The sequence below is a fragment of the Diospyros lotus genome, chromosome 9, assembly GCF_014633365.1.
Source record: "Diospyros lotus cultivar Yz01 chromosome 9, ASM1463336v1, whole genome shotgun sequence".
In the NCBI taxonomy this organism is placed as follows: domain Eukaryota; kingdom Viridiplantae; phylum Streptophyta; class Magnoliopsida; order Ericales; family Ebenaceae; genus Diospyros; species Diospyros lotus.
In genome coordinates, this window is record NC_068346.1 from 5,340,124 (window position 1) to 5,484,302 (window position 144,179).

Below are 144,179 nucleotides of genomic sequence, written 5' to 3' on the forward strand. Positions count from 1 at the left end.
CTTCAATCTTCTCTTCCAATTTTATTGCCTTAGTTTTCTCCTTAAATTGGCTTGACAGACACTCACGCCTCCCCCATTGCTTCACCATTTCTTTAATCTTTGACTTTTCTACAAACATATCCCTTTCATCATTATTATACACATTCCAATGCTAATCTGAGCTTCCACGTTTATGGCTGGAGTTACATTAAAATTGGAGAGTAATTGCTTGGCCCAAAATTGAATTGAAATTGGTGAAGAGATAAGTCTATATTAATATATATATGTATTATGTCATTGATAAAATGTGATATTATTATATATATATATGTATATAGTGTACTTATCGATATTGGGAACAAATCACGCACACCAACTTGCTCCCATTTGCGATCTTTTCTTTTAGTTAATCATTTAATTATTTTATTTTATATATATATACATATTACTTTTTATAATATTTGATTTACCCTAATCACTTAATAATTTAAATCCTAAAAATTCTACAAACTTCTTATCACTTTCCCATTTAAAAATACAATAAATTTAATATTCTCATTTAAATTTCTTTAACTCACAAGTATTCATAAGTCACCAATCACTCTAAAATGTTGAAATTAATAATTATGGTTTATCTCTAAAATTTCGAATGTTACAGAAATTATTTGAACTCATGTGGTAGGTAACTCACGAAATTATGTGGTTTCAGAGATTCATCTCTATTCGTTTCTTGAAACCATCTCCACGCTAGCCTTTTCTGTCTGTTGCTGTTCCAGCAACTCCATCGTCTTTGTGTTGGAGTTGCTGGCAACGGTGTTGTCAACTTCATTTTTTTTTCTTTCATTGCTCATCTCAAGATAAAAATGAACTCCCCCAAAGCCCTTACCCTAATTCAATTCAATCTCTCGCTCTCTCTCTTTCTCTCTCTCATTATTCTTGCAAGAACGACAATATGAAGGTTGTTATTATTCTTACAGTTAGGTTATTATTTAAATGAGTTATGTTATTTGTACAGAATGATTTTGACAAGTGGGTTTATAAGTGAGGTAAATGACTATTTTGCCCTCAATATTTAAATGACCATTTTGCCTCTATTTATTTTGAATGGAATTGCACCTCAATTTCGTGCATTTTAATAGGGAAATGACACTTACTTTTATATCTTCTCCATCTTTTGTTCACCTTTTCACACTCTATTTCTGTGTTAAAGAGTTCCTCGAAACTTGAGATAAATAGAAAGGGATTCATTGACGACGAACACAACACATCTAACAAAATGAAGAGCAATTTTATATTTCAAAATGAGCATAGCACATATGTTTATTTTTATTAAATATTAAATCAATTTCATATTTCAAAAAATAAAAAAATGTGTCCAAAATCATGTTAAAGAATAAATGTAGAGATCAACAATAAGATAAGAGATAAATCATCAAGATAGGTTAATAAAGAGAGAAATTGTTGTCATCGCAATGGTAGAGAGAGGGCACTGGCAATGGTTTGAGGGATGAAGACAATAAGAGAAAAAAAAAAAGATATAGAGATGGAGAAAAGAGAGCTCGTGATGCTCATCGTTGCAATAGCAAAAATAAGGACTACAAGAATAGAAATCAATTGTATTCGTTCTTGTAGTGTCAAAGAATGACAAAAAAAAAAAATTATAGGAAGGTGGGGTAGGCAGATGGGTACGAATAAAATTAAGGAAAAAAAAATATTGTTGGTAGAATTTAAAGTGAGATAGAAATTAGAAAATTTAGTTTTTTGTGAGAATGATTTACGATATTTTTTAAGTCTAATATAATTTTAGAAAATAAAAAATTTTATTTTCTATTCTTCAATTTAGAAAAAAAAAACTATTTTACACAATTTTTAGAAATATCTTTTTTAAAACAACTCTAATTTTTCACAAATAAACAAACTCTAACGTCATAAAAAAATTACGATCAATACTAATTAAATTATTATTTTTTTCCTTTCTGAATGTTTCATGAAGGGAGGAGAGTTTCCATTTTCGTGGAGAAAGAGGGAAAAGCATTAAAAAGACAAAGGATAATATGGTAATTTTATTTAATTTTTTTTCAAGAATAAAGTGGTTGTTTTAACTTTAAAAAATTGATAAGTGATATTTGTAATTATTTACATTAGAAGTGATACTGTAATTTACTCAACGGAGATAATGCTAACCGTTATTTTAAAATTTTACATTAATTAATAAAATTATTTTAAAATTAATAATAATAAACTTTATCTACAAACAAAATGTATTTAAGATAATAATTAAGATTAAACAAAAATAAAAACTCCTCCCATCATATTAAACATGAAATGAAATTAATCTCTTGGTTGGATGGAATGAATCAAATATTAAAAATTCAACTCTTAAAATATTATTAAACCCTTAAGTGAATATGAGAAAATAAGGTTGCGTTCTCTTTACTATTTTCAAGTCATTTTTAGTTTTTAATTTTTTAAAATAATGAAAACGTGTTCTCTTTACTGTTTTTAAAAATATATTTTTGAAAACAAAAAAAAAATTATAAAGAAAACTCAAAGCATCAAAAAATTATTTTAAGTATTTTCATAAAAAACAAACTCTAAACTCAAATCACATTTATTTATTTATTTATTTATTCATATTTTATTATTGTAATGGAAAAATATTATAAAATTCATTAACTTTAAAATGTATATATATTTTTAATAATATATTAACATTAAATATTTATAATTTACTTAATAATCAAATTTATTAAATAAAATATCATTAAAATAATATTTTCAAAATTTTAAAGAGAATGCGTTTTTTAATTTTCTGTTTTAAAAAATAATTTTTCAAAATAACAAAGAGAATGCGTTTTTAATTTTCTAAAAACAAACTATCAAAATAAAAAATTGAAAAAGAATTAAAAACTCAAAATTGAAAATTAAAAAGCAAAAAAAACACAATCTAAGGTTGTCTGTTTGCTTTTTAATTTTCAGTTTTGAATTTATTTTTAGTTTTCTATTTTAGTAATTTATTTTTAAAAAATTAAAAATACAGTCTTTTTATCATTTTAAAAAATTATTTTTTAAAACAAAAAATTAGAAAAAAACATTCTTTTGAAATTTTGAAAATAATCTTATAATAATATTTTATTCAATAAATTATAAATATTTAATATTAATATATTATTAAGAAATATACATTTTAAAATTAATAAATTTTGTAATATTTGTTTTCATTATAACAATAAAATATAAATAAATAAATAAATATATATATTTAAAATTTAAAATTTATTTTAGATGAAAACACTCAAAATAATTTTTTATTTTTGAAGTTTTTTTATAATTTTTTTTATTCTTATAAATAATAAAGAGAACATATTTTTATTATTTTAAAAAATTAAAAATAACTTAAAAATAATAAAAAAATGCAACTTAATTAGTTATAAGTTTTGCGCTCATTCATTGCTAGGACTCCTTGGTTAGTTGCTATTCTATAATTATTATATTAATTAATATAATATACAATCTACTATATTAATATTAATAATACACAAATATCAATATAAATACTGAAATAAGTATCAATTTATATTTTTATAAAAAAATATTATTTGTACTCTCTTAATTATACTTTAAATTACATAATATAATTAAAATAATAAAAATACTTTTTAAAGTGATAAGATGGTATGATAAGATATAAAAATATTTCTATCATTTGAAGGAGGGACTGTACAACTCAAAATGTGGCCTTGATGTAGAAACGTCCTTTCGTAAATGTCACTGCCCAAGCCATTCAATTTCCTTGCCGACACTTTGTTTTATTCTAAGCCATTCGATTTCCTTTGTAATTATATAATACATATATATATATATATAGAGATAGAGATAGAGACAGAGAGATTGTGGTTTCATCCCACTCTGTAATTATATAATGAATAATGTTATTTTAACTGAATTAATTATCGTACAGAATGATTAAAAATATTAAAAAACAAAAATACCCTTATCTCAAAACTGCTGTTTCATCTCCAAATATACGTTAAAATAAAAGTCGAGCGGACTTTATCCATAATGAAGGATGAAATCCGCCCGAACTGAACGAGCGGGCTTCATCATGGGCGAAGCTCGCCCGCCCAGTAGCAACGGGCTGCTAGACGGATAAAACCCGCCCACATAGCAACGGACGGACTTCATTCAATTTAATTATATTTTATAATTATAATTATATTATTTTAGTCAATTGAAGTGCGAACTTCAATTTAATTATATTTTATATTATAATTTTAATTATTTTTTATATTAATTTTAATAACAGTGTATTGGACAAATTTCATCTCAAATGAAGTCCACTGAACCTTGGCCGAGCGAATTTTATTTCGTTCGATCATTTTGTGCATCAACCATTTAAGTACTGTAACACGACTCTTATATAATATATAAATCTTAGGCCATCTCCAAACAAATCCTTACAAAATTTGAGGAAGTTGCTGGAAATCATCTCAGCTTCCCCCCGTCTTCTCTCTTTCCAAATTTATATGGAACTTCAAAGTTCAAATGGCTACATAAGAGTTGACAAATGAAAATTTGCTCCCTCAATGACTACTACATATTTAAAATTTGAAAAAAATGCTACATATTTAAAATTCGAAAAAAATGCTAAATTTGAAAAAAATTGCCGACAACAATAGTAGCAACGACAACAAAAGGCAATAAGCGACGATGACAATGACCAACAACGGCAACAAGTAGAACAACAATAGCGTTCTGCAACCAAATTTAGAAAAAAAATAAAAATTATAAATAAAATAAAATTAATTAAAATTAAATTTTATAAAAATAAATAAATAAAAATAAGAAGTGAAATATAAAAAAAAAACATAGAAAGTGTGGGTTGGAGATAAACTTACTACAATGACAAATTACTGTCGGTTCATAAATTTAAAGAAAAACTAAAATTTCTTGATGATTCTGTGATTTCAAGCAAATATGTAACCTATATTCTAAAAACTAAAAAATTGACAGAATTTAGTAATCCTATTGTTTGTATGATAGAATAGAACAGATTTGTGTCACAGTGTGTGCGTGCGTGTAGGGAGAGAGAGAGAGAGAGATTTGAGGTTTTGGTAGCATGGTTAGTTACATAATAAACATGGAAAGGAAGAGAGAGCCAAACAGTAAGAGAGACAGAGCTATGGATTAGACACCATAGAAGAAAGCGGGGAGTGAAGCCTCCGTTCGTGAACACAGTACATAGAGACTCATTATTACTACTACAGCAGCAGCAGAGACAGCGCTATGGCTAGCTAGCTAGCTAGACGAGTTATTGAACGAGACGACCACGTACGTACGACAGCCATGGATTCCCATAACTCATCATCAACAGTGTTTGGTGCAGAAGCAGCGGCGGCGGAAGCCCCGGCAGTTACCGTCGGGGAAGCCCTCCGTCTGGCATACGGCGGCGCAGTTGCTCTTCCTCACGCACGTCCCCCTGAACCGGTGGCTCTGCGACTCGCATGTCCTCGCCTCCGCCACCATGTTCCCCGTCTCTGCCACAGTACCAACACTCAAATATAAAAACCCATATCTTTTACCAGATAATTAATTAAATGATCACAACATCTTCACTCTTGCTTCCAAAACATCCATATATATATATGGTTAAAGCAAGATCTAGATGAGAATAAAATAATAAGAAAATATAATTACTCTTAACAAAATGGAAATAACACTTTCATAACTTAAAAGACATAGAATACTCTCAAAACGCAAAATGTTACGTCAAAAAACCCAAGGAGATTCGCAAATTCTTAGGTATATATATGCTGTGGCACAATAAAGCTTATGCTTCCATATATGATCTTCAACATGTATGTATATATATATATATATGTATGAAAGAGATGGAAGCTGAAGAAGAAGAAGGCAGAGAGAATGAAGTAACCAGTGGCGGCGAGGAGCATCAGCACGAGGAAAACAGCTGAAACCAAACGCACAGAGCGCTCCATCTTCTTCTTCTTCTCTAGAGAGAGAGAAATAGAGAGAGAGAGAGAGGGTTTAATTAGAAGATAAGAATGAAAGGAGAGGGAGGTGGACTTTATAGAGGGGCTTGATGCGAGAGGATATACGTGCTTCGATGAGTTTTGAGCTGTGAATCGGTGCCACGTTGAAAGATGTAGAACTTATTAGAAACTAGAAAATAAAAGAGACTCGGCCCACCAAAAAGAAGACGAAAAAATAGACAGAAAGAGGCCCGCATGGACAGCCCAGTTGGGTGTGGGGCGCCCGATACAAGCGATTTCATCTTTTGGACCAAAAAATAGAAAGAAAGAGGTAATCAAATCAATGCTGCTGTGTCAGCTCACGAGACGACCCAGTCATATGACAACTCATAGGCACTCTTTCTGTCTTCTGGTTTGTACTTTTTCTTTATGAAATAATAATAAAGTTCGTGGGAAGGGATCTTTCGGTTTTCTAACCTTATTATGATATTAATAAATATGAAATGGGTCCAAAAATTAGCACAGCGGGCCATCTGATTCACAAAATGGAGAGTAAGCATTTGTTCACCCAACATATATAACCCCCGTGAGTGAACATGACCGGGGCTATGGGTTATGTTCACCCCACTCCTTACTCCACAAAGTAATGGGGTTATGAGTTATGTTTATCCCACTCTTTGATCTCAAAGAGTTTTAAATTCTAACTGTTATATAGTCAATTATGAATTTTGTATTCAAATTTTATTATTGAATTTCGTAATTTACCTCTCTTATAAAAAATTTAGAATTGAGCTACTGCTCACCTTTTTACCCCCAAAGTCATGGGCTACTCTTGTCATCATAGTTTTATTATTTTTAGACATATTATTATAAGTGTCATTTATTCATCATCATCCCCACCTGTCGTTAAGCTTTTTTTGCCTTAATTGAAGATCCACTCTCCTGTCCCTGCCGTCCGTTCGCTTTTTATCTTTTCAATGTTCTTTTTTATTTGTACAATTCTGCTCAAAGGCTCTACACAAAAATCAAAATTTAATAACGATTTTTTTTTACTATTTAACAACAGTTTTAACCTCCACAACATATATACCATCTCTTTCAGATGGCCAACGATTTTGCGACGGTTCATAATATTTATCGGTAGTTTCGTAATTTTCTTGTTAAATATCTACACATATTAATTATATATTAATTTAATTATTATTTTTTAAAATTATATTTTATATTTTTAATATAAATTAAAAATTAATTAATGATTAAATTAAAAATATATATTTAAAAAAAATAATGGAATAAATTAAAAAAATTAATTGAATTAAATTAAATAAATTCATTGATTAAAAAATAAAAAAAAGAGTTAAAATATTTTTTTAAATTTTTTTATAAATTATCAAAATTTTATATATTTTAATATGGCTATTAAATTATTTTCTAAAATTTTGTGATGGTCCTTTAAAATCGTCGCAAATGTTAATTTAATTTTTTTAATTATTAAATTATTTTTTAAATTTTGCCACAATTCTTTAAAATTGTCGCAAATGTTAATTTTATTTTATTTTTTAATTATTAAATTATTTTTTAAATTTAACGATAATTTTTTAAAAATGGCCGTAAAATTTAATTTTAAATTTTAAAATTATTAAATTTTATGACGATTTTTTAAAATTGCAACAAAAAAATCACTACAAAATATTAATTTTTTTGTAGCGAGGGTACTATGATAATGACTGAAATATAAAATAATATAACTAAACGACAACAAAATTGTATGAATCGAATATAACACATAAAATAAATAAAAGATGATATACTTATATTTATCATACAATAAAATTATGAATGATTTAATTTTACATTAATATGAATATGAAACTCAGGTCAAAATAGATTTTTGAGAGATTAAGTCTTCTTCTTATCATTTCTCATATAAACAGTCATTCAATGGGATAAATATACAAAATTAGATATAAAAAATCCTAATTAATATTATTTTTTAAAATAGTAGAGAAGATCTAATTATAAATAAAATATTCATTTAACAACTATTCTATTACGAAATAATTAAATAATGACATACACTCAACCTTAAATCACACTTAAATTCAAAATTAATGTGCACATCTCACTAACAATTAAATCGACCACTATTAACACTAAAAATGTCATACATGTCTCTTAAAAGATAATCAATCATATTATTAACATGATTTTAACAAAATAAAATAATTTCCATTTAATGGTAGCTCACAACAAATTGTTTCCAACACGAAATGTCATAACCCATGGTCACTCACAAATTTGATAAATAATTTTTATAAATTAATAAATTTTGTAATAATAATACTCAAAATTAATAATAATATTATGAATTATTATTATTTTCAAGTAGAATTATTACAAATTTTGTGTATAGCACGTTTGTTTATCAGAGTTATTCTTGAAAATTATTTGTAGGTATAGCATTTTTTGGATAGTGATTAAACAACAATAAATATGCTTTATTTTTAAATAAAGTACATTTATTGTATCTAGTTTTTAATATTCAAATAATTTTATTTATTAGTGATAAATATATTATGTTTTGAATTATTTAATCAACTTATGAAATTATATAAATGTTAAATATGAGATACAATAAAAATGTTTTTTTTAAACTAAATACATCAATTATTATTTATGACAATACACAATATTATTCGATTAAAGAAATCTTATCGGATAATTATAGTTTGGTAAATAAAGGTTGAATGGTAATAGATGGAAGAATATTCATATTTTTTGGGATCGTTCATTTCAAATTTTTAAATAAAGACTTTGAATGTGAATTGATATATTTTGATAGGTCATGGTCTAAAGGGTCCCCCAAAAATTATATTTTAGACACTCTCTCAAGGACTGCTTTGTCAATAAAGTTTTCTAAATCTCCCTTTTTGAGTTTCTTTTTTTTGAGTTTATTTTGAATTTGAACTCACTTTCTTAAAAACATCAATTAAGTTTTGCAAAAGATAAAAAAAAAAAAAAAAGCAGATAAATATTCAAACAATGGGCACAAAAGATTTTTCATAGGGTTGTTTTAGTTTAGGCACATAGGTTGTATAATGTACTTAATACAAATTTGGAACTTAGTTTCAAGTCTCAACCATGCTAGGTCTACTTTTTAGCTTTTTTTTTTGTAGCATTTTTGCCGAAAGCACCCCATTGACATAATAAAGGCATGAAGTCTTATCACATGGATATATATCTTTTTACCTGTCATTTCTTAGATAACAATCAAAATTTTAAAAAAAATTTTAAAAAACTTTAATCCACGACACTAAAAGGGTCTCTTTGATTGGCCCATTTTTTCATGAAAATGATCATTTTTCATTCAAATTCTAGTTTTTGATATGTTTGATTGGCCAAATTTTTCATAAAAAATATTTTTTAACTCCTTCATCCTCTTGCTGGGTGTATATGTATTTAATTTATTTTTTTGAATATTTTGTGTATGTATACTTGATTTAGTTTTTGAATATGCGTATATTTGATTATTTTTTATAATTGATTATTAATTTATGTATTTGGTTATTGATTATCTACATGTGTGTATGTGATTATTTCTATAGAAAATAATGGCAATCAAACACCAAAAGTTAAAAAAAATCAATTGCCTAGAAATTTATTTTCTCTAAAATTTAATTCTAGATAATTTAATTGCCTAGAAAATTTTTCTTTCCATACAAATTTCATGCTTGCAATCAAATGCACCATAATTGTCACAAGCTTTAATCAATCTCCTCAATTGAGTTAGTTTTGAGTTTTAATTTATAAATTTTAATAAAAAATTTATAATATTTTATTGAATAAATTGTTGTTAGTTGTTGCTCTCTAATATAAATTTAATTTTTTATTCAAATTTAAGACTTATTATAAATGAATAAAGTGTTTGAGAAATTAATAAATTTATAAATAATATTGTTGATGATGGAATATCTTATTTTATGCATGGCTCTGCGGTGGTAAAACATGTGGAGTTTTATAAGGAGTATCAAGAATCAAATCTTTATGGTGGCATTTGCCACATGTGGAGGTGTGAGCTGTGACCGCATCCGAGCTTATCTGATGGGCTAATCGGGGGGGAAGGCTGCCCATCCCTATGACTAGTTGGGTGAAGTTCGAAATCTAGATTATCAAAAAGACAAAAAATGTCTTTTATTGAAAGCTTTTGGACGACCTGACGTGGCTAAGAACATTTCAAACTTAGGCCAATTTCATTTGGCACCATGAATCTCGAGTCTAAGTCCAAGATCTAACTTGAGGATGTATAAAGCCCAAATAAAAGTTATGGCTTAAAGGATTAGATTCAGACCTAGACTTGGACTCAAATCTATATCACTTCTTATCAAAATTAACTTATGGGTTCAAATTCAATCGTTCACGTGATACGATCATAGTCATCCATCAAACCCTACATCTTATCATTCATGTGACACGATCATAACCCTCTACTAGCTCCATAGTGTGCTTACATAAAAAAAGCATGAATTTCAATAGTCAAGTATTCATTAATTGCATCATTATTGTGTTGCTCTATCTAGGGTTTCATGATTGACTTGATCGTCGGGAGGACACACCAAGTGGTTGAGTCTCACCCACCTCGCTAATCACTTGAGTATTTTGATTTTGATAATAACAAAAATACTTTCTAACACAAAAATAAACAACTCAAGCTTTAAGATTGAGTCCTAAAAATCACAAAGAATCTAGATGGCGACGTTCACGGATATAAGAAATTACAAACGTTTGAACTAGGCTTAAATAGTAAGCCATGCCTAAACCTTTGTATAGACATCTAAAACTTGTCTAGAATGTAGCCTAGTTTTAGGACTTAATATAAACATCCGAAAAATGTGTCACATGTCTTAAAGGTGTCTTATATGTGACCCAATCTCAAGCTCTCATATAGTTAGTCTAAAACCCAAGCTATAGGCATGTGAATTGTGAAGCATATTCAAAATATGTCTTAGCAACTCTCAACTACTTGACTTCAGCCCCAGTACTGAAAGACGTAACTTTAGGAGTTTTCCTGAGAAAATAGCAAAGCGTCAAAAGCAGGGAGAGAGGGAGCTCTTACTACGGATCTCCCTTTCCTTATGGCATGAGGTTTCAAACATTTTCTCTTGCATTCAAATCCGATTTATCCCTCCATTCATTTATTGATTGGAGTTTCGGATTTGTCGAGGTGGGTGGGCATAGTTGAACATAGCATTTGTCGGAAAAAGACGGGAGGAGCAATAGACCCCTTCCTTTCACCTACATAAAAAAAACTTCATGATGTTGAGGAAGAGCTTCGCAGGGTTGACAAAGGAATTGTCTTGCATGCATATAGTATCATAAAATGAAAGATTATGTATGTTCAATTTGAATCGATCTCAATGGATCCCTCATTACTGCCCAGAAGAGAAGAATATGTAGGAATGCCAGGTCGTGAATTGTTTTACCCAAAACAAATGCGCTACCAAGCTACGCTATATCTCTTTCAATGGATCTACAATGTCATTGTAGAGAATCCTTGGCCTGTTTTCAATATCGTTATTTCCTCCATCGATATAAAATTTCTCTTTTTTCTTTTTGGTCTTTATTGATTTATATACTCATCATCATTCCACTGCTCCTACCAACGATGTTATACGTCTAAATGTACATTTGAACCAAAAGATACAGATATTCAAATGATGTCTAATAACTATTCTTGTTACTAAAACTTATTTAATCTTCTAAACCAAAGTTATGCTAACATCTTAAAAGCTTATAGACTTTTAAACTAAATTTATTCAGACATCTTATAAATTAACAAACAATCTTAAGAAATTACTTTGAGTATCTTAAAAGGTTGCAAACGTCTAAAATAGTTCTTTTAGATATTTGAACACTATTGTAAGAAACACTCTTAATTTAAGATAACCTGTTCCACTGGTATTTTGACCCAAAACTCTCATCTGATTCCTATATGTTTAAAACACTCATTGTTTATTGAGATTTTATTCTTACTTTATTTTTTATTTTCAAATAAGTTAAAAAAACTCAAGATTTTTTCTATTTTAGTTAATTTTATAAGCTTTTATGTCATTTCTTAAAAGTCAGGATATTGGCTCCCATGTTAATCTCCATTAACCTGATTGCTCTTATTTTCTGAAGAAATTATCATTTTTGAGATTAGTTTTATAGGTTTTATCTTTTTTTTTAAATACATTTGATTGTCTTCTAATGAAAAGTAAAGGCACTGCTAAAGACATTTAAGCTTTTCTCTGTATTGTCTTTACCGGCTAGTTGGTAAAGCCATGCATAGAAAGCCTTCTCATATTTCAAATGAAGATGGACCAAGTAAGAGAACATAAATTAGCTATTTTGTTAAGCAAAGAGGTGTATTGAAACTTGAAGAGTTACAAGTGACTTCACTCACTATCCTTCTGTTGTGTGTATGCTTTGTAAGTTTGTATTGAGATTTTTCTATGAGATTTGTATTAGTTGTATCAAGAGGTTGTCTTATTTGCAAGGAGATTTATTGTAAATTTTTATAACTCTTGTACAAAGGTTAGGATTTTAATTAAGGTTATTAATTTCTAAACAAAAACTAGAGATTGTTTCTTTAAAAAAATATTATAGTAATATTTTGAAGAGAGGGAAGTAAATTTTTATAGTTGAATCTTCTATAAAATCTTAGGTAGCGTTTTTTTTATTGTTTTTAAGTCATTTTTAGTTTTCAATTTTTTAAAATAATAAAAACGCGTTCTCTTTGTTGTTTTTAAAAATGTGTTTTTGAAAACAAACAAAAAAAATTGTAAAGAAAACTCAGAACAACAAAAAGTTATTTTGAGTGTTTTCATTCAAAACAAATTCTAAACTCAAAATACATTTATTTATTTATTTATTGATATTTTATTATTATAATGAAAAAAATATTACAAAATTCATTAATTTTAAAATGTATATATATTTTTAATAATATATTAACATTAAATATTTCTAATTTACTGAATAATCAAATTTATTGAATAAAATATTATTTTCAAAATTTCAAAGAGAATGCGTTTTCTAATTTTCTATTTTGAGAAATAATTTTTCAAAAATGGCAAATAAAACGCATTTTCAATTTTCTAAAAACAGACTACTAAAATAGAAAATTGAAAATGAATTCAAAACTCAAAATTGAAAATTGAAAAGTAAAGAGAACAAAGCTTTATATTTTTGTGGTTGTGCTTATTTTTTGCATAAATTAAAGTCTATCACATATCTCAAACCCATAGTTATCAAAGATTTTTTTTAAAGAAAATTAAAATTTTTATAAGTCCAATTCAAATCCCCCTTAAAGCATTTTTTAGGCAACATTCTTTTTACAAGTAGAGTAAATTCAGGACAAGTTTGGGGTTGAGATAAACCAATGAAAACATAACCCAAAACAATATGATAATCGACTCCAAAATATCATATGTTATGGTACACTATATTTACTAGTACATAAAAACAATACAAGTAGATAGAACTATTAAGGTAAAAAGATCTAACCCATCTCTATTCAGTAATGCTTTCACTCCCATTTTGATACTTTTCTTTTTCTTTATCTTTGTATTCTCTTATCCTCAAAATTATTTTTAACATTAATTTGCCTTTTCTATCTTAAATATCAACAAATCTTTTTAAATAAAATCACCCTAAACAATCCTTCCTAAATGTTTTATTGGAAAATTTGAACCTTCTTCTCACCGGACCTAATTATACCTCATTTGCAATATGATATATCAAGTCATTTCTAAGTCATACAAATTTATTTGTGTTTGCTCATAACTTCAATGACTTAACTTTATAACTTTGTGTTGTTTTCAAATTTGTGTTTTGACTTTTTTGTTTAAAATTTTATATAGTTTTTGTCCATAAATTTACAATCATCACGAGAGACGCAAAAAAGATTATATGGACTCAAGAATAAGGCGAATCTCCATGAATGTTGTTTTTATTATTATTTTATATAAGTAAATACATATTTTATTTAATAATTAATACTAAAACTTTGACAAATGTATGAATTAGTTTATGTTTTGTAACATGATTATCATTTTTTTATTGTGAAACTAGTTTTGCGGCTCTATTAGTTGTTAATTCTTATTGGAGTCAGGATGAAGGCATAGAATTATCTCTTTACTTTGTCAAAAAAGTTGTGTGGCGACTTAATTTTAAAAATGTCTTATTAAATATTTTTATTATAAAAAATTAAAATTATTAAATATCTTAATAAAATAAGAAAAAATATGTCTACCCAGTAAACGCGTTTAGGAAAGGCCTTTAGTATTGGAGTCATTGCTCTAATTTTAATTAGGCGTGTGCAAATGATTGGTTCAATTATCAAATCGATCGAAATTCACTGATCGATTAAATCAAATTGAGGAATAAAATCTAACTGACCGATTAATCTGAAAAATTGAATTAATCAATAACTGAAAAAATCAAACACAAACCTTATAAATCAAATTGAAAAAAATGTCTAAAAAAAATAAAAAAATTGAAGTAATTGATAGAAAATATATAAAATCGAAGAAAATAACATCATTTTATAAATATTAAAATAATATTGTTTTCAAGTTCAATCGATTCTATTAGTTCAATTATTCTAATAAAAAAATTAAACTTTTTTTAAAAAAATAAGCTAACCAAATTAATGTAAGAAAAAAATTGAAGTTAATCTACAAATTCAATCAATTTACTTTAGTTCAGATAAATTGAACATTTAGTCTCCCCAATCTTTAAAGGTATTTGTCAGTTTAGGTTGATTGTCAATTTTTTGAGATATAAATAAAAGTAAAATTGAAAAAATATTTTTTATAAACTTTAAAAGGTCTAAAAAATTTCGAAAGCAAAAATCAAAGTTGAAAAACACAAATTCTAAACAGGTTGTCAAAATCCCCCTCTCCCTTCTCCGCTCAGCCCGACGCCGCCATCACTGGGCCCGCTGACGATTTTCCTCCTATTCGTTCTCCGCTCGGCCCGAGAGCTCCATCTCCGGGGCTGCCAACGATTTTCCTTCTCTCCTCTCGCTCAGCCCGACGCCACCATCTCCAGCACCGCTGACCATCTTCCTCATCTCCGTTCTTCGCTCAGCCCAACGCTACCATCTCCGGGACCGTGAGCCGGGCTGCCACTGCACCGCTTTGCCATCTCCATTCTCCTTGGATCTGAACCTGATATTTTACACTTAAAAAATAAAATAATGGTTTTGATAATGACTATATGAAAATCAATCTCTAAATCTTTATGAGTAAGTAAATATATATGAACGAAGTTTTTTTAATCAATCTATATGAATGAGAAAAGCAATCTTTAAATCTCCTTGAGCAAAGTTATGAAAATTTATATAGGAGAAGTGTTGAAGTGTGGTTGAGTGTATTTAGATTCAAAATAAATATGTTTTTAATAATCTCAACTTGCTTTCAAAAGAATCGAAATGAGGATTTGTCAAGTTTTCATTTTTTCAAAATGGATAGTCGACTATATGGTTCATTCTGTTGACTATGCCTGAAAATAGTCGACTATGCTGATTTGATTTGTCGACTATTTAAGGCTTCTGTAGACTATTTTTTCATCTGTTGACTATCAAGTAAGGATAGTCGACTATGGCTTTTCATCTGTCGACTATTTTTGTTCATAAAATTCAAAATTCTCTTCACATTTTTGCAATAGTCGACTGTGTATATGTATCTGTCGACTATGGGATTTTTGTGTTAGAAGATGGTCGATTATGCCTTTTTGTCTGTCGACTATGTCTTGTTTTATTTGTAAAAATAGTCAACTATGCATTTTCTTCTATCGACTATATCTTTTACAGAAAGCTTCCAACGGTTAGTTTTTCAACTCCAACGGTCACAAACGGCTACATTTCTCTTCAATCTTTTGGGAAGCCTATAAATACAAGTTATGGATGATCAAGAAAAGACTAATGGATGGAAAGGAAATTATTTGAGCTTACATCGTATACACATTTGTATTTATATTGACTGTGCTTTAATTTTCTCTCTTCAAGGCTTTGATCTTCACTTGTAATTATTCATTTCAAGCCTTGTATTATTTTTGAGAGACATTGTAACTAAGAGATTCATCTCTTAGATTCTCTCCAATTGTATACTTCTTGTTTTTCCTAACTTGTGTAGCTAGATGGCCTACTTGGTTTAAATATGAGGTTGTATTTCCTAGCTTGTGTAGCTAGAGAGCCTACTTGTGTAAGTAGGAGGTTTTAGTGAATTAGTTTAAAATCCTTAATGGGAGCTAAGGTAGTGGATTAGCCTTGGTTTAAGCTGAACCACTATAAATCATTTGTCTCATTTATTCTTCTTGCTTTACATTTGTCATTTTATATGTTCTATGTTTTAAATCACTAAAACCTCAATTGGGTCAAAAAGTTTTTAAGTTCTATCAAGATTTTTAAAATATCCAATTCACCCCCCTCTTGGTGTGTGCCATAACACCTCCCGTTCTAACAGAACCCTCCGTCATTTGCCCGGTATATCTATACCCTCAAACCTTTTTTTGTTCTTCTAATATCTGTTCTGTGTGATTTTGTTTTTCTCTTTGTTTAGGGTTGTTATCAACTATATAAATATAGTCATCTATACGTACTTCCTATGCTTTGTGAGTTATGACAATGATTTTTAAGCCAAAATACACTGAAAGTAATAGAATACTTCTCCTATATTCATGTCATTGCAGAATATTTGTCTATCTGAAGATTTATCTGCAGAAAGTAATAGATTTGCTTAGGACACCATCCTTTGTTTATGTTTTGTATTTTTTGCAGATTTTTTTGTTATCTATGTATACTTCCCGTGCTTTATTTTCATTGATCTATAAAAAACCTAAACACAATGCGCAATTTGCTAAATACATCTTGTGCAGAAGTAATGAAACTTTCTTTTATTGCAACCTTTTCCTTTAATTTCTCGACAATCAAATAACACTAAATCCATCTTCACCAATTGGATTTATCCTTCATGATATGCACACGCAAAATATATTAGCACAAACGAAATAATGACAAACAAACCCACATCTTATAATCCAAAAAGAAGTTCAGACTCCAGACACATGTTCACTTTTTGTAACTAGACACAAAAAATCTAGGTGGGGTTCAACTCCAACCAATTAAAATTAATGAAATTTCATAGGTGGTCTATTTTCGATTGTCTGATTCTTACAAGCATTTTTCTTTTCATTTTTCACGAAAGAGTTTTCCATGTTGGTTACTGTTTGTTTTCCCCTACAGTTGCAGAAAGTTGGAGGCTTGCAACCATGGAAGCTGCCAAAGAAGATGACCCTGTTTTTCTCGACCGTGCTTCTCGAGGAACAAGAGGCAGAAGGTATGAAGTATTAGAGACATTTGAGCAAGGGATTCATTTTAAATGCTTAATAGATGTACTTAAATTATGTTTTATGATAATATGGAGATCTAGTTCACTCTTGTAGAATGTAAAGCTGGGATTTGTATTTGATGCATCACAAGTATTTGACCAAGTTGCTTGATGAGGAGATTGAAGAGGATGAAGTTTTCTGGAATCAGGATGCTCTTAAGGACTAAGGAGGTTGTAGGCTAACTTTACTGATTTTGTCTTGTTTTACCTTACCACCATCATCATCAATTGCACCTTATCCTACCCAAGTTGGGTTTGGTGACTTGGTGACATGACATTTATAATGTCAATTGATTTCTAAAAACCACATTGACAATACAAACCCATACGAAAGAATAATTTGGCAAAATTTTATGCTGGATGCCTTTCTTAGAACAGCCCTCTAGTGAGGAATGATGAGATGAAGTTCTAACACTGTCTTCATATGAAAAAGTTTCACGAGGTGGCGGTAATGAATATAATAGGTATGATTATGTTCCTATCACATTGTTGATATTGTTCCTATACAACGTGAAAACATGACTATGCTTGACCAATATATTTGTTTTTTTTTTCCCCGTCAAGTGATGCGAGTAATATTCTTAGAAAGAAAAATTTGTTAGTCAGCAGGCCTATGATTGCCCATTTAAAACAGATGAACTCAGTGTCCCTTTTCTCTGGCTGGCAGAATTGCTCTTTGGAACTCCAGTTTTGATAATGCTCTTTTCCATGGCTGAAAGATAAACTTCCATTTGATGTTTGTTATATTCAACTGAAGCCCATCAAGTTCAGGTTCTCTTGTGAAAAAAAGAAAAGAAAAGGAAAAATGAGGGACATGTTGAACGCTTACTTTTCCAATTTGACAGAGCTATCAAGTTCTTTTTACTGTTCGATGCAATCTGTTACATGTTCTGTGCTTAAAACTAAATGTTTTCTTCACTCTTTTGCTTCACTACTTCCTGATCTGCAGGCTTCTTTATTTGTTTGCCACAATCCATCTCCTTTAGCAAGCTTGTGAATGGGATTGTAAATTAAGAATTTGAATGCTAACTTGCTAGTCACTTTCTGTTTCTTGAAAATTATAGATCCGTGAGATTATTATACCGTCCTAGGATGATTACACAAAGCTGGCATCTGCTCTAATCTGCTCTATAATGGCCTTTCGTTTACCATTAAGCCCAAGATATTAGTGGGTGAAATATAATCTTTTTCTCTTGTATGTTTGTTCAGGAAGAAAACGATGAAAATTATGAAGAAGAAGCAGAGGTTGCCGATGTTTTTGACAGTGACTTTGATTCTCGGATGTCAGTATTTTTATATTTGTTGCGATTTTGCATTTCCCACAGGCTTGCTGTATACAACTTTCTTTTTCTAACTTCTGTAATCCTTGACTACTTGAACTTCCCTACTGTCTGATGATGTTCTTATATTGGAATCAGGAACCTGAAGCAGATGAAGAAGTAGAAAACAAGCCAGATGTTAGGTTTGACTTCTCCAAGATGATGCAAGTTGAGTTTAATTCTAGCATAGTAGCTTTTGAGATCTCAAGTGATCTTGCAGGGAGCGGGCAAAGAAGAAACTAACATTTCCTGGAAAGGTGTGGGCAAAGAAGAAAAAGAAAAAAAAAGGTCCTCTCAAAACTAGGAAAGGTTCCCCAGCATGAAGAAACTGCTGAGCAGTCTAGTGTCCCTGAACAACATGATGAGCCTGAGGATGTGGATGCAGAATCAGAGAGAATTGTTAGGAAATCGACAAGAACTTCAGTCATTGTTAGGAAAGCTCTATGCAAGCAACAATGAAAGTTAGTTTTTAAATCCTATTCTTGATCTTGCTCTTGATGAAATGCGAATTTGGGTAGTAAACAATTGCTTTCCTTTTCCAGGGAATCTGTTTTAATTTTAGTATGGCGGGAAAACAATAATGTCATTTCACTATAGCTTTCTGAAGTAGTTTGTTATTGTCTAATCTATTTGATTGATCAGGTGTTTTTTAGCACTTCTAATTGATTTCTTGATAACTGTAACTTTTAGAAACCATCGTACTTATGTTTTTGGAAGCAATAATGTGCAATATACTTGTTTGGATAAGTTATGTGGAATGCATCAATGGCTGCTGCTTTGTTGTGAATGAGTTGTATTAAACTGGTTCAGTTCCTGCTCTCTCTCTCTGGTTATCTGTCGTTATAAATGTATGGATTGTTAGCTAGTCAGGATTCTTACGAAGTTTTACATCTTTGTGGTGCATGCTCTAAGCTGCCAACTGGTATTTGTTTGATAACATACCGTGCTTGAATTTTCTGAAGTATTGAAAAGTATAAAAATATAAGGGCCTGCCCAGTTTCAGAAAATATTTTCTTATTTTTCAACTTCACTTTTCTGTTCAATGGTTGAATCCCTAAAAGAAAACAGTAAACTCAATTTTCTAGTTTTCAACTTTATACTTTGAAAACATCAAAAAGGTGTTTTTCTAAATTTTCTAGAAATGAGTGCTATTACTTTTTGAATCATAAAATGTTAGAGCATATTTAGTTGTAAAATTGGAGTTGAAAATTAGGAAATGTTTTCCACAATTGATGACTGGGCAACAAGATTAGATTGGGGTAAATTGGAAGCCCAAGTGAAAAAGGAGGTATATCTGAAACCTTTTGGTCTTTTCATGTTTGTCTATGTTTGTATGCCTAAATAGTTGGACTTTTATGGTTTAGTTTCAGCATGATTCATTACTGGTTTGCATATCAGGAGAAAGAGGATAAGTTGGATGGAGATGCAGCTTTGAACAAATTTTTCTGGGACATATATCAAGATGCTGACGAGGACACGAGAAGAGCCATGAGAAAAATCTTTTGTAAGTGCAAAAATCACTTCATATTGGATTGGGATATTCATTATTTATGACTTGTGAAATCACGGAAATTGAAAGTTGAGAAAACATATCCTTGTGGAAACATAACCTTGCTGATGGATACAGTGTTTGACATGGATCTTAAAGAGGATGTGCAAGAAGAGTGTTCAAAATATGGCCTGGTGAAGCATATTTATGTTGACAAGTAAGTTGTGGATCTAGTGTTTCTTAAGCTTAGTTATCTAGGTTCTCTTGTTTGTACTATTTTAAGCATCTTATTTGTCATGTCAGTTCTACTTGGCCTGATTGTTGAGAAAATTTTAAGTACTGTTGCCAAAATTTTATATATGTTTAATGTTTCTTTCTTCTCTGTTTTCCTTTTTGTATTGCAATCTACTTTCCCATATAGATTAAATTCTGAATGACCACAAACTGAGATTTTGATATATGATTTGCAATGAATAGTTGAGCTGGTTATGTTCACAGGTTTATCATCTTATTCATATCATCTCTTTTGCTATTCCTCTGAAATCTTATGCATAATTGGTTTGTTCGGTTTGTAGAAATATTTTATTTATAGAGAATATGCTAAGAATATTCTTCTTTCCTTTTACTATTATTATTTTCTTTCATATTGTACTTTTCCTCTATAAATACAAAATAGGAATCCATATATTTGATATATAATATACAGAGAAAAACATTTTCTCAGTGTCCTTTGTTAATATGGTATTAGAGCCAGGTTCCTAGGTCTTAGGGCTTGTTCTATCGCCTAGCCTTTATCGCTGGCTAACTTGCCCTTATTTAACGAAGGGCCTCTCTGGGTTCCTCTGTCGGAACCGATCACCGCTGTGCCCACCAGAAGTTCAGCGAACAGGAGGACTTCCCCGCCACCAGAAGTTCAGCGAACAGGGCCGACAGTAGCTGTCGCCGCCTATCGTGGTTCACCCAACAGCCATTGCTCCAGTCGCGCCATCGTCGGCCGCCTTTTCCATCAGATCCGATTGTTTTGTGTCAATATCTAGCCATTGCCGGCCGCTTTTTCTCCAGATCTGCTAGCCATCATCGCTGTCGTCCATCATCGGCCGTCATTGCCTTCCATTGCTGCGCCGCCACCTCAGATTCGGTCTTCCGTCCACTGTCGCTGCCTCGCCCTAAGGTCGACGCCGCCCTTGGGTTCTGTTCGGCTAGCTGACGACGTCCGTGCCAGTTGTATTGTCCTAGCTGATCGGGTGCATCTCTTCTGTTGGCAAAAGATCTTTAGCCTACCATTGTTGGCTGTTCAGCCAACCCAGATCTGAACTCAGATCTGGTTTAACCCATTGGGCCGCTCCAGACCTATCACAGACTGCCAGCCCGTTCAAGATCTATTTTCTTGCCCAGATTTGACCTAAATTTGATCAGCCACAAACAAGACCCTTCAGAAAAGAGCAGCTTAATCAAATTATGAAACTGCTACAGTCCGATTCATTACCTGGTATATTTAATTGTTCTTTGGCTCATTCAGGTAGAACTCCTTTAGCCTTGTCAAGTTTCTTAAAATCTACTCCATGGATCATTGATTCAGGGGCATTTGATCACATGACCAGCTTGTCCAATCTATTCGATTCATATAATCCTTGTTCAGGTAGTGAAAAAGTAAGGATAGCAGATGATAGTTTTTCCTCTATTGCTGGCAAAGGCCTCATTAAAATCTCTGAAAATATTGATCTTCAATCAGTACTTCACGTTCTTAAACTTACTTGTAATCTTTTGTCTGTCAGCAAACTTTCCAAAGATTTTAATTGCCGCATTACATTATTTGATTCTTATTGCCTATTTTAGGACCAGAACTCGGGGAAGATAATTGGCAGTGCTAAAGAGATAAACGGACTTTACTACTTTAATGAGGATTTCTTTGGTAATAAAAAAGCTCACGGATTGAGTGGTAAGAGTTCAATTTCTGTTCCTGATCCAATAATGCAATGACATCTTAGGCTAGACCATCATAGCTTTCCTTATTTAAGACACTTATTTCCAAAAATTGTTTAAAAGAGTGGATTGCTCTATGTATCAATGTGAAAGCTGTCATTTGTCTAAAAATCATCGTGTTAAATTTGTTCCCAAACCTTACCGTCCTTCAAAACCATTTTATTTGATTCACAGCGATGTTTGGGGACCCTCATAAGTTACCACTTTATCTTGTAAAAGATGGTTTATAACTTTTATTGATGATTATACTAGACTATGTTGGGTTTACTTGCTTAATAAGAAATCCGACGTAACAAGTGTTTTCAAAGATTTCTTTTACATGATCGAAACCCAATTTCAAACAAAAATTAGTATTCTTTGATCTGATAATGGAACAGAATACTACAATGCATGTTTAGAGGTTTTTTTTGCAAGACAAAGGTATTTTACATCAATTAACATGTCGTGAAACTCCCCAGCAGAATGGCATAGCTGAACGAAAAAATAGGCATTTACTTGAGGTAACTAGGGCTATTATGTTTTCTATGAATGTCCCAAAATTTCTCTGGGGAGATGCTGTATTAACTGCTTGCTATCTAATCAATAAGGTGCCCACTCGAGTCTTAAAATTTGAAACACCTTTAAATTTCATGAAAAAGATTTTTCCTATGTGCCGGTTGTACTCTGAGCTACCTTTAAAAATTTTTGGATGCACTTGTTTTGTTCACATTCCACAAATTTTTCGATCCAATGGCTGAAAAATATGTTTTTGTTGGTTATGCTCCCCCCCAAAAAGGGTACAAATACTTTAATCCTTTGACAAAAAAAAAACTCACATAAGCATGGATGTGTCTTTCATAGAAAATCAACCCTATTTTACCAAAAATTATCTTCAGGGGGAGAATATTGTAAAAGAAGATAATTTTTTGCTAATTTCTAAACCTATAGAAGAAGATAATTTTTTGAAAATTCTTGAATCTCTTCCAAATATGTTAGATATGATTGACACTCCACTCCACTCTGATAAACGATCCAAGGAAATTAATGCTCAAAACAATAAAGAACATGATATGTCTAGTTCACAAGTGCCGAGCATCATAATGGAATCGGAATCAGGGGGAGAATTACTACAAACGGATCAAAACAATTTGAAACCTGAGCTTTAGTTTTATATCAAAAGAAAATCTCAGGGAAATGCTATTGATCCGAATATCCTTCTAGTAACTGAGCAGTTGACATCTTCGGATGATGGTCCTTCTTCCACTCAAGGTAATTTTAAACTTATTCCTTCAAATTCTTCCTCAGTTGATTTGTCTGATCTTGATATCTCTATTGCCACTAGAAAAGGAGTAAGATCTTGTACTAAATATCCTATCGCCAAATACCTGTCATACCAAAAATTGTCCAATAGCCACAAGGCATTTCTTTCAAATATTTCTAACTTGCATGTACTAAGGACAATTCAGGATGCCCTAGGTGATCCAAATTGGAAGTTAGCAGTAAATGAGGAGATGAATGCTCTTAAAAAAAATGGCACTTGGGAAATTGTGGAGCTATCGAAAGGCAAGACAACTGTAGGTTGCAAATGGGTCTTCACTGTAAAATGTAAGGTAGACGAGAGCATAGAGAGGTACAAGGCAAGACTTGTTGCCAAGGGGTTCACCTAGATATACGGCATCGACTATCAAGAGACATTTGCTCCAGTGGCAAAGATAAACTCTATTCAAATCCTCATCTCACTTGCAGTGAATTTCGATTGGACTCTTCACCAATTCGATGTAAAGAATGACTTTCTAAATGGCAACTTGGAAGAAGAAGTGTTTACGGTTTAATTTCAGTTCTCGGTTCAGTTACTACAGTTTAGATTATGATAGTTCGGTTTTGGTTAGTTCGGTTATTTGGGGTTAGTCAATCAATTCAGTTACTATGGTTTAGATTTTGGTTAGTTCGGTTATTTGAGGTTAGTTGGTCGGTTCGGTTACTACGGTTTAGGTTTCGATTAGTTCAGTTATTTGAGATTAGTCGGTTGGTTTGGTTTGGTTATGTCATGCAGTTTGGTTATTTTAGTTAGTGATTTTCAGTTGGTTTGGTAACCGGACTGACCTTTTGCACACCCCTAGGCAGGATATTGGAAATATTATGTTTGTTAGAAGGTAATTTTGTTCTTCTGTGCGTGAGTCAAATGGGGTTTTTTCATACTCGATATAAGCTGTCAAAATGTAAGATGAAGATGGTTAGGAATGCTTAGTTGTATAAAATATTTTTTGTTTTTAACATCGGAATGTTAAATATTTCAAGTCCCAAAGTTTGTTAACTAGTGAATTTTATATAGAAAGTACAAAAAATTGACAACAGAAGAAAACAATAAGATTTATCTTCACACCTAACAAGTAAACCCTCAAGAGAGTTGAAGAAAGGCTTTTACAGGCTTATTCACAGGCTTACATAGGATGTCTTCTCAAATTTGATCTCTTACATGGATTAATATGAGTCTTCCTTCCTTCGTCTAAATCTTTTCGAACTTTGTCTCTAAAGTGCATATATTGCAAATTGCAGACTCCAATGATTACGTTTTTGCCTTTCTTGTATTTACTTGCTTAAATTCAAATGCCATGAAATCTATATATGAATATAGATTTATCTTTGATGGTCTTAAAATCCTTGTAAAAATGTAACGAAATCTACCTTTATTTTCTTTTAAATTTGCCCAGAAGGTTTGCAGTTGGACAGGAGAGATTTGAAGAGAGATTTACAAAACCTGGTAAGATTTTTCCTAGAGAAGGAATGAGGCCCAATTAGCATCACAAATCGCCTTAAGGGAAAGAGTAGAGTCAGCAGGATAGAACAACCCTTTATGTGCAAAACCTTTAAGATAGTGAACCGCCTGGAGGGTTGCAATGAGGTGGGGTTGACGAGGAGATGACATAAACTGACTCCGATGTTGGAACAGCATAGCCAGTATATAAACTGGCTGGGAAAAGTCCTAGTATGTGAATGAGCAATTTTCAATCCCAAAAAATATTTTGTAAAACCCAGATCTTTGATAGTGAATTTACAATCAAGAGCAATTTTGACCTCAGTCATATATGTTGAATCTGTACCAGTAAGAAGAACATCGGCCACATAAATGAGTAATGTTGTGAAAACATTATTGCGGCTCTTTGTGAATAGACAATGATCATGTGATTGTGTGAACCCCATATTGACAAGAAAAGAAGTGAACTCAATATTCCATTGGTGAGAAGCCTGATGAAGACCATTTAGGGAGCGTTTGAGAAGTCAAACCTGTCTAGGAGCTGTCTCAGTATAACCCTTAGGGGTTTCATATAAACTTCCCCATTAATGTAACCAGGGTGGAATGCATTGTTCACATCTAATTGATAAGTCGCCCAAGATTTAATTCTGGCAATGGCAATGAACAATCTAACAGTAACAAGTTTGGCAACGGGTGAGAAATTCTCTTTGAAATCCAAAGCAGTTATTTGATTATCGCCCTTAGCCACTAGGCGGGCTTTATACCTGTTAAATTCTCCATTTGGTTTATGTTTAATCTTGCAAACCCATTTGGATCCTGTGGCTTGTTTCCCTTTTGGTGAAGTAGTGAGAATTCAGGTCCTATTTTGCTCAAGTGCTGCAAGCTCTTGATCAGTGGTTTTGATTCAATTGGGGTTTGTGAAAGCAATATGAAAAGAAGATGGCTCTGGGGTAGAGTAGATGTTATTAATGAAAGAAGAACAAGAAAAGAAAGATTAGAAGAAGAAAGAAGAAAAGTACTTGTATCCTGCGGAGTAATAGGATCAAGAAAACTGGTCTGGACGGAACTTACAAAATCATGGAGCCAAACAAGTTTATGGGTGATCCGAAAGCTTCGTCTAATAGGTTGAACATGTGAGGAAGAGGAAGCAGGTGTGGAGTCAAGTGATACAAGCAATTAGTTTGTTGAAACAAGAAAAGGAAGAGAACTATGAGATGAATTGGGCAACAACAGTGAGGGAAGGACTGGCAAGATGTAGTGTATTAGTAGTTGTAGAAAATGAAGATGAAAAATGAAAATCTTGCAGATCAAATGAAACTTGAGGTAAAGACAAAGATGGAGACACATTATGCGAGAAGTGTTTAAAAGGAAATTGTGTCTCATTGAATTTAACATCTTGACTGGTAAAAATCTTATGGGTATGTAGGTTATGGAACTTATATCCTTTGCGGGTATTAGAGTATCCAATGAACACCGAAGGAATGGCTCAAGGACTAAATTTGTCCTTGTGAGAAAGAGTGTTTGAGGCATAGCAGAGACAACTGTCTGACTTGAGTAAGGTTTAATCTGGTGCCTTTTGATGAAGAACATGATACGGGCTTTGCCAATCAAGGATAGAAGTAGGTAATCTGTTTAGAATATAGGTTGCGGCGAGAATGCTTTCTGACCAAAATTTAACAGGAAGATAAGATTGAATTTGAAGGGCTCTAACAAGGTTAAGAAGATGTTTGTGTTTCCTTTTCGCCACACCATTTTGTTGTGGTGTATAAGGACATGATTTTTGATTTACACCATTTGAAGCCCACAAAAAATGACACTTTTGAGTTCAAGAATTCAGTGCCATTATCAGCTCGAACTATCTTGATCTTAGCATTAAATTGAGTAGAAATCATGGATAGATATTGAGAAAGAACTACAGGGCATTAGGTTTTATGCTGCAACATAAATGTCCATGTGGCACTAGTGTTATCATCTACTATAGTTAAGAAGTAATTGGCATCTGTGATTGAAGTCACATGGTACGGTCCCCAAAGATTGATATGTAACAAATCAAAAGAAAGTTTCGAACCTGTGGTGCTGACAGGAAAAGGTAACGAGGCTATTTATGTAACATCCCGCATCGAGCGATAGGAAGAACCGGAACAACTTACCCTGATGGGCCTACACGAACTTCCCAGGGGGGTCACCCATCCTTGGATTGCCCCAGGTCAAGCACGCTTAACTTGGGAGTTCTTTGCCAACATTCAGCCCAAAAGGTATCCAGCTGGTGTTGTTTCCTTTCTTACACTATCCTCGATATATTCTAACTTATCTGGGCTCTCGGGGTATTACAATTTAGCTTGAGGACAAATAGAACACTTGTAGTTCGCATCAACCAAGTGTCTTAGCAAGGAATACATTGCATTTTCCTACAAGAAGTATGACCAAGCCAAGCATGCCACAAATTATAATCTGAATGAGTGTGAAACATGGAATGAAAATAAATATACTCTTTATTCAAACTTGGCAGTACAAAGAATATGTTGTTTACAGAAGGAACTTTACAGTTTTGAATTTCTGTCAAGAAAGATTGAATGGTGGTGGGAAGAAAACCAGTTTGGTCCAACTTTTAAAGTCGGCCTTCAAGCCTCCCAACCACTATCACCTCGGCAGTCCTCGGGTCCTGTACGAGGCAACCACAAGGAAATAAAACAATGACAATATTAAAGTCATGAATAAGTTTATTGACTGACAAGAAATTGAATTGAAATGATGAAATATAAAGTGTATCATGAAGAATAAAATCAGAAGCAAATTTAATGGAACTAATTTGAGTGATGGTAGTGATAGTTCCATTTGGTAGAAAAATAGAAATGTTGTGTGGTAGATTGTGAAAGGTAACAAACAAGTTTGGATCAAAACACATATGATCAGTAGCTCCACTAACAATAATCCTAGATTTATCTCCCCTATGGAACCATATAGACAAAATCTCATAGATTTAATATTACTAGCAAAGTTATAAAGTGTTGGAGGAGTGAGATTGACTATTATTCTTCACAATTTTTAGAGTTGCATTAGCCAGATTACCCAATTCTTATTGATCAATTGCAATATTTCCCAAAGGTGTCTTAGAACTATTCTCAATCACATTATTCACCCGAGCTACTGGATTACGAGGGAAATCTTTGTATCTATTCTTGATGTTCTTAAACCAATCCAGATATCCAATCAGTTTGAAACATTGATCCTTAGTATGCCCTTCTTGTTTACCATAAACACAATAACCTCTTGGTCTCTTGAATCTTTTTTGTTCATTCTTTATATTAGTTGGCTTAAAAAAGCAGAGCCTTCTGACAAATTAGTTAAGGAGGAAAAAACCATCCCTTGAGATTCAACTTGCAAAACCATAGAATAGGATTTATTAACCGACGAAAGTGGATCAAGAAGTAAGATTTGATTTCTAACCTGATTTTAGCAATCGGTCAATCCCATCAAAATTTGCATCAATTTGTTTCTGTTTGTGATTTGTCATTGATTTTGCCATGCCACAATTATAGGTTGAAATGGGATATGCTGAAGCAAGCTCATCCCATAAGCATTTTAATTGATAATAGTAAGTTGAAATTGAAGCATTTTCTTGTGAAAAGGAGGCAATTTGCCTCTAAATTTGGTAAACCAATGGACCATTGCTTTCACCAAATCTTCAACAATTTTTGTCTGTAATTCTCTTACAATAGTGGTATAGAGGAAAGCCTCTACCAACTCCTTTGATATAGCATTCAAAATTCACAAAGTAACCATATAGTTACATTGTTTCCAATTTTCAAATAATTCTAACTCCTAGTTAGGTGGCTCTACCCGTCTATCAATAAATCCTAGTTTGTTTTTAGCTCCTAGGGCAATCTGCATAGCCCGACTCCATAATATATAATTTGCTTAAGTTAAAGGTGTAGAAACAATTATCATATCTCGATGATTTGAACCTTGAAGATGAAGAGGATCTCCATTAGAGAGATTAGGAAGATTTCGAGTGTTACTGCTTTCATGCAAATCAAGTATCATATATGGATGATTTTGACTGGATTGTTGCAACACATTTCCAACTTCCACAAAATTCTCCAATTAACAAGAAAACAACAAATGTATAAAGATAGGCGGGCGTGGCTTGACAACAAGGAGAGGAAGAGTGAATATTAAGACGAAGAGTGGCTTGACAAATTTACTACTTTCATGCAAATCAACTCGTTTGTTGAACCACTTCCGCGCTGTTATTCTCTATCTTTTGCTGTTTAAGCAGCTCCATCCTCTCCGTGTTGGAGTCGTTAGCAGCAGTGTTGTAGATTTCATTTGTTTTTTTTTTCCTATTACCCCTTTAGAGATGAAACTCCCCTAAAGCCTGTACCCTAATTCAACTTAAGACGAAGAGGGATTGAGTTGAATTACGGTAAGGGCCTTGGCAAAGCTCAGCTTCGTCTCGAGGGGGGCAATGGAAGAAAAGTTTGATGAAATCGACAATGTTGCCGCCATCAACTCCAACACAGAGTGGATGGAGTCGCTTGAACAGCAAAAGATGGAGAATGACAGTGCGGAGGTTGTTCAAGAAACGAATGGAGATGGGTTTTTAGAGCCGCATGGCTTCGCGAGTTACCTAACACTTGAGTTTGGATAATTTCTTTTTATATACCTTTATTTGTGTTTGATTGTTTTTATAATTTTTTCATTATTTTCCACTCTATGCAGCAATTGTCTTTTAGCGATACGCGAATAAATTTGTGAAGATTGCTTGTGCGTTTGTAACGCTTGTGATGGTTTTGGAAGGTCTTTCGCTCGAGTATCACTTTGTCGCCTGGGTCGTCTATTTCTTCCTAGTTGCGCGTTTCATCTCGAATTGAATACGGATAAGCAAGCATTATTTTAGAACTCGAATGAAGTTATTTTAAAGTAGTGCACACCACTCTACTATCGTTTTTGCCAGAATATGAAATTAATAGTGATAGTTTGAGCAACAACTTCTTTATCAAGTATGTCTTATAATTTCATCTTCTGGAGGCATGTTATTCTAGTTCTAAGAACTCAAATCGATAGTCCAAATAAATCTTCAAAAAGGATTGTAGAGTGGTGTCTACTACTCGAAAAGAACTTGCTCCGAACTTTGAAAGAATGCTTGCTTACTTGTAGTCAATCCAAGATGAAATATGCAATCACGAGAAAATAGACGACCCATGTGATTCAGGCGACAAAGTGATACTCAGGCGAAAGACCTTTCAAAACCATTGCAAGCGTCGCAGACGAGTAAGTGATCTTCACAAATTTGTTCACGTATCATCTGAAGGCGATTGCTTCATAGTGTGGAAAAAAATGAAAAATTTATATAAACAATGAAACACAAATAAAGGTATATAATAAGAAATTATCCGAACTCACTTGTTAGGTAACTCACGAAGCCATGCGACTCTAAAGACCCATCTCCATTCATTTCTTGAACCACCTCCACGCTGTCCTTCTCTATCTTTTGTTGTTCAAGCGACTCCATTCTCTCCATGTTGGAGTCGCTGGCAGCATCGTTGTCGACTTCATTTGTTTTTTTTTTTTTTTTTTTCTATTACCCCTCTTGAGATGAAGCTCCCCCAAAGCCCTTACCTTAATTCAACTTAAGACGAAGAGGGATTGAGTTGAATTAAGGTAAGGGCCTTGGTAGAGCTTAGTTTCGTCTCTAAAGGGGCAATGGAGGAAAAAAATAGATGAAGTCGACAATGCCATCACTGCTGACTCCAACATGGAGAGGATGGAGTTACTAGAACAGTAACAGATAGAGGATGCTAACGCGGAGGTGGTTCAAGAAATGAATGGAGATGGGTTTCTAGAGTCGCATGGTTTCACGAGTTACCTGACACATGAGTTCGGATAATTTCTTTTTATATACCTTTATTTGTGTTTGATTGTTTTTGTAATTTTTTCATTATTTTTCACTCTGTGCAGCAATTGTCTTCCGGCGTTACGTGAACAAATTTGTGAAGATCGCTTGCACGTCTGCGATGGTTTTGGAAGGCCTTTCGATCGAATATCACTTTGTCGCCTAGAGCGTATGGATCGTATATTTTCTCGTGGTTGCATATTTCATCTTGGATTGACTACAGATAAGCAAACATTCTTTCAGAGTTCAGAGGAATTTTTTTCGAGGAGTAGACACCACTCTACTATCCTCTTTGAAGATTTATTTGGACTATTGATTAGAGTTTTTAGAATTAAAATAACATGCCTTCAGAAGATGAAATTAGAAGACATGCTTGATAAAGAAGTCATTGCTCAAACTATCACTTCTAATTTCATATTCTGGCAAAGAGTGGTGTTCACTATTTTGAAAGAACTTCATTCGAACTCTGAAAGAATTTTTGCTCACTAGTATTCAATTTGAGATGAAACACGCAACCAGGAGGAAATAGACGACCCATGCGACAAAGTGATACTCGGGCGAAAAACCTTCCAAAACCATCGCAAGCGTTGCAGACGCGTAAGCAATCTTCACAAATTTGTTCGTGTATCGTTGGATAGCGATTTCTTCATAGAGTGGAAAAAAATGAAAAATTTATACAAACAATGAAACACAAATGAAGGTATATTGTAAGAAATTGTCTGAACTCACTTGTTAGGTCACTCGCGAAGCCATGTGGCTTTAGAGACCCATCTCCGTTTTTTTCTTAAACCATCTCTGCACTGACCTCCTCTGTCTATTAATGTTCTGGCGACTCCATCCTCTCCGTGTTGGAGTTGCCTACGGCGATGTTAACATCATCTATTTTTTCTTCCAGTGCTCAACTTGAGACGAAGTTGAGCTCCCCTAATGCCCTTACCCTAATTGAACTCAATCTTTCTCTCTTTTTGATTCTCGCAAGAACTACAACATGAAGGTTATTATTCTTGTAGTTAAGTTGTTATTTAAATGAGTTATGCTATTTGTACGGAATAACTTTGACAGGTGGGTTTACGGGTGAGGTAAATGATCATTTTGCCCCCAGTATTTAAATGCGCATTTTGCCCCTGTTTATTCTGAATGGAATTGCCCCTCCATTTCGTGAGTTTGAATTGGGAAAGGACACTGACTTTTGTATATCCTCCATCTTTTTCTTCAACTTTTCAGACTTTGCTTCTGTGTTAAAGAGTTCCTCGTAGCTTGAGATAAATAGAAAGGGATTCATTGACCACGAACACATCACATCTAACATAATGATATGACAAAATGAAGAGCAAACAAAATCATAGAGACCAAACTTAAGGCAACTAAATTATAGCTTTTACATTAAAATCCCTACACGGATGAAATAAATCATAACTTTTACGTTAATAGTGCTGGAGAGCCACATAAGGTGAGTAATACTTATGGCTGAACTCCAATCCACATTTAATAGCCTGAGTTTCAGACTTAATCTCAAGCCATGAATACTACTAAAGCTCAAAGCAAGCCAAGATCATTTTTCAAACTTACCATAGAATTAAAAAACATCAACCAGACCGCATAATATTAATCCAGACCTTTAGAGATGATGAAGTGGCGAAAGTGGAAATCTCAAGTTCGTGTTTAATGATAATCTGTGCAACTGCATCATTTCAGCAAAGAGAAAAAGCTGCTTGCCTGAAAATGAGAACATTTTTGCAACTATTAATACAGTATCCTGAAAAAATAAAGAGTCAAACTTTCCAAGTAAAATCTTGAAGATCTAAAATAGTGGCTTCACTTAACATTCTACCTATTCTCGGGGAACGATGGGCTGATCCGACGGGAGGTAGATCCAATGGGAGGTAAATTGGCTAGAACGATGGGCTGATCCGATGGGAGTTAGATCCCTGGTGGAGATTGGTGGTCGGTTGGTTTTGGTAGAGCCAAGGAGGAGGGGTTTGGCCAATTTCTCACAAGTCTCGTCTTTTGTCTCCTTCTTTCCATTTTGCTTCAATTTATCGTGAGAAATTGCTCCAATTTAGCTTTAAAATATCTCCAACTTATCGCGATATTCCCCACTTGTAAACGACCATATGTACAATTAGCATATCTCTATTTAAATAAGCCTTGTGAAGATTTTGGCTTAATAGATAAAATACCTGTTGGGACAAATAAATATCCATAGTTAGCACACCCAAATAGCGTCTCTCTATTTAAATAAGCCTTGTGAAGATTTTGGCTTAATAGATAAAATATCTGTTGGGACAAAGAAATACCAATAGCTAGCACACCCAAATAGCATATCTCTATTTAAATAAGCCTTGTGAAGATTTTGGCTTAATAGATAAAATACTTGTTGGGACAAATAAATACACATAGCTAGCACACCTGGGCCCTTTGTGGGCCGAAGACCAGGCCAGTGGCCAGCTTTCAATTAATTTTGAGCCATTATCTCAACGTTGGGCTTTAATTTTGAGCCATTATATCTAGTAGCCCAATTAATGGATTTTACTCCAAAGGACTGTAGAACCGGTAGAATTGGACCATAGCACACAAGAGAATAGAGTAGAAAAGCTGGAAGAAATAAAAATCTTTAAATTCATTTCACAGTTTTTAATTTTTTTTTTATTTTAGCTTCCTGTTTTTGTCTGTAATTTTTTGTGTTCAGTTAAGATCAAAAAGTTAAAACATGTTTGAAGAGGAGTTGAGAAATTGAAAAATTTTCTGGATGATAGAGAATATGCTAGAGAATTTTGCTAATTATTTTTTATATTACGCAATGAGTTTGGTAAAGAAAAAAATAAAATGTGAAAACATCTATTTTTTAAAGAACATTTTTATTTTCATTTCTTAGAACTTATCAGCTGCTTGTTTTTATTTTTAAAAATTTTGAAAATAAGAAAAAAAAGCTTTGTATATTTTATATTTTATTTTATTTTTATTTAATGTCCAGATATTTTTAGATAATATTATTTCTTCCAGTTTTCTAAAGTTGTAAACTACAAGAGTGGATATTAATGGTTCCCCTAAACTTATATTTTGCTTTTATTACGGTATTTTCACTAATATTTCAGTTTCCTGGCCATTAAACACATACTTTTATTTAAATTAAAAAACACCCCCATTTCTCCTTGTCAAATACTTTTTATTAGTATCCACCAAAACGTCTGCTTCTCCATTTTTCTTTCTTCCAGGCGTTGCACTGTTTGTTTCCCTAGCACCATGCTATCACCTGTATATTTGCCCAGAACAAAGAGAATATATAAAAATGCGTATAACATTAACAAAGAGAATATCATGCCTGGGCATGGAATATGTACAGAAATTATAATGAAAACCCTAGCAGAGCAAACTTTCGCATTTTCTCTTGCTTGTGATAATAGACCATTGGTGTCTCCTATGGCTCTCATTAGTTGGCTGTGTTTTGTTTGTTAACTATCGGCATTTCAGTATCAATTGCTATTGAATGTTGCTGAGTACGTAGAGATGTCTAAAATTATGGATGAGCAGTATTTGATTGCAATAACTTCCAGGAGAAAATAATATGTTTACAACATTGTAAACTTCACTGGAGCTAAAAGCACCGGAGAAGCCAAAAAATGAAAGCTTGATGCCAGCCACTGAAGAGGAACCTCGGAATCCCTGTTCAACTTCTTTAAGAAGGTGGTTGACTGGGAGATGATGGAGGAGACAAGTGCTCAAGAAAACTGTACCACTGATCAGCCCCATGTTGTCAAGCAGCTCTCGGGTTCCTAATCCAGGTAAATTTAGCTATCCATAGATATTAATTAATTTAATGTTCTTAATGTTTCACTGTGATATTGAAACTTAGTTTCATGCTCTAGATACTGTTTGGGAGCTCACCTTGCAATTACCAAGCATTGATGCATGCATGCCAGTCTTGTTTATTTTCGCAGCTCCTCTTTGCTTTTGAACTAGTATTAATTAATTTGACAACCAGTTGAATAAAAATCAATTTTAGCTCTGCTTTCTATTTTGGTTTGCCACAAAAAACGTGTACATGACTACTGATCATTTGAGATATATTTTGTTAAGAGAGTTGGGAAACTAATATATTCTACTTATTGTATTGTTCTCCACTGTAATATAGTGAGATATATACAATTTAGCTATCTCTAATTTGGGGTACAATTTCTTTCTCCATCCTTCTCTTACATATTTAATTCACAGTAGTGCTGAACGACACATCAGAATTTTTGTTTGTACTCAATTGTACGTAGAGCTCTTTGGCGAACCATGTTTTATTTCCCCAACCCATTCAGCTTGCAGTCATACTGTTGAAGGGTATTATTCTTGGCAAGACTGATCTTTCATGGTGCACTGCCAGTAAGTTTTCATTCTATCATTTGTTGTTTGGTTAATGGTTTAGTTAATCTGTGAACATTCTTGTTGTATGGAGAGAAACAATTTCACCCAAAACAAAACAAAAAAAAAGAAAAGAAAAAGAAGAAAAGAAAACTTCTGTCTCTTCTTTTTTTACCCCCTTCCTTGTATTCGTACAAATAAATATATATCGCTACTTATAGAGCTAATTAGAAAATTGTAGTGGGTTTAGATAGATAACATTATTATTTTGAGTAATAATTAATGGTTTAGAGACCTTGAACTATTAAGGGCATCCCCATTGCACAAGACTTTCCGCTTTGTGACGGTCTGGGAAGGGTCATCTTTTTGTACGGCCTTACCCTTGCTTTACAAAGAGGCTGTTCTCATAATTTGAATTTGTAACCTTCCAATCAAGAGAACAACCTTATGATTGCTACCAGGGCTCACCATCTCAAAAACCTTGAACCACTGTTATTAAATTAAAAGGTGTCAACAATGTGATTCACCATTTTAACTATTATTAATAGTGTTGGAAACAACTCCAGATGAAGCTCCTTCTTCAAGCCCGTGCCATCAAAGTATTGCTTCATCTGCCACAAACTCCTTTGGTGTCTCTCACACTCCAAAACTCCTTTGGCTTGGGCACATCTGTCCTTGGAATATGCTTTATCTCACTTGTGCCAACAGCTCGCACCTTCGACACCATCCACGGTTTGCTTTCTTCAAAAGCAGCCTTTGGCTTAGGCCTCTACCGCTCTAATGACCTCCACAACCATGCCCTCCAGGGTCTTCACGTCGCATGCCCTCTCATGCTTGGCACCTTGGGTAGATTGAAGCTCTCCCTTAAATTGGTTGTTAAAAACGTGTGTGACTCAGCATTCTTTATTGGGTCTTTTATAAATAAAATGGGCCATGGGCCGTTGGTGTCTGCAGCCCAACAGCCCAAGCCCAAAATCTTATTTTTTATCATTTCTGTTAATTCCAATTTTGTCCCTTGGCCCGCATATATATTCTGAAGATTTAGGAACATTTTTGGCAAGAGAAGACTGAAATTGCGAGAGGAGCATCAGGAAAACCCTAACTCATTTTTCCCTTTCTTCTTATGTGATTCACTGTAAATTTGGGAGTTAGATCCGTGAGGATTGAGAGATTGGGTGATGCTCTGGGATCCAAGAGCTTGTATTCCTTGGTAAGTTCTTGTAATCGTTATATCTCTGGTTGCACGGCATAGTGGATTGACTATGGGCTCAGACCCCTGCCGTGAGTACGATTCAATTCGAATCTGAACACATAAGTTTCTGTGTTCTTGTGTGTATGGGCGTGTTCTTTTAATTTCTGTTGGCTTTCGCATTTCCTTTCTGTTTGGTGTTGTTTCGTTGGATTTGGCTTGTGCTCTTGTCCGCTATTATTTTCTGTTCATTGTATTTCTTGTTCTTGTTGGTTTTGTTTCGATCTTGCAAGCATTTGTTAAGGCGTACGAACAGCGATCAACAGGTCGAGCTTTCTCCAACTTGTGGGGCTCTAGCGTCCCACAATTTGCTTGACCTACTCTATGAGATATGCCATGCCTCCCTGTGGCATCTTAAAGCAAGGACATCTTCTTCTTAAGAGATTTCACCCCATTTTGCTCTTGGCCTACTACTGCCTCCAGTCTTATTGCCTCCAAGGTTGGGGTCCCCCCTTCTTACGCGGTCCTTATGGGGTGCATCTTCCATGCTAGTTCACACCCTTTGTGAGCCATGCTTTGACACCACTCCTAACAGAAATTTAGCTAAATTTAGCTATCCATAGATATTTTTTGTTTCTTTTTTGCTGCACAGGTATATCTGGTACCAGTAGCCTGACATATCATATCATTCTGTACAGTCTCTAAATGCTCAATCAATTCAAGAGCATTTCTTATGCAAAAGTTGGATCGCAGTGGTGATGCCCCAAGGTATGCATGTCATATCTGCATCTGTTCTTTGGTTTTCTGGTTGCTTCAGTATTTTCTCAGTTGTGGTATCTTTCAATTTAGTGTTGCACATCTTAATTGTGCATATGGGCTGCAGCCATGAATTCAACAGATTGACTTCTTTAGTTTGGTTATCTTGTACATAGAGCCGGTGCTGGTTTATGAAATCAAATGCTTGTACCCTGATTATATTTGTGGCTTAAGGATTTTAATTTTGAAATCAGCTCTTTCATATATATTCTTTTGTTAACTTTCTACCAATTGGGTGCTTCTGCCTTTTGTAGTTACTCAAAGGCCTACAGAAGATGGAGTCGATAACGTCAACATCGAAGCAGTTGCGGGCAACTCCAACATGGAGAAGATAAGAGTCGCTGGAATGGCAAGAGACAGAGGAGGCCGGCACGAATGTGGTTTAAGAAACGAACGGAGATGGATTTCTAGTGCGGCATAGCTTTGCGAGTTACTTAATACGTGAGTTCGGATAATTTCTTTTTATATATCTTTATTTGTGTTTCATTGTTTTTATAAATTTTTTATTATTTTCCACTATATAGTGATCGCCTTCCGCCATATACGAACAAATTTGTGAAGATTGCTTATGCGTTTGCAAATGCTTGCGATGGTTTTAGAAGGTCTTTCACTTGAGTATCACTATTTTGAATTTTTTAGAGTATTATCCGCCCATAAATTTTTCATCTGCGATTCTCCTACTGTTTAGGAAATTTTGTATATTCAATATATATATGAAAACATAAATATTTTGTGTAAAGATAAAGCCAAGCACTAAAAAAATTTACAATCTTTTGTTTATACTTTAGTTTATCTTAATAACTAATGGATTAACTAAATGATAAACAAAAGAAAATAGGAAAGAAATAATATTAATTCCTATTTCTATGCCTATAATAATATTTTCCAAAAATACATATTTGCCTATATTATTTTTTGATTATTTATAATAATAAAAGTATCTCATGATGACTATTTAAGAGTTATCATTCACATTTTATAAATCAAATAAAATTGTAAAGTAATCAATTATATTATTAAATCCTTTGATAATGCTATTAGATTAACATAATTATATTTGATATTGTATTTGATTATTTTACTAGATAAGTATCATAATATCTGATAAAATATTTATCTTTAATTATATTATAATATATTAGATAATTATTACGGACTAATCTAATGAGATATTAATTATTATGTGCATCACAAAATCAATTATAATATATTAGATTTTTTACCCCCTTTTGATTTATGGTTATGAGGCATAGGTATAACCATAAATCATAAAATGTTCATATGCTTATATTTAAGATATGCTAAAATTAAAAATTTGAGTCTGTAACTCCAGAGCTAAGGAAGAGTGTTGAATGACATGTATCAAGAGCTGCTGACATGGAATTAAAGTTGTTAAAGTTCTGTTAGGCTTGATTTAGTCTTCAGTTATTTTTTAGAAGGTCTTTGTTATGTAACGTGCAGCAAATTTGGCTGCACTTTTTATGCTTTTTCTATTTTAAATAAATTGTATAAATAAGTGCTTTGATTATCAATAATAAATAATTTTAGAAGTCCATAAAATACCAAGAAAACTCTCTGGTTGAACCATGTCATGCCATGAGCGCATTTTTTGACCTGTGATGGGATCAATTACAAGAATCAATGGAACAGAGTCCAACTTGTAATAGGTACCAACCTTCCTGCCTTCTTGTGTGTCATCATATACCTACAACAAGCACAACCACCAGACAAAAATATGAACTAAATTGGAGACATAAAGATGAAAATTTTCTCTGGGCATTTCAAGAAAAGTTTTTTGGAAGTTAAGAAAAGTCTTGTAAAAAAAGATTGTGTCTAGTAATAACTTTCTAAAAGCCCAAATGAAATGCATTGAAACAAGAAACAAAGATCAGCAATCCACAAAATCACATCACTATTAAGGTTGGGGCTTTCCACTGCCACACAATTTTTTTTTTTAAAGGCTTTTCCATCGGTGTTGGGGCCCACATAATTTATTCGAGTAAACAGCTGCTCTGGGTGGTGGGAAAAACTGGCTGGTTGAACCAGTCAAACTGGCATTCAAACTGGTTATCATTTGTTTTTCAAATTTATTCATTTGATGTCTAAGTTATAATTAGTTATTGCAAAGCCCACTTCAACCTCGATTTGACTGTGACCCTTTTCTATTCTCATTCTAGTCTGAATTTTATAACATTGGTAATATAATTGTGTAGCTATCCACAGATAAAATCCAAGAATAAAATCACCAGATAATTAAATGTCTTCAAATAGTTTGTGATAATGCGAATCACTAGACCAGATTCATATTAAGATTTGACAAAACCATGATCCAGTGCTACATTAAACCTAATTAGACAACCATCAGCACGCTAAAATTTAACAGAAAAGAAACAATATCCTTTGAACAAACCTAGTGATGTAGGATAGAGAAGTAAATATTCACAAAAATATTATTCTAGGCAGAAAAATATGAATTAACATTATTTATTTTATTTCCTTTAGTTAGTAGGTTCCTTTAGAATTCTAATTAAATTGGGTATTATGTCTAATCCTAGTTAGAGTAGGATTATATCTATTAGTTTTGCCTATATATAGTTTTTGAATTTAGATTGTGAACTTTAGTTTGTTTTTGTGTTCTTGTTCTTGGTTCTATATCAATTGGTATCAGAACTATCTTTCTCTCCACCGATCTCCATCATTCAGATTACCTACTTAAAAAATTACAAAATCACAAGTTACTACTTATAAAAAATCAAACAAAAATAAATTACATATAAAGAAATGAGATGTTACTACTTATAAAAATAAACAAAAGGGAGAAGTACTTGAGCAAGAAATAGTTCTTAGAACTAGTATGACATGCCTAGCAGAAAATGAAATTAGAACTGACAGTTTGAGCAACAACTTCGTTTGCCTAGCTGTCACGATTAACCTACACAACCAGCATAAGAGGTATCAAAATTGAGTGCAATTTTGTTCACCCTTGTTTAACTGGGTGAACTAACCCCCCGTTAGTTTGGAAACTAAAAAAGTTATTTCGGGAGATCTCTCTGTTATGAAAGCCATCTCGTTTCTCTCTCTCCCCTTGCTTGGCTCTCGTCGTAGCATTCTTCATTTCACGCGCGTTTGGCGAGGATGCAACAATGGTTGGCACGCGAGAAGTAGGGAGGCAAGGTGGCGACAAGAGATTTGTTGGAGAAGAAGAATAAAGGGGAGAGATAAGAGAGATGAGATGAGAGAAGAGGCTGGTTAGTTTTTGGACAAGGGTTATGTTCACCCCCGTTAGAGGGGGTGAACAAAGTCGCACTCCAGCATTGTATATGTAATGCTATTTGGCCACTCTTAGTGCCACTCTACGAAATCTCGCTATATTTTGGTGAGATATCACTAGATTTAAAAATAAAATTTTGCAATATCTTTAATGGAAAGAGCAGCCCAAAACCAACAAAATTCAAATTTCTTCTTCTCTTTCTCACTCTCCCATGCTTCCCTTCTGCTCATCTTTCTTCCCCCCTCTCTCTCATCTATGCGACCAAGCTTCCTCCATTGCAGCAGCTTTCATGTCTTCATTGCAGCAACTCCAACCCTCTCTCTTTCTCACTTCTGTTCGTTGCACGTCTCCATTAGCCCTCGATCTACAAAAAGGTAAGTCTTTTAAACCTATCCACAATGATTTTCAACATGAATCTGTGATATATACGTATATACACTATATTTGGGTTTAACCGAAACTTTAAGCTTAGATCTACGGAGATTGGGCCGTTGGATCTTGCTAGTTTTTGGGTGTGTTGGTCGATAGGCCCTTGGGTGTCGGGTGATTGACTCTAATCGCCAAAAACCACCAGCTATGGTAGCTGGTGGTGACTGGTAGTGCTTATATATGCGTTATTTGGGTTTGACCAAAACTTTAAACTTAGATCTACGGAGATTCGGTCGTTAGATCTTACTGGTTTTTGGGTATGTTGGTCGATGGGCCCTTGGTTGTTAGGTGGTTGCCTCTGATCGCTGGAAACCATTGACCACGGTGGCCGATGGCGGTTGGCAATGCTTTTTTAAGTTGTGACAGAAAATTTAAAATCAAATATACTAAAATTCAATCGTTAAATCTGGCCTTTTTTTTTTTTTTGTATTTTAGCTCTATTGATTTGGCATTTCTAATGGTAGGCTCTAATCATGGGAATTTTCAGCTAGTAGTGGTCACTGGCTACCGCTAGTGACAACGATTGTGACTAGTTAGGTTGTTTTTCGCGTCCGTACATACATACATACATATATTTATATATTTCCTTTTCTTCTACATTAATTTTTATTGTTTGCTTATGCTATTTTTTTTATAGGGGTGATGATAATAATTTGGTTGTTGGAGTGAAAATTAAAAAACTTGACCTTTTTTTATTATTTTTTATGTGCATCCAGATAAGAAGGAATTTGGGTCTCATTCCCGAAGGAGAGGGAGAATTAGGCCTATTAGACAAAGGTTTTGCAAATTAGTGTTTAAATATTATTTTATAATTATTTTAATTTATATTGTGAATGTTTATATTTAATTATGAGTTTGTACTGAAGTTGAATATTAGATTTGTGATCATTGAATATTATGAAGGTTAAAATGAAATGATTGATTAAAATTTGAATGTTAATAAATTGAATTGGTTTGTTGTTTCGTTAACTTTTTAAGTGAAATTATTAAGTTTATCTAAGAATCGAATGGTAAATAGTTATTGTTAATTTTATTTGAATTTATATATTTATTAATGTGTATATATATTTTTAATTTATATTAAATAAAATAAAAAATTATTAACTAAATTTAAACTATGTCTATCTTTTTTTATAATAAATTGAAGATTTTAGAATGAAAAGTTTTAATTTTAATTTGTCAGTTATATTTAGATACATATACAATACAATAAAAAAACAAATTATGTTTTACAATTTAAAATAAATTATATTCTTTAATTTCTATTTCAACTATTTAAATCAAATTTACTTAGTATATGAATTTAAATATAATTATATAATTTTAAATAAAAATATTTATTTTATCTATTGTTTGTTTCTTTCACATATAAGTAAATTTTAAATACAATTCGACAAACAAAAATAGCAATTCAGCATATAGAAAATATTCTAAATAAAATTAAAAATTTGATCAAACATTCGTCATAAAAAAATATTAAGAAAAATTCAATCAAACATTTAAAAAATACAAAATTATTCATATATTATACACTAATTTTCGACTCATTGCTAACAAGATTCAAGAGTCTTAAATATAGTTAAAAATTTGATCAAATAGTCATCACAAAAAAAATATTAAAAAAATCAATCAAACATTCAAAAAATACAAAATTATTCATATATTGCACACTAATTATTCGACTAATTGTTAACGAGATTCAAGAGTTTTAACTTTTGTCTTTCAAATTTTTTATGTTTATGATCAATTTTCAAATATTTGATCTTCAATCTTTAAACTATATTTTTTTTAATAACTCAATTTGACTATATCAATTCTTTTTGATAATATATATTTTAAATTTAAAATAATAAAATATAATTTTCACATAAATAATCTGTAATTCATTATTCATTGTCTCTTTACCCTCTTTGCTAATAATGTAAGTGATCTTTTTTAATTTATTAAAATTAATTAATAACAACTTAAAAATCATATTAATACTTATTAATTATGAAAAGATAATACAAATAAAATTATATTTGATTTATTTTTAATATATTAAAATAAATAAATAAAACTGAACAATCTAAAATTATCAAATCATACATTAAAATTTCTAATTTAAAGAAATTAAAACATAACATAAAAAATAAACACAAAGAAATATCCAACAAAACACAGCTCTCTTTTAATACCATCTTATAATCTATCTCTCTTAGCATCGTAAGCCTTATCACATAAGTCCAGTTCTCTCTCTCATTCGTGAACAAAACCCAAACTCCCTTCTCAATATCTAGATGTACACACAACACAATATAAAAATAAATCATGATTTTTTACAACTCAAAACAAATCGCGTTCTTTTATTTCCATTTTAACAACAAAATCATCTTCATCATTACCATAAAAAAAAAAAAACATAAGCAAATAATAAAAACTAGAGCAGAAAAAAAAAAGGAATATACAAATATATATTTACACACAAAAATAGTCCAAACCATCCCGTCACCACCAGCGGTTGCCGGCTGAAGAATCCCACGATCAGAGCCTACTATTAGAAATATCTAGTCAAGGGGTTAATATACACAGAAATAAGCCACATTTAACGGTTAGATTTTTGTAGATTTGATTTTTAATTTTCGGCCACAACTTAAAAATGCACTACCAGTCGCCACTAGCTATCGTGGCCGATGGTTTTCGACGATCAAAGACAACCACTCAACACTTAAGGGCCCATTGACTAACATATCCAAAAATCAGCAAGATTTAACGGCCGAATCTCTATAAATTTAAATTTAAAATTTTGGTCAAATTTAAATAGCGTGTATATATGCACTGTTAGTCTCCATTGACCACTGTGACTAATGGTTTCTGATAATCAGAGGCAACCACCTGACACCTAAGGGCCCATCGACCAATATATTCAAAAACTAGCAAGATCCAATAATCCAATTTCTCTAAATTTAAGCTCTAAGTTTTGGCCAAATCCAAATAATGTGTATATATATATGTATATATCATGTATTTGTGCTAAAAATTATTATGAACAGGTTTGAAACACTTGCCTACTTCTAGATGGGGTCAATGGAGACTGTGGCAGAAGGAAGAGACAAAAGAGAGAGGGTCGGAGCTGCTGGAAGAGACGCGGAAGCTGCTGCAATCTGTAATGGAAGAGACGAGGAAGCTCGATCGCACGGGCGAGGAAGGGGGGGGGGGGGGGAAGAAGGATTGTTATACTGGATAAATTAATTGTGTATTGGGTCTGAGGCATCACGTCTCCCATTGCCACTCCAGTCGCCGTCTTTCTGCAGCCCTAAAAGCTGCGATTCCCAGCTGCAGAAAGCCCCAAGCGTCTTCTGTCTTCGCCATTTTCAGACCCAAAGCCACCGCCATTGATAAAAAAAAGAAGCAATCAAGAAGAAGAAATCATGACAATGTCTACGGGTTTGTTCTGGATGATGATTGCGAGCCTCCTCGTGTTCTTTTCCAGAGGTAACATCAGAGGTTTTGATGTTCTTCGTTTCTCTGATTCCCTTGTTTTGTAATTTCGGGATTGATGGTTTTAGTTAATTTTTGATCTGATTGCCTCATAAATAAACTAGATCCTAATCATTAGATATGTTGTCAAGAATTTCATACTTGTATAAGGGTTTCTTGGTATTTTTGGCATGATAGTTGTAGGCAGTTGTACTGTAACAGGCTGTTCAAGGTTGTACCTTTGTATTGGCAGCAAACTATAGCCTGCGTTCATGTGCGCTTCACATGGCTCAGCATGCTGGAACATTCTACCAACCATGCTTAACGGAAATTCAAATCCTAGTGGCCTAATTATACCTTTATTTATATTAATCAGGTAGTTACCATAACAATGCTTTTGTTAAATTGAAAATGGCTATGAGTGAAGCTCCAGTTTTGGCTTTACCAGATTTTAATAAGCCGTTTATGCTGGAGACTGATGCATAATTTGGGAGTTGGGGCTGCACTTATGTAGAAAGGACGACCATTAGCCTTTATAAGCCAAGATTTAGCCCCTAAACACTTGGGGTGAAGCATTTATGACAAGAAATTATTGGCTATTTTAATAGTTGTAGATAAATGGAAGAATTATTTGGAGGGCAATTAGTTTATTATACAAAGTAACCATGAGAGCTTAAAATACTTATTACAGGAAAAACTACAGAAGAAGGGAATGACTAAGTTGTTGGGCCTTGATTATACTATTCAATATAGAAAATGAAAGAAAAACTTAGCTGTTGATGCTTTATCCCGACATTTTGAGGAAGGGACTACTACAACCATCACTTCCATTTTTTTTGATTTGTTGCAAGGTGACAACTAGCTATGAGTTAGCTGACTGGTCTACGGAATTGCTAGAGCAATTGACTATTGATTCTAGTAGACCAAGTTATACAATGGCTAATGGATTAATTAGGTTTCAGAACACTTACCATGAGATGAAGCAGTTATTTTATTGGCCACATTTGAAGAGAAATGTGATGGATTTTGTGATGGTTTGTGATGTTTGCCAATATTGCAAGCATGAAACAGTGGCAACTCCTAGTTTATTATTGCCCTTAGCAACGCTTTCGCAAGCTTGGACTGGTGTATCGATGGATTTTGTAGAGGGCAAAGATTGTATTTTGGTGGTGGTGGATCAATTCACAAAATTTCCCCATTTTCTAAGTCTCTCAAATCCTTTTATAGCTCAAGAATGTTAGGACCCTAGGATATATAAAAGCATATAGTGTTGGAATATATGTATGGTGGTGCAAGTAATTTAAATTTTTTTGCATATCAGAAATATGCAGTGAAATACATAAATACACACCATACACAGTTTCAGTATTTAAGCAACAAGATATTTTATCATATGAAATACAATAAATCACATACCTGTAACCCAATGTCAGGTGGGAATAGAAATTGTTTCTACCTTGAGATCGAATCCATCTCTAGTCATGGTGGGCCTAGTCTGGCCACACTTAGGAAGCTACACGATATCACGTCGCAGTCCTTGTCTCGTACTAGCCTGAGGATGTTGATTCACTAGCACTCATGTATCTCCCAGGTTAATCCAAAATTTTCCTGCGCGTAACAATTACGAGACTGTAATTTTTAACAAAAGCAAAAGCAGAGAGAATGACTGAGGAAGAAGCCAAGCATAATTCACCACCTTAGTAAAATTGCTCCTCGTCCAATTTTGCCTTTAGGTAAACACCCCACCCTCTCCAATTTTGTGCCATGTGTAATCCACATTTCTTAGCTGAGGTAGTAGTTGGAGTCAACTGGTTGAGCGAGGCAGTCGATTTTACTGTTGTTTCCAAAAGAAACTACAACTCGATCCACTAACAATTAGTGAATCCTGTCATTAACATTTAATGACATATCTAAAACCACCATTAACTATTAATGATAATGGAGACACAACGGGTGCATGGTGTTGATACTAGAAGCCACGCTATATGGAGTGTGGCTTTCTAAGTTCAGTACCGGCTAGCAATCATATAACGTTAAAACCCTTCTGACATCGGCCAAAATACCTTGACTCGTCACAAGAATCTCTCCATGTTCTAGTGATGATCTGAAAGATGCTGGGAAGTGCAAAGCAACAGTCCAGCACAATATAGAAAGCAATGAAGTCAAACTTCAAGTGAATTTATTATAGTTGACAATTACCATATAATACAATTCTTTTGTCATCTAACTGAAAGTTAAGCAAGATCATTACGGGGCAAGCAACGTAGTTCAAAAATTTTGAACCTTACCCCAATCCTGACAATTGGATTAACGCCGAAATCAAAACAATCACATACAAATTAAAATAAATCTAACATTTAGATTTTCGAGTCATTCGCGGATTCGAGCTGTCCAAACGTCTGGCCTCTAACTCATGATACGCCACACGTGTTTGTTGGCGAGGAGAGTGGAATGAGAGTGCTAGCTCCATCTCCTTTTCACAGCTTGTGTATGAACTAGTGTTTTAAAACGCGCTAGGCACTATTTGGGCGCCAAGGTGGGGCCTAGTGCCTAGGGCACCTAGGCGGGGCCTAGGAAAACTATTTTTTTTTTATATCTTTATGATGTAATTTGATGTTATTTTCAATTAAATCAAAGTTGAAAAGCATCAATAATGTGACATAAATCAATAATGCAACAATAATGGAATGACAAGTGAAATATGGAATTAAGCATGAGAAAACAAATTATTGTAGATTAGTTATAAGTTCAATAAGACAAAAGCAACAATAATGCAACATAAACCATACCTAAAGAATCTAAGTATCTAACTATGTAATTGGACTTCTTCCTCTCCACATTCTTCCAACACGCGATCTTCATCAGACTCAAAATCAAATTCATTGAGCTCTTACTCATCTTCTTCTAATTGAAAATCATCTTTATGAAGCTCTCTCATCCTAGAACTTCTTCGAGATTGAAGCATCCCATTTGCTCTAGATGCTTCACCAACCATTTTCCAAGTGAGCCTCGTACTAAGTTCAACTTCTTCATCATCTCCTCCTTCAACGATCCATCCTTGTGCATTACTAGCATCACTAGCAAGTAGCACATCAACATTCATTTCCTTCTTCATCTTTTGCTTGTTCATCAATTTCACATTAAATTGCTCTAGATGCTTCACCAACCATTTTCCAAGTGAGCCTCGTACCAGGTTCAACTTCTTCATCATCTCCTCCTTCAACGATCCATCCTTGTGCATTACTAGTCTCACTAGCAAGTAGCACATCAACATTCCTTTCCTTCTTCATTTTTTGCTTGTTCATCAATTTCACATTAAATTGGACAAAGACTAAATTGTTCAATCGATTCACATCCAGTCTATTTCTTTTCTTCGTATGTATCTACATAAATAAAATAAAAGTAATATTAATATAAATGATAGGGATAATGAAATTAAAATATTAAAAACGTTTTAAAATATACACTAACCCCTTCAAAAGTACTCCAATTTCTTTCACAACCAGATGAACTATTGGTTAACGAGAGGATCTTCTCCCCATTCGTTGCAAGTTTGGAGTTTGATTCCCTTAAGTCATCCACCATGTAACTACATACATAGGTCAAACAAGTATAAAGTAAATAAACTTATACATAATAGAAACTAAGAAAACGATTAAAGAAATTTTATACCTAGATTATAATTATCATCATTTTTTGCACACCTTTGAGTTGCCCACGATTTTCCAAAAGCTCCCTCTTTATGAATATATTTTGGCAACACAATATTTACAACATGACCTTGCAATTCACCATTAGCATCATAAAACATCTCCACACAGTTAAAAAATCCATTCATGACTTCATGATCAAGTTGTATATCTATATCCTTAAAAAAGTAGTAGGGATTCAAAAGGTAAGCCGTAAAATGTAGTGGACTATCTAGTCTATCTTTCACCATTGCTTCAATAATCTCCATAATAGGCTAATAGTTCTTCTGAAGAATATTTAGGGCTTCCTTAATAGCTTCATTTGCATGCTTAATCTCTCCATATAAAAAGCCCATAGAAGGCTTTTTATCTACATCAACAATTCGAATCACCTTCACCTAAGGTGCAAAAACCTTAAGGCATAAATTCACACCATTCCAAAAGGCAATGCTCATCATAGTAGCACATGCTATTTTTCCTTTAACAGTCTTTGACCATTTGCACTCCTTCCATTCAGAGCTAGTAAATATTATTCTCATTTGAGCTTTTTTCTCCATCAAACTTTACAGAGTAAGGAAAGAAGAAACGAATCTAGTGACTCCCAGTCTCACTATATCCCTCTTATTTGTAAATGACCTCATTAAGGAGAAGGTCTTATAGTGTGCATAAATGAAGATTGTCAAACTCTTGGCCTGATCAATGACTTTTTTAAGCCTCGGTAGTTTTCCTATACTTTCAAACATCAAATTGATGGTGTGAATAGCACATGATGTCCAAAAGATATTTGACCTCTTTAACTTCAATAATTTTGTTGCTTTCATAATGTTGGCAACATTGTCTGTTACTACTTGGATGACATTTTGAGTCCTAACTTGCTCAATGCACTTGTCCACATACTCATAAATGAGTTCACTTATATGTGTTTCATCTGAAGACTCTCTGGAAGACAAAAAAGTAGTACCTTCATTAGAATTAACACATAGGTTCATGATGCTACTCCTTTTTCTATCTGTTCAAGCATCTATCACAATGGAACACTCATTTCGTGTCCACTCTTCTTCATGCTTCTTCAGTAATTCTTTAGTTCTATCAACTTCTCCCTTTAACAACGGTTCCCTCAACTGGTATTGATTGGGAGGTTTAAAGCCCGGGCCAAATTGACCAACAATTTGGTCAATTTGAAGCTATCATGATATATAGCATTGAAAGGTATACTAGCTTCGTACATCCATCTAGCACAATACTCATGAATAGTCTGTGTTCTTTCTTTAAAAAGTGCTTCGTTGATATTTTGCTGCCTTTTCGTCATTCCCCCAGTCATGTTTGTTTCAGGTCTGATGGAGGTTGCAAACTTATCCATAGGGTCAAGTGTATGGGGCGCTTTTTTGCTACCTAACTCTTGCAATTCATCTTCATTATCCCCATATTAACAAAAGATCTCATCAAATCTTCCTCCTTCTTCTTACTCTTTACCTCGGCAATAGCATTCTTACATTTAGCTTTATCATCTAGAGAAGATTTTGGACATGCAGAAACATTTTCGGAAATGTGGCCTATGTGTTCTTTTACTCTGTAAACTCCGATAGACATAACTTTACCACACAATTTATATTTAACTTTATTCATATTCTTCGAATCAATTAACATTTCATATTCCCATCCGATATTATTTGACTTCTTTTTAAGAACCAAAGTTGCATCTGACGATGCTCCCGTACTCCAAGTCTCATCCGACATTTTTAATTTAATCGAAGAAACTTGCAATAGAAACCTATATATATAACCAATAACCTCACTTAATATTCAAAATAACAATAACATATCATGCCATAACTGCAAAATAATCAAATTAAAACAATAAAATAGCAAAATAACTTTTGTTTTCATGTATTTTCTGCAAAATAACCAATAACCTCAGATAATTTTTTGTTTTCAATCTTCTTTATCATGTAAAAACACATATATTATATATAATTAATAATAGAAACTAAATATATATCTAATATATAAATAGAAAAGAAAACAACAACATATCCAACCTTTGTCCCACTATGTAGGGTCGGCTACATAAATTCTAGACTTCCATGTATTTCTGTTTTTTGTCATATATTTATTTAGGCCCATACACTTCATATCAAACTTTAATGTCTCTCGCAAAGTCTTCTTAGATCTGCCTCTATCTCTTTTTTTGACTAATTATTCTATTTCATTAACTCTCCTCACATGGGCGTATCTTGGTCTCCTTCTCACATGACCAAACCATCTTAGTATATTCTCTCTCATCTTCTCATCGATTGGCACTACTCCTACCTTATTATGAATAACCTCATTTTTAATTTTATCTTTTCTTATATTTGATGGCGAGGACGCAACGGCGACGACGATGTTAAGGCAGCGAGGAGGATGCAACGACGTAGAGGTGGTTAGGATGAAGCTTGGCGGCGAGGATGGAGCTAGAGACAGCGATGATGGTGAGGTACAGGCGGGCCGGCGACGTTGAGGCGATAGCGTTGAGGCAGCGGCGGCCTTGTGGTGAGAGGAGTATGAGAGGGGGAGACAATTGAGACTGAGAGACTAGCGATTAAGAAATGGAAAACGAAAACCCTAAAAATGTGATATTTAAAGCAAAAAATTAGGCGGCCAAGGCAGCGCGGGCCGCCAGCAGATTAATTGAGTTGGTGCCTAGGAGGCCCGACTAGGGCATTTTCACGGTGGCCAGTGACCGCCTAACTCCTCGCCGGCTGCCTAAGCCGATTTTTCGAACACTGGTATGGACGGAAAGAATCTCCCGTTTCATATCGATGCGGAAAGAATGACAATTTTTTTTTTCCAACTCTTGAAAAACAACAAAACCATTCATTAATTTAGGCAACCTATAAAAGGGTATTTATAGAGTAGCAAGGCCTCGTAGGGTTTTTTAAACCCTAATGGATATGGGCTAGCCCATTCATTCTAGTCCAACTAGGAACTTAATTATTTGGCCCAAATCTATTAATAAGTTTAAATAAAATATTTAGTCCAAATCTAATTTAAGTCCAAATATAATATTTAATTTAATATATGGTCCAAATCCAATTTAACCCAAATATTAATTTAATTTAATTTAATATTTGGGCAAAATACTTTATTTAGCTCAAATATTAATTTAAACCTAAATATATTTTATTTTATATTTGTCACTCCAACAAATAGAAAATTATTAAATTAGAAATTTTTTTTCTAATTTAATCAATTGCTATTTTAAGAAACTCTTTTCTTTATGACGACCCTCGTCATATCGACGTCATTACGTCTATTTGTTTTTTTTTTTTCTGTCAGAACCTACAACAGCACAACTTCTTGCCGAAGTGTCCCACTTAACTATATTTCCGCTCTCCCAGTTTAAGCCAAGGATCGTACCTATTGCGTATGACTTATTAGGTTTCTAAATATGTTGACAATGTGTCGGTATGAACACATAAGACAATATTAGCCTTTAGCAAGGCATTATGCCTACCCAATTATTCAAAAGGATTCATAATCCGCAAACAACATTTCACGAGCATAGTTACCATGTAATTCGATCCTCTCGTCAATATATCTTCTATGATCTTAAGTCTGTCGATGTGTTGTTTGATTACGATCATATGAGTTTTCTTCGGTTATCCAGATATCCCCACTTAATAGAAAGTGAATCAATAACTTCTTATTGATCTCTTTCACCATGACCATGGATTTAAAGTGAATATCCACCGAAGGCACCTTAGATAGATCATCCTCTATCAAGAGATAGACGAATCTCATATTGGTTATGCACCCATATTCATAAGCCTCACGATATGCCCAATGATAGCCCACATGCAGCCTTTGTCTAAGCCTATTGAAACGATGTCAAAGAATACCGGTCTTCTTATGAGATGATCGTGACAACCTCAGGTCCAAGGATTAGTTACACCAATCTCGTATGAGAATTCCATCAACATATAACCAAAATGGATTCTCATAGCGAGTCATGTCTAGTGACACATTCTCTAACATTGGTCATCTATGTACTTGTACAGGCATCCCTATGCCTATGGGTGTGAGACTCCCATTACTATCACATAGTAAAAACATAGCACATACAAGTGTTACCGCAATTGTCAATGTCCATTCTTAGCATTGCTACGACTTGGGACATTTAATGATGTCTACAAATTGTGATGCATCATCTCACATTTTTATAGATTAATCACAGTATATATCGTATGGACTTCTATCTAGTTTCATCCGGTCATTACAATAATAACAAAAAACTAATAGAACAACTTCTTGTGAAATTGAATAACTCCTTATTCAATAATAAATATGATTATAATTGTTAGTGTACAACATTCCCAATTTGATTGGGTTTAAAGCACTTACACTAACACTAACGTCTCAACCGAGCAAGAGTCATGGTACAATAAACTCACAAACTCAGTAACTATGTGTCCGATCTTATCAGCATGACTAGATGACACCTCAGAAACCACTTTTTTGATTGATCATATTACCTTGGCCAAGGACTTTCCCATCACACTAACAGGAGACCATATAAGACGTTTGCTTCACCAATGATGATGAGGGTGATAGATCCTGTCTCTGGGAACCTGTCTCCATGCACTAGCAATACGGAACCACATAGATGAACGTTCTCATCTCGCAATTGGATGATTTAATGCATTAGCAAATTCCGCACACTAATACACAAGACAACCATGTCAGTTCAAGTTTAAGGACCAATACACAATTACAACTTGACGACATGATCATTATACACAAGCCATGTGATTAGTCATTAGTGTCACTTTCAATGCGTTGTTCTCCAATAACCACTCCCAAGTTTACTAGAGACATCCCCATGTCATATGGCATGTGCTCCCCACTCCTAACCATTAGTATCTCATACCAATTAAGGTAGTAAATATCGTGTCAGTCCATAATCCATTATTTAGAGTCCCCATCTGATTAATCAGAGATGATATTGGCAGTGAAATGCATTATCTATAGGAAACTATAATGATCAAGTTGTTTGGACAATAGATCCAAAGGAAAAATCCGATTCCTTTGAATAAGAAGTTCATGAAGAGAATATTCAAGATGATATTCTCGAAAGTTTGGTTCAAGAGGTGATTGATTCAGCCAATCAATTCCCAAAAATGAAAGTAGATAATAGAGAACTTGTGAAGATAGAGACAATAACATTTGGATTTTTTGAAGCTAGAGTTGATTTAGTCTGTTGCAATGAGCAATTGACATGCAATGATGTGAAGGAGCCAGTTGCAGTTGTCAAGACTGATGATGTGCCTAGCGAGAGGTTCCAGGAGGAAAATAAGAACTCTTTAGGTAGAGTGGTAGAGAAAGCAAAGTTTATTACATCATCGTTGGTGCTGAGTCCATTGTTTGAGGGACTGGCTAATGTCCTAGATTGGGACCTTGGAAGGAATGGTTATGGTAGAGGAGATCCTCAAAATATTGTTCTTATGCCTATGGCTCCTTTGCTTTTGGTCTAGGAGGAGGCTGCGATTCGTTCTGATTTATACAAGAATTCTCTCCTTGGGGAACAGATTCAAAGTTTTAAAGTAGAAATCGCTACTTTAAGCTGCAAAAGTTCATCCTATTCTAAGATATCTTCTAATGTTGTAAATGTGTGTGGATTTAATAAGGAAATATGGGGACAACATGTAATTGGAGGACAACTACAGAAAAAATATTGAAGCAGGCTTTACGGTTGGAAACAAAGTTTTGCATAAGTTGGACTCAAGGAAGGCTATGGTGTTTTGTGCTAGTAAAGCAAAATATTGTTTGGAGATGCAATAGAGAATGGCTTCAGCAAACAAATCTCTAACAAGATTTCAGCTAAGGGAAATAGCTAAAGAAGCCAAAAGTTTAGAAGGGGAGAACAAAGCTCCTGCTACTTTGTTGGTTCTTATTCCAACGGGCCAATTCAAATTTTTGTCTATTGTATTGAAGGATGGACTGATGACTGGGATTGCTCTCAAATTGCTTTTGTCTGAGTATCCAAGGCAAGTCCACATTTCTCCATTGCTACATCTAAGGTTATTGCAGATATTTTTGCACTAGAGAATGGCAGGGCCTGTCCGGAAGCCATTAACTGCTGCTAATTATGCGTGTTTAACATCCTTCTACTAGATGGTGGTGTACTGTTAAAGGAGGTCACAAACACATTTAGTCATTCCTCTAGACTCCAAATAACCAACATTTAAGGAGCGGTGATTGGGAAAATTTTGTGAACAACGGTTGGCAGGTTTCAACTGCTAACTATGATGACCAGAGAGTGGTTGCTTCTGGTTTTCTTCCAGCCGATGAGTACATAAGAGCTATTGACAATTTGTTAGTGTTAAGAAAAATAGGAAAAAAATGCTTCTCTTCAATCTTATTCATCTCTTACCCAAGCAACTCAATTTATACAAACTTTCTTACAAGATTAGGAAGTTGCTAAAAAACTAGCTAAGGAAAGATTTCTAAACCTAGATTAGGAAACTATACATATTTAAGATACAAAAAATCAATCAGAGATATACTAATCTAGATCTAGAAGATACAGTTCTAATTTTAGAAAATATATACAGCTAATCAATTAACCATCAATTAAATCAATCAATCAATCCCGATTGAGTCTTGTCTAAGATTGGGAACAAGATTAGAACCCTTAATTGCTGACACTCCCCCTCAAGATTGGTTATGGATATCATGCATACCAATCTTGCTTGTCATCCTTCTAAACACGGCTGCAAAGAGGCAAGCCCTTGGTTAGTACATCTGCTAACTGATTGTGTGATGAAATGTACGGTATGCATATCAAACCACTATCCAATTTTTCTTTTATGAAATGTCTGTCCACTTCAACATGCTTCATTCGGTTGTGTTGAACTGGGTTATGAGCGATACTAATTGTCGACTTGTTATCACAATAGAGCTTCATAGGTGCAATCCATTCAACCTTGAGATCATTTAGCAAAATTTTTAGCCACAATAATTCACACATACCTAGAGCTATGGATCGGAATTATGCTTTAGTACTTGACCTAACAACCACATTTTGTTTCTTGCTTCTCCATGTCACCAAATTACCTCCTAACATGGTACAATAGCCAGAAGTTGATCTTTTATCTATAATAGATCCCACATAGTCTACATCTTTGTATGCCTCTAGTGTCATGGCTTCTCCTTTCTTGAATAGAATGCCTTTCCCAGGTGCTCCCTTCAAATAATGAAGTATCCTGTACACAGCTTTAAGATGGCTTTCTTTCGGATTGTGCATAAATTGACTTACCACCCCAACAGCATAGGCTATATCAGGCTGAGTATGGGCCAGATATATTAACCTTCCAACTAACCTCTAATAAGCTCCTTTGTCAACCATATTGTCTTCTAAAGCTTTTCTCCTAGTTTATGATTCGGGTCAATAGGGGTTTCAACTGCCTTGCAGCCAAGCAATCTAGTTTCATTCAGGAGATCCACTATATATTTTTGCTAGGAAATGAATATGCCATCCTTTGAATGAGCCACCTCTATTCCCAAAAAATATTTTGATCTCCCCAAATCTTTAATCTCAAATTCCTTCACTAGACACTCCTTCAATTTTGTCATACCTTCCTCATTATTTCCAGTAACAATAATATCATCCACATACACAATAAGCACTGTTACTCCCCCTATAGCCGAGTGGTGTATAAAAAGTGTATGATCTCCTTGGCTTTGCCTATACCCCATGTTAAGCATGACACCTGTAAATCTACCAAACCAAACCCGTGGGGACTATTTCAACCCATATAGGGATTTTTTAAGTTTACATACAATGTTCTTGTCCCATAACCTGGTGGTAATTTCATATACACCTTATCTTCTAGATTCCCATGTAAAAATGAGTTTTTAACATCAAAATGATGCAATGGCCAATCTAGGTTAGCAGCTAAGGAAAGAAGAACCCTAACTGTATTCAACTTTGCCACATGTGCAAATGTGTCCAAATAATCCACCCCATACACTTGTGTGTATCCCTTGGCAACTAATCTTGCCTTGTACTGATCTATAGACCCATCAAATTTATATTTCACAGTATAGACTCATTTACAACCTACTGGATGCTTTCCTTTGGGTAATTCCACCAAATCCCAAGTCTGATTTTTTTCCAAGACTGCAATCTCAGCCTCTATGGCATCCTTCCAATTCTTTTTCCCTATAGCTTCAGAAAAATTGCATGGGATAGGAATAGTGTGTAGGTTGGTAAGAAAGGCTCTGTGGGCAGATGACATCTTAGAAAAGGAAAGAAATAGATACAAAGGATGTTTAGTTTAGGCTTTAGTTCCTTTTCTAAGTGCAATAGGCCAATTTAGATCATATGTATCGATTTTGGGTGTGGATTCAATATCTGTCATAGGGCTATTATCAAGAGTATCAGTTGAGGAGATACTTGGAGACGACTTTGAAATAGTGGCAAAATTATCAGTGTCTTTTCTGCCTGTGGAGATTTCAGAACTGGCAGGACTTGTAGGGGATGCTGGAGCTTGCACAGGGTTAGATTCAGGTTTCTTCCTCCTTGAATAGACCTATAATGTATGAAGAATAGATGATGGCACCTCTTCTGATGACACTCCTACTGAATCCTTTAGATTAGAAAATGGGTTCAAGGGGGTGACAGATCATGATCAGAAAGAGATAAAGGAGAAATCCCACTAGTTACGGTTAGATTTTGTTTTGGGGTACTAGAGGCTTTGAAGTTTGAAGTAAGATTTGTTCTCAGCAAAGGTCACATCTACAGATACAAAAAAATTCTTTGAAGGAGGGTGATAACACCTTTAACCTTTTTGTGTAGAGGAATATCCAGTCAACACACATTTTAATGCACGAGGATCTAGCTTCCCTCTATTAACCGTAGGAACATGAACATAGGCTGTGCACCCGAATATCTTGGGTTGCCAGCTACTAACCACATGAAAATTAGGAAAATGGTTAGTCAACAATCGAATTGGGCTATGAGATTCTAAGGTTTTTGATGGAAGTCCATTGATAAGGGAAGTGGTTGTTAGAGTTGCTTCCCCCCAATAATGTTTTGCTTCCCCCCAATAACAGCTAAAATGTGGTCATTTTTCCTTTCGGCCACTCCATTATGTTGAAGAGTGTAGGGACAAGAGGACTCATGGATTGCTGAAAGAAATCAGATAGGTTGAAAAAATCTCTAACATTGTCAGATCTAAACTGTTTTATTCCTACTCCAAACTAAGTTTTGATCATGGTATAAAATGTAGGAAACACACGACTTACTTCTGATTTTGATTTCAGTAAATACAACCAAACTACCCTAGTATAATCATCCACAAGTATAACAAACCATCTTGCCCCAAAAATATTGGGAGCATTTGATGGACCCCAAATGTCACTATGAATTAGATAAAATAGAGATTCAATCCTTTTATTGGATAGAGGAAAAGATACTCATTTATATTTTGCAAGTTCACACACAGCACAACTAAATTGTTTAAAGTCAAGACCTTTCGCTAAATCAGGAAACATTAATTTGAAGGTGAGAAAAGAGGGGTGACCAAGCTTATAGTGTTCTAACCACATCTTATCTTTATTAGATTGAGCTAGGCATGACATAAGAGGAAGAGACTATTTCTTATCCTATCCACCTGGTTTCTCAAGGAAGTAAAGTCCTTCTCTAGCCCTAGCAAGCCTAATCATCCTCTTCTTGCCCTGTTCCTGTATCTCATAGACATTAGAATGGAAAAATACACTATAATTAGTATCTTTAATGAGTTTTTGAATAGATTTGAGATTAGCAAACAACTTAGGGACATGAAGAACATTTTTTAGGGTTAAATGCTCATTGAGAAGAACATCTCATTGGCCAGAAATAGTGGTAAGAGAGCCATCTGTCATTGTGATTTTTCTTGAGCTAGAACATGGGTTATAGGAGATGAACAAGTGTGGATAGGAAGTCATATGGTCTGAAGCACCCGAGTCTAGGATCCAATAATTTTGGTGCAAATTTTTTGAAGTATGTAGGGAAAAAGATAAGGAAAAAGTACCTGTGAGGGCAAGAGAGCAAGTACCTTTTTCTGTCTTCTTATCCAGGGACCCCAACAAACTCCTCATCCTTTCAATTTCTGTCTTGCTGAGTTCAAAAATCTCCCATCCTTGCTCTAAATCGCTTGGTTCAGATTATTGACTGATGCTTGCCATATAGGTTTGTCCCTGCACTTAGCTTCTTGTTGGTCCTACTTTGGGTGGCTTTCTATGAAGCTTCCAACACTTCTCTATGGTGTGCCTAGGCTTTTTACAATAGGTACACCATAGGGAATCCCTATCTGTGGGTTTCTTCTCATCTCTAGGTCCTTTGCTTTGATAGTGAGCTCTTAAGGACACTAGGGTCGAGCTCTCATTCGAAATAGGTTCCAGCATTACACCCCTTCTCCCTTCTTCTACTCGTATTAGAGAGATTACCTCATTCAAGAAAGGGATGTCTTCCTTGCCAAGAATTTGCACTTTGACTGCATCAAATTCTATGTTGAGATCGGTTAAAAAATCATATGTTCTCTCATTTTCAACAAATCTTTTATGTAGTGCAGCATCCTCATTGCACTTCATCTCTAGACACTAGCAGTGGTTAAGTCCTTGCCATAAAATCTGCAACAAATATGCATACTCAATAATAGTCTTCGTACCTTGCTTGGTTGCTGCCACCCTTGCCTGTATTTCATAGATTTGGGTCGTATCCTGAACCTTTGAATAGGTCAACTTTATGGCCTCCCATATGTCCTTGGCTGTTGTCATGAACATGACAGTGTCACTGATTTCTCGAATCATGGAATTCCAGAGCCAAGACATCACCAAGGAGTCTTCTTCATCCCATGCTCCAAACGTCGGATCACTCTCCTTTGGGCAACTTCCCAACAAATGGTTGAGCTTCCCCTTTCCTTTAAGAAAGGTTCAGATCAGCTATGACCACTTCAAATAATTCTTACCATTCAAGCAGTAAGTTGTCTAAAGATTCTGCAACTCCCCCCCCCCCCCCCGAAGCCTCCATTTTGAGTTCCAGTGACCGAAATCTCTGAGGTATGGCTAGATGTTGAATCGGGTGAAGGATCTTGAATGGTAAACATGCTCAACGAAGGTTGGGTGGAAGAAGAACAATAATACTAATGGAGAGAAGATTGAAAGGGGAGGGGGGGAAATCAGATGACAAAACAAAAGCTTGAAGCCATTGTTCATACGCTAATAAACTGCCAAGACCCATAACCAGAACTAAACCCAAACAGATGGAAAGAATAAGGAACCCTTAACACCATGTTGCATAACATCCCTACAGAGTTACCACAGATAAACACCTTCTTTCCAAATCCTCAGATGGGGTGGTTGAGACTTGAGACCATAAGCTTTCCTTTGTACCACGAAAAAGAAAGAGAGCACCTCCTTCCCTTCTGCCTCACATAAGAATTTTTCCCTTCTGCCTCACATAAGAATTTGTAGACTTAAGCCACCAAATTGTCCAAAACCTTAAGCGCATCACACTTTGGGAAGGAAAAAAAAATCTCCTGAGAACCCTGAAAGAATTACACCCAAGCTACGAAGTCTTCATTCCTTTTTACAGGTGATTTAGCTAGAAAATTTTCCATTTGATTAGCTTCGCTAAAAATATGAGAAAACTTTAAGCCTATGTTTGGGAGAGAGGTGGGATTGAGGATGGAATGGTACATAATAAAAATAGAAAGTAAGAATAAATGAAGTAATGTATAGTTTGTTGTCCTTCTATTGTTTGGGGAGAATAAAATATAAATAAGTGTAATATAACTTTTTACTTTGTTTGGATAGAGAATGGAAGGGATGGAACAAAGAATACACTCAATATAAACTTTAAAATATCTAAGAACCCTAGGTCTTCCAGTTAAAGATCCATCCATATTCCTAGGCTGGCTATTCTTTGAATTCCCCCAATGTTTAAGAGACACGTATGATGAGAGAAAAGAGGCACATTGTATGGAAAGTATGGTTCAAAGCTTTATTCACTCTTGTAGTCTGAAGTTCAACTTGTCGTGTACCTAAGGGGGTTAAATGCAATAAAAGCATAGTAGGAGAGACGGGTGTCATTATTAGAACTCTATAGAAGACTAAATGTAGTAACAAGGCTATTCTGTTAGCGCCAACCGCTGGGAACCGAGTATATAAAGCTCAGCCCAATACAATTGTAAGCATTGAATACTTTTGAATTGATTCCTATTCAAATTCTCTCCCCTAATTCTACAATTCTCTCCATCTCAATTCTTCTTTATCCCCTTCCCCTACTCTTCTAATTCTTGCCTAAACGTTCTCACTAGAAGAACCCATGTCGAATCCAAGAGGATGAACCCCTAAGGGAATTCCTGGGATTAACAGGTTATTACAGGTGGTTCGTAAGAAACTATGGGGTAAAAAGCAAGCCATTAACTGACCTATTGAAGAAGGATGGTTTTAAGTGGAGTGAAAGAGTAGAAGTTGCATTTAAGAATCTTAAAAAGGTCATTAGTGAGGTGCTGATACTCAGCATTCTTGACTTCAACAAACCGTTTACATTAGAGGCGGATGTGAGTGGCACAAGGGTGGGGGCTATTCTATCTCAAGATGGGCGACCTTTAGCTTTTATGAGATAAGCCTTGGCCCCAAGGCATCAAGGGCTAAGTACGTATGATAAGGAGTTATTGGCAATCCTTATGGCAGTCGAAAAATAGAGGCATTACTTGGAGGTTGGGTAGTTTATCATAAGAACTAATCACAAAAGCCTTAAATGTCTATCTCACTAGAAGTTGAACACCAATTTGTAGAGAAAGTGGATGACCAAGTTGATGGGGTTAGAGTTTGTGATTCAATACAGAAAAGGAAAGGAGAATGTTGCAACTGACGCGTTATCACGGTGCCATGAGGAAGGGCAATGTGCAACCACATCTGTATTGATACCGGATTGGTACTAAGAAGTAACAAGTAGTTATGACAAGAGCTTGTGGACAAAGGAATTGTTGGAACAACTGAGTCTAGACCACAACAGCAAGCAAGGTTACACCTTCAATAACAGTCTCATTCGATATCGAGGACAGCTGGTGATAGGAGATTGTGAGGCACTGAAGGGAAGCAGGTATTCTTTGGCCAGCATTAAAGACATCGGTGATGGAATAGATACTCAAGTGCGACGTTTGCAAAAGGTGTAAGCATGAATCGGTGGCTAAACCAAGTCTTTTACAACCACCAGCAGTACCTAACCGAGCTTGGGCTCAAATTACAATGGATTTTGTAGAAGGCCTGCCCCGCTCAGAAGGGAAGAACTGTGTGTTGGTAGTGGTAGACAGATTGACTAAATATAGCCATTTCCTTAGTCTCGCCCATCCCTTCACAACACCAGAAGTAGCCAGAGAATTCTTGGATCATGTAGTGAAGCTGCACAGGATTCCTCAGTCTATCATTTTAGATAGGGATAAAGTGTTTAACATTTTATTTTGGCGAGAGTTGTTCAAAGCATTGGGTTCTAAGCTTCTTATGTCAACTGCTTACCATCCCGAGACCGATGGCCAATCGGAGAAAGTCAACCAATGTTTGGAGGCCTATCTTAGATGTTTTTGTTTTGCACAACCTAAAGGATGGAACAAATGGTTATCCTTGACACAATGGTGATATAATTCCAGCCACCATCGTTCCATAGGGATGACGCCATTTGAGACCTTATACAGGTACAAGCCTTACTTAGTATGGATGGGCAGCTAACCAACTTCAGTGGCAGATGTGGACTCCTACCTACAACACTGACAGAATGTCTTACAAACTCTTAAAACAGAATTGGCTAAGGCACAAAACTGAACAAAGCAAATGGCAGATAAGAAGAAGAATGAAAGAGAATTCGAGGTAGGAGAAGAAGTGTACCTCAAATTCAACCCGCCCCAACTCAAATCCATCTTACAGTAAAAGGTGACCAAGCTCAGTCCAAAATTTTATGGACCTTACCCCATCACCAAATGGGTGGGACTAGTAGCTTACAGATTACAATTACCCGAAGGAACCCGAGTACACCCCGTGTTCCATGTGTCCCTTCTCCGAAAAGCTACCGGATTTCAAGTCGCCAGCCAACCCCCCCCCCCCCCCCCCAGTAACCCTCCAAGAACCAGAACCAGCAGTCCAACCAGTCGCTGTTAGAGATAAGTGGGTCATCTTTCAACAAGGGGCCGATATCACTCAGGTGCTAGTCCAATGGTCTACACTACACCCGGATAGTAGTACGTGGGAATACCTCCCAGAATTCCTCAACTAGTTTCCCAACGCAGCCAGCTTGCTTACCATTCTTGGGGACAATAATTAATTGAAGGGGAGGGGAGTCGTCATGTACCTAAAGGGAGCTTACTGTAATAAAAGCATAATAGGAGAGACGGGTGTCATTATTAGAACTCTATAAAAGATCGAATGCGGTAACAGGGCCATTCTGTTGGCATCAATCGCTGGGAACTGAGTATATAAAGCTCGGCCCAATACAATTGTAAGCATTGAATACTTTTGAATTGATTCCTATTCAAATTCTCCCCCTAATTCTACAATTCTCTCCCTCTCAATTCTTCTTCATCCCTTTCCCCTACTCTTCTGATTCTCGCCTAAACGTTCTCACTAGAAGAACCCCTGTCGGATCCAAGAGGATACAACTCAATCAAATCTTGAATATTTAGAATTGCATTTTGGAAGATGATGTTGTTTCTCTCCGGCCACACACAAAAAGAAAACAAAACCTTTTTCTAAAATCTTTTGTGAGCGAAAGACTTGGCTGACTGATTAAACATTTCATTCAAGGATCCTGGACAGATCCATTAGGAAAATTTGAACCTAAGAGTCCAAGTAAATTGAAAAAGATGATTAATAGATTCTAACTTAGATTGCAAGAAGCAGGAGTCATTTTTATCCAATACTCCTTTCATATTTTTTTAGATCTATCATTGTTTTAGAGTTCTTTAAAGAGCCTAATAAATCTATTAGATGGGACCAAACTGTGAAGACCTATCTCTGCAAGTTTTCATTCTTTCACTATTTGATTATTGGTTTAGTTAGTTTAAAATTTGGTTTCCTCGTTTAGTCATGATGAATATAAAACCAAATTTCTATGTATTGATAAATAATGACAACAATAGGACTTAATCCTTTTGTTTAGGGGGAAGGGGCACTAGATGGAGTTGAATTATTATAAATATATAATTTATTAACTTTTTAACTATCTCTGTATTTATAACTATATTTTCTAAATATATAGGCTATTATATGTCTTATAATGCATGTTAGTATAGTGGAAAGTTTTGTGCCCTAATTAGTGCGTTAGAATTTTTAGAACTTATGTATTCTCCAAATTTGTTGGTGCCTTGATTGAAGAGCTTTCTCAATTACTAAAAGAAAATCTTGAACTTGAGTGCTTGTGGGGCTTATGTAAATTGCTTGGTAAGTTTTCATTCTCCCTTAACTGTGAAAACTTATTCCTACAAGTTTGCATTCTATCACTGTTTGATTAATGGTTTAGTTAGTTTAAAATTTAGTTTCTTTAAGTCATAATGAATGTAAAAACCAAATTTCTGTGTATTGGTGAACAATGACAACAAGACTTCATCCTTCTCAGGGAAAAAAAAAAAACAAGCCTTAGTCCCAAAAGGTGGGGTCGAATTATTATAAATATAAAAAATTTATCGACTTTCCAACTGTCTCTATATTGACTATATTTGTTGAATATATAGACTATTATATGTCTTTTAATGCATGTTAGCCTAGTGAAAATTTTTATGCACTAATTAATGCATTAGAATTTTTGGAATTTACTTATTCTCCAAATTTGTAGTTGTCTATTGTGAAGAGCCTATACCGGAGAATCTGATGATACGACGTTCGAGGAGCATGAAGCAACAATACGTTGAATCAAGGAATGCGACTAGTAAGTTTTCATTCTCCCTTGACCGTGAAGACCTATCCCTGCAAGTTTTCATTCTATTATTGTTTTATTAATGGTTTGATTAGTTTAAAATTTGACTTTCTTGCTAAGTCATGACGAATGTAAAACCAAATTTTTGTGTATTAATGAACAATGACAACAACAAGATTTTGTCTTTTTTGGGGAAAAAAATGGCCTTCATGTCACTAGATGGGGTGAAATTATTATATATATAAAAAGATTATTAACTTTTCAAGTGTCTTTATATTTATAACTATTTTTTTTGAATGTATTGGCTATTGTATGTCTTGTAATGCATGTTAGCCGAGTGAAATTTTATGCACTAATTAATGCATTAGAATTTTTGAAACTTGTTCCCCAAATTTACAGGTGTTCGTCTACCAGCTCTAGATGACACTTCTGATTCTGGAACAATTGACAGCAGATTAACCCCCACCACATATTCATTTCCAAATGAAACTTGTACAGGGGAATGCATCATTGACATAAGAGCTAATGAAAGTCGCGATAGTGATGGCAATGCTGACATTGCTAGTGATGAGACTCTACAACCACCCGCAAGTCGCAATGATGAGCCATCACGTTCACGGCCTAGGATTATTAATTTTGTTCCTAGTAGTAATATCAATTGGCTTCTGCACCATTTGCGAGAGTTTCGACCAGTTGATGATTCATGGCTAAAAGTGTTGGCAGCGATACTCATTCAAGCCTCTGCTTCCACTAGTGTCCATAGTGGCTCATCATCGGTTTTTAAGGTTGCTATTGCAGTGGCCTTTTCAGCTAGTTTGACTGCACTTTTACTTCGCTATAATAATGGAGATATAGCCCCCCGATGCCTAGTTAAGCTTGGGGCCATTGCTTATACAATTGTGATGTATGAGGCCAGTGTGAACGATCTTCCAACGTCGATTAGGTGCATCATCACAGTGGCCTTTCTCATCGCAGTCGCCACAGTGATCAATGCTTGAAAGTAATCACCTTATTCAACATGAAATATACTTAATTAAGTAATATTGTGAGACAAGAATGCAGAGATGTATTTGTTTGTTGTATGTTCCTTCAAATTTGGTACTTTTTTCCCCTTTTTTGCTTTGATGTAAGAGAATTTCATTTTAATGCATGGCAAGGAACACTGGACCAGTTTTCTCCCTTGTGATAGCTCATTGCAGATTATTTGTATTTACAAAATATGTTGTGTTTAATTTATCTCCTAGTTTTCTGAATTTAGAAAATACAAGAGCTAATGCTACCGGTTCTAAACTTGTTTTATATGCTTTTTTTTTCTTTTTTTTTATGTTCATACAAACTAATTGAAAAAAGCTTTTCAATTATAATTATAATTTTGTATGTAATATTGTTGTTGTTATTAATATGCTAATTTTCTAGCCATGCATGCTTCTAGTGAATTTGAAAAGGAAGCAGTATACTCAATCTGCTCGCAGAATGATAACAGTTGTTGCATGAGCAACAAAGGCTGATCTTTTTTCTAAGTCCGGGAGGTATTGAAGATTGTAGTTGGTAGCTCACCCTGTAATCGCAAGCATACACAGCTGATGTGAACTTGTTTATTTTCGGATCCTTTATTTGCTCTTCAATTGGTACTATTGAATTTGATAACCAGTTAAAAAGTCGAGCAATTTCAGCTCTTCTTTCTTTGTTGCTGGCAGGACTCTGATCTTACTTCATGTCCTTTCTTTGTTCCTGGCATGAATCTGATCTTACTTCTTGTCCTGCGTGCCTGCAAGTTCTCATTCTACCTTTTACCTACCGTAAGGTTTTGACGACAGATGGGTTAAAACTATTCCGTGGAGAAACCCATAATTGGCATGGGTTAAAACTGCGGTGTAATTTTTTGAAGAAAAGATTAGCAAGAGCGGAAGATATTTTCAAAGTTTTTTAGTAAATTAGCTACGATTATTTAATAACAACAATAAATATGGATGACATTATAATTAATTTCAGAGACAGCAATACATTTTTGGACCACATAATACGATGGAGTCAAATATATTCAAGGGCATTACCCCATTCTTTTACAATTTGCTGAAATCACGCTTCTTTCACTCTAGTCGGATTTGCTTAAGAGAGCCCAAAAAACCTAGATACCGTCACCGAGAGATGGAGGAGGAGAAGCGGAAAGCAATTGCTCAAGAGAACAGTACCGTCTTATGAACTTGGTGAGCCGTCGATGACTCTGAGCGATCCTTGCAATTGGCTTGATGATGATCCTATAGTTGATGCCGCTATGTATTTAGTTCCATCGTCTTAATTTGTAGCTGTGATTTATTACCATCAATTATAGTTCCATCCTCCCACATGGCCATCGACTGGCTAGGAGTTGGACAAGAAGCAATTATAGTTCCCATTAGCTGTCATTTATTACTATCAATTACAAGTGGGCAAGAAGCATCTCATCTTCACGTTGACGAAATAACGAGGAAGATGCTTAACATCCTTGTAAAAATGCAATTAGATCAAGTCTTGCACGAGTCATGCTTTGGAAGTTTGCTTGACAATTGAATTCAACTAGTTAATAGATTTTTGTTGATATCACATAAATTGAATAAAAAAAAATACTCTATGAACTCTTTGTTAGAGAGAGACGATTGCGGAGTAGGTGGATTGTAGACATAAAAAATTAAGGTTGAACAATGTTTAAGTGTACTAACTTCTAACAAACCATAACATATTTGACACAAATTGAGTCGATAAGGTCAAAAGCCCATTACTAAAAAATAAACATTTTCACAATACAGAGATCCCCAAATGACCCCGTTTCCTCGATCTTCTTTGTGCCCTAATTTCTTTACCATTATTGATCGACGTTGATTCATCGTAACTTGTATCGTGTCTGTCAAAGACTACTAGCGCAAAGCAGTAATAAGTAATAACCCAATCATCGATGCCATGGAAATCAGGGAAAAGTAGCAACAAACCCTTTTTATATTGGTTTGTCTGCGTAGACATATGGAGCTTAACGCATCAAAAAAGGCAAATGCAACCAAGACCTTGAATTGAATGTAGACAGATGGTTAGCCATTGAAGATGAACTTGGGAACTGGGTGTCCATCTACGAATTCGTAGGGGATGATTAATCAAAGATTCAGAGCAATAACAGAGCTGGTAAATAGGGTTGCAAGCACTAAAAGAATAATACGCGGAGCTTCAACTTGGGAGAGACATTGTTGATTTTCCATATCATTGCTATAAACAACTAAAAGCGATGTTTTTTGGATCTAAGAAAGAGACAAAAGGAGAAGCAGCGACAATAGCTAGGTTAAGGATATAAGCTATAATATTGCATGTGTAATAATAACATATAAATACTCATTATGCTCATGAATTTAAGAAATTCGTGTAAATTGCATAATACAATATTAAGCGTGTATCAAAATCCATGAGATTAAGTCGTAAAGAGAATTACCGGTCGAGCACAAAAATGCCAGAATCTGGTTTCTCTCCCTTAACCCCAACCATAATGATGGATATAAAATATGACTATAATTATTTTTTTTGTGTTGGGGGCAAGAAAATGACCAAAACCCTTATTTATAATAGTAAAAGTAGTCTCATATATGAACTCTTTAGGAGTTATCATTCACATCTTCTAAACCAAATAGAATTATAAAGTAATCAATTATCTTATTAAATTATTTGATTATCTTATTAGATTAACACGATTATATTTGATATTAGATTTGATTATTTCATGAGATATACACCATAATATTTGATAAAAAAATATTTATATTAATTATATTATAATATATCAAATAATTATTATTAATTTATCTGATGAGATATTAATTATAATATGAGACACAAGATAATTCTTACGCAAGAATGTCAGAAGGTGTTGGGCAGGTGGGAGTGGCTCACTTCACAACCAACTCTGTTACGAATGGGCTAGGTCGATCCAATTCTTGCTTTCAAGGGGGTAATTTGCCTGGATAGGTTAATAAAGTTAATAATTTTAATGTTCAGGACGACGAGGGTTTTAAATTTTCATGGGCTAGTTTGGTGAATTCAGAGGCTAACCGTTTGCCTCCAAAATTGGAGTATTATTTGTCCATAAATTTTTCATTCGCAATTCTCCTATTGTTTAGGAAAATTTGAATATTCAATATATATATATATATATATATGTGAAAACAGAAAATATTTTGTGTTAAGATAAAGCCAAGCACTAAAAAAATTTACAAGATCTGGTGTTGATGGCATCGTGCAATGCTTACCTATGCAGGCTTGAGAGTCCTTTATACAGAGCGATTTGTTTGTCTTCCATGGTGACAGTCACTGAAACTATGTCAAAGCTTCTTGTTTCGACTTCTGTGAGGAAGTGAACTAGCTTCCCTCCAAGCTGCAAGACATTCATTGAGAAGTTTGGCTAGTTCCAATTTCCAAAGTTGTTAGATGGGATTTCCATCAATTTTTGCAAGTGTTGTGAAGGTTGTTTAACTCATTCTGTGTCTAGCGAGTGCGGTAAACTTATACCTGCTACTAGGTATTGACACAAACCCCAAGGAAGATTTTATGGCGACCCTCATGCCTGAGGTCAATCTAGTGATTGTGGGTGGTTGTAGCCATGCTAATATTATCCTTTAGATAGGAGAACATCCTCAACTTCGGGATGGGTTGCCGATAAGATGCACGTGTCCCATATTTTTGCTATAATGACTCATTCTGTTTCTCCCCTCTCAATGAGTTGTTGCCTTCTAATAGACACTTGTGCATGCGAGCACGCTCTCAAAGACCGGAAAGTAAACATTTTTCAATACCATGATATTAAGCGCATCTATTTGAAAATTTTGTTTTAACAATTTTTCAGGCTTTTGGAAGAAAGTAGTAATGCTGTGAAGAAAAAGATAATGGCGATCTTTTCTGGACGTAATTTCCAGGGCAAGGTTTTCCTGAAAGCCAGAAGAGCTCAGTAATTCCAAGCTGGAAGGGCACGTCAGATTTCTTTTTTCTCGTCACGTTTCCTCACATTTCCAACACTTGAAAGGGAAGCATCAGATTAGCTTCCTTTTCAACAAGATTTCAGCACATACTGTATGATGCTCAATGGAAAGAGGCTTGAAGCATGAACTAAAGCAGGGTGGTGAAATTTAGGAAGCAACAGCTTGAATTAGCAACTAATGCATGCTTTGAACTTTTTTTTTTTTTAAGTAAAAAAGATATGAATAGATATAACTAAAATGTCTGTACAGAACACTATCTAGGGCATATCCTAGAGAATACACTCACATAAGCGGAAAAAGATACTCAAGATCCACACACGACAAAATCAAAACAACATAAAATAGATTAGCATGATCAAGAGTATATAATCGTTCCCTAATTGCTAACCATAGAATAAATGAACGCGCAAGGACTCCATACCCAAACCACACAAGCCGATACCAAGGGACCCGGTCTCGTTGCTGTAACAACTCTTGTAAGACAAACTTAACAGAGAAGGCACCATCTTGAGCTGTGGACCAAACGAGCACATCGTGGCAACCCACCCTATGGGGGCCTAGCATCCGGTGCTGGATAAGCTCTAGGGATGGAGATGTCCAGTCCGACGGCCACTCCCACCTACCATCAACAATGATTTTAGAGACAAGAGCTGTAATCGAGAAATCAAGTCGTCGAGAAATTTGGCAGGAGAAACGATCGACAAGGATCCTAAGGGGGTGCCACTTATCATATCATAGAAAAACACGACTGTCATTCCCCACCTTCCACCCAAACTTATCTCTAACCATCCGTCGGATAGATAATAGTTTTCGCCAGTACCAGGGACACGAACGCAGCACTGGGAGCATCCACAGGCACTTGTTCTTAATCCGAAACGTGTGAATCCATTTAACCCACAAGGACTCACTCTCGCCTGACAGGAGCCTCCAGATTAACTTAGTCAGCATAGCCTAATTCCATAGAAAAAGAAGTTTTAAACCAAGACCTCCTTGGTCTTTGGGATAGCACACATCATGCCATGCGACCTTAGCTTTGTGGGAATCCTCACCTGACCCACTTCAAAGGAAATTCCTAATGATGCACTCAAGCAACCCTATGAACTTGAGCTGCTCAATCTATCATCACCAGTGTCTACAATGAAATATAAGCTCCCTATATCCATCACAGTCCAGGTGTATCAGTTGGTCGCTTGAACATAAGGGTTATCTTTACCTGGTGCCTAATGAGTTAGCTAAGTTTATATCTTAGAAAACGTTGTTAAAGAACCCGTCACATTTTAGCCAGCCATGATCTCAAGACTTGTAAAGCTACATATTCTTTCAAGTGATTTTTGAGTAATAATAATATTGTCACACACTTTTCTAGTAAGCTATTGATACGAGAAGATTGGATTATGACTCTAGACCAGAGATCTTTCTCACCTACCTAATAGGAAAGGATGTCTAACGCACAAAGAATCTTGATTCTATGTCTGTTTAATGAAAGGTAAATAATTATCTGAAAATGATTTAGAGGGCATGAGCATGCTCTCTGATAAATGCTTACGTTGGACAATGCAAGATCTTTACTAAGAAGTTAATATCCAGCCTCTTCTCTTCTCTCTCTAAAGAAGCATAATCCTCACAAATCATTTCCATCAAGCCCTTTATCTCCATAATTTTACATGTGGGCAAGAAGCACTACAACAAAATTTGATTTTCTCTACGAAATTTTTCGTAGTTAAAAATTCAATTTTCGTAGCAAAAACTAATCAGCTACGAAAATTTATTCGTACCATGAATCATGGCCAAAATCTCGTAGCTAATAGTATTTACCTACGATTTACTGTTTCATAGAAAATAACACACTTTTCGCTACAATCAAAGAAACGTAGAGAAAGTATTAGTTTTCTACTATGACACATATCTTAACTAATTATGTCGATTTTTGTAGGTGGTGACACCAATTTTCATAACAGATAACACACCTTTCACTACGAATGCCAAATTGTAGACAAAACACTTGTTTTTCACAACATCAAATCGTAGTTAATCATATCAATTTTCGTAGCAAATTGATTTTCTCTACTAATATTTTTATAATTAATAGTTAAGTTTTCATGTTAATTTTATATATAATATACCAGTACGATATCACTAAATTCAATTTCGTAGCAAAAAAAATTCATTTTTTGGGAATAATATTTTTCTCTAAACTTACACCAACCCATACAATCTAGATGAAATTTAAAACACAATATATAACTTCAAAAACTTTCAATTAATCATATCAAATAAAACTAATGTCAAAAACAATATCCACAATCTCCAACTGTTTTAAATGTGATTAGTACATAATACCAATATATGTAATAATAGCAACACTAAATTCTAAAATAAAAATGGCTAAAAATTAATACAATGTGAGTTTATTTCAAACGTCTTTCTTCCTCTGTTACTTATGCATGCTAAGCACTTGAGAAACAAAAGTAAAAGAAAGATCACAAATTACTAGTATAAATTGTTTCAATGTGAGAGATTTACTAGTAATTTGAATAAAGAGAACTAACCACACTCATAGATTAGAAATAATTATACCAAACTAGTCCGATAGTAACTTTCTCTAACAAAATAGTTGTTTTTATCATCATAGAATATCTTTTCTAATTGCCTTTTGATGTAAACAACGAAGAAGATAGTGAAAACAACCTAAGACATAATATTAATATAGCATGAAAATATATGTTAATTTATATTTATTTTTTAATTACATGAAAATTTAAAAAAATAAGGGCATGTTTAGTTGTAAATATATATATATATATATATGAGATAACAAGACTAAATCATGGGATAATAGTCAAATCTTTGCAATGCATATTATTTAATGTATGTGCTTCCTCTGTGCTTCTATTGTTATAGCATTTGGGAATTTATATAGATAATCAAATATAGTAGTCTGTTGCTAAAAATTTAATCAAAAAAGCTAGATATTATGAGATCCATTCACAAAGAACGCAATAATAATAATAACAATTAAGGATAAGTTCTAAATAATTGAATCAGAGAGACAAAAAGTAGAGCCAAATCATCCAAATATGTGCCACCATCGAGCATCCAAGAGGTGGGCAAAGTTAACAAAAATAATTCAACTCTTTCGCGCGAAAGCTTTGATGGTGTTAAGATTTATGATTCAAAATATATTATCATTTTAATTGTTATGTACATTCTGTTTGCATTTTGATATATGCATTTGGGTTTCATCTTACTTACATTTAATTGAAGTTTAAATGTATATATGATCTGCTGATTATTTTGTGGGCCAATAGCCAGTAGGTTGAGATATGTTTTATAAGCCAAACCCATTTTCATGTGACTCATGCTAGTTTGCTTCAACCCAGCTCAGTTGCCTGCTGTTATATAAAGGCATCTTCATGCCCTGATTGCTACAAATCTACTATTCCTTTCATTCTTTGAAACCCTATGTTCGATGCACATGAAGTAAGACTCTCTCTCACTTGTAAATCCTTCTCTTGTTCGATTGACTTTGACTTGTGTTAAGATCACTTGACAAGGCTATATTGCTTAATCTCTGTTGTTGAATCGCCTGAGGTGTGAGAGATTTTGTGTAACTGATAGATCAGATTCTTGACACGATCTTGAGATCAGTAGAACAGATCCTATAATTGTTCTTGTATTTTCTTTTCTGATTTTAATTTTTGTATTTGCAATACGTTTTTGTTCTTGTTGTGATCTTGTAATCCGATTGTAATCAAAAGCTATTAGTGGATTGACTAGAGGCAGAGTCTCAGCCGTGAGTAAGATCTTTTAATCCGAACACATAAAACTTTATGTTCTTGTGTTCATTTCTTTTTCTATTTTACTGCGCTTGCTCTTAGTTGATTTGGGCAATTAAACAGGGTTAATATATTAACAAGTGGGCTATCAACCAACCAATCAAAACAACATGAATCGATATATATATATATATATATATATGAAATGGAGATATAACATAAATACAAATAACTAACAATTTAAATCAAAAAATATATATATATATATATTTTTACAACTAAAATCAAAGTATATTGTTTACCCGCAGAACGGCTGGACGTTGGAGAGCCAAAAATCAAAGAAGCAGCAAGCAATCCATAAATGTCCTTGTGTGTGCGTAGATATCCGTATATACATACACGAGAATAACTAAAATCAATGTACGTTGTTATTTGCAATCCACCTGGTTTAAGCATTTTATCAAACATATGGTGTGGTTGTGGAACTAAAACATAAACAATGAATCCAAGCAATAAGGGCAAAACCAAATTACGGCAAAAACAAGAGCACAAAAACCAGATTGACGGTGAGAAGAACCAGGACGAGCCCGAACTGCCTCTTTTGGGTGTTGAGGAAGCTGTCGGAGTCGGATCAGTGGACAGTGGAGATGTTGCCAGAGGGGTTCTTGGAGTGGGTCACGGCGAAGAATCGGGGATGCATGGGTTTACACAGAATTGTCCTAAATAAAATCATGGAGAGCGTTTGCACAAGTTAATCGTTCTAAAGAATCTAAAGATTGAGGTTCTTGGAGTGGGTTTGCAGAGAATCATGCTAAAGAATCGTGGAGTTGTGAATTGAGTTTGCACAAGTGAATAGTGGGAGGTTTAATTATGTGCAAGGATTTGGATTTGAAAGGAAGAAATTGAAAATTTGGAATGACGGGAAGATTTGAATTGAATCAGCCAATATGTATGCATAATTCTATGCAACTGAATCGAGAATATGGGTTTGCTCGCTAATTTTTTTCATTCAATCTGGATTTTCTAAATTTTATTTTTTTTCATTTAATTTTATTGTAATCTTAGTTATATTTTAGGGGAAAAGATTTTCGCTAATTTTTTATATTTTTTAATTTTTTATTATTTCTACTTTAGAAAAAATTAAACTTATCTTTTAACTATAATTTAAAAATTTTGTTACAAAATCTTATTTTTTGACTACATAAATTAAAATCGTAGATAAAGCTTTTATAGTGAAAATTTATATTTAAGGCAAAAAAAATGATTCATTTAAAATGCCTACGATTTTATAATTTCATAATAAATTATTAATTTTTGACTATAAAACATATAGCATAGATAAAAATTTTGTAGTCAAAAACTATATTTGATAGAAAAAATTTTAACTCATTTAAATTATCTACGATAACATTTTGCTATGAAATTTGTTATTTAGAAAAAAATAAATCATAACGAAAAGTTTATTTTGTTGTAGTGAAGCATCTCATATTTACGTTAACGATTTATGTTAACGAAAGAATTAGGAAGACGCTCAACATCCTTGTAAAAATGCAATCAGTTCAAGTCTTGCGCAAGCTATACTTTGAAAGTTTGCTTGAGAATCGAATTCAACTAGTTGATAGATTTTTGTTGTTAACGTAAAAATTGAATAAAAAAATTACTCTATGAACTCTTTGCCTAAGAGAGACGATTGCAAAGTAGACGGACTACAGAATATGGTTTATCTCCCTTAAACTCAACCGTAATGATGAATATAAAATATTTTTATAATTATTTTTTTTTCAATTAGATAGGGTGAGAACTAAATTTTATAGTACTAAAAGTAGTCTCCTATGAGGACTCTTTAAGAATTATCACTCACATCTTCTAAATCAAATAAAATTATAAAATAATTAATTATCTTATTAAATATTTTAATTATCTCATCATATTAACATAATTATATTTAAAATTAGATTTTATTATTCTATCAAATAAATACCATAATATTTAATAAAATATTTATATTAATTATATTATAATATATTAGACAATTATTACTGATTTATTTGATAATATATTAACTATCATGCGAATCATAAAATATTTTTTATATTCTCTCACTTAGTCCATGTGATATTATTTTATGATTTAATAAAAAAATATAATTATTAAATTTAAGAATAATTAATTAAAATTTTGATAATAATAAAAATATTTTTATAATATAAATATATTTTATTAAGTTGTTACGATGAAGGAAAGGGTGTGCGTCCAACGCACCTCCAAAATTAAAGGGCTGCCGGCGTGAGGTTGCCGGCGTGACGTGCCGGTCGGCAGCATGCAGAGGGATGAAGTGATCGGCGGAAATTGCGTGGTATGGCGGTGGAAGGGGCGACAATTTTGGCGGGATTTTCGGTGCTCATCTTGCCGGCGATGTTGCCTCAAAGGGTGGAGTTGAAGGGTGCAATCAATTCCAATTTCTTCCATGATAATCGCGCGTCAGTGATGGGTATGACAGCTCAGTCATATCCCATTAATCATAGTGGTGGGCCCCTCATTTTTCAGGCTGGAAATGCAACAGCAACGGAGGAAATGCAGTCAAGCGAGAGGTATCCTCTTCTCAAAGAATAATGGCAGCTTTGAAAGGATGGTGGGCCCCAATCAGGAAAATTCCAGATTGAGTGGGAATTTAAATCAAAGCACAGTGGATTTTTGAGGCTTGCCTCCTGGTGATAGAGTTTCAGGTGGGCTAGTGGGCCTCAATGGAATTGGGCTTAATGAAGACAGGCATGCGGTGGGTCGCGAGGCTGAAGGCCACTGAATGTCTGGGGCTGGTGATGGGCGGCCTTTATCGGAAGTTGGGCAGGTGGGAGTGGCTCGCTTCACAGCCAAGTCTGTTATGGATGGGATGAGCCGATCCAATTCTTGCTTTCAAGGGGGGCAATTTGCAGGGTGTGCCTGGGCAGGCTAATAAGGCCAATAATTTTAATGTTTGGGCCGACGACGGTTTTAAATCTTTATGGGCTAGTTTGGTGAATTCAGAGACTAACCGTTTACCTACAAAATTGGAGTATTATTCACTCATACATTTTTCATCCGCGATTCTCCTATTGTTTAGGAAAATTTGTATATTCAATATATATATATATATATATATGAAAACATAAAATATTTTGTGTTAAAGATAAAGCCAAGCACTAAAAAATTTTACAATCTTTTGTTTATCCTTTAGTTAATCTTAATAACTAATAGATTAATTAAAGGTATGTTTGATTGCAAGTATGGAACTTGCATAGAAAAAAAATAAATTCTAAACAATTGAATTGTCAGGAAAATATTTACATAAAAATTATCAATTAAAGATGTTTAATTAATTTAATTTATTACCTAAAATTTGTTATAATTTTTTATTTTTTGATATTTGATTACAACTTCATTTCCATGAAATTATTATACCCAACCCCACTGTCTCCTCTCTGCCTCCCCCCAAACCCACTTCCTCCCCCTTTCTCTCCCTCTCCCCCCCCAAACCCACTTCCACTGCCTTCCCCCGCCCAAACCCACTTCCTCTTTCTCCCTACCTCCCCCCATCTTTCTCTCTCCCCCTCCAAACCCACCACATTCTCTCTGTCTTCTCTGATATTTTTACTTTTTGGAGATGCTCAATTTTGATACCTTATGCAGGTTGTGCAGCTTAATCGTGACACGTGGGCAAATGAAGCTGTTGCTCAAACTATCAGTCCTAATTTCATCTTCTGGCACGCATGTCATACTAGTTCTAAAAACTATTTCTTGCTCAAGTGCTTCTCCATTTTTGTTTAATTTTTTATAACTAGTAACATTTAATTTCTTTCTATGTAACTTTTCAAGTAGGCAATCTGGATGACGGAGATTGATAAAGAGAAAGATAGTTCTGATACCAATTGATACAAAACCAAGAACAAGAACACAAGAACAAACTAAAGTTCAGAATCTAAACTCAAATCAAAATCAATAATCCAAATCTACCTTCAAAGAGGATGGCAGAGTGGTGTATAATGTCAACAAGACAAATAATACTGACAGGGAAACAGAAACAGAAACATGCTTGATAAAGAAGCCTTCATATCCACCTCTTCCTGAAGAACCCAAGGGTGACAGAAACGTGCTTTGCAGGGTTGGCATTCGTCTTCCTGATGGCCGCAGGAACTTCCTCCGAATTGATCCTATACAGGTAAAGTTCTCTCTCATAAGTCGTACCTTTCGTCATTCAGTTCAAGGAATAAGAGAGGTGCTCTAATATATAGTATAGCAGAAAATTTGGAATACAAGGTAAATGCATCAGTCTTTAATAGCCTTGTTCATGTTTGCTTACCCATGTTCAATCCCAGATGATGAATGCAACCCTGAGGAGAAAAAGGTGAACACAGCGACCCAGGCAGCCCAGTGATGCCGCGGCGAAAGACGCTCCAAAAAGATCACAAGCATCGCAGCCGCATAAGTAATCTGCACAAGCTTTTTCATGTATCGTCGGATGGCGGTTCCTGAAGTACAGTGGAAAAGGATGAAAAACTTATGAAAAACAATAAAAGAAAACATATATATAGAAAGAAATTAAGGTATATAACTCTCGCGTTATGTACTTCCCTAGGCCATGCGGCTCCCCATCCGTGACCTGCAACTCCATCACCGCGTTGGCGGCCTCCGTCGACTTCTTGTTGGAGTCGCCGGCTCTTATTACAAATTCGAATGAAAAGGAGCTTCCCGCTCTTATTACTCCCGCCCTATAACTACCACTACATGTGCAGTTAGTTACTCTCTTATACTAGCATTTACAACAAGAATTTTAAGGGTAGTAAGGGAATTTAGGACTAGTCCGTGACATATATTTATTTGTAAAATATTTTATGCAATATATATTTTACATATTGTTTAGGAAAGTATTTATATTCAAAATATATATATATATATGGAAACATAAAATATTTTGTGTAAAGATAAAGCCAAGCACTAAAAAATTTTACAATCTTTTGTTCATCCTTTAGTTAATCTTAATAACTAATGGATTAACTAAATGATAAACAAAAGAAAATAGGAAAGAAATAATATTAATTGCTATTTCTAAGCCTATAATAATATTTTCCAAAAAAATTATTTCTCTATCTTACATCAATTTCCCCCTGGTTGGAGAAAACTCGTCCTCTAGTTTTTTGACTCAACCAACCTAGAGGGATTCGCCCAATGAATAAGAAAACTTTGAATGTGTTCATCCCTATCATGAACATTCTGTTCCTACAAAATAATGTCAAATTTTTACCTATGTGCAATAGCAGAAAGGTAATTGTAGTGAGAGGAAGGATCATTTGTGAAACATGAAGTAGGAAGTAGAAGAATGGGCAAAGGGGAAACGAGTCCTGAGTATTTCTTAAGGCAAGCATCAGGAGATTCTTCAATTTCCTGACATGTATCTTGCTAAGGTTCCGTAGGAATTTCCTCATCTACTATAAAAATATTTGTTCTCTCCCCATGTTTAGGCTCTTCTTGGTTAGGAATTTTAAAGTCCTATTCTTCTACTGCCTCTTTCTCTTCTTCAGAATACTCTTAAGGGATTAATAACTTGAACATTATGGCCAGAGTCACTAGAATGAGGAGACCAAAATGACCTCAGTTAGGTTGTATACCTAAAAATTGGAGGAGTTGATAAAAGCAATCAGAAAGTCGTCCAACAATAACAATACTCGCGCGAAAGCTTTGGTGGGCTATCAACCAACCAATCAAAACAACATGAATCGATATATATATGAAAGTGAGATATAACATAAATACAAAGAACTAACAATTTAAATAATATATATATATATATATTTACAACTAAAATCAAAGAAGCAACAACTAAAATCGAAGTATATTGTTTACCCGCAGAACTGTTGGACGTTGGAGAGCCAAAAATCAAAGAAGCAGCAAGCAATCCATAAATGTCCTTGTGCGTGCGTAGATATCTGTATATACATACACGAGAATAACTAAAATCAATGTACTCAAAATGACGTCGTTATTTGCAGTCCACCTGGTTTAGGCATTTTATCAAACATATGGTGTGCTTGTGGAACTAAAACGTAAACAATGAATCCAGTCAACAAAGGCAAAACCAAATTAGGGCAAAAACAAGAGCACAAACCGGATTGACGGTGAGAAGAATCAGGACGAGTCCGAACTGCCTCTTTTTGGGTGCTGAGGAAGCTGCCGGAGTCGGATCAGTGGACGGTAGAGATGCTGCCACAGGGGTTCTTGGAGCGGGTCACGGCGAAGAATCGGGGATGCAAGGGTTTGCACAGAATCGTGCTAAATAAAATCATGGAGTGCGTTTGCACAAGTTAATCGTTCTAAAGAATCTAAAGATTGGGGTTCTTGGAGTGGGTTTGCACAGAATCATGCTAAAGAATCGTGGAGTTGTGAATTGAGTTTGCACAAGTGAATAGTGGGAACCTTAATTCTGTGCAAGGATTTGGATTTGATAGGAATAAATTGAAGATTTGGAATGACGGGAAGATTTGGATCGAATCAGCCAATACGTATGCTTAATTCTATGCAACTGAATCGAGAATATGTCTGCTTAATTAATGGGTTTGCCCGCTAATTTTTTTTCATTTAATCAGGATTTTCTATATGTAATTTTTTTCATTTAATTTTATTAGAATCTTGGGTATATTTTAGGGGAAAAGATTCTCGCGAATTGATATAGAATCAAAAACAAAAACACAAGGACAAACTAAAGTTCACAATCTAAACTCAAATCAAAATCTATAATCCAAGTCTACCTACAAAGAGGATGGTAGAGTGGTGTCTAATGTCAACGAGACAAATAATACTGTCAAAGAAACAGAAACAGAAACATGCTTGATGCTTGATAAAGAAGCCTTCATATTCATCTCTTCCTAAAGAACCCAAGGGTGACAGAAACGTGCTTTGCAGGGTTGGCATTCGTCTTCTTGATGGCCGCAGGAACTTCCTCCGAACTGATCCTATACAGGTAAAGTTCTCTCTCACAAGTCGTACCTTTCGTCATTCAGTTCAAGGAATAAGAGAGGTGCTCTAATATATAGTATAGCAGAAAATTTGGAATACGATCGAGGGTAAATGCATCAGTCTTTATAATAGCCTTGTTCATGCTTGCTTACCCATGTTCAATCCAAGATGATGGATGCAACGATGAAGAGAAAGGCGACCCCGGCGACCCAGGCAGCCCAGTGATGCCGCGGCGAAAGACCCCCCAAAAAGATCACAAGCATCGCAGCCGCATAACTAATCTGCACAAACTTTATTTCTACTCACGCGTTATGTACTTCCCTAAGCCATGCGGCTCCCCATCCGTGACCTGCAACTCCATCACCGCGTCGGCAGCCTCCGTCGACTTCTTGTTGGTGTCGCCAGCGGCGGCTCTGATGATGATGATGATGTTGATGTAGAAATTTTTAATAAAATTACAAATAATATGTAAAATACATGGATTGTCGTCGAATAATCGAAATCGATTTATCTAACGACATTCATAATACGTCCACCCCTTATTCGTCAAATGCTCGAATAGTAATATCAAAAACAGTATATGAGTTATCAAAAATTGATTCTGATTATAGTGTATTTTTTATTGAATTTTATATCTATTTATAAGTATCACACAGATATAGATACGTATATACATATCTCTTTAAAATTCAAATGAGTAAAAATTTAAATCTAATTCAAATTTTAATCACTTATCTCCTTATCTTGTTAAAATTTAAATATGAGTGAATTTAAAAATAAATTTAAATTTTAAATATTTATCTAATCATTAAAGAATTTATACCAATGTAACTGCAATTCTAACTGTTAATTTGGTTGACTCGATCTATTATTTCTTTCATTGCTTCTCTCATGCCGAAGCTAAACTCCCCCAAAGCCCTAACATTAATTCAACACTCTCTCTCTTGTTATAAGTTGAAAAGTTGGCTAGTGGCCCAATTAATTTTGAGCCATTATCTCCACGTTGGACTTTAATTTTGAGCCATTTTATCTGTAGTTCAATTAATGAATTTTACTCCAAAAGAAGACTGTAGAACTCGTAAAATTAAACCATACCACACATGAGAATAGAGTAGAAAAGGGGGAAGAAATAAAAATCTTTAAATTCATTTTATAGAGTTTTTAATTTTTTTATTTTACCTTTTAATTTTTGTCCATAATTTTTGGTGTTTAGTTATTGTTTGGAGAGGAGTTGAGAAATTGAAGAATTTTCTCAACGATAAAGAATATGCTAGAGAATTTTACAAATTATTTTTGATAATGCAGTGTGGTAAAGAAAAAAATAAAATGTGAAAATATCTTTTTCTTAAAGAATATTTTTATTTTCATTTCTTAAAACTTATCGCTTGTTTTTATTTTTAAAAATTTTGAAAATAAGAAAAAAAATAACTTTTTGTATATTTTATTTTTAAATAACAATGTCCAGATATTTTTAGGTAATATTATTTTTTCCAGTTTTCTGAAATTGTAAATTACAAGAGTGGATATTAATGGTTCCCCTAAACTTATATTTTGCTTTTATTACAGTATTTTCACTAACATCCCAATTTTTTAGCCATTAAACACATGCTTTTATTTAAATTAAAAACACCCCCGTTTCTCCTGGTAATATATTTTTTATCAGTATCATCAAAACGTCCCCTTTTCCATTTTTCTTTCTCCTAGGCGTTGCACTGTTTGTTTCACCAACACCATGCTATCACCTGTATATCTGCCTGAAACAAAGAGAATATATAAAAATATGTATAACATTGACAAAGAGTATATCATGCCCAGGCATGGAATATGTACAGAAATTATAATAAAAATACCATAAAACTTCTCCCAGTCACTGGTTCCAAATACCCCTTTGCTCCAACACAATTCTGGTTTAGAAGCAAAATGAAAAACAAGGAAATTCGGCTCTTTTATCACCAAAATTCTTCGAAATGCAAGACTGCGCCACATTAACAGACATTCCTGGAATGGCATCCAGCACCAGCAATTATATATATGTGTTGTCACACTCACTCCCAAGTGACTGAGATCATTGTATTGGCGAGCCCCGACTCGCCAAATGTTTGTTTGCTGTCGTAATCAAGAAACTTTGAAGCTCCCGGGATAGCCTGTGCCAACCGAAATGGCCGTGCCTTGGCTTCCTTCAGTTCAGAGTAGCAGAATGACCAGAGTAGCTGGATAAACAACAAAGGTATAGAGAGTGAGCAAACTTGAAGGATCATGATTCATGAACAGACATCAGACGGTTAAGATTTTGGAGCAACGCATAAAGTCTTGCCAACCCACATCTCTCTCAGTCATGGATGCTCAAAACGCAACCTCTCCTATTCCTTCAACTAAATGACGAAAGGAATGACTTATGAGAGAGAACTTTACCTGTATAGGATCAGTTCGGAGGAAGTTCCTTTGCAGCCTGCGGCCATCAGGAAGACGAATGCCAACCCTGCAAAGCATGTTTCTGTCACCCTTGGGTTCTTCAGGAAGAGGTGGATATGAAGGCTTCTTTATCAAACATGTCTCTGTTTCTTTGCCAGTATTATTTGTCTCATTGACATTTGACACCACTCTACTATCCTCTTTGATGCTTTCCACTGAAGCTGCCAATGCTTGTAACAGTTCTTCATCTTCTTCATTAGTTGCACCAGCAGCCACCGTAGCCTCTGAACTCATTTTCATTTCATATTCTTAGTCAACATAATATACTTGTTGAGGAAAGAGAAATAAGAGTGAAACAGACAGGCATCCAGAATTTCAAATCTAAGTTCCATTAGAAGATGGCAATGCCAATATCGTCATATAAATGCTAACAGGTAATGAAGTGCAACTCACAATTGAGGTTTTCATAATCATAGAAAATCCAAACTGAACTCAAGACATACTTTCTATAATAAAACAGACGACAGTGAATAATGTGTTTCCTATTCCAACAGAGAGCTTCAGGCATGTTCCTCAAAAGGATTTCAAACTGAAGATTTGACACAAGACCACGAGGGAGGGGGTTAAAGAAAAACAGAAATGGTAGTGTCATTGTGAGAAAAATTATGAAGGATAAATATGGATCCTGAGCATGTCCAGCAATTTCTCTCAGAAACTTGCATACTGCAATGCAAAAGAATCTTCCTAGTCAAGCATTGTAGCTGACTTTGAACGGAATAATATTAAGCTACAGAAAGCTCCTTTAAAAAATCTGTCTGAGAAGAAAGTACAAGAGGGAGAGCAATAAAATTACTTCTAGGAATACTGCGAGCAAGTGATGGAGCAAACAAAAAGGAATGGAACGTTAGCACTAGAAATTGAGAAAAGGATTATGAAGAAAGGTCACTTCAATCACTAAAGAAGCTTCAAGTTGCTAAACAGCTGTTTCCCCATCTATTCCTCATAATACCACAAAGTATTTAGACATTGCTTTATATGATTGTTATCGATCTTCACAGCACTTGAGTTTCTGTCACTTAACATTGCTACATAAGAAGCACAAGGACTGACATGGATATAAACACAAAGCCCAATGTAGAAAAAAATAAGGATACCGGCAGGGCAGAACTACCATTTCCTATAAATTCATACCCTTAGAACTTCATTGTTTACCCTTTCTGGGCTCTCATCACAATAAATTCATGTAATCAGACCAAAGAAGGCCCATCAACACTGTCCTACTAGCATATGATTGTTTCTACAAAATTCATCCGCGCCAATGATTTGCTCACAAGAGGAAAATAGTAAGAAACTCCACAAAGACCATCAACATTGACAACTTGACAAGCATGTAGCTTCCTTCCTATCATGCGACCATTAACATTGATAGCTATACAGTTTCCTTCCTATAATGAAATAAATAGTAATGCATTATCAAAGCTTAAATGCGCGATATATAAATTTATTTACTTAAAATTTATAACATGTTCACAAGAAATATACACTAAAGTCAGACATACCTTGTACTTTGTGAGGTGAAGTATGAGAACTCTCTCTTGGACGCTTATGAGATAAGCTGACATGATCCTTTGGGCTTTTATCCATGAATGCTAAAAGATCCTGCAGCACAAAGATTATTTCCAGAAACAGAATGCAGCATGTTAAGATGAAGTTACATTGAAATTTCCAAACTAAGCTCAAAACTCTTCCCAAGGTACTACTTACTCAACCCTCAAGAGATTAATATAGTATCAAATTCGTATTAGCACAAATTATCATACGTGCCTCCAGTAAACTCTCTGGTTGAACCATGCCACGCCATAAGCGCATTTTCTGACCTGTGATGGGATCAATTACAAGAATCACAGGAACAGAGTCCAACTTGTAATAGGTACAGACCTTCCTGCCTTCTTGTGTGTCATCATATACCTACAAGCACAACCACCAGACAAAAATATCTGTTAAATTGGGGACATAAAGATGAAAATTTTCTCTGGGCATTTCAAGAAAATTTCTCTGGCAGTTAAAAAAAAGTCTTGTAAAAAAAGTTGTCTAGTAATAACTTTCTAAAAGCCCCAATGAAACGCATTGAAACAAGAAACAAAGATTAGCAAGCCACAATCACATGGCTATTAGGGTTGGGGCTTGTCCATTGCCACAATTTTTTTTAAAAAAAAGGCTTTTCCATCGGTGTTGGGGCTCACATAATTTAATTTCAAGTAAACTGGCAACCAGTTGCCAGCTGATCCAGGTGATGGAAAAAACTGGCTGGTTGAACCAGTCAAACTGGCATTTTCAAATGGGTTATCATTTGTTTTTCAAATTTATTCATTTGATGTCTAAGTTATAATTAGCTATTGCAAAACCCAGTTCAACCTCGATTCGATTGTGACCCTTTTCTATTCCCATTCTGGTATGGATTTTATAACATTGGTAATATAATTGTTAATCACCAGACCAGATTCATATTAAGATTTGGCAAAACCATGATCCAGTACTACATTGAACCTAATTAGACGACCATCAGCATGCTAAAATTTAACAGTAAAGAAACAATATCCTCTGAACAAACCCAGTGATGTAGGACAGAGAAGTAGATATTCACAAAAATATTATTCTAGGCAGAAAAATAGGAATTAACATTACTTATTTTATTTCCTTTAGTTTCCTTTAATTAGTAGATTCCTTCAGAATTCTAATTAAATTGGGGATTATGTCTAATCCTAATTAGAGTTGGATTATATCTATTAGTTTTGCCTATATATAGTTGTTGTTTAGGGTGTAATTGAAGGTAGACTTGGATTATTGATTTTGATTTTAGATTGTGAGCTTTAGCTTGTTCTTGTGTTCTTGTTCTTGGTTCTGTATCAATTGGTATCAGAACTCTCTCTCTTTACCGATCTCCATCATCCAGATTACCTACTAAAAAAATTACATAGAAAGAAATCAAATATTACTACTTATAAAAAAGTCAAACAAAAATGGAGAAGTACTTGAGCAAGAAACAGTTCTTAGAACTAGTATGACATGCCTGCCAAAAGATGAAATTAGAACTGATAGTTTGAGCAACAGCTTCATTTGCCCACGTGTCACGATTAAGCTGCACAACCAGCATAAGGTATCAAAATTGAGCATCTCCAAAAGGCAAAAATATCAGAGAAGACAGAGAGACAGGGTACCATATGTGAGCTGAATTCCTTTGCAGATTGCACATTTACGAGGAACCATTTGTCCTGGATTTTAGCAGCATCTTTTGCCTGTGAATTTGGTTATATCAGCAACAACTAAAAATTAAGATAGAGATCTTACATGCATTAAAACTGAATGTTAAGTATTCCAGGTCCCCAGTGTTTATTAATTAGTGGATTCTACATAGAAAGTACAAACATCCTCCACACAACAAAAAAAAAAATGAAGACAGAAGAAAACAATAAGATTCATCTCCACACCCAACAAGTAAACCCTCAACTGAGTTACAGAAAGGTTTCATAGGCTTATTCACAGGTTTACATAGGACCTCTTCTCAAATTTGATCTCTTACCTAGATTAATATGAGTCTTCCTTTGTCTAAATTTTTGTGAAGTTCACGCCTAAAAAGCAACTGAACCTTTGACTAACCATTATTAAAATATTTCAGAACTGTATACTCTAATGATTATATTTCTGACATTGAAAAGGAGGACAAAACATCTCTTTTTCAAGTCGAACAACTATTTTTAAAAATGTCAACCCCAAAGAAATGAAACATGGAATACGGGATGTATATGTGTTCCAGCCAGTAGTTGTAGTTTGTAGGCAACCTTGCCAATTCTAGAGACGATGGGATAGGGCCCATAAAACTTCGGACTTAGCTTCGAGAGCGGCTGTTTGGACAGTGACTTTAGGTAAGCTGAATTGAGTTTCAAATACACTCGGTCCCCAGGTTCAAACTCCCTATCAGTTCTCCTCCGATCAGCCATTTGTTTCATACGATTCTGAGCTTTGGCAAGCTTGGTTTTGAGAACTTGCAGGTTGTGTTGGCGGTTGTACAAGTAATCATCCATGGCTGCTACTGTAATGGGACCATTGACTGCTGGAAGTAGATTAGGTTTGTACCCATACAAGGCTTCAAAATGAGTCATGTTAATGGAGCTATGGTGGCAGGAGTTATACCACCATTGGGCCAATGCCAACCATTTGTGCCATTCCTTGGGTCGGAGGAAGCAGAAGCATCTCATATATGTTTCAGGGCATTGGTTGACTCTTTCCGATTGGCCATCCGTTTCAGGATGGTAGGCTATCGACATGTGAATCTTGGACACCAGAAACTTCATCAGTGTTTGCCGAAAAAGACTGGTAAACACTTTGTCTCTGTCAGAAATAAAAAACTGGGGAACTCCATGTAAATTAACCACTCTGTCCACAAAAACTCTGGCTACTTCTTGAGCAAAAAATGGATGGGAGAAGCCTAAGAAATGGCTGAACTTTGTGAGATGATCCACCACCACCAAAATACAGTACTTACCTTCCAATCTTGGTAAACCTTCTACAAAGTCCATGGTAATGTCTGTCCATGCTTGAGTTGGTACTCCAAGGGGCTGTAGGAGTCCAGGTCGCGCAATTGTTTCATGTTTACACCGTTTGCATATATCACAATTAAGGACAAATTCCATGACATATTTCTTCAAGTTAGGCCAGTAAAATACCTGTTTCACCTTTCTGTAAGTATTTTGAATGCCTGAATGTCCCCCAATGGCCAATTCATGCAAAGTTTGAAGGATTCTCTTCCTTAGATCGTCACAATCCCCGGCTTGCCTCCTCCTCCTATGCTTAATTGTTCCACTAATTGTTGAATCCAATTTCCCATTACATAACTAGCAACAACTTCCTGATACCAATCCGGCACCATTGTTGTGATAGCTGCAGCTGAACCTTCTTCAAAACAACGTGAGAAAGCATCCGCTGCCACATTTTCCTTCCCCCTTCGGAATTGGATCACATAATCGAGGCCCATCAGCTTGGCCATTCCCTTTTTCTGAAGGTGAGTATGCAACTGTTGCTGAAGAAGAAATTTAAGGCTCTCATGATCTGTTTTAATAATAAATTGGCCTCCTTCTAAGTAATGTCTCCACTTCTCTACTGCCATAAGCACCACCAGTAATTCCTTATCATAAACACTGAGGCCATGGTGTCTTGGAGATAAAGCTTGGCTTAGGAACGCGAGTGGTCTGCCATCTTGAATGAGAACTACTCCCACGCCTAAGTTGCTAGCATCTGTTTCCAGAATAAATGGTTTGTTAAAATCAGGGAGTCCTAGTGTAGGTACCTCACTAACGGCCTTCTCCAGTTGTTCAAAAGCTTTATCAGCCTTATCGTCCCATTGGAAACCATCTTTCTTCAACAATTCTGTAAGAGGTTTGCTTATGACTCCATAGTTTCGTACAAAACGTCGATAATATCCTGTTAAACCAAGGAAGCCGCGCAAGGCCTTGACACTAGCAGGTTTCGGCCAAGCAGTCATTGCCTCTATTTTCTTTGGGTCGGTACTAACCCCAGCTGCTGAAATAATATGCTCCAAGTACTCTATCAGTTGTTGGGCAAATGCACATTTGGATCCTTTGACATATAGCTGATTGAATTGAAGGACTTGAAATGCAACGCTCAGATGGTTCAAATGTTTAGAAAATGTTGGGCTATAGATGAGGATGTCGTCAAAGAATACCAACACAAATTTTCTAAGATAGGGTTCAAATATGTGGTTCATCAAAACTTGAAATGTGACTGGAGCGTTGGTTAGTCCGAAAGGCATGACTGTAAATTCATAGTGGCCATGGTGGGTTTGAAAAGCTGTTTTGTGGATGTCTTTTGGGTTCATCTGAATCTGATGGTAACCGGATCTTAAATCCAACTTGGAGAAGACCGTGGCATATCTAAGTTCGTCTAATAAATCTTCAATAATAGGGATGGGAAATTTGTCTTTGATAGTGATAGTGTTGAGCTGCCGATAATCAATGCAAAAGCGTCATGTGTCGTCTTTCTTTTTAACTAGAAGGACGGGAGAAGCAAAAGGGCTCTTGCTGGGTCGAATGAGAGAATTGGCTAACATTTCCTTCACCATTTTCTTAATTTCAGATTTGAGTTTTAGTGGATATCGGTATGATCTAATATTGATAGGAGCTGAGTTGGGTTGGAGGTTTATAGAGTGGTCAAAGGGTCGGAACAAAGGTAGTTTCTTAGATTCTGCAAAAAAGTCCTGAAATTCAATCAACAATAAATCTAGGGATTCTAGTTCACGTACCTGCCACGGTAATAGATTCTCACTGCCATGGAACATCCTGCACTACCCGCTCACCTTCTCGTGGTCCTCGTCTTCGCAGTAGGTCTCAATCAAGAACAGTTGGGCTACTTGAGCTATTTTATATTTGAACAACTTCTGTAACTTCTTACCCGTAATCATCTTGCAAATTCCATTCTCCACATTTCCTTGTAATGTCACTCTCCGACCATCCTTCTCCATTGTGACCTCCATTTTATTGAAATCAAAACTAATTGGACTCACGCCTTTCATCCCATCGACGCCCAGCACTATGTGGCACCCTCCAAGTTTCAACAATCTCAAATTAGCTTTAAAAGTTTCGCCCTACATCATCCAGCAAAATCCTAAGCAAGCTGATCTACTTAGGACCTTACTCCCATTAGCAACTGTGACCGCAAGTGGTTGAGTGTTGGAGAGTTCGCATTTTAGCTTCCTCGCAATTCCCTCATCAATAAAACTGTGGGTACTCCCACTATCAATCAACACCATGAGAGTGCTATCATGAGATCTTCCTTCCACCTTAATGATCTTACTGCCTGTCATTCCTTTAATTGCATGCAGCGAGATAGCCCCGTTATCTTCCTCTCCCAACTCCTCGGCTAAAGCGAGTGTATCCCCTTCATCCTCATCATCCACATCCCCTCCTTCCAATAAGAGGAGTTGTCTCTTGCATTGATGCCCTGGAGTGTATCTGTCTCCACACCGATAGCAAAGCCCTGTCGGCCTCCGGTGTTCCCACTGCTTAACACTTTGCTGTCCTGAGGAAGAACTAGCCGGAAACTTAGCTCTCTCCTCCAATCTAACCATTTCCTTACCCGGCACCCTTCCTCCTGAATAATTTGCTCCGTAGGCATTCCCTCTACCTTGAGTCCTATGTTTTCTCAGCAAGGCCTCCACTGTTAATTCCTGCAACAATGCATCTTCCGCAAACTCTTGCACAGTATGTGGTCGCATCATCTTAACCATAGATCTAATATCATCATTCAGACCACTTATGAAACTAGATACGAAGTATTCCTCCGTCATGTACGAATTCCAACTGAGCATTAATGACTTCAATTCCTCAAATCGAAGCTGATATTCTTGCACTGTACCTCTCTGCTTCAACTTATTAAATTCATCTACTATATCCACTGTTCTTCTTTCGCCAAACCTTTCGCATAATCCTCTCACAAATTCTTCCCAATTGTGATCATCCCACACGCCTGACCATCCCTAGAACCAAATATCACCTACATCGTTCAAAAACGCAATAGCCAGAGTGACTCGCTGGTCTTCAGCTACTCGGTGAATGTTAAATAATTTCTCGCACCTTCTAATCCACCATCGTGGCTTCAATTCATCGAAAACCGGCAATTCCAGCTTTGGCACTGGAAAATGCGTAAGCCCGGAATTGGCCAAAGCTTCCGGTTCTCCTTTATATTCCCAATTCTCCTGGTAGTATTGGATCCGAATGTTCCCGAGGAGGAAAATCGGGGGAAATTTGTACCTGAGCTTGATTCGAAAACATCAGCATGAATTGCTGCATTTGTTCTCGAACAATGTTACTCTGTTCTCGCATTTTTGTCCGGATCTAGTTGCGCATATCTCCTTGCAACCAATCCGCCACTACCTCCAATCTCTTATCTACAATGGTTCTAATGGTATCCTCCATGGATCCCATCCGCTGCTATACTTCCAACACCGTCGTTGACACTTGCTGTAGCTGTAGTTCCATCTGCTTCATGCGAGTACCATCAACCATCGAAATGGTAATGGGCGAATGCCAGGAAAGTGCTCTGATACCACTTTGTCAAATCACCAATCTGATAGAAGGAGTTTTAGGTGAAGAAGGGAGAATGGAGGGAAGATTAGAAGACAAGAGAGAGAGCGAGAGAGAGAGAGAGAGAGAGAGAAGAACGAGAGAGAGAAATTAAGAGGGAAATTTGAAGAATCAGTAATTCGAATTTCATTAGATGCCAAACCAATGAACCAGAACTCTGTTTTTAAGGAGTTCTCAACTAAATGTATTGGCGCCAAATTCTGTTACAGCAGCCGAGCACATGCTAGCGCCTAAACACCCGCCATTTCCCTATTTACCCTTACAATCTCTTCTTTATTACAATCTGGTAACCTAGGTACATGACACTTCAGAGTGCAGTTTTGAGAAAATCCCATCTTGCAAACATGGTCTTAAAATTTCAGATTTTCAATGACAGTCACTTTTATTTTTAAACACCCAATTCAACACCCCACCCCCCGCCCAACAGGAAATTCCATCTCATCTTTCTGCTAACACTGTCTGCCCCAATGCTTACAGAAAACTGCTAATACCAAAGTGACTGACAAATTAACAGCATGCTTAGGAACAAATTGCATTTGTCTTTAGAAACAGAAAATTGTCTTTTTTGTATTTACTTGCTTAAAATTTTTGTTATGAGGAAGGTCAAACGAAATGAACTAGATCTAGGGAGGGTAATGTTCTTCTATGAAAAAATTATACATATAACTGGAGATGATGCTCTAAAAAATGTGTTTATGCAAGACTAATTTGAAGAAAAATACATAATATTTTACAAATGTTGAATTATTAAAAATATAAGTTGTTTTGGAAGCACCATAGATAAAACTATACAAGTCTAACATATTCTAGAACATGTAGTGTACCAAGTACTAAAAGGCCCCATTACTGTTCCATGCATATTGAAATGCATTCTGGGTAACATGTAATATATTACTAACTAGGAAAATGGGGTTCAATTACTAATATGGGTCATTTGACTTCATGTCTTCATAATAGCGTGCAAGACCTGAAATCATGTATAATCTTGAAAAATAAATACGAAAAATAATAAAAGTATTCTGGAAGCATATTCCTGAAACCTGCCTTGTCAAGATCATACTAAAGCATATGCTAGTAGATAAATAACTATAAATACCCAGAACAGTGCCCATTCAATCACTTATAAACATTGAAACTGAAAGTAGCTCAGTTTGCAAACAGGAAACTAAACAAAGTTTTCATTCAACAAAGCCAATTACCTTTTCAAAGGGCCCATTGTGCATCAAATCAAATGGAGGACGGTATAAAGACGCAAGACTATCACGAGAATTATCAACTGTAGAGGTGGCAGCTTGGTCTGATTCCCAAATGCCAGGACGTCTCATTTCCTCACTAAAATTGCGGAAGGGAACCACTACAGGAGCTTCGTGCGATGGGTATCCCATTCTTGATCTAAAATGAAACAGAGAAACAAACATATGTAAGCAATATATTGGACCAAGAAGTCTAATACAAGATGGATAGGTAGAACAAAAATAAGAGAATGCAAAAAGAACCATATTCTTAAACGCACAAATGTGGACATTCCTCCAATCACATTAATCATATTCTTAAGAGATTGCCTTTCATTTGGAAGTATGTAAACCACAGGAGATAAAAAAAATAAAGGAGCAAAATGAATATAGATTGCCTTTCATTTGGCAGTATGTAAACCACAGGAGATAAAAAAAAAAAAAAAAGAGCAAAATGAATAAATTTCATTTCACAGAACATAAATCAAGATACCAAATTGTAATCAAATTAATGAACAGTCTGATAACAATCAGTTGAATGAAAGTATAATATCTAAGCTCTCCAGGCCATGTTAAAGAAAATGAAAAATACGAAAAGAGGTTACCTAGTAACAATGCATTGTAAGCAGCTGTATTTTAGGAGTACATCCTAAAATAACCAAATACCAGTGAACTAAAAAGGGACAGGTAGAGAAAGAAATCCATACACAGCTAATCAAGTACTGCAAGGAACAAGTATTTAGAAGAACACAAGGGTAAAAAAAGATAAGTCAATGGATGGATCCTGAGATAAAAGGAGTGCCATGAAGATTTTACAAGGCAGGCAGGAATGTAAAACCAAAATAAAAACATACCCATACAGGGTTGCATTGTCATAAAGAACATCCCTTTTCACGGGTATAGGTGCCCGTACTTCATCGCCATCATCTTGGCTCACATGCTGATCAATGTCTGCTACATTTCCACTGAGTCAACAGTAAAGACAACATTCAAGATACACAAGTGAATAACCCATCAGGCAGCAGAATTAAAAAAATATGGATATTTAATATCACACTTTTCCAAATATACCTTGAATTCTGATCAGCCGGAGGTCTATCATTTTCTTTTGGTGGAGAGTGCAAATATGATGCCATGGTACCACCCTCATTTCCAACATAAAACAGCTGAAGAGCTTCCTCAAGCTTCCAACTTGTGGCCTGCACCCACAAGATGACCAACATGTTTACTTTAAGACTAAGCTTCACAAACAATGAAGTAAACCCAATTACATTACTGCACCAACATATTTGAAACATAAAAAAAAGGAATCAAAGAATTTAAAGTAAATATAAACTAATGTTGTTAGTACTACTAGGACCACAAAAAAGGACCACAAGTCAATCAAAAACATCTTTCTGCTCCAGCATGCCTAAGTACACAGAAGAAGATTGAGCCCTTTATGCTCTTATTTTTCGTGCACCAATTGCAAACACAAAGCTGAGTCCACCGTATACTAGTACAGTAAATGTAAGAGTGGACCATCCAAGTTGTGGCAATTCCATGACATAGCCATATGCCATTCCACAAATGCATGGAATATAGAAAAAGAATTTTGGTTTCACCAAGAAGTTCCACAATACAAGAATTATATAGCACTATCAAAATTAAATCTTTACTACCATTAGTAAAGTTAGATGAGCAAATTCTCCCAACTCATATATGCCAAAGGGCATGTACCTTCATATTAACCAGAATAATGCCAGCAAAGAACAACATTGCCCCAAGAGCCTTGATTAACATTCTCCTGGGGACCCCCATGATGTGTCCAGATACCATGCCTGACAACATCCATTGATCACCGTTTTCTGCACTGTACAGGGAATCAAAATATTTTGAGCCATTTTTCCTTTACTTGTGACATTAATTGGGTTATGACAGCTTCTATTTTGTAGGTCTTTTGAGCCTGGAAACATGATTCCCCTACTTGAAGGTTAAGATGCACTGGATGACTGTCCCTTTTGTGTTTTTTTTTTTTTTTCATCTAGGAGGAGCTAATTGTAGAGCTTTTGAGGGTAAAGATAGAGCTTTTGTTTCTTGCAAGTGACCTTCCAGCCTTTTTGTTTTCATGTAGGATTCACCAACTTTTTGCCATTGTTAATACATTTTAAGCAACACACAAACAAAAACAAGTTAGATACCAAGTTCCCCAACCATAATGCTAGTATTGAACACTGTATAATTAATATTTCCTCAGATACTTCCCAGCTTTTTTTCTACATGCTCACTTCCCCTCCTCATATCAACAATAATTTAAAGGCAGATCAAAATTTTAGTAGCATTTTATCATTACCATTGCCATTTTTTCTGAAGTTCATGGAAATGGAAATAAAAAATATCAGGAAAATGTAACTATAACTTAGGCTGTAGGTTTTGAAATTGCAAAGAACTGCGCTAGGTACATAGAAGGAGTCATTTTTGTAAAATTGCTATTTGAAAGCAATTCCTAAAAAATACGCTGAGATAGAAATTTCATATTGACCTTTATTTTTTAATTTCCTCTCTTAGAAACTCCAGGGAACAACCTGAAACAGGTTCTAGTAGTCTCGATATATAACCTCAAAAAGCCTTGGTAAGTATTAGTAAACAGCATCCCCAGTGCATGAGGCTGCCTGCTTTGCCAGGGTTGGGGGAGAATCACTTGTACGCAGCTTTACCTGTTCTTTTCAAAGAAGTTCTTTCCACAACTCAAACCTGTGATCTCTCAGTCAAAAGAGATCACCCTTACCTTTACACCAAGGCTCGTCCTCTTGGTATGTATTACTACTATTACAAAAACTACTAAATCCAGCCTAAAACAAGATTATTAGGGATGGAACCCAACCTATTTAAATGGGCCTTCCACTGATATAAGACAATACGGCATAGGATTTTAGGTATAATAAAAATCCAGATTAGGTTTGATGCAGGAGTAGGATTTGGATTGGCTCCCAATCCTGCCATGATTATATATCTGTTTCACAAATTCACCAATAGTTTTTATCTTTACCACAAAAAAGGTTTTGTTGCAGCCACTTCTCTCCCACCCTCCCTCCTCTCTCTAAAATCCAACAAATGAGGAGACATTCAAGTCCAAGCCCAAGGAAAATTTGTAGGTCCATTTGTGTGTTTATTGTAAAAATTAAACGATGCTATATACGTTACAAATTGCCTGAAGTGGATAAAGATAAAGTTCAAAAAGGAGGTTGAGCAACAAGGCGCAAGTGTCAACATCTGATATTTAATGATGGTGGAAATATTTCAGATTTAAACGAGATGAGGTTGAGCAACAAGGCACAAGAGTCAATTTTTTATATTTAATGATGGTGGAAATATTTGAGATTTAAAGAAGAAAATGTGGGCAGCCGACAAAAAAGATAGATTGCTAAGATAATGACAAATGGAATTTAATGGATCAGCAAGGTACGCAGCTTTCTGAATAGTTTAGTGAGTTGGTTATAAATGTTACATGTTAACATTTGAAAATATTTTATTTTTCATTTCCTGTAAGCCTTAATAGCAACAGTAAGGTTGCTCCTTTGAGACTGGAAGGTCACAGCATTGAGAAACAGCCTCTTTGTAAAGCAAGGGTAAGGCTCTGCATAAAAAATTAAAATAAAAAAAACCTCTCCTAACCATCACAAAGCAGAGAGCCTCATGCACTAGGGAAGCTCTTTTTCCGGTAATGAGTTCCCTAACACATAGTCATTGCACTAGTTCTCTGCTGTGCTCATACTTCTCCCCCTAATTGTTGTAAAAATCATCTCAGTGTTCCATTCAAACTTTCCCGTTTATTGCACTGTTATTAGGATTAGACTGAGCATCTGGTTCAACCAAAAAACCAATAGGTTCACAAGTTTGATTCAATTGCTTGGATCAGAAAAGGTAAACCAGCAGAGCAATGTGCAGTTTTCAAAATTTCCAAACTCACATGCTTCCCCTGTAAAGTGCACTGCTTAAGATTTTAAGATTCAGATGTTTTACCAAAGTGACTTTGTCTTCTCCTTAGATCCTTCAGGCTCAACTTTTTGCCCTTTCCAACAGCAACTTTTGAATTTTATTCGTGATTCTCATTGCTTAACTTATTTGTCTTGTAGCTTCCTTCCTAAACTAAATGGAAGAGAGCATGATGAATATTTGATCCAGCTGCTATACTTCTCTCAACCACTAACTGCTGTTAAGATATATAAGTACATATCAATTAAATGAATAAACAATATTCTTGATTCAGTTCTGATTAATTTACACACAACTCTGTTAGATGTGCTATTTAGTCACCAACTGAACTGACTAATATTACTTGCACCTCCAACAGCGTGATTCTCAATTAGGTTTTGACTATACATCTTAACTCTTGAGAAAGGGTATGATTGGGAGGGAGTTCAGGTCATACAGAACATATATAGGATAGGTTCAAGCAAAGACCAATTGAAGGCAATGTTCACATCACAGGCAAAGACAAAAAATAGAGGCAAGGGAAGGTTGGAGGCCCCCAACCATACCCGCCTAGTAAGAAGAACATTTTCCAATATTGACACAAAAATAAATGGGAATACAGATGACGAATGCAACAACTTCAGAAAAAATAAAGATATAGATATGGAACTGATGTTGTAAAGAATAATGCTTTCCTACTATAAATAAAGATATAGATATGGAACTGATGTTGTAAAGAATAACGCTTTCCTATTATTTCTTAGTAATGATTGTGAATACATTAACTAAAAAGCACTAGAAGTATTAAAAATTATCACCAGTAAAGCAACAAGATATTACTCAATTTGTAACAAACATATATAAAACAGTGTCCCCAATGCATAAGACTCCCAACTTTAAAAGAATTGGGGAGGGTCATTTTTGTGTGCAGCCTTGCCTTTGCTCTTTAACCTATGACCTTCCAGTCAAAAAGAAACAACATTACCATTGCTAACAAGGCTCGACCTCTTATAATAAAAACATATAAATGCATTTAAAAAAATATATATCACTAATCAATTATAGAGATACCATTATAATAATACAATCATTATTCAACAATAAAAAAAGAGAATCATTTTTGTTGAAATTGTAATTAGACTTAATTTTATATTCTTCATCCCTAATATGAAAAATTATTGTATTAATAGATTGAATACGAACAAAGTTCTATCTTCTAAAAACAATATTAAAACCCAATGTGTCCCAAATGTGTCTAAATCATGGACAACCATTACAATCGTGTCTTTGATGTGTTTAATGATAATAATAATAATAATAAATAAATAACTAGGACTGAACATCTGGATTATCCAACATGTGTCATAGTGCTTTCAACACCTATTCAACTTATCCAAGGCTATCCTTGTTTAATACATGTCGGACACAAACCAAAATAAAGTGTTTATGTTTCTGACACCACCCCTTAGAGGCCTTACCATCCATAACTGCAATCGTCTAACAACGTACAAATCCTACAACTTGCTGGCGAAAAAAAGTTACAGTATCCAATGAGCATTAAATGCCTCTTCCTAGGGTAACTAATTCTCAACCGCTACCGGAGGAAACATGGTCAACTGTCAAGAAAACGACAGGGATTTCATAACGGACATATACGTGCTTGTTTGGTAAGGTGGGTCAAATGCATTAGTCCATCTATTTAACCTCTTTTACTGTAAGGTGGGTCAAATGCATTAGTCCATCTATTTAACCTCTTTTACTGAAGCTCAATAAAACCAAGACCTTGTTGTTCAGATAAAAGCACGTGAGAAAAATCATGCCACTAACCAACATTTGATACATTGCAGCCGCTTTGGTGATTCCACAATAATTCTGCGGAAAACAAAATTAAGGCCACATTGTATGGTCCTTTTCAAGTATCCACACCATCAGAGCTCTAACTTCCGGTCAATTGAACTCCCAGATTCCCACTAAATCACTTCATCACTGAAAACAGTTAAAACCTTTGGTCGAACCACATAAGTGTAATCAAATGCCTGATTCCTAACAGATTAAGATTACAACTTCTTTCAAACTGATCCAATAATTTTACATGGAAATAAGTCCCAAATTCAAGATCCTTCGGCATACAGTCATCACCAGATCCTCTAATTGACGACTACCACACACTTGAAGAAATACTTGCACCAGCTACATTCAGCTAAGAAATTTAGCGACTTAGCACAAACATTTCAAGAACAACTATGGACTTAGTGCGTGTATAATTACACATAGAGAAAAGGGGAGGGGAGACCTGTAAGAACTGCGTGGCGGTATCGGCGGTCTGGCCGACGGCGATTTCGAGGAAGGAGGAGACAATACTTTCCTTATCGGTCGGAGATAGTACTTCGTCCATCGTTTATCTGACGAATCGAACCCAAATCGGAAACCCTACAGCAGAGGGAGAGGGAGAGAGAGAGAGCGAGACAGAAAGATTGATTTTGTTTCTCTTCCGGATAGAAAGAGAATAGAGAGGGAGACCCGATAAGCGCGGTGGCGTATACCTTTTATATGTATACATATCTACCATCTAGTATTTATAGAGGATTTGTACAAGACAATAAATAAAATTTAAATTGTGTGTAATTTAATTTTTGTCTACTCACACTCAATTTTTTTTAATTATTTATACTCGTTTAATGATATACTTATTTTTTCTTATTAAGTAACCAATATTTATCAAACACTTCTGTCGTTCAATTTTATTTAAATAAATCTTATCTAATTATTATCTCAAATCTCAATTAAAATTTTGGACAATAATATTTTTAGGTTGAAACCCATGTTTAACATTAAATTTTTTATTTGATTAGGTTATATCATCATAGTGGCAAGTGGCCAACAAAAATAAAAGTGTCGGTTTAATTGATTTGTAACTAACAATTAGTCTTAACTTAAGTTAAATAGTTTACGTTTGTCCCTCAATGTTTAATGCATGCAAATCATGTAAAATAAAAATCTCGAATCTATACTCAACCAAATAAATTGAATATTAAAGATATTTAAAAGGTGAAATCGTTTTAATATATTAAGTTTATTGAGATTCTCAATGAATATTTCTTAGTATTAATACAAAAAAAAAAAAAATACCAATATTAGTTTATTGTTATCTCATCACTTTCATTGTCGCTCATTCGTTGTTTAATAGTTTTAATTAATGAATGATAATTATATTTTATAATTAAAAGAAAAAATAAATAATTTCAATAGTAAATTAAAAAATTAAATGTCCTTCCAAAATTAGAATTAAGTAAAAGTTCTTTTTTTTTATAATTTACACTTTTTTTTTATAACTACCCTTTAAATGCTTAATATCAAAATTCCAAGATTGTGGCTATAAGAAACAAAATTGCAAGGTGCCTATATATATATAAAAGGATTATTCTTCAAAGGTTGAGACTTGGCAATTGAGGGTTAGTATTTACTTCTTAACACAAATTATAAATAAAGTTGAATCTTAATATAATAATAAGATTATTGTATTTTTTTAAGTAAACTATATAAAAGTTATTTTGGAAAATAAAAAAATTGACAAAGTTTTGTGACTTTAAATCTAATGTTTGTTTGTTTAATAGAAAATAAATAAATAAAATCCTTAAAGTGACAAAAGGAAGACTTTACTAATTTTACAATAAAAATTAATCGATAGAGTAATGTCATAACAATTATATGTAACAGTAATTTAATATATTATCAATTGAATAAAATTGAAATATCTTTTGTCTCCTGAAGGAATCAGAAGCACTATTACCCAAAAAGTGAAGAAATGGAGGGTTCCACCTAATAAAAACAAGCTGTTGTTACTTAAAATGTAAATAGAGAATGATTTGCTATGTTTGTTTTTGTCTTCATTCTAGTTACCCAATTTGACCGTTTAGCATCTCCCTGTGGGGTTCAAGCAGGCCCATTAAATAGAACATGGGCCTTGAGTGGCGAAGCTGCTTTCTAGTCCTAGAAGAAGAAGAAGAAGCCCATTAAGCCCAGTTGAGTATTAGTCTTCTGCAGGACTTAGTCCCATATGTATCTGTTTGAATGTGAAATACGGAGTATCCTTTTTAAGCTGAACATTTCCTATAAATGAAATATGAAGTCACCTTTTTATGAGTTTGAGGTTATATTAAAAATATTATTAATGACATTCTAATAAAATATGAAATTTATTGTTAGAGTTATAGTTTACGTGACAGTATTAATAAAAATAAATTTTGATCTAATGTTTGATTTTTTTGTAGATTTAAAATGAATTTTATTTTCAAAAATTATGTTTCTAAAAAAATATTGTTAGCCATCCATGTCAAATTCTAATGATCAAAATTGATTATCAAATTAGCATTGGCTCAAGATCCACATATCAAAAAATCAAAAAGATTTAACGGTCAAATTTTAATAGATATGGGTTCTAATGTCCAAAATACTCACATGTTCATGTGTGTTTATATATTAGAAAACTGATAAGGTTGTCGGAAACCTTACCAAAGGGGTCGAAACATAGATGCCTTGAATCCCTTAAGAAAATAAAGGCAACGATCGTGGTTGTTAAAGTAGCATCGATGGGCGAGTACAGTGGGATGGAGCTACTAACTTGCGGTGGGAGAAAAGAGAAAAAGAAATGCTAGTAGTGATGGGAACATGGCTGACCACCGTCTATGTTGGAGGTAGAGAGGAAGTCGGGATCGATTGAAGACAATGAAGAGAGATGAAAAAGAAGGTGGAAGGATCGGTTTAGAATTTTTATTCTTCTTTTTTTATTATGGGCTAAAAATAACGTCGTTTTGAAATTTGATCGATTTGGTTATTTCACTTTTCTAAGATAAAAATTAAGTCAAATCGAAGTAACCAAAACTTATAGATTTTAAAATCAAACTAAACTAAATCTTATAAAAAATTAAATTGAACTAACAATTTCAATTAATTCAATTCAATTAATTTATTTAAATCAAAATTTTGCACACCGTGCATCCTAAAGATAACTAGGAAAAGAGAAACAAATCGTGGTGGAATATGATATCGACAAATACGAGTCAGTCACGCCAACGTCGGAAGGACTGGTGGCCACTTGCCCAAAGAACATGCATAGAATAGGACAAGGAATGGAATTGCAAATTGTGAACGTAAAACAAAACAAATGTATCAGAACCCCTAGCTATCTTACTTTACGACTTAATAACTCTAAAATAATATATACTAGACCTTAGCGAATGAATGAATGAATGAATGAATGGTGGGGGGGCAGTGGAACATCTAATCGTGGCGTGGGGCACAATATTATTGATGTCTTCTATGGTCAACATATTTTCAGTACTTCATTTATAATATAATCTTTATAAATGTGTGACAGAATTCATCGAATTTCACACTGGGTGCTCCCAGATTTTCCAAATTTATCCCCAATCAAAAAATATTTACTGATATATTATAAAATAAAAGAATAGAAATATGGGCAATAGTAATAGATCATGACTGGGAGTGGAGTGACGTGCATTTGATGACAGTGTCTTTTGTGGCGAGTACTTGTCAAGGCCTAATTCTCTTTTCTGCTACTTTTAACCACAGCCATTTGTTTTTGATAGCCCCATCTTCGTATGGTTCTAATTAACTTCTTGTGCCTAAAAGTAATCGAATGTATTGCCTCCAAGCCAATAGTTCAAGTAGGTGGAACAGTATATTTCTTCACTTTTCCAATTTAAAAGACAAAAGGGCAAGGAAACTGTAGTCTTTTCTCACTATGATGTTAACTGGTAATTAAGTTCATCTATATATACCAATAACCGATTAGTTAACATTAACCTAAGATCCGATCATTAAGCACTTCAACTTAATTGGTCATTTAATTGGCATTCTAAAGGTTTATAGTAGCTAAGCTTATTTACTCTTAATAAATTGTTCCGTCTAATGTTAATTCATCTTGTTTTATCATTTGACATGATCGATGTATTTAGAATGACTTTAAAATTTGACAAATTTAATTAGAATTGGCTCATTGGTTAATTAGTAAACACGATTATATTGTAATGTATGATAAATTTTAATAAAATTTATAAAAAGTTATAGAGAGAAGGAAATATTTAATTTTTTAACTTCTATTTTACGCCTAAATATATCTTCAAATTTTGTAAGTTTAAAAAATCAATATCATTTATTTTCAGAAAATTAGGAAATATCTTTTTGATGTTTTCAATATTACCCATCTGTAATGAAACTCTTCACGACTTAAAAATATCTTTTAAAATTTATATGATTTGTTCTTTACATTGGGACCTCTTTCGTTACTCATACCATTCAACAATACTTTAAATTATACCTAAATCTTCTACAATTGAGGCCATTTTAATGATGAAACTTATAGTTTTATTCTAAATAATCCAAATTATAATAATTTTATTACAAACCATCTAATCTATTCACACTTTTAGCAATACAGTGAATGAAAAGGGTAGTTGTAAAAGAAATAAAAAAAATTAAGATTATATTAACTAACGCGATATAAGAATTTGCACCAATAAAATTTGTTGAGTATGAAGTATTACTGGTCCAATCTTGATTTTCCTCCTCGATAATCACTTGAATCAAGTAAAAATAGATTCTCTGATAGCACATTTGAAACTGCTATTCGGTGCCTAAATCAAATAAGAGAAAAAATAAAATACGTGTGATATAAATTTTAAAGAAGAGAAACATCGAAATTTGTGATCATAGTGAATCCGATATTTGCATACGTGCATTCCATAAATCAGCGATACTTATTTTATAAAATTATTCTTCACATTTTATTATTTAACATTTATATTTCTCCTAATAACTTGGCAAACTCCCTTATCTCTATTACCTTTATCAATAATCTTAAAACAACATTTTTAAATCACACAAAAGGTAACTAAATGACCCACCATGCCACATAGAGTATGTAATCAGACCTTGTTTTTCTTACATAGATCCTAGTAGTATATTTCATATGAAGAAGAAGCTTGAAACCTAGACACCAACACCATCTGCCCTTTGAAACTGGATCGGCATATGGAACCAATTAAGGCAACGAGGGAAGCAAAGCCATGTCTCAAAAGCAAAGGTTGACAATTGCCATATTGTGGCTCCCCTCAAAGGGACCACAGGCACATAGTGGAGTAGGACTAGGCAAAATTAATAAAGAGTTCGCCACAATTCTACACCAAGCAAATTAATTAAAAAGAGGCATAAAGCCGTGCATGATTAATCCTCCTTTAACCAAGCAGGTCAACACCATTAATCTTTATCATTTTTATGTGGCTGCGGGTTATATTAAACCAAGCAATTAAGATCCACTTAGGACTAATCTAATCCGTTTGTCATTCATTCATGCTTTACACGAAAATTCTGAATTCTTTACTTCTTAATCGGCCCCACGCGTCGTGTTCCGGTGCACAGTGTTGGTACACGTGTTAAGCAAGAGTTGCCATTGGCGGGGCTTCCGCTAATTAAGATATTAATTAATTAATTAAGCTCCTTAAAGCAAGGTTGAGAGTGGCTGCCACTATGGTAATGGAGCTGCTTATTGGTTTTTAGGCACCGATCAATCGAGATGTTGTCTAATTCACCTAACTTCTGAAAATACTTTATTCATAATTAATTTAACCTTTTAGTTAGAAATGCCTTTACATTGAGATGGAGAATTGATAACAAGTTTAAGCTTATCTTGAAATGGTAAAATATATATATAATTGGAATGAAAATGCTTAAGGTCAGTTATATGTACGTGTAACAGTGCATGAATGGAATCTCTCATTGATTTAATTAATTCTTAATTTGTTGAAGCTACTTTCTTTTTATATGATTATTTGGTTCTCCTTTTGATTTTAACAGTCACCAAATTAAGGGTAAAATAGGCATCAACTAGCTGGACGGTTCAGGCCCAATTTCAGCCTTTTCTTTAGGCTCAACCTCGGTCCTCTCTTAGATTCAATTTTGGTCTTTTTTCTGGACCTAGCCTTGGCCTAACGCCAACTTGCCACGATATCATTGCAATTCTACTGGGCATCCGCGCGACCGCTTCAGATCCTGCCCTCATTAATGGCGGATCCCATCCACATTAATGAAAGTTCTATCGCCACCATACTACCACCTGAGAACCTCCACCGACGCCAGATAGCCAATCCATCACCTACAAGTGTACGACACATGTATACAAGAGGATATCTTCTCCTTCTATATTAATTAGCTTTCTTCAGAGCCAATGTATATTCTGACCTCTGGTCTATTGATACATTGTCTCTCCTTACTCTCTTAGTCACTCAACTGTCGGAGTGTTTGTAGGTGTCAGCCGCCCCATTGGACGGACTCGTCACCGAAGCCTGTGCCCTGCCTTCGATCGTCTTCTTTTAGGTCAGAAACGAATACTAACTAAATGGATTAGAATATCATTATTTAATATTTAATATATGGTTTAAATAAAGAAATAGCTCCCTCTAACGAGAAATAAGTTGTGTATTAACAACTAACCAGAAATAAGTTGTGTATTCACAAGTAACCACAAATGGTGGTCTATTGGCATTGAGTATTGGTTATTTGGTAAAAGATATTAAATTTGATATTAGAATCCTTGATTTACACTATTATTATATTACCAGTTAAGTTTAAAAATTAAGATTACGTTCATTTTGTTGTTTTCAGATCATTTTTAATTTTTTAATTTTCTAAAACAATGAAAATATGTTTACTTTGTCATTTACAAAAATGTATTTTTGAAAATAAAAAAAATTATAAAGGAAATTCAAAATAAAACAAATGTTGTTTTGGTTGTTTTCAACCAAAACAATCTCTAGATCCAAAACATAGAAAATAAAATTTATTTTTCATGTTTTGGGTCTAAAAAAGAAAAAGGAAAAAAAGAAAAGAAGGAAGAAAAAAATTATTCTTAAATTTTAAAAATAAAATTATATATTATTTAAATTTAAAATATAGTATATTTATATTATAATTAAAAATATAAGAAAACATATAGTATATTATTAAGTATATTATACATATTATGTATAATAATATTTAATATAAATTATCACTCAAATGTCAATAATTTATTAATTAAATTTATTATTTTATTTTAATAGTAAAATTTTATTAAAAAGAGTTAATTTTATCATTTAATAATTAAATTTATTAAATAAAATATTATAAAATATTTTTTCTTAAAATTTTAAAGTAAACGCGTTTTATAATGATACAATCTGATAATTTATAATCACATTATGTAATATTAGTTCATGTTTTTAATTTTTATTTTAATGCTTCTTATTTATAATCACATTATGATCACACTTGTTATTTTTTTAAAATTAATTAATTAATTTATTTAAAATTAAATAGTTTTAATTTTTTAAATAATTAAATTCATTTAATAAAATATTATTAAAAATTTATTTTCAAAATTTTAAAGAGAACAAGTTTTTTAGTTTTATGTTTTGAAAAATAGTTTTTCAAAATGACAAACATAATATATTTTTAATTTTTTAAAAATAGACTATTAAATAAAAAATTCAAAATAAATTCAAAACTCAAAAATTAAAAATTAAAAAGCACGCAACTTAAAGAGTTTCTAATGCTTACACTAAAGCCTTTAAAAGCAGTGTTGGGCTATTGCTAGGGTAATAATTACTATAAGAAACAAGATTTTTAGTGGAGGTCAAGACCGTCACTAAAATCATAAAAACTCGTCATTAAAAGTTTTAGTGACCGTCGAATTGGTCGTCACAAGCTGTCATTAAAAAGTCTGTCACAAATAGTATTAGTGGCAATTATTAGCTGGTTGTTACTAAAAATACCCTTTTAGTGGCGGCCAGATGTGACGGTTACAAAAAAAATTTTAGTGACACCCACAGTTTTCCGCCACTAATGTCATTTTTTGTGACGGTCATGGCCGTCACAAATAATGATTCTTCAATGACGACCACCATTGTCACAAATAATGAATTTTTTGTGACGATTTTGCTGATTATCACAAATGATAAGATTTTAGTGATAGTATTGGTCGTCACAAAATAAACATTTTTTAGTGACCACATTATATTGGTTGCTACAAAAATGTTTGACAGATACTTTTAGTGAGAGTCATGACTGTCATAAAAGAAAACATTTTTAGTGACCACTTTTTGTTGTTCGTCACAAAAAGTGATTTTTATAAAATTTCCCACAACCCACTGCTTGTTTTTCTATATTTTAAACCCTATTAGTTTAATACATTGCATCCAAAATAAATACCATTCTAATCATCAAGAAACTTAGAAAACAACTCTAGTCAATTAATAATTGACTAGCATTTTACATTTACAATGTTATAAAAAAAAAATATCTAGCAATTTACATTCTGATTATCATAAAAAAAAGACATCTAGTACTTTACATAAAAAAAAGACATCAAACAATTAAGTCTAGTCAATTGTTATTTCTAATCCTTCTTGCCCTAATATCTTCCATAAAAGCTTTAAAAATTGATTATCTTTCTTTGACTTGGTTCAATTCTGTCGACAACGCTTCATTTTTCAAACCATTATTATGTTGTCGCATTTATTCTAGTTCTGTAATGAACTCATGACGAGATGAAATCTTTCCAAGGACAGAAGAAAGAGTTGGTCCGAATCTATACCCACGAACATGTCCATGTCTTTCTTTTTCCATTACTTCAAAGAAAATTTCATTTTCATCAATAGCTTGAGAAAGTTTTTCCTTAGCTCTTTGGGTTACTAAAGATTGAATTTTATCTTAAAATTTGATAATAAATAAAATAGATATGTTGTAACATAATACTAAAATATATATCACAATAACAACATAAACTGTTTAAAATAAAATTACCACCATTTCTTTTGACGTGGAATCAACCATTGATTCGTCTTTTTTCTTGTGTGTCACCTTGAACATTTCCCATGCAGACGGTTCGTGTCCTAATATTTCAACCTGTATTAAATAGACAAGTTAATAAGTAAAAAAAAAAATTGTTAATGAAAAAGATGTATAAATGACTTAAATTATACATGTTCAGCTTTAACTCGAGCAAAATTTCTAGAAATCATGTTAAATGTACAACTATTTTGTACATCTTGGGCTATATAAGGGGGTATTATGGCTAAAATACCTTGCGCCTCAAGCGTCTCTATGCGCTTCATGGAATTTTTTTTTTTGTCATTGGTATATCTTTATATAGCCCAAGGTGTACACAAAGATGTACCAATAGCATTTTCCAAACTTCTAGTGCTTGTAGTTTTAGTCATTGTTTGTTTTGACCGATTAGACTTATTACGAGCACAAGTAACCTATATGTAAGACCAAATACAATAATTATATTTTAAATAATTAAAATGACTTGTGCATTAAAAAAAAAGTAAAGGGTATAAAATACCTGAAATTCATGTGAACTCAACCAAGTGACAAATTGTCTCTATTGTTCTTGGTCGACTGATGTTAGAGCAAACTTAATTCAATCATCATCATTGTCACATGCATCATAATAGTTAGTCTTCAACCTATATCATCATTGTCATGTGCTAAGTGTAGTGTTCCTGGGCTAAGTTGGTTTGATTTTTATATAAATTAGAAAGTTCAAAATGCACGAATCATGATTGAATTTAAAATTTAAATTTTAAAATTAATTAATCATAAAAAAATTTCAACAAACCCAACTCAAAATTAAATTTAGGTTGAGTTATAATTTCTTAGTCTTATACAATTACATTAATATTTTACAATCTAAAACTTATAGCACACAAAATTATTAAAATTTTAAAAACTTAAAATTTTTAAATTAAAACCAAACTAAATTAAAACAAAATCCAAATTAAATTAATCCAATGATAGTTATTGAGACCAATCTCCAAGGTTTGTCTCGACGTGAGCACTTATATATCAAAAAGGATTGAATTGATTTTCTCAACGTAACATCAAATGCTTAAATTAGTAGAATAAATAAACAATAAATATATAATGAACACTATAAATCTTGTGGTTTATCTATGGAGGTCCAATCTTTTATAGCAAAGTGAGTCGGGGCCAAATTATCTCCCAGTTATGTCGCGTCGTTGGCAAATTTGTCAAGCTAAGTTTTTTAAAATTAGAATTTGGGAGTTAAATTTCATGAGTTTTATCATTTTAATATAAATTACAAAAGAGGATACGTATATTTTTTTATTATTTGTTAATAGAATTACGTGGCGATATGAGTTGTTTTCTTCGAGGAGTTCACCTTTTTGGTACCCATCGTCCAATTAAATTAATTAAATTTTATTTTAAAATATATTCAAAGGCGTGAACACCTTTAGAGTTTATCGGTGTATTTTCTTGGAAATCTAACATTAATTAAAAGGGTTTTAAACTTCTAATGTATATAATAATAACAATATCAATAAGATAGTTACACTTCTCCTTTTCATGATTTATCTTTAATATATATTATTACTAGAGGATCAGTGTAAATAAAGTCGTGGAACCAATCTAGACTACCGATGCACCCCCACCACATTGACCTTATACCTAATTGGAGGTAAGCATGTCCATTTCATTGAATATTATAACCATGATTAATACAAAAGTAAATGATTAATTAGTAGCCAAAAAAGCAAACCAAATTTTAGTGTATTATTGGCATGTGGCCTGGAAGAAATGCCTGCGAATCGAGTCTACTGAAGGAACCCAAAAGGAAGCTTCCTGCCACTGCTAGCCCAGTGGTGCTAAAAGTGGAAGAATAAAGAAAGAAAAGAGAACGTGTGTAGTGGAAATATATGTAGAGTGATGGAGACTCTGACTTATATAAATACATCCACCAAGAAGACTATTGTTGGAGGCTTTTATACAGACGTCAGGCAGTAGGTGTGAAAGAAGTTGAATAATCATTTCTCAAATATAACTTTGATTTGAGGTTGAGACTTTTTAGATAGAATTTAATTAACTTAGTTCTGATTCGAAAATAAAGGTAGATGTAGGAAATTTAATTTTATTAAATTTATCAGTCAACTATCAAGAGAGATTGTGTTCAGTGCCATGTTTTGATGGGTCGTGATTTACTATATATTTTCTTAAAATACATTTTTAATATGTGTTTGTACGTACGTGGTGTCAAGGCTAAATTCTGGGCATTGGTTTAAGGTCTTGTCCCTACAGTATAGTTCCTTCTATAGTGAAAATTAGGCTGCCATGGTATATATAATTGATTAGACCACACATTGCTGTTAATCATTAAGATAGTATACCATGAGTTATTAGGACTATGTGTTCAAATTTGTGCCACAATTTTGATAATGAGTCCTTCAAGTGTCAATGGCAAGTTGTCTACAAACTGTTTTTCTTAATTTTTTTGTGTATGATATAAGGGATTCATTTTGTTAAAGGGATTGGAATTGAAGAAGAAACATGAAAGATTAATAATCACACGAAGGAATGGCGAAATCTTATCTTTCTATAAAGTTACAGGGGCCCTTTTGAGGTGGAGGGGCCATGGACCGTTGATATATATGTAGCATGTTTTAAGAGGTTTATGAGTCCTTTTCAGAGAAAAAAGATTGCACTATTCCTTAATTAACGTCCCAGTTACTCCAAGATTTATACTTCACTTTGCTTTATATAGCTTCCATTTCAAGTTGATTAACTATAAATTAAGAAGGGCTTAACACAGTGGTATTGATGGATCAATTAACTAATTTAGAGTTTTTCGAGAGTTTGTTCACGCATGAAACAACTAAATAATATGAGCCCACATCTCTAAATAGGTACGATTACTAAAATACAATATTAATTCTGAAATACTAGTCTCTTGATTCATGTCTTTCTTAAAACTCTAGACTGTTTGTAATGAGCAGGCATGCGAATCCAAGTTAATTATGTTAATTTGTTCTCTAGCTAGCTAGCTAGCAAGTTGAAAAGAAACATCTGGATTCAATTGCTGGACGATGGAGTCAGCTGTGAAGTCATAATCTAAAGTTGACAAATCAGAAGGTCCATTTAGTATGCAACACGTACCATTTGGCTGCGGTTTGGAATAAACTGACGGACCAAAGTCGTAGATCAACCACGAGATAAAGATGAGAATTTAACAAATCATGTGTTAAGGGATATTTATGTATTGTTCAGATTAAACTCGATCGACTCTCATTTTATTCATGTTCGACATTAATTAGTTAAGTTTTGGTGGCAACGTCGTTACCTTCTTTTATCTCTTAAAATTCAACCAATAATAAAAAGAGACCACATGAGACTTAAGAGGTGTGTCTGATATGTTCTTTTCTATTTCATCAAATAGTATATCAATTAAATGTTCAGTAAAACCCTTGGCTTGCAGTGCAGCCAATCTAAACTTCATTCTCCCCCTCCAGGGTTGAACTGATCTTAGTGTTAATTACTTCCTTTTCTTCTTCTTCTTCTCCTGATTGTGATGAAGTTCGAGAAGCACTTAGTTAGGTTTCCATTCAGTGCGAGAGGGTACGTATCTGTGTGAGTGTGTGAATAAGAGAAAATGAATGAATACAATGCATTCAAGGATGAATCATTTGGTGCACATGCAGAAACACCATCATTCGCTACGTTGAAAATACAGTTTCAACCATAACACTCACATTCACCTCCCCTTATAACTTTGTTCCTCGTTTAATCTCTTGTTAATTAAGAGCTTCACATTAGATTAGGATAATGTTAGTCTTATTTGTCGAAATAAATAATTAGTGGAGAGAATAATAGGCCAAACAGTTCAATTTACTCATGGATCAACGCATGCTCCTTAATCTCGTTCATTTAGTCTTATTTTTCGTTCTTTTTCTAGCTTACACCCCCAAGGTTTATCCATAATACTACGGAATAAACTTTGAAAATAACAGAGACCTCTTGTCTCGTGTTATTAAAAATTTAGATAAATTAACTATTTTACTAGTTTAACTATCTATCTTATAAAACTTCATTGCTCTCTCTTTCTATAATTAGAGCATATATTTTAATTATAAAATATCTTTATATATATAAAAGTAGGATAGTCTTAAAAAAATAAATTTCTCCCCAAAACTTGCATTAATGATTTACAATTAATACTTATTGCATTAATAATTTATATTTTGTAATTTACATTAATAATTTAAATCTTTCAATTGCTTTGAAATAATAAGTAGTAATAAAATTTTTCTCCAAAAACTTGCATCAATGATTTGCATTTAGTACTTATTGCATTAATAATTTACATTTTGTAATTTGCATTAATAATTTAAATCTTTTAATTGTTTTAAAATAATATGTACTAATTATTGTAAAATTAATAATAGATTTTAAATACACAAGTTTTTTAATGCTAATCATAGCTTTTTCAATACATTATTACGTGAATATTAAATATTTAATTAATCCATCAATCAATCAAAAATAAATACTATTTATGATAAATATGAATAGACACTTAAACTATTAATTAAGTCATAAAAAATTGTTCATTTATATAAAATTCTATCTTTATATAATATAATATAAATATTATAATATGCAAATATTTCTTCCCTCCAAAAATCCGCCAAACTATTTTTTACATCTAAAATTTGTATTAAACTTGCATGAATTTTTCAATGCTATTAATTAATCAAAAATAAATATTTTCTATTAGATATTCTCATCAATTAATCCGTCAATCAATCAAAAATAAATACTATTTATGAGAAATATGAATAAACACTTAAAGTATTAACTAAGTCACATAAAATTATTCATTAAATAAAATCTTATCTTTGTATAATATAATAATATATATTATATTATATTAAAGTAGAATAGTTTGCAAATTTTTGTTCCCTCCAAAAATCTGCCAAATTATTTTTTGTTTCTAAAATTTGTATTAAATTTGCATGGGTTTTATGAGAAATATTAATAGACAACTTAAACTATTAATTAAGTCATATAAAATTGTCCATTTATTTAAAATATTATATTTATATCTTTATTCTATATATTTATATAATATTTAAATATGATAGTCAAACAAAGTATTTTGTCAAGTGTCAATCAATTGTGAATTTTTTTCCTCAAAAACTTGTATTAAATTAAATGTAGTGATTAATTAATTATTAATTACTTTAATAATTATATTATAGTCTTGAAAATGTGATATCTTATCAAATTCATAAAAAATTATTTAAGGTTGTCAAATGCTAGGGTTTTTCAATACTAGTTAATATTTAAGCTATCACATTTTTAAGACTATGGAAGAAATCAAAATTCATATTTTTAAAATTTTGTTATTATTGAAAAAATTGATTCTTACTCATATTTAAGAGTTTTAATTTATATTTATAACTATAATATAATAAATAAAAAATAACGAATGTGTTAATTTAATATTTATTATAGATTTTATAATATTTATTTATAAATAAATATAATTTAATAAATAAAAAATTATAAATATTTTGTCAAATGACTTACTTAATGTGTTAATTATTCTTTAACACATTGAATGACAGCATATTGAATTAAAAGTGTTCTCCATTAGCATATTAAATAACGAATAATTAATTAAATTTAAATTTTGATAAATGATTAAAGATTAAAAAATTATAATTATCAATTCTGTTAAAATTATTTAAAATAACAAGTTTATTTTTTTATTTTTAAATTAAACTCTTTTGTGTATCACATGGGTTCATCACTAGTTATTTTTAATTACAAAAAAGTATAGGGTAAATTGCCAAAAAGTAAAAACATCAAACTTTTACTGTCTTTTGAATCCTGGATAGAAGAAATTCATTTTCACAGTTGTCATCTCTTTTTTGAGTGTCATTGTCATCTGTTTTTTGAGTTAGAAGTGCTAGCCTTTTTTCATAGATCTAAGAAATTCAGTTGGCCCTGCCGTCATGGGATACGGGTGTACTTTGTGCAGCTGCTTAGATGGAGCAGAAAAAGGCCCTGATAGGTGGCTAATAGGCTGGTGTTTCATGCTTTGGTGTATTATATCTAGCTAGAAGAAACGTAACAATAGATATTTTCGAGATCAGGAGATATCTGCTTCATAGATGGCGCATAAGATCCAGTGTGTTGTTTGGACATATTTGTTGATTGTTTGTTTCAGGTCATCTTTGTAGAGTCATGCCATTCGTCATGTCTGAGAGTTTAGCCCCTTCTCCCATAAGGAATATGCAATACCCCATATTGCGTAGCGTTAAGTAAGTTCAAGGAACTGAAAATCAATTTGAGAATTTATAACTAATTAGTTAAGTAAATTGCCAAATCGATGGAAGGGAATACCCCGAAATGTAAATATCTAAGTAAAGAGGTATGTCATTGACGAGTGTCTTGAGACGAGATTTATGACACTAAAAGTAATCGGAATATAAACAGTTTTCGGTACAACTAATTTCAGCTTGGAAAATCGAATGATCGTAAAGCATGTAATACTTACAATTTTTAGACTCAAATACTGGAGAAAATAAGACATTTCAAGAGATTGTGGAAATCTGAAAACAAAAGTTCGGTTTCTAAGCCAAGGGTAAAATCATAAATATTGAAGTTCGGGTAAAAGTGTAATTTACCTAAAATCTTGAGGTATTAGTGTAATAATTCCTTTCTCCAGGAGCATAAGTGCAATTGAAAAAATGGCCTAAGGACCAAGTTGCAAGGGGTCTAAGTACAATTACCTAAAAAGTTTGGGGCAAAGTGTAATTCTTGAAACCTTCTTCCTAAGGGCATGTGTGAGATTTAGGAAAAGCCTCATAATAATTTTAGAGATAAGGATAAAGGCTCATGATGACTTTAGAGATAAGGATGAAGGTTCATGATAACTTTAAGGATGAGATTTAGTTTGAATAAGATTTGAGAATATTTAAAATGATTGCAGAAGATTTTAGAAGATTTGGAATGATTGTAAAAGATCTTAAAAGATTTGGAATGATTATAGAAAATTTTAAAAGATTTAGAATAATTGCAAAAGATCTTAGAAGATTTGAAATGATTACATAAGATCTTAGAATATTTGAAATAATTATAGAAGATTTTAGAAGATTTGGAATGATTATAGAAGATCTTAAAATATTTGGAATGATTGCAGAAGATCTTAAAAGATTTGAAATGATTAGAGAATATTTTAAAAAATTTGAAATGATTAAGGAATATTATAATATAATATATCTTACTTGGTGGCCAAGTTTCAAGGCCTATAAATATGAGGCACCATTTGGTGGCCAAGTTTGAATTTCTTGAATATATACGATGGCCAATGTATATTGAGACTTGGGTTTGAGAACGGTCAGAAGCCTAACACGAGAATCAAGGTAGGGCACAAGATTTGAGGTGTTCTGAGTTTCGTTCAAGGTGAGTAGTTCTATCCTAAAACTTGGTTTTGTTTCTACCTAAACTTGAGTTGATTACATGCAAAAGGGATTTTGTTGCATGTGAATGGTTTAACCTGTGATAGTTGTTTTCATGAATGAGATTCGTCTTTAAATGTTTTATGCATGTGCATTGAATTTTGTGAGATAAATTATGTACATGAAATGTTGTTTTAAATTATGCATCAAATCATGTTATATGGCATTAGCATGTTTTTGTATTTGTCCATGTAGGATGCCAACCTGTGATATGGAACTTGAGTGATAGCACTAGGGAAATGTGCCAAGGGATTAATGCCTATTTGTGACGGGGGCTGAGAGTGGACACCACCCTTACGAGTCGACAAGTAGTGGGGTTAAAAGTGTACACTACCCCGAATTGGCTTAAATGGCGGGACTGCAAGTGAACACCACCCTAGGGCTTTTGAGCAGTAGCATTATTTCCAAGGTGAACGTGGATTCCCAAGGATAGTGTTAATCATCTTGTGGCCAGGGTTTGTGTTGACGTGATCCAAAAGTTTTTGAGGTGAGACGTAATCCCTGACATGATTGTGGGGTGATTCCCCGGGTTCTTGAATTGATGTTGACCATTATGTGTCAGAAATGGTAACAATGGTTTTCTATTGTATCAGGGAAAGACATTAATGTTGTCCTCTTAAGCTATGATGATGTTATGCCAATGTGTCGATATGGTTATGTTGCCTCTAGAGAGATTGCTCTCTTCCTGTGGTTGGGGTTAAGCGCTGTGCGGGATTCTCTTGGGCTGGGACTTGTCGGGATGTGTCGGTTTATTTTATGTTTTGCATACATTTATGAAAAGATTTTTGAACTCTCACTTAAATGATTCAGCATCTTATTTGGATTTTGTCCCTGAAATATTCAAATGTTCTTGGTGAAAGCAGCGGTGCAAAAGGGAAAGGGATTGCCAAGAAGTGGCAGCGATTAGTAGATGGTTTATAGTATGTCATTTTTAATTATGTAGTATATTTGATGACGTCATGTAAAACGATGATTCGACTTTAAAGTGATGAATGAAATGGTTTCGGTTATATACCATTTGAGGTTTCGATCTAATTTTCGTATTTGAGATGATTTATTTGTCTTAGTTTATTAATTATTAAGTTTGATATACTAAGAAGGTGTAACGAGATTGTCGGGAAACGATTTATGTAGTGAGTTTATATTGAAAAAAAATATATATTCCTGAAATCTTACTTTATTTAACGCCTAGGGAAAAGTGAGACGTTACAGAGTAGGTGTTTGTTGTGATAATGTATTTTCATGCTTGGTGCCTGTGCTTTTTGAGCTCTTGTTCCTCTATGGTCTCGCTTTTATGGGATTGTGCTTTATTCAGTTATACTTTTGCAAATGATCTTGGAGTAGTTGCTCTTTCTAGTTTGGGTGTTCTCGATAGTTGTCTTTTGATTTTTATATATATTTTCTTTATTTCTTTATTTTTTTTTTGTTTGGTCCCGAGGGTGATTGGTGCTATGTTTCCCTTGTTTTTTTTTTTTTCTTTTTTTGTGGTTTGATATATGTCTTGGCTTTGGTTGTAGTTTGCTTCAGCATTGTTTTGTTTTTAATATTATTTTTACTTAAATAAACTTTTAATTTTATCAATAGTAACATTTAGCGTTAATTTTACTTAATTTTGGACTGTTGTTATTTTGTTAACAAAAATCATTAAATACTGATATGGCTTGCGAAATTATACTGAAAATGTTTTATGTTATTTTGTATAGAAAACTTATTTGTGTATAGTTTATATAAATATATTTTCCATATAGGCGTTTGTTAAAATGAATAAGAAAAGAGATATCAAGATAAGGTTGGAATACTTTTCGGAACAAGATTCTAAAATTTATATCAGAGTGTTTGTTAAATTTTTTAGAATCCATTAATAATTATACTTTTTTCTTTTTATGTGTTTGTAAATGCATATGATAAGCATCAAGAAAAGATTTTTTTTTATCAAAATATCACTATTACCAAATTCATTCAAAATTATTTGTCAACATCAACCATAAATTTATGATTTAAATAGTATTTTATGATTAATATGAATTGTCAAAAAAATAAAAATAAAAATAATATTTTATTTTCTAAATTCAGATTCAAAAATAGATTTAAAAAGAGTTGAGAAGTAAAAATAATTATTGTTGGAACTACAATAATTCCACCTAAATAATTAAAAATGGCCAAAACATATTTTCATAATAGATAATAAAATATAAAATTAAATTAAATAATTTAAAAATTGATGAAAGGAATTGTATTAGTTAATAAAATATATATAGAGACGGAGAGAGAGAGAGACAAATTTAAATTTTAAAAATCAAGGAAAAGAATAATGTCATTTAAATTTTAAAAATTGTCAAAACATATAACAATTTAAAAACGTATTAAATAATATTAATTATAAGACTTAAATAAATAAGTTCTTTTAATAAATTAAGTTTTTTAAAACGTATTAAATGACATTAACTATCCTACAATGGACATATAGGTAATTGAGACTTATGTTAAAAGGGTTAGATAAATTTATCTGAAGGGGAGGTCAGATAAATTTATCTTGAAAGAGGGAGATAAGAAATCAAGTGAGAGTTTTTCCAGAGATGATCAGATAAGTTTAATAAATACGTTAAAATGATAAACATACGAAATGTTTCTCATATCTAACATTTTCTCCCTCTTATCTTGGTTAACAAACACCCCATATAAAAGTTAGTAGTCCATTTTTTGAATTTTGAAAGAAAGGTGACAACTGGCTAATCTAACGTCACGGTTGTGTGACTTCCTTGCTTTTTTTTTTTTAAGGGTGTAACCAGGTGTTCATGTTGACATTCGCATAAAAAAATCTAATAATACTTATGGAGGTGAAAATCTGATGGCTTTGGTCTTCATGAAAGCAATTGCGACAATTTGGTGCCTTCCTTCGGTAGGTTTTTTTTTGTATTGTTGGGCTCATGATATTTTGTACTTGAGCCTATTTGTTTGCGAAGGTCAAGGTATGTCTTAGTTTATGTTGCAGTGCCTTTGTAATTTCTTCTTGTCATAGCTTTTATTTGGTCTTGTGGTGTTATTCAAAGCATGCCCTATCATGACTATTGTATCTTTTTTTTTTTCTTGTTCAATAAAATTCCATTTATAAAAAAAACAAAAAAACTTCACATGTGAGATCAACATATAACAATTTTTGTTACCAAAGATAAAGTATGGTTCAAAATTAAAATACAATTAAAATTAGGTATTATTATTAAATTTCAAGTCAGAGCTGGCCCTGGCCAGGGCTACCAGGGCCGCAGCCCAGGGCCCACAAGCGAGGGGGCACAATTTTTTTTAAAAAAAAATTGTATATATGTATATAAGAAATTAAAAAAAATTAACAAAAGAAGTTACCACTTGTACCTATCAAAAGAAGATTTCATTACTATTTTTATTTTGTTGGTACATGTGATGATTGTTTTTATTTCGATTAATTGTGGAGGATAAAAGTAGGAGTGTCAATGGTTCGGATTGATTCGGTTCTATAAGAATTAACAAAAAAAGTTGCCACTTGTACCCTATCAAAAGAAGATTTCATTGCTATTTTTATTTTGTTGGTATATGTGACGATTGTTTTTACTTCGATTAATTGTGGAGGATAAAAGTAGAGGTGTTAATGGTTCAGATTGGTTCGGTTCTATAAAAATCCAATAACCGAACCATTTTTAAAGGTTATCAAAAAATAAGAACCGTAACCGAACTATTACATGTATAAAATCATGCCATAACCAATCCGTCACACCGGACCGGTTTTGGTTCTATCCAATTAACATTTAACTTCTAAATATTTTTGTAAAATATAAAATTACAAACAAATTTGTTAATTAAAATAAACCCATAACTTCATTAATGCTTCAAGTCTTGAAGTAAAAGTAAAACAAAATAATTTATAAACTATCTTATCAAATGAAATTACATCGACTATTTAGTATAGTAATAGTGCATTAAAGGTTAGAAATAAAAGAGTTCATGAATCTCACTAGTTTCTTAAGAAGTGATACTATTTATGCATATGTATATATATATATATACTCAAAAAATTATAATATATATATAAGTATAATATCGGTTCCAGTTCGGTTCGAATCATGGTTTGAAAAAAAAAACCAATAACCAAACTAAATATATTGGTTTTTAATTTTTTAGAACCAGAACCTAATCATTGAACCATAGAATCAAATCCAAAAGGCATGGTTCGGTCTGATTTGGTCCAGTTCATCGGCTTTTGGATATTTTTTGACAACCTTAGATGAAAGGAAGATTAATCAAATCAAGAAATGCTTACAGAGATTCGGGAGGAAGTATGTAGACTTAAATATGTTGTTTTCATTTTTTAATACAATATTTACAATGCAAGGTCCTCTTTTTCCTTCATTTGAGATTTTGTTCCATTGGATTTTACTCAAATAAGGTTTTAATGAGATCCCAAATTATTTTTTCTTATCTTTTATAAATTATTATAATTTTAATAAAATTAATTAATTAATAATTTTATTCTTTTTATTTAATTTATATAAAGGGGCACACTTGAAAAGATTTGCCCCGGGCCTCTGAAAACCCAGGACCGGCTCTGGTTCAAGTTAAAATTGATCTATAATATATAGTAAAAGTTTGTTTTTTTTTTTGCGATTTACCCAAAAATATAAGTATAAATTAAAAATATAAAATTAGGAAGAAACTAAAAACTAAAATATAATTAAGTAAAAGTATATACCTAAACTAAAACTATATATTCATATAAATATATTTTCTAAAATACAAACATAAACAAATATAAATAAATGAATTATCTAAAAAACATACACTATAGCATACGGTGCTAATGGAAAACTGTAGTTTTTTATTTCATTTTTTGTGATATTCAGAATATGCTCTACGATAAATTGTGGACATTTTGTGATTTTTTCAATAAAATATTTACTTAGAGAAGAAAAACGTACATCTCCATTGTTGAACCCAATCCTATTGGACTTGAGAGCATAATCATGGATGAATTTAGCTAGGTGAATATTTAATATATAATAAATTAATATATTTATAAAATAAAAAGGTATTTTGAAAATTTGAAATATTTAATATATAATAAATTAATTAATAATAGGGGACATAGTATTAGAGAGTCTTATATCTTTTCTAAAAACAAGAAGGTATTACTAACATTTTCACAAAATTTTAAAGGTGTAAACTACAATTTACACTATTTAATATAAAAAATCTCTAGTATTGCTACAATATATGGAAACAGGATTTAAGAATAGAAAACAAAATTATTATAATGCATAAGTAAATTGTTTTCTTTTCATTTTTCCATTTCACAAAAAAAAAAAGCATTATTTTCCAATCACAGCTAAAGTATTACTTTCATATTTTCACTGTATTTGTGTTCCGATGACAGTTACCATCCCAATGCAGACCCTGGCTAACATTGAGTTCTGTGCCTAGCTTGCTTGTCATCAATCCTCTGTCCTGTGTTTGAACTGTGGGTTTTTAAATTTGAATGGTATTTTTAAGAAGAGACCCTCTAGGCATCAACTCACCTGAAATTCATCCACCTGCTTCCCCTGGAAGGTGCTTTGGCACTTATCAGCACTTACAAAGCAACTTGCGAGAGAGAGAGAGAGAGAGGGAGGGAGGGAGTGCCCAATAAAAACAAAAACAAAAACAAAGACAACAACATAATAGAGAGACCCTAATTAAGCCTTACAAAGCAACTTGAGAGAGAGAAGGAGAGAGAGAGAGGGAGTGCCCAACAAAAACAAAAACAAAAACAAAAAAACAACATATTAGAGAAACCCTAATTAAGCCTGCGCAAGCCCCTACTCTTGCTTTGCTGGCCCCTCCCCCAGCTATAATAATTGTCCACAAACCTTAGTGGAAAGCTCAGGTTGCATTTTTTATTGTCTGCCCTATAATTGATCATATAACCATCAACGGTACGTCACCACCAATTGGACCATATCCTATATACTCCTTCCATTCCAATCCTACCCGCTCATATATATGAAAGAAATTAATTATAACCAAAGAAGGGATCATCTGCCTCCGCAGATCAAAGCTCTGCTGCACACTGTTATTGCTTCTCCTTTTGTTCTTTATCTTTTTGCTTGATCAAGCTGTGATATGCACCCGGAGATCTAGTCTTCTTTCTGGCCTGTTTGTGTCTCCTTGTTTGTTGTTGTCTATATTAATATTTTACCTAGCAAAAAGAGAAGAAAGAAACAAGAGCCTGAGATCAACTTCAACTTCAACTTCATTGTTGTTTTCAGCACCTATGCAAATTGTTAATATGGCTGCAAATATGGCTGAAGAATGTACGGGCAGTTCCATGGCTTCCTCTTCTGCTACGCCCAACTGGTGGCCTGATCTCCATGTGACATCTCTCTCGTCGTGGAGCAGTAACACCAATCCATGGCAGCCTCAAAACCCTAATTCCAACTCTTCTGGGGAGGAGGATGTTTCCATCTCTACCTCATTTACAAACGCCTCCAACCAGTCCGGGTTGAGCGTCGACTCGCCTCGCCACCTCGTTGAGTCTGCTTCTGCCAGCGAGTTGATTGCAGAAACTGCTTCTGATAATCACCTCTGGATCAACCATGTTCTATTGTAAGTTTGATTAATCTTGAACTACACTTCCCAAATGCGAAGAAAATAAAATAGCTGATTGTTTCTCAATACATAAAATTATATCACTTGAGACTTAGTGTGAACTAAGTTGGGTGAAACTTATATATGGTACCCTTGTTCACCATCTTTTTGCTAATAAGCTGGATATTAAAATTATGCAACTTGATATTATATGTTTGATGGGTGCATGGAATGAGAAATGTATACATATCTTTCTTTTGCAAAAAGAAATGGAGGGAAGGTTATTGTTCATGTTCAAACCGGTGGGTGCAAATCAATAGCAAGGTTTTGTTCTTTAATGTTTCTTTATTTCTTTTCTTTGCCTTTTAATCTTCTCGGTGGCTGTTTTAGTTCTGAAATTCAAACTAACCCACATCCAGAATCCAGCCTTTTCTCTTCTATCAGCAGAAATTCAACCCAGATAGCGACACCCACTTGAGAAGAAGGGGGAAAAGAAAGACAAAACACCATCGGCACAAGTACTACTAATTAATCTGATTAAAATTAAATTAACACAACGATGAACCATCATACTTCTCCAAGAGCACCGGTGAATAGTTAGCATGAACAAGATGTTCACTAATTTTCTTCTAGTTTCTAGTTCTTAGGTTGAAATTTTAGGGTTTGGCTTTCCTTTGACAATATATATTTACTTATATATATGTGTGTGTGTGTGTGTTTTTATCATGAAACCATGAAATTAACTTAGAAAAGCACTTGCAGAAGTAGCACTGGCCAAGAGGCTGGAGAGAACTCAATCAACTTTTTGCCATCCAAGGCTTCGTGCACCGGTATTTTTGAACCAGCCTGCGACTACCTGAAGAAAATGGACAACAGTTGGGAACTCACCAGCCCACCATCTTTGAACAACTTCGAGAAGCAGTTTAATGGGTTTAACGATGGCTTGATTGAAAGTGAAAGGTTAAACAAACTGTCAAACTTAGTCAGCCACTGGTCTATTGCTCCCCCAGACTCAGAGATCAACCACCAGTTTGACCCAAGAGACTGCCACATATCTTTGTCTTCAACAATGGATCATAGGTTTCCACAGTCGACTGACCATTTTGTCCATATGAAGCAGACAATGAGCAATATTCCAACGTTGTTTGGAGGCAGCAACATGAACAGAAACTCTGGTTCGTTTCCATGTAATGGGCATCTTGGGGTGAAAGTGAAGGATGAAAATGGAGGGATTCATTTCAGTGGCAGTGGAAGTGGAGGATATGAGATGGGACTAAACAATTCAATGGTTGGTGATAGCACCAAGTACTATTGTGGAATGCCAGATGTGCCATGCACTAACACAAGAAGCTTTACGGATCTTATATCTTTTAATAGTTTATTAAGCAAGCCATCATCAGTGGATGTTCATGCATCCAAGCCAGTTTTAAGGTCACTGCACTTACCTGATTCTAAGAAGCAGGGAAACCAATCACCTAATTCCCATGTAAGTAAGCTCGCTCTATCTAACTCTACATCTTATAACTCACTTTTACACAAAACCCGAGAAGTTAAATGGAAATTTCAAATTTTATTTCTTAAGTGTACAAGAAACAACAACACACGCATGCACACACATTCAATAATAATTCATGATTTTACATATCTATACTAGACTGCAAAAGGGTTGGCTCGTGATTTGTGGATTATTACTTGAAGATCAACGGTCGAGGTTCTGATCATTACTAGAAAATATGTTTACTACTTAGGTTATCTTGACTATTTTTAATAAAAATTTAGTATAGATATCATTTTCTATACTGGAAGTTAATGTATATTTGTTAATCCTGGAAATTTCAGCATAAAATATTGTCAACAAGCCACACAAGAGGCAACACCTTTAGAGGGCAGGGCATTAACAATGACGGAAAAAAGAAAAGGTTAGAAGAGGCTTCAGAGACAAACATAAAGAAGGCTAAGCATGAGAACTCTACAGTCTCCGCTGGAAAGGTATAGATACAGAATATAAATGGGAAATCTATAATTTTTTTAAATGAAAAAGAAAACATTAAGCTTGATAGCATGCAGTAGTTGATTCATATTTTTCTTGATTAACAGGTGCAGGTTCAAAAAGTCAAGATTGCGGACAAAATCTCAGCGCTCCAACAAATTGTGTCTCCATTTGGAAAGGTTAGAATTTAGAAACACGTACATAAAGCACCAATTAAGAATTCGAACAGTGTTTAATTTATATATATGTGCTGCCTCATTAAGCATTATTGGCTTCTTTTTTTTATTTCTTTCCACTAGTTTGTTACTTTCATCAATATATATTATAAACTTATTATTTTACTGGTTGGATGGTTTTTGTCAGACTGATACTGCATCTGTGCTGGGGGAGGCAATTGGCTATATAAAGTTCCTTCAGGAGCAAGTGCAGGTGATCCATATATATATGTGTGTGTGTGTATAGCATCACTTAGCATTTTCATTATTAGGAATAATTACAATAATATATTTTATTATCATAACACGTGCCTGAAAGTTAATTTTGGATTTTTTTATATCACGTACCCATAGTATAATACCTTCTATTACTAATTACATTAAAATTAATCTAGATTAAGTGACTACTTGATAGTTTCATTTACGAAATCAAATCAATACGTTTTAAGAAAAAAAAAATTTGAATATCAATCTCATCGATATCATCAATCTTATATCTTTGATTAAGTAATATATCCAAAGTAATATATCTTTGATTAATGTTCTTTATCACACAAAAGATAGATCGAAAATCCTTATTATTATTATTAGAGTAGTTGCAATAATTGGATCTTGGATTTTAAACGATGTGCATTGTTTATTATATTTGATTAGTGACTAAACATTTCATCAAACAATACAATTATTACAAATTTAAAATAATAATAAAAATTTTATTCATCATGTTTTGAATATATTAGGCCTTGCATTAATGCCACTATATAGTTTTGTTATAATGATGAGAATTTCATCTATATACACACTAGCAAACTCTAAATCCACTATGAAAAGAAATTAAATCATATGTTAAAAACGATTCGGAATTTTGCATACTTCATTGGTTCATATTTTTTAACAGTTGTTGCTTCATATTTTCCATGCAGCTACTGAGCAACCCTTACATGAAAGCCAATGCAAGCAAGGTAATAAGCAGTCCAAAATATATTGAATAATGATCAGTGTCCAAAAATATTATATATGCCGATTAATCTTAGGAAGGAAGAATAACTTGACATTGCTTATTATTTTCAGGATCCTTGGGGAGCCTTGGACAGAAAGGGTAGGGAAGAAATGAAGTTGGATCTCAAGAGCCGAGGTCTTTGCCTAGTTCCTATCTCGTGTACACCTCAAGTTTATCGTGAGATTACTGGATCCGACTACTGGACGCCGACATATAGAGGGTGTTTATATAGATGAAATAATTAAGATATCATTTGGCCATATATATATATATATAGTTTCGTCATCCATATATATATATACAGCTTTTTCATTAGGATGAATTGAAATAACAACATGAGACAAAGAGGAAAAACGGATCCTCGTAGGTTTTCGATTATGGTATCTAGTAATTACACTATATATATATATATCTGCTTTGCTACTCTGAGTGATGTTTGTGTGACAGACTATATAGCTTGTTTGCTTCTTGATAAATGATATTGTGGTAAAGAACACAAACTCGTTCAGCAGAGAAATCGTAGAAAGATCATTGATTGTACAAATGGTGGATATGCAATTTTACAATGAATAATGCATAGTAGTAAGATGAGAAATCAAGGGTCGTGGTCGTGGAAAGAAAGTTGCACATGACTTAACAATTGAATAAATATTAATTAAGAAAAATGAAAGTCTTTCTATGTATTGTGTGCGTTCAGGTGTATTTATTATATTCATGAAAATGCTATTTACACACTTACACTCCTATATTAGTCTAATATACTTTGTCTCATATCAATATAAATACATGATTTTTTGGTTTGTCAAGTGAATAGGATAGAGAAGAAAGAAGATAGGCAAATCTCCATAATTTTAGCTGAGGTGATTCAACACTAAAGAACCATGAACTTAGAGTTGCAGGCCACATATATATATGTAAGGAAAGTAGGTATAAGATTACTACATCTAAATAAATATATTATTGAAATTAAGAGAGTTTTATAGTCACTTATTTTCAACATAAAACCTTTATACTTGAATGATATTGAATATAATTAAGTCCTAATTATGAGCAAGCTTTTTTATTTGGGTTGAGATAAAATGACACAAATCAAATGCGTAGGGAAAATAAAACTCACAATACTAACACATCTAGATAATTGGTAACTGAAATGGTTAACAATTATCTATTTTAGAAGTTAGAGTTTTCATTTGAAGTCTTTTAATTTTTGTCTATATATACGTGCATAGCTTTAGCAATTAATATAATAGAAAAAAGCAATAAAGGGCACGAGAATTTGCATGAAAACCTGGGGCTATCACTATCAGTTAATCCGAAAACCAAGAGTCCACTTCTCGGGCAGTCAGAAAGACAGCTTCTCAAGAACAATCGAATTCCACGACCCCTTGCTTCCCGTTTATAGTACCAACAAATAATAATGGATCCAACGTGGCTGCATAGGTTTCTTCTTTTTCTTTTTCCATTTTTTTTCAATCGGGTTACTTGAACGGTTGGAATTTGAATTGGTCCATCATGTTGTCTCAAATTAAAAATAAAATAAAATAAAGATTAGCTAGGTATGTGTATATATAAACCAATTAAAATTTACCAAATTTTTGTGAATTGGGCAAACTAATAAAGCTAAATAAACCTGTTTGTTTTAAATTTTATTTAAAAGTATTAAATAGTACTCTTTAATAGAGGGGTACATTTGCTCATGTGAATGAACCCTTGATCTCTTGCGAGGTGACTTGATGAACAAGCAAGGAATTTCAAAGTCACTATCCTACAAATCTTGTATCGTATTTGTAAATAATAATAATAAAACCGAATAAAGCTGCTTGTGCCTCAGTGTCTAAAAAATTAAATTGCTTGAGTTGAGGTTGAAATATTGTAATAAGGTTCATCGTATGAAGGTCACAATAGTTCCTTTTTTAACTCTTAAAGACCACTTGTCAGAATATATGGTACAGTCTAGATTATAAAATGGTAATTAAATTATTGGTTAGTCAATTTAGTTGAGTACTTAATCTGGGTGCTTCAGCCCTTTATTTCTAAAGAGTCCACTCCGCTCACATGTGTCAACTACGCATCATTTGAGTTGTGGAAACAATTTTTTTTTTTTTATAAAATTTATGAATCAACACAATGTACGTAACAATAAGATAATTATAATTAAAATTATGTAATAGATTTGAATCACACATATCATAGAGAGAAATTAAGAATAAAAAAAAGCTGCACGAAATTGGTGAGGTGGTTTGACCTAAACAAGCTTACGCTTATAATTACACAATATTGATGAAATGGTCAATTCAATCAATCAAGGTACATTTTTTGTTTGGATAAAATTGTAACCTCTATATTAATATAGTTGATGATTGCACAATAATTATTTTAATTAAATATATATTTAGCGGTGACACATGCACTTCTTTTTCTAAATCTACGAAGGGCATGTTTATTTATGGGTAGTAAACGACAATCTAAATGGAATTAAATTTATTTTTTATATTCATTTTTAGTTAATTAATGATGGTTGAAATTCATCACTAAAGTTTGTTTTGACTTGAATACTTCTAAGACTAAATGAAAACTTTATTGGGTTGAATTGAGATAACGACAAATTTTTCAAATCTATTTTGGATCCTTTAGAATTAAGATCCAAAAGACTTAGGTCGTGTTATCTTTGCGTTTTAATTTTTAATTTTAAGTTTTGAATTTATTTTTAATTTTTTTATTTTTATAATCTAATTTTCTTATTTCTTAGAACAGAAAATTATAAAACTCATTCTGTTTAAAATTTTGAGAATAATTTTTTAATGACATTTAATTTAATGAATTTAATTATTCAATAAATTAGAACTATTTAATTGAGAGCTTGCAAATTCTCAAATTGAATATATAACAAACCTGTACGTTAATTCTTTGCTTCTCTATTTAATGATTAGACTACTATATATTTCTATTTTGTTTTTTAATTCTCATTTATATATATGCAATTTTTCCTTTATATGTATATAAATGAAAAGAAAATTATAAAAGAAGTCAAAATGCATATTATATAGACATTTAAATATATTCAACAAAGCTACTTGAGCGAGTTGGGTTTGAAGAAAAAGTTGTTAGGCACTTTGTTAGCAATTCGACGTATGAGAAAAATTCGAGACGATGAAAATATAATTATTATTTAGTTTGATATATTTTAAATACGGTGAAACATTCGTTAATACAAAAAATATTCAATATAGAATTTGATGATGCAGAGTCGATCACCTTTTTCTGCCTCGGACCAAGTACCTGCAAAAAGGGTGGGGACTTGCTCCCCGTGATCCCTCCGACGCTCAAGTCAGTTCATAGAGTTTTTGAGGAGTATAATAGTAATGGAAAAATAATATATGAGTCCCTTAAGAGTCAGATTCCTATACCTGTAGAGGTTGCCCTCTATTTATAGATGTCCTGTGGCCTTTCCCTTAGGAGATAAGATATATTTCAAAATGAGAGGTTGGATCCCCTTTCCATGGAGAGAAAAGATAATCTTCCCTAATATAGATAATTCTTGGAATATTTAAAGATATCATTGGTTGACTTAATCTTCTTCTTTATCTCTTTCCAATTCAAAATCATAATAAAGATTATAAAGATAAGCGGAGTTCCTAAGTCTTGACACGTGGCGATCGCATATTGGTCTTTACTGGCACACATGGCTCCGAGTTAATGGTAACCTCCCAGGGGTAGTATAGTAAAATTGCCCCCTTGTAAATATTCCCTCATCAAAATTAATTCATAAAACCAAATATATATTGTCGGATGCATTGGAAAAAGAAGATAATGAGAGCAAACAAACAATGGTCAAAGCTGAGATGAGCATAAAGTGCAACAAAGCCCAGCATGGTGGTGCACTCAAATTTGCATTTTCTGCAGTTTGTAATGAGAGCTATGGAGACTATACATAATACATCCTCCTCCCCTCGTGAGTCCACTCCACAGAGAGAGAGAGAGAGAGAGAGAGTCTGCAATCCTGGCCATATATATATATATATTTATATATATAAATTTCACTGGGAAAATGAAGTCCACACAGAATACTTTATGTGCAGAAAATGTATATAAAATGGTTTTCTTGCAGTATTTATATAATTATAAACTATTCCTGCAAATTTTTGGGTTCTAAATGGAAGTATATATAGAGTGAATAAAAACTAAAGAATCGGCATCAAAAGACCGATTAAATGGGCTTTTTACAAGGATTAAGTTGATTGTCTAAGTTTGAAGAGTAGTCGTGGGTAGTGACATACGCATAGGGATATTTATTTATTTTTTTAATAATAAGTTAAGAACCCGTATCTTGTATTTATATAGCACGTGCATTGGATAATATTTACAAATATTTGTAAATGTGATTATTTATTGTAATCAATTGTGGACCGTATTGATTCCGTTGGACTCAGCCCAAATAATAGGCCCATAATTCGGTATCGGACCCAATCCTTAGGCCCGATCTCGGCCCAACAATAGCTCTGCAGCACCCGCTGGACATAAGTTAGATGGGCCTGCTATTTCTTAATTGGGCATAAGTGGGGCTCCAATTGCTGCTTTAAATTGACAATACCGAACCGAAATGGGCTTTGTTCCTTTGATCTGCTATTTCCTCGCCGACCCGAAGCCGAAGCCTCACTCCCGTGTCTGTCAGTCGTCACTTTTTCTCTTTTCTTTTTTGTTTTTTTTAATTGGTCGATCTGTCACTCAACTGGTGCCGCCTTTTCTCCCTCAATTCTGATTCTCGCACTGTATTCCGTGAAAATGGCGGTCTTGTCGCTCTCCCTCTCAAACCCTAGATAATTCCCAACTGAGAGAGGGATAATTGCAAATTCTTCAGCCGATTTTGCACTCGCAAAGTCTCACACGCCCTATCAAATGAAGCGCGGTTTTGAAGAAATCTCCGACGAGGAATGGTCCGACCACTCCTTCAACCCCTCCAGAGCCTTCAAACCCAACCCCAAGCCCCCGCCTCCGATCGAGTCCTTCGCCTATGGTTCCACCGCCAAATCCGTTTGCAATTCCAGCCGCTGCAGCAGCGACGATTCGGTTGAGGTCATCGGAGAGTCGGGGCCAAATTCCGTCGCGAATTTGGAGGACGATGACGTGGAGGATACGGAGGAGGCTCGGCCGCAGACGGCTCGCGCTCGGAGGTTTGTCGTCGATGAGGACAGCGGCGATGATTTTGCGGATGTGATCGAGGTGAAGTCGACGGAGGATGATGAAACGGAGCTCGGATTTTCGGAGGAGGAGAAGGAGAAGGAGGAGGAGGAGGAGGATGTGGTTGGGAAGGCTCTGCAGAAGTGTGGAAAGATATCGGCGGAGCTGCGGGGGGAACTGTACGGCTCGTCCGGGGCGGCCTGTGATAGGTATGCTGAAGTTGAGAATTCTTCAGTGAGGATTGTCACTCAGGTGAATAAAGTAGTCTCTTTAACTGTTTGTTGCCGTTTAAATGCATCCAGAATAGATAGGTTAGTGAAGTTAAATGTGGAGTAGGGAGCTGTGTATAAGTAAATACATTAGGTCCCCGGTAACTAAGCTAGTTCAATGACGGAGAAGAAAGGTATACCATCCATAATGAAATATCTCGCGAAGAGAGATGACTGAACTTTACATTGTGGGGAGACGTGTGGTCTTGCGTGCTACTTTGCTTTCATGAGTGATGATTTTCGTTTTTCTTTTTGCTAGCAGATATGGTTAGAGGTTCGAACAATTTTTCTACCCATTGCCTAGGATTTTTGTGTCTTGGATAGCTCGGATCAAACTACCGTTTTTTATATGCATTAGTAGAGTTCATGCTCTTCTAGTTTTTTTTGTTTCCTTTCTTTTTTGATTCTCTCTCTCTCTCTCTATATATATATATATACACACACACACACGTTACTCTGCTGGTTTATGCACATCCAATTAATGGGTTATAGAAAGAACACGAGCATGAACCTTAAAATGTGGGAGTTTTACATTTTCCTTTTCTTTTTTTTTTTTTTTCCAATTTGGATAGCTGATTCTCATTGCTCAATTGATATTCTACATGTGTAATGCACATATTTGGTTGTAGTGGGAACCCTAAAACCCACAAGACAACCTTGAATGCACACTACCCAAATACACAACAAATTTTAATAGAAAGGTAGAGTAGAGATGCAAATACTGATTAGCCAAGACAAACATGAAATTGACACACAATATATATACAAAACAAATTGGCTCCCTTTTTTTTTTTTAATATATTTATAAAATTTTAATAATTATTCAAGTCGTTTAATAATTGGGAAAATCTCTCCAATTAATCAAGTGCAAGATGGAGTAGGTTTATAACCTCTTCATCTTTCTCCAGAATTTGGGAAAAATACATCCATAGATACAGGCACTTGTACATGTATTTGTGGGTGCATATATTGAGAGAGAGAGAGAAGAGAAAAGAGGAAGGTGATGGTGGTTCAGTGAAGAAGGAACAATAACTTTTGCAATAGAGGGAAAGAGTGCGAGTTTTTGCAAGTGATTTATATAGAGAGAGGGTTGCAGAGCCATTGCTTTTTCTTTTTTTAAATAATTTTTATGACACTGTTGGACTCAACCTGAAGAAAGTGATGTTTTAATTAAAAAGCAAACTACAGGGATCTGAAATACTAAAAATAAGTCATATGGGGTGTTTATAAAAATGACCCAAATGGTAAGAGGAGTCTGGGTGGAATTTAGGCATGAATATGTAGAGAAAAGAGAGAGCCACATTGAGTGAACTGAGAGTGCTCAATATGTGATAAGGGATCCCTCTTATCTTTTTCTTTTATACTTCCTCTCTTTCATTTCCCTCTCTGAACTGAAATTGAGAAGTTCCAGAAGCATTAGGCTATTTGGTTATCTCAACTCTCAAAATTGTCTTGGATAGATGTTGAACTAGTTGAATGAACCTGTCTGTTATGTTCTCAATGTGAGAGTGCCCCTAGATTTTGACTGGGAGAGGGTGGGGTACGATGGAATGGTATGGAAGGGTAAGGGAAGAAATAACAAGTTTGTTACTCTCCCCTTATTTTGGAAGAATGAAACATAAATTAGTGTATTCTAACTTTACTTTGTTTGGATAGAGAATGGAAGGGGATGGAATGCTAAAGTAACAAAAACAAAGTACAATTGTACCCTTCATTTTCAAAATAAATTACAAGTTACAATAGTAAGAAAGGGATGGTATCATGTTCCCTCCCCTCCCCCTTCATACCCCCATCCAAACAAGGGTAAAAGAAATGCAGAAATATTGCACTCAGGGGTGGATCCAGAAATCTATGTAGGGAGAGGCTAAAATTTTTTTTTGAGGTATAAAATTACACATTACAAATTTTGGGGTGGGCTGGAATTTTTTTTGACTGAATTATTAGTAAAATTTATTATTTTTTACATTAAAAAAATAATTGTTTATATTAAAAATTATTTTTTTAATATTAAAAAATAATTTTTATATTAAAAAACTATTTTTAATTGTGAGCTGCCCTGGGCAGCTCACGCATGGATTCGCCCCTGATTGCACTTTACAGCAGGTTTTAGGACTACCAGTTTTGTCACTCTGGCGTTGTATCTGTTTTTTTGTTGGTGTTCTGAAGAAAAAGTAGCTTGAAAATTAGATATTCTCATCATCTAATGTGAATCACTTGTTTGCATGCTTACTGGAATCAAACTTACTTTTAACTGTAGTTCTCGGGGATTTAAGCGTTTCACTAGTTATGTTTTTTGTTGCAGGATGACATATATGCAGCATGTGGGTCTGAGGATATGGATTTCCAACCAGTTCTAAAACCCTACCAGCTTGTTGGTGTCAACTTTCTTCTTCTGCTGTACAGAAAGGGAATAGGAGGAGGTATTTCTTTCTCATGCTTGTCACCAGTGTAGTCAAAGGCAAGAAAGGTGCTCGGTTGTCGCAAGGCTCCATGGAAGCACCTTGCGTAGTGCCAGGCAAGGCCCCTTTACTCGGGTGCTGCCTAGGCTTGCACTTCTGATGAGGTGTCAAGCACCACAGGCGCTTGCCTATGGTGGAACTAAGAAAAAACAAAATGAAAATGAAAGGCTCCCGGCTTTGAAAGTCAGAGACGCTTGTGTAATGTCCCAAAAAATCAAATAAGTATAGGAAAATGAGACTTCAATTAGAGAGAAGCATACTCGAACTTGTTTCTCTGCTGCAATGTAATCCATGCAAAGCACTGTAATTTTCTTTCAATTTCTCCATGTTTTTTGCTTTTTGATAGGTGTAATGGACATAATCTTGCAGATTTGAGGGAGGTGAGTTTGAGAGGAGTTGCCGGAGGTTGGTTGGCATCATCACGCGCTGGGAACCCTTGGTGCGTGGCTGGCCTTCCCGGCGACTTGTCTCCACCAGCAGGCTCACCTGTGACAGGCAGCCTTCTGGTGGTCATCCCTCCTCCAATTGAACTTTTTAGTCTGGTCTACTATGGATCTAGGGTTGTTCACTCACTTTGCTGCTTTGATGCTTTTCTATTGCTGAAATAGCCTATAGGTGTTGTGCGAAGGAGTTACTGCTGCTCCTGTGTGCTTTTGTGTGTTATTGTTACATATATATTATGTTGTTTATTTGTTTTCTTTTTTCTTGAAACATTGTTTGTTTGTTACATAATACTGAACGTATTGCAGATAATTTATGTTACTTTAAGGTTGATTGTTTGTATTTGAGGGTATTTTAGATGTTCTTTTATTATATTCATTATCTGATTGTGTTTTCTATGTTAAAAAATATTTTTTATTAATTTTTTTTGTCAATTTAATGCCTTGCTTTGCTCAGGCAAGCGCTTTTGGCTCCTAGTGCCTCGGACAGTAAGAGTGTCCTAGTGCCTTAAGGGGGCTTTTGCCCCTAAGTACCTTGCTTGTCACAATTGAATCCCTATATGTGGATAGTACCTTTTGTAATGTATCTGTTGAGCTTTTAGCTTGTTGATTGATTCAATAAGAGTTGATAGGCTAGTGCAAATTTTACGCTATGAGTTGTGGTCCTTTCGGTAAATTTTGTTAAAATAGCTGTACAAAATTGTGTTTATCTTTGTAATTTTGCTTTTCACAAGATAATCTACAGTTACTGGAACTCTGTGACAAATTTTGGCAGTTGAGCAGTGGTCATTATTGGTCTGTTGACTGTTCCATGACATACCTCAAAATGCCATAGAGCTCATGGTTTCCAGCAGGTGTTATGACTTCAATGTTTTTCAAACTTTGGTTGTCCTCTCCTTTCTGCCCACTCATGTTTTAGAAGCTCAAACAATATGAGGTGCTCTTCGAGTATCAAGTGAACTTGGATGCCCGAAGCTTAAGAACTGTGTGTTTGGTGGAACTCCATTGACTTCACAGCCTGAGTCAAAAGTGTTGATTAATTTCCACTGTCCAGTATATTCAGTCAAGTAGTGTGTGTGATCTTATTAGTTTCTGAAGGCAACTGATACCAGATTACTATTCGATGCAGCAATATTGGCAGATGAGATGGGACTTGGTAAGACAATTCAGGTTGAGCTCACACCTTTTCATTTATCTGAGCACTGCATATAAATTTTGTCATCCACATAATTGAAACCCATCTTTTTGATACAAACAGGCTATAACATATTTAACCTTGCTGAAACACTTGGAAGATGATCCGGGCCCCCATTTAATAGTGTGCCCTGCTTCAGTTCTAGAAAACTGGGAAAGAGAGCTGAAGAAGTGGTGTCCTTCATTTTCTGTACTCCTGTATCATGGGTCTGGCCGGGCAGCATATTCAAAAGAGTTGAGCTCTTTGGCTAAGGCTGGGTTGCCACCTCCGTTTAATGTTATTCTTGCATGTTACTCACTTTTTGAACGACACAGGTCTGCTTTACTTTGGACTTAAGCTCAAGTCTTTCTGTGTTCACTTGGAAGCTGTTTTTGACACTATGCTCTTTCTGCAGCATGCAGCAGAAAGATGATAGGAAAATTCTGAAACGTTGGCAATGGAGTTGTGTGCTTATGGATGAGGCTCATGCATTGAAGGATAAAAACAGCTATAGATGGAAAAACCTAATGTCCGTTGCGCGAAATGCCAACCAGCGCCTGATGCTTACAGGGACACCACTACAAAATGATCTACATGTATGCTCCTTGTACACCCTTTCTTTAAGATTCTAAGTTGATATTCTGTAGTAGCTATTTCTAGAATATTATGGTTGCTTTCACTGTACTCTAGATAGTTGATTAAATGAATGATGTTACTCTGCACCGCTGTTTTATAAGAAGTGCTTAGTTGGTGCACAAATGGCTTATGCTGGAGAAGAGCTACAATTTAGAGAAAACAATTGAGATTATTTTATAATAATGTATTTATTCTTCATCTTTGTGGATGGATGTAATATTGGAAGCTTTGATCTGAAAGATGTATCTTTAGAAACCTGGAAATGTATCTTTGGAGATTGCAATAAACCATAATCTGTTATGAGATAATGAAACATGCTATCCAAATCCAGAATAGTGTGAAAATATATCTATTGACATTTGAGAAACCATATTAACATCAAGGTAAGTCCGTAAATAGAAAATTTATCCAAATTGGAATAACTTGAAACTGATACTTTTTATATTTTTACTCCTGGCCCTTATTAAGTTGATACTTTTGTTTTCTCATTGTAAAATGTTATTGGAAGGTGACCCCGTAGCTTAAGCGAAGTGAAGTGCACATAAATGAAATAAAGAGTATAAACTTTTATAAGCATAAAAAATATAAACTATTATAAAAGGCAATCATTAAAAAAAAAACTGAATAAAAATTAGGGTTGCAAATTTAACAAATGATGAGATACCATTTTTCATTTTATATTTTATACCCATTTACAAGTTCATACAATCATAAAAAAAGCGTAAGGAAAAAAAACTTATCCTTAATTTACGCTTATCCCCAATCAATCAACCTCTAATTTGCAGCAATTTCCAAACAATCAATCCCTTATTTACAATCAATAAACAACTGCAATTTATAGCAATCAGGAATCAATCATCAACCATCAATCCCTAATATATAAGAATCAAGAATATATTAGCAATTCCTAATTTACACCTAATTACATGTTTCCATCAATATTTTTTGCTCAATAAGTACATTTGAGTCTTTTTTTTTTTTTTTCAAATGTATATATGATTTGATCATATCTTAAACAACCTTTTTTAGGTAAGGTTTTCATTCAAGCAGACACATCATTACAAAAATTTAAACAAATCGACTGATTTTTTTTTTTTAAAAAAAAAAAGCATATTTAGTAAGTGTGTTTTTTTGTGCTTTGAAGTTCAAGTAAAAGAGCAACTAAAGCGTGCTTTTATTGCGCTCAGCTAAAATCCCTGAGCTTTGCACACAAAAGCCCCAAGTATGCTGCTTTGGGCTTAAAGCGTGCTTAAGTTTGCATTTTTATACACTGCTCCAGTGGGAATGATCTCTCTTACTTGAATTGAATATTTAACTGGACACTGCTCCTATATGTCCATTAATCTTTCTGAGATATGAAAAAGCAAAATTATTGGAGTCCATGCTTATTATTAGTTGTAATGTTGGCCGTAAGAAATTAGATTTAAAATGTGAACTGGTCTTGTTGACTGATCAGGTTTTGTATGTTATGTTTTTCCTTGTTCTTCTTTTTGTTTATTTACTTTTTCTTAAAATTATATGAGAAAAATACCATTGACCTATCTCAAGAATATGATTGCATAGTCCTTAACATCAACTTTTCCTTTTATTCTGTCTGGCTCTGTCTGCTGAAGTGAGCACAGTTCATTGTTGTATTAGATTTTATCTTATCATATTCATATCCTATGTGGCAGCTACATTGAAGTTAGCATTGGTAAACGTGCTGTTATGCAGTTACTTGGTACCTTCATTTGACTTGGTGTGTCTTCATTGCAGGAGCTGTGGTCATTGTTGGAGTTTATGATGCCTGGTCTATTTGAAACTGGAGATGTAGACTTGAAAAAGTTTTTCAATTCGGAAGATAGGGATTTGATTTCCCATATGAAGTCCATACTGGGACCATTTATTTTGCGGCGTTTAAAATCTGATGTAATGGAGCAATTAGCCCCAAAGATACAGCGGGTATGTAAGGCAGTCACTTTTTCCTGTTATAAGTTTCAAACTAGATATTGATGATTTTTGGGAACATTTTTTACTTGATATCTTGATCTGTTAATTATTCAAGTATTAAAATTAATTGTTACAGGTTGAATATGTGGAAATGGGAACCCAGCAGGATGATGCCTATAAGGAAGCCATTGAGGAGTATCGTACAGCTTCACAAGCTCGTATTTTGAAGTCGCCACAGTGCAACAATAATATTGTTGGCATTCTTCCTCAGCGTCAGATTTCTAACTATTTTGTTCAATTACGCAAGGTGCTGCAATTCCTTTACCTTTAATTTGCTTTAAATGTAAATGCTTTGGATCTGGACACACGTTGTTTTGTCTAATAGGTGTATTTTCTGCTTGTTTGTTTGTTTTAGATTGCAAATCATCCTTTACTGGTGAGGCGTATTTACACTGATGGGGATGTTGTTCGATTTGCTAAAAAGTTGCATCCTAAGGGTGTGTTTGGCTTTGAGTGTTCCTTGAACAGAGTAATTGATGAGCTCAAGAGTTACAATGACTTCTCTATTCACCGGGTACTTTTTGTGATAATGCCTCTTTTGGTCTCATTACTTTGACAAACCCAACTGTCAGTATGGTTCTTTGCTGTAGTTACCTGGCCTGATTTTTTTTTAAAGATATATTTCTTTCTTAATCTATTTTGATTTCTCAAGGAACAGGATAGCCTTTTTTGGTACACAGGGAATATGTCTAAATTGCATTAATCATGCTTTAGTTTAGGAAGCATGGATACAGGCATAGGACATGGTCACATTATTTAAAGGAAAAAAGGAAAGAAAAAAAAAGAACAAATAGGACACTACACTGGTAAGCTTCTGATGTAAATACATAGTGTGTATGTATGCATGAGTATAGTACACAGTTACATTTCTGCATCCTTTTACATAGTAAATATGTTCACAGTTTATTATAAAAGTAATATGCAAATATTTTCAGTCTCTACCATATTGGCAAAGATTTGGGAACAGAAAGTCTTAATACCTATTAAAAAAGTTCTACTCATAAATGAGATGGGACTTTCACTTTTGAGGTTCAAATTTTTTAAATTAAAAAATGAGGAAGGGCTTATACATAGAACTACACTTTTTTTTTTTTGAATTTATAATGGAATTATTTTTGCGTGTATTGGACATGAATATTTTCATTTTAAACACGTGTCACCAATTCTTCAATTCTAGAAAAATGAGAAATAATAGGACTCATTTAAACAAGTATCCAGCATGTATTGGAAGTGTCTCACAAGTGTTGAAGGGTTTATGGCCTTGGACTGGAATTAGGCACTGGTTTACCTTTTCTTCTAGGGCCTTTGTCAACAACCTGGCTTCAAAAAATGCAGAGGAACCTTGTATTTTGCTAGCGTCCTGGGTTCACTTTTTAGAAAGTGTATTTGGCCAATTCTGAAATTATTCCAGTTGGGAAGGTGGCTAATATAGATGTTTTGGCCACTGTACTGGGTCAGAAAGTGGGATCTCTTCCTACTTCATAAATGAGTTTGCCATTGTATGTTTCTTAAAGGCCGCAACCACGTACATTGTGGTGGTTAAATGATTCTGAAGAGATTGGCTGGTTGGAAAAGACAATACTTACCTAAAATATCTGGCTTTACTTTGACTAAGAGCAACTTATCTAATTTAACCACTTACTTCATGGATTTTTGCTAGCACCCTTGTTGGTGGCACTGGCAACTTTCTTTCTTTGGGGAGGTGTAGGATGTGAGTTCAATTTTCAGTTGAGCATGTTTTTTGGGACTTGTAAATATCGCTTGCTATCTTGTGGAATGAATTATTGTGTACACAGTCAGTAGATGTGGTTGGAGAATCCAAAGTTTGGATACTTTTAACTGCATTGTTGGATTTGTGGTTATGGTGGCTTGGTTGTAAAAAGGATTAGCTAATGTAGGAGGTTTGTGCTAGCTGAACATGGAGCTGTGTGGAATGATTATGCAACTCCTAATGTTTGTTTGAGAAGACATGACTCATACTTTGGCATGTGGGAATTGACAAGAGGTGAACCTAGTGGTAGCATAGGTGGGAAAGGGAACTTAAGATAGAAGACTTACTGATGGAGGACCAAGAGAAGGAGAGAAGAAGTTAGAGAAGAACAGAGAACTAGAAGAAAACAGGGAGGAAGAAGGAAAAGAGAGAACTGGAGAGATGTAGAGAGGGACCTGGAGCAATTCTTTCGTTATCTGTATGCAGTACTCAATAATGAAAAATCTGGATAGTCCTATATGTGTAAAGTATATATACGCTTGCATAACCCTATCAGTTGAGACTGCAGTAGGAGGATCTTGTTGCCTTGTTCCTTTTTGTTTTGATGTGGCTTATCAGTTGAGACTGCAGTTGTAGGCTCTTCAAAGGCACTGGGAAGCCATTAGTTAGACTAAGAGTGTATCTTTGTCTATTTTGTGTAGTTGGGTAGGTTATGTTGCCACATTCAATCATGGTGTATGTAATGCTCTCTTAACCCAGTTCTTGTACTTCATCCTCATCAACTGCACCTTCTCCTAACCAAGTTAGGGTCAGCATAATGTTAATTGACTTCTAAAACTTTAGGAATCGGCATTTTCATCTCCTCTTTTTCCATGAACTGGCCAATAACATCAAAATTTTCATCTTACTAATTAAAAAAAAATAAAGGTGGAAATGTACTTTACTACTTTGGGAGCAAAGAAGCCTTGTGTTTCTCTAATTTCTCGTGAGTATTTCATCATTTCTAGTTATAGAAAATTTTCCTTGCTTTTGAGGAATATTTGAAAGAAAAATCCCATTAAAATTGAAAGGAAAATTTTATAGGACAGCTATAAGACCAGTCCTGCTGTATGGCTCAAAATGTTGGGCAGTCAAATACCAACATGAGCAAAAGACGAGTGTAGCGGAAATGAGGATGTTAAGATGGATGTGCGGACATACAAGAAATGATAAAATTAGAAATGAAGTTATTCGTAATAAGGTAGGAGTAGTGCCAATCGAGGAGAAGATGAGAGAGACTAGACTAAGATGGTTTGGTTATGTGAGAAGGAGACTAAGAGACGCTCTTGTGAGGAGAGTTGATGAAATGGAACAATTAGTCACAAAAAGAGGTAGAGGTAGAACCAAGAAGACTTTGGGAGACATTAAAATTTGATATGAAATATATGGATCTAAATGAGGATATGACAAAAGACAGAAATACATGGAAGTCTAGAATTCATGTAGCCGACCCCACATAGTGGGATAAAGGCTGGATATGTTGTTGTTGAGGAATATTTGAAAGAACAGTTGTGTATCTGAAAGAGGCTTCTTCAAAGAAAACAATGCAGGAGTCAAATGTAATAATTCCCTGTGGATTGTGCTGTTATTTTTTGATAAATGGATGAAAAATTTAATGATTTCATGTTGGATTTTGGTTTGGACTTCATTCATTAATTTTTTTTTGGCGAGCAGTGTCTAGGGTTGTTTAAATAAGTTGACATTGATTTGCATTCCAATTATGCCCTTTTGCAGCTTTTACTTCATTATGGTGTTTCTGATATGAAGGGACCTCTTTCAGATGAACATGTTATGCTTTCAGCAAAGTGTCAGGTCTGTCTTAATTGATGTATTGAATTTTGAATGTGAGAATGTTGGCAAAAAGTGGTAGCATTTTAACATCTTGCACACAAAATGATTCAAGTTGCTCTGCTGTGTTATAGGCATTAGCCAAACTTCTACCTTCACTGAGGCAAAGTGGGCATCGGGTTCTGATTTTCAGCCAATGGACATCCATGCTTGATATCTTGGAGTGGACTTTGGATGTCATTGGGGTTTCTTACAGGCGCCTTGATGGAAGGTACTGCCGTACTTGTCTTTCTTTTGTAGCCATTTCATCCTGTTGCAAATAGTTTTTTGCTGGTGTCTCGGCCTCAGACGAGTTGTCCCAGCTGGTGATTACCAGTATCCAGGTTCACTTGCTTTGACAAGGTTCCTCTCAGGAAAAAAAAAAAAAAAAAGAATTCTTTTTCCTTGGAAGCTGACAGCTGACTGTTGTTGCAATTTATTTGGTTTCACAATTACTTTCGGGGTGTTGGTATCTAATCCGCTAGATTAATAACAGTAATATTCATGTGTTATTTCCGTGTGACTAGGCTATTTCTGAGAGGACATTCATGCAATTGTGCAATGAACATAGTTAACAACTTTGTGTAACGAATTGATTTCTGAGTTTTCTTTTAAAATTTTCATAAACAATCATCGTGTTCTTTTCTAGCAAGAAGGAAAATGAATTTTTTTAAAGTAATGTTATTTCTTATTGTGTTCGAAATTTTCTCTTAAATTTCAGTACACAGGTGGCAGAGAGACAATCAATAGTAGATACATTCAACAGTGACCCATCAATATTTGCATGCTTATTGTCAACAAGAGCTGGAGGGCAGGGTTTGAACTTGACTGGAGCTGATACTGTTGTTATTCACGACATGGATTTCAATCCACAGATTGATCGACAAGCTGAAGATCGATGTCATCGCATTGGGCAAACAAAACCAGTGACCATATACCGGTAGGGGCTATTCCCTCAAACCTACCTCACCTATCATTTTACCTTCCATATTGTTTCTGATACAATCACCATTCTACCTACAGGTTGGTGACCAAAAATACAGTTGATGAGAATGTTTATGAAATTGCAAAAAGGAAATTAGTGTTAGATGCGGCTGTACTAGAGACTGGCGAGGAAGTTGAGCATGAAGGCAGCATGTCTGCTAAGACAATGGGAGAGATTTTATCGACACTGTTGCTCGGATAAGTACTGGCTGCTGTACTTGAGACCGTTGAGGGTGTCGACGACGAAGGCACAGGTCTGCCAACCCAAAGGCGATATTTGGTCCATGCTGTTGCCAGTATTACCCTGGCAGCTGGAGGGAGTTTTAAAGTGGTCAACTAAATCATTTTTTTGTATCTCTTCAAAAGCCACTGTTATGAAAATCAAAACCAAAGGAAAATATAGAAAGAAAGAAAAGAAAGTCTCGTGGTCGTATCAGTTGGGGTCTGAGAAATTCCGTTCGCCATTGATGGTGCTTGTTCAGTGAATTTAGATCAGTTTTTGGTTTTTATAGTTGAGACGTTAATTTTGATAACGATTATTATGAATGTGGTGGAGTTTCTGAAAAGCTGTGATTGCTATAGGAGGCTTTCCTTTCGCTGTTGGAGCCAGAAGTGCTAGTCTCGCTAGTCCTTAGCGCCAAGGGGCCATAAAATTGAAAAAGCAAACAATTTGGGGTGCTGATTGAGATGCCCTTCTGTTTTTGCTTTAACAAAAACGTTAAGACTTGATGCGGGTTAATTTGATATTTTGTTGTTTTTACACAATGTTCTGAGGCTCTAGGTTAAAAGGAGAGTTTTTTTTTGCTGGTTATTATTGACAATATCATAAATAATAATAAACCTTTGACTTGTGGATAAGGTGGAGTAATCCAATAACCCAAGAGTTACAGTAGACACTGTGTATGACCTCAAGATTTCTATTCTTGAATGAGGGCTGACAATTTGGGGGGCTTAGTTTCCTTTTTGATTTTTGCTGATAAAGGGGGGGCATAGCTTTCTGTTTTCAGATTATGGTCGGTTTTTATTTTTTATATCGACTCTTCGTTTTCTATTTAAAAAGATGCAAAGTTAAGATCTCATTTTCTTGTTTTTATTGTTTGAAAATTTACAAAAACAAAAATAAGGGATTAAATGTTATTTTTTATTTTTAGCCCAGCCGGCAGCCGGCATTTGTAATTGTGATTTTGGGAATGGCTACTCTCTTCAACTGTTTGCATCTAACTTAAGCACTTAAAACAAATCTTTAGATGCAATTAAACAGTCGGTCTGTATGTTAAAATAATAATCTCACAGTAATCCCAACTCAAAAAAGCTTAAATATCGCATCTCTTATCTGACTTTCTACACAAACAGTAACACCAATTTATTCAATTCTAGGAGCAAGGAAAAGCAGTGCCACCCACAAATCTGAAGACGTTTTCGGGCATGAAAGTGAAGATGAACAAGCTGGCCGCGGTGGCCGGTGGCTGTGATGCTGCTTGTGACCGTACAGTTTCTTGGGAAAGATCGACATTGACCTCCGAACATCCGTAATCCAATACAAAAGTTTGTGTGAAAGTATCATTTTTCCTCCGTACAATGCCGACTGCATCTAGCATGATTCCGATTCCGATTCCGATTCCGAAGCCGGTCCTTCAGATATTGTACTATTTTGATGAGTACAATGTAAATCTAATTATTATCTGGTTGTTCTCACAGCAGAAATAGTTTTTCCTGTCACTAAAAGCTTAACTTTTCTAGTTTTGGCCCCATATGAATATGATATGTGACATATCACAATAATTAAGCAACTTTGATGTGTGTTTTTTCTTTTAGACATCTTCCTACATTTAGGCTCTGGGTGTTCCTATTAATTTCTACATACCCAATTTTCTGGGACAGGACAGTTGGGCCTAGATGAGAGGCCCAATCAGGTTGAAGTATTTCAAGAAAATATTACTAAACTGTCCATTTCTTAAATGCTGTATAAATATGAGACATAATTAATTTTCTTTTTATGGATTTTTTTTATAGATTTTTTCTTATATTCAAAACTTAAATTATAGATTTTAAATAATAATGATAAACTATACTAGCATTGAGATAAAATTGTGCTTTTGGTTTACATAATTATAAGTTACAAATTGCACATAAAGATTGGAGACTTTAGTAATACTAATTAAAATAATGCATGCAAAAGAGCTTTGAGAGGACACAACAAAAAGCAAAAGGGCTTTGAACAACAATATATATATGTTATTCGTTAGGTGAAGTTGGAATGTTGGGAAGAGTAGTTGGAAGAAAATTATAAAATGGGGGTAAGAATGGGATTTGTGCAAAATGAAAGGGCGTGAAGTGGGAATAAACAAAATGGAAATTGAGGGGGCAGCTAGGAATTATAAATATATATATATATATATTATATATTTATATTCTTTTTGTGTTAAAAGCGACAGGGTGAGGGAGGAGAATTGTCTGGTTATGGATGTCCTTTTAGGGTGGAGATTGTGGTGGGACAAACAAATTAAGGGCAACACACCTTCTCCTTCCTAGAAGATGGCCTGCTGCCTCTCATGTCCCCTCCCCCATGGGAATCCATACAAACCTCATGACCCCCTTTCCTTCCAAGATAAGACGGCCCCCCCAGTATCTGCCTACATATATTCACAGGCATATATATATATATATACATTAAAGTGAAAAAATAATATTTCATGTCACACTCGAATAAATAACTTGCGTAGGAACTATTTATTATAAAGGTGAATGGATAGCACATTAACGTTGATGGGATAACACACAATAAAGAACTCATGCACAGGTTATTAGAATATATATAACCTCGATCGGGTGTCAAAACTAAGTGTTTAAATAGCATTTCTAAATATATATATATATATAGTTTTGTTGGTGCATTTAATAAATTTTGTTTTTAAGATTTAAACAGTATTCTTATTAGTTGGTAATAAATATTTCGTATTTTAAAATATTTTATCATTTAATAAAAATATTTAAATGTTAAAAAGAATTATATTAAAATGTACCTTAATGGGTACTCTAATTAAATACAGTACCTGTTAGTAGAACCCATATAAAATTAGAGTTTATGGTAACAAAACTCTAACCCAAATTTTCACATCTTTAATTAAATTTCGAATTGTAATTCCCAAGGTTGATTAGTATATAGGCTAAGAGGTTACTATAGGACTCCGTCCTATAAATTGATCTAATACATACTTTAAGTAGTCGTGATTTTGAATTTTCATTATGATCTAAAAAATGAATAAATTTTGTCTCTAAGATTGGCTCTAGAGATGATTCACTCCTCATGATAAATATAAAATTATGAGTTCCAATTTTTTTCATACTGTTTAATATAAATATTTTTTATATTTCCACGTGTAACGAAAAGAAATAGAATTTGAATTGTGTTGCAAAGACTGTGGAATGATTAGTTATGAGATGGTTTGATGACTAATTATACAGATAAGCAGTAATTAATGACATTTGACTTAGGGAGTGCCGTGTTCTCACTAGCTTTAGGAAACGCTGACTAATTGACGTATTATATATGTGGAGGTATTCGTTTTTGGCTATTATTGTATATATAGATCAGATATTTGACACACATTATTTTAATGTTATTATCAAGACATTAACATGCATGTTGAGATGATCATCTGAATCTGCCTGCTGTTACTGTTACAGTGTTACTGTAGCTTGCCATCGTTGGCAATAGCTGGTTGCATCTTTGCTCTGTGCTTCAGCCTTCAGATACAAAGAAAATGGTGAATTACTAATTAAAAAGAAAGCTGTTCCAAACAGGGCATGTGTACCTAATTAAGGTTAATTCA

The 144,179-nt window shown here is 34.0% G+C and overlaps 6 protein-coding genes and 2 long non-coding RNA genes across 9 annotated transcripts; 6 read left to right on the forward strand and 2 right to left on the reverse strand.

Annotated features, from left to right (window-relative positions):
- Positions 1–5,145: 5,145 nt before the first annotated feature.
- LOC127810244 (defensin Ec-AMP-D2-like) lies at positions 5,146–6,080 on the reverse strand. Its single transcript, XM_052349622.1, has 2 exons — positions 5,912–6,080; positions 5,146–5,516 (listed from the first exon to the last, which is right to left on the reverse strand). The coding sequence occupies exons 1-2, from the start codon at positions 5,973–5,975 to the stop codon at positions 5,347–5,349; spliced, it is 234 nt and encodes a 77-aa protein (XP_052205582.1). The 5' UTR covers positions 5,976–6,080; the 3' UTR covers positions 5,146–5,346.
- A 10,396-nt stretch (positions 6,081–16,476) lies between these two features.
- LOC127810250 (uncharacterized) lies at positions 16,477–19,040 on the forward strand. The gene is made up of 6 exons (XR_008025393.1): positions 16,477–16,497; positions 17,257–17,350; positions 17,457–17,572; positions 18,611–18,684; positions 18,820–18,863; positions 18,941–19,040. It is a non-coding gene; the product is annotated as an uncharacterized LOC127810250 (long non-coding RNA).
- LOC127810242 (uncharacterized) lies at positions 19,034–21,996 on the forward strand. Its single transcript, XM_052349620.1, has 4 exons — positions 19,034–19,181; positions 20,119–20,224; positions 20,338–20,426; positions 21,035–21,996. The coding sequence occupies exons 3-4, from the start codon at positions 20,338–20,340 to the stop codon at positions 21,414–21,416; spliced, it is 471 nt and encodes a 156-aa protein (XP_052205580.1). The 5' UTR covers positions 19,034–19,181; positions 20,119–20,224; the 3' UTR covers positions 21,417–21,996.
- Positions 21,997–34,610: 12,614 nt separating this feature from the next.
- On the forward strand, positions 34,611–37,755 carry LOC127810248 (uncharacterized). The gene is made up of 2 exons (XR_008025391.1): positions 34,611–37,126; positions 37,429–37,755. It is a non-coding gene; the product is annotated as an uncharacterized LOC127810248 (long non-coding RNA).
- A 6,243-nt stretch (positions 37,756–43,998) lies between these two features.
- Positions 43,999–65,134, forward strand: LOC127809588 (uncharacterized). The gene is made up of 3 exons (XM_052348486.1): positions 43,999–44,348; positions 63,873–63,965; positions 64,353–65,134. Exons 1-3 carry the CDS (start codon positions 44,285–44,287, stop codon positions 64,949–64,951), a joined length of 756 nt encoding a protein of 251 aa, XP_052204446.1. The 5' UTR covers positions 43,999–44,284; the 3' UTR covers positions 64,952–65,134.
- Positions 65,135–81,456: 16,322 nt separating this feature from the next.
- Positions 81,457–97,994, reverse strand: LOC127809587 (plant UBX domain-containing protein 7). 2 transcript variants are annotated; one of them, XM_052348484.1, is made up of 10 exons: positions 97,755–97,994; positions 92,579–92,706; positions 92,362–92,472; positions 91,475–91,667; positions 85,338–85,415; positions 85,190–85,258; positions 83,944–84,087; positions 83,679–83,778; positions 82,120–82,403; positions 81,457–81,917 (listed from the first exon to the last, which is right to left on the reverse strand). In XM_052348484.1, the coding sequence occupies exons 1-10, from the start codon at positions 97,854–97,856 to the stop codon at positions 81,753–81,755; spliced, it is 1,374 nt and encodes a 457-aa protein (XP_052204444.1). In that variant the 5' UTR covers positions 97,857–97,994; the 3' UTR covers positions 81,457–81,752. The 2 variants fall into 2 exon arrangements, with proteins under 2 accessions (XP_052204444.1, XP_052204445.1); XM_052348485.1 differs by lacking the exon at positions 97,755–97,994 and adding an exon at positions 97,289–97,695.
- Positions 97,995–119,850: 21,856 nt separating this feature from the next.
- Positions 119,851–124,018, forward strand: LOC127809426 (transcription factor bHLH111). The gene is made up of 7 exons (XM_052348194.1): positions 119,851–120,453; positions 121,198–121,921; positions 122,275–122,424; positions 122,533–122,604; positions 122,789–122,854; positions 123,564–123,602; positions 123,712–124,018. The coding sequence occupies exons 1-7, from the start codon at positions 120,122–120,124 to the stop codon at positions 123,874–123,876; spliced, it is 1,548 nt and encodes a 515-aa protein (XP_052204154.1). The 5' UTR covers positions 119,851–120,121; the 3' UTR covers positions 123,877–124,018.
- A 4,343-nt stretch (positions 124,019–128,361) lies between these two features.
- LOC127810103 (protein CHROMATIN REMODELING 19) lies at positions 128,362–141,085 on the forward strand. Its single transcript, XM_052349357.1, has 12 exons — positions 128,362–129,070; positions 131,390–131,507; positions 133,116–133,156; positions 133,245–133,495; positions 133,576–133,756; positions 135,552–135,737; positions 135,862–136,032; positions 136,141–136,299; positions 139,270–139,347; positions 139,458–139,594; positions 140,084–140,302; positions 140,386–141,085. The coding sequence occupies exons 1-12, from the start codon at positions 128,537–128,539 to the stop codon at positions 140,546–140,548; spliced, it is 2,238 nt and encodes a 745-aa protein (XP_052205317.1). The 5' UTR covers positions 128,362–128,536; the 3' UTR covers positions 140,549–141,085.
- Positions 141,086–144,179: the final 3,094 nt, after the last annotated feature.

Bases quoted from the DNA above. Each gene is read 5' to 3' on its own strand.
- LOC127810244 (XM_052349622.1), bottom strand. From the start codon at position 5,975: ATGGAGCGCTCTGTGCGTTTGGTTTCAGCTGTTTTCCTCGTGCTGATG. The intron at 5,517-5,911 runs GTTACTTCATTC...GTACTGTGGCAG, and splicing joins GATGCTCCTCGCCGCCACTG to AGACGGGGAACATGGTGGCG.
- LOC127810242 (XM_052349620.1), top strand. From the start codon at position 20,338: ATGGATACAGTGTTTGACATGGATCTTAAAGAGGATGTGCAAGAAGAG. The intron at 20,427-21,034 runs GTAAGTTGTGGA...TATTTAACGAAG, and splicing joins AAGCATATTTATGTTGACAA to GGCCTCTCTGGGTTCCTCTG.
- LOC127809588 (XM_052348486.1), top strand. From the start codon at position 44,285: ATGACAATGTCTACGGGTTTGTTCTGGATGATGATTGCGAGCCTCCTC. The intron at 44,349-63,872 runs GTAACATCAGAG...CCAAATTTGTAG, and splicing joins CCTCGTGTTCTTTTCCAGAG to TTGTCTATTGTGAAGAGCCT. The intron at 63,966-64,352 runs GTAAGTTTTCAT...CCAAATTTACAG, and splicing joins TGAATCAAGGAATGCGACTA to GTGTTCGTCTACCAGCTCTA.
- LOC127809587 (XM_052348484.1), bottom strand. From the start codon at position 97,856: ATGGACGAAGTACTATCTCCGACCGATAAGGAAAGTATTGTCTCCTCC. The intron at 92,707-97,754 runs GTCTCCCCTCCC...TTGTGGGTGCAG, and splicing joins CCGCCACGCAGTTCTTACAG to GCCACAAGTTGGAAGCTTGA. The intron at 81,918-82,119 runs GTAAAGTTCTCT...TTGTTTATCCAG, and splicing joins TCCGAACTGATCCTATACAG to CTACTCTGGTCATTCTGCTA.
- LOC127809426 (XM_052348194.1), top strand. From the start codon at position 120,122: ATGCAAATTGTTAATATGGCTGCAAATATGGCTGAAGAATGTACGGGC. The intron at 122,425-122,532 runs GTATAGATACAG...CTTGATTAACAG, and splicing joins CTACAGTCTCCGCTGGAAAG to GTGCAGGTTCAAAAAGTCAA. The intron at 122,605-122,788 runs GTTAGAATTTAG...GGTTTTTGTCAG, and splicing joins TTGTGTCTCCATTTGGAAAG to ACTGATACTGCATCTGTGCT.
- LOC127810103 (XM_052349357.1), top strand. From the start codon at position 128,537: ATGAAGCGCGGTTTTGAAGAAATCTCCGACGAGGAATGGTCCGACCAC. The intron at 129,071-131,389 runs GTGAATAAAGTA...TTTTTGTTGCAG, and splicing joins CAGTGAGGATTGTCACTCAG to GATGACATATATGCAGCATG. The intron at 136,033-136,140 runs GTGCTGCAATTC...TGTTTGTTTTAG, and splicing joins ATTTTGTTCAATTACGCAAG to ATTGCAAATCATCCTTTACT.